Raw genomic sequence first — 138,910 nt, 5'->3', positions numbered from 1 at the left:
TTGGTTTGGGTGTGTTTGGGTGGTAGATCTGGATTTGGATTGGTTAGGGTTAAGTGGGGTGGGTTAAGGTGGTGGGTCTGGTTCGGTTAGGCTGGGTGGTTCGGTTAGGGTAGGGGTACTGGGTTGTGGTGGTGGGTTAAGGTGGGGGTAATGGATTCGGTTAGGGTGGGTTAAGGTGGGGGTATTGGGTTCAACCTGCATTTGGGAGGGGGTACTGGGTTGTGGTGGGAGAAGTGGTGATACATCGTGGCGGTGGTGCTGCGGCGTAGTTTTTTTTTTCAATTTTTTTTAATAGGATTTTCCGATGGACTTTGCCATGCCGGAAAATCTCTTTCAATGCTTGAATTTTGTCGGAAAACTTGGTTTCGACCGAATTTCCGTCGGAGTTGGAAAAGGTTGATTTTCCTACAAAAGGTTTTTCGACAACCGGTTCCGATAAAAATTCCATCGGAACCCGGTTTCTCGATGGAATTTAGGGTCATTCCGTCGGAAATGGATTGTTTTCTAGTAGTGTTGGGTAATTTGACGGTCTGAGTTTGGCGATTTAGAGGTGGTGACGTGAGAAGGAGGAGAGAGAGTGAGGGTCGTGGGTGGGGATTTTGGAATCTAACTGGCGATGGTCGAGGTAGAGCTGACGCATCGTCATTAGCGGTCGAAGAGCTTGAGTAGCATCGCCGGCGGTCGGAGAAACCTAGGGTAGCTTTGCCGGAAAAGGTGGATGGTGGCTGGCAGGTGGGGGTGGCTGGTTTTTGGTGGTTGGGGTTAATTTTTTTAATCTTTTTTTTTTTAAATACAAATCTAACCATAATTAATATTTAATGAAATAAGGTTATGAGTGAGATGAAATTTTTAACTAAGGTCATTTTATACAATAAAAAGGGGAGGGGGGGGGGCAATTGGTGCGTAGCAAAAGTTGGGGGTCACCGTTTAGAATTTCCCTTATTATTATTATTATTATTATTATTATTATTATTATTATTATTATTATTACTACTCCGTCCCTTATTTGCGCTTACTCCGTCCCTTATTATGGAGAGAGAAAGTGTTAGAAAATTATGTCAAAAATACAAAAAATAAAATTAATGACAACTCATCAAAAAGAGTGAATATTGTCAAAAAGTACATTATTAAAATAAAAATAGGCATGTAATTTTGAAATCCCTAAAAGAAAAGTATGTATGTAAATAAGGGACAGAGGGAATATTATTATTATTATTATTATTATTATTATTGTTATTATTATTATTATTATTATTATCTTGTATTGATATTTAATTATTATTTGTGATAGGTACAAGTTTTGAGTAAGTAATTCAACATTATATAATCCAAACGGGTCTGTTGGTGTTTGGTATTAGAAGATAAAATCACAATTGGGGTTTTGTTCTTACTCTTGAGAATTGTCGTCGTGTAAGAGGTGATTTTTCAATTGGGCCAACATTTCATGAATATGATGTCTACGGTTGACCTATACATCAAAGGGTATTTCATTTGCAATCTCCTCCAAGTTACTTGCCATGCACGCCTAGGCTATATGCATCCTTTGTTGGGATTGTTTTAGTCCTTGGTGTTTAACTGAGGGTAGGGGGAGTTGTGATTGAAGTGTAATTCTTTGACACATGTATAAGTTTACAATTTGCGTTAAATGAAGAATATAAGAGCTTTCGTTTAATCAAGTGATGTTTGGATTTATTTAAGTTTTTTTCTTTCGTTTTTATTTCTAAAAGTGTTACGCCTGCTGTACATTGTCATCACATACAAACCTATTGGATAGAGCTGATTAAAGTCAACGCGCCCAAAAACCCGGCCTGAATTTTGGAAGATTTTTTCGATGGCCTGGCCTGATTTTATAAATTTTTAGACGGGCTTGAAAATGCGTTTTTATGCAATTTTAGTTATTTTTTTTTAACCGACACCAAAAACTCGCACCGGCCGGCTAATTAGGGCGGTTTTGGGAGCACAAAGCTTGGCCCAGCCCGCGAAATGGGCTGATTTTTTTTTACATCTACTCGGCCCGCACTTTGATCAGGTCTACGGACAACATTTAAAGCACCAATTTCAAGCCAAATAGTTTTATACCTAAGTGTGTAAGCTAACCACACTAACATTGTTATTTAACGCTACCTCTGTTTTTAATTTTGTGCAACAAAATGCCTTGCACAATTTCCGAGACAAAATTTTTAAAGGATAATAGGCAACTAATTAAGAGAACTAATTACCACCATCCCACCATATACAACTTGAACAACCACCGTATTAGCACTAACACCAACAACACCCATCCACCCACCACACATCACCCCTATCAACCAGAAACCCAACCACCCACCACAAAACAGTTGAAACCTAACACTCACTACAAGTAAACCACTGAAACCCACCACCCACCACCCACCACAAATAAATCGCCAGAAATCCACCACCCAACACAAATAAACCACCGAAACCCACCACCTACCTCTAAAATCAAATCCACAAACTTCCGAAACCCACAAACCACTATTTAAACTCACTACACTTCGATCTTGGCGAGTAGCCGAGTAGGAGGGCGTCGATTTCGATCTTGATGAGGTTGAAGGACTATACAACTTTAATATGGTGGAGGAGGAAGGGGCGGTATCTCGATTTGAGAGACATGCGGTGGTGGTGGTTATGAGGGAAGGGAGAGAAAATAAGGCGGCTTGGTGTGGTGGGAGAGACAAGTGGTGGTGAGGGAGGAGAGAGAAAATGTGGTGATGTGGGTGGTGGATGTGGTTGTGAGGAAGGAGAGAGAATGTGGGTTAGGGTTTTATTGTGAGATGATTATTAAGTTAATAACATATGGTTTAATGTATTAAGTCGGGTGAATTAAGGATTTGTTGGTAATTTTACTTAAATATATTTACTATTAAAGAAATCTTTGTTGGACATGACTTATAGCATCCCGTAGGAAATTTTCAAATTCGACTTTGAGGCCCACCGTGATCAAGCTTTTAGGTATGGTGGCGTCCAAAGGGAAGAAAGTTAGAGATAAAAGAGTCGCCATCAAGTTTTAGGAATTTGTAAACTGTTCATGGGTGTGAAGGTTACACCCCATTCACTATCACGGAGATCTCTAACTCCATAGTGGTCTGGAATTATGACTGGATATTCGGGGATGATGGTACGAATCCAACCTAAAAGAGATTAAACTCGCCCTAAATCGGCCTATACTTAATTCTTATGATATTTATGTGTGCTTTCCAATCAACATACACACATTAAATTAATCCTAATCATATTTTATCTACGTTGGTTGATTATTAATGGACAAATAAATCTATTATTATTGGCGATTACTTGAATTAAAATCATATTAAGCCCAAATTCAAATTATTAATTATCTTAGTAGGCGTGATTCCAAGTACATATTCCCTTTAAACCTGCAACAAGGGCATGATCAAGCAATAACAATAAATTAGGAATAATCAAGCAATAATAATAAATTATGAATAATCAAATAATATAATATCTGACACACCAATCATCATAATAATAATATCAAAACATTATTAGCAGGATCCTAGGCATTATACAAAACAGATTAATAACAAACCATAGCATGTCACTAACAAAGATCAAAGCTTTAGCCTAAACATGATACTAGAAATCATAAAAACATCCTAACATGATTTCTATATCAAAAGAATAATTAATTAATCGAATTATTTATTTTGATGCCTCGTATCTCTTTCTATCAAAACAATACACACGTTAGTAAACTTCAAGAAATATTAAATCAAATAAACCAAATAAATCAAATAAGAATTGAAATATAGATTTGGGACCAAACCCACAGAACTATCAACCTTTCACGTCGACGTCGAAGGCAACTTCGAGATTGGCTAGGAATATTCAAAACTCGTGATGGAGGTATGGTGTTTGATTAGGTAAAAGTATTAAGGATGTATTAGGATATGTTTAGGCTAGGCTAAGAAAAGAATTAAGAGAGAGAGAGAAAGTATTAGAGAAGAGATTAGATGATGATTGTTGGTGAATGAAAACGGGGTGAAATGACCTTTATTTATAAGGAAAAAAGAGGGTTAAAGGATCAGAAAAGTGTTAGAAATCAAATCAAAGTAAAATAGGTTCCATCGCGGCGCGACAGACTTGTTGTAGCGGCGCGATGATGCTGTCGCTCAGCGATGGTTTTGGAAAGATAGAATTCGTACGGTCCAATCGGATTGGGTTAACCAAATTTCTGTACGTGTTCTAATTTAATCAGGATTAGGATCATTTAAAAACAGATGTTTTATCTGATGTAAAATTATTAAATCTTTATCTTTTCAAAAACTGGATAAATTAGAACCTTTTAGAGAATTCTAGAAGCTCACAATAAATCCTAATGGATCTAGGAATGAAAACAACCTTTTAGATGATTCTAGAAGCTTGTAATAAATCCTAATTGGTTTAGGAATGGGATTAAGGTTAATCGACCCTCCACATGATCAATGGGTCGCTGGTAAGGTTGGTTCGGACTCGGTTTAGTATTTTGGCCATAACTTCTTCGTTATAAGTCAGATTTGTGCTTATGATATATTGTTGGAAAATTCTTTTCAAACCCCATCCAACTAAACAATAATTGGAGCAGGATTATGGACCAAAATAATTTGATTTGGACGTTTTTAAGGGTTGGATACGAAAAGAATGATTTGAAGGGACACACAATAAATGATTTTGGATTAAAACATTTTAGGTAAGGTTAGGGGTATGATTAAGGCTTAAAGGAACTTCACGAGACTCTTCAAGTCTTTACCGAACTCGTTAATCAAAGACACGAAAGGTACTCATCACTAGGTTTGGTTTTTGGGGAGACACAATCAGGTGTCTACACATCCCATAATGACAAATGTTGCACAAATTTAGAACGAAAGTAGTAATTGTAGTTGGTAAGCATTCATCATCCTTATCTGATCTTTGAATGCAACACCCAAACCCACATCAAGGACATTAAAAAATGACAACGTTTGTAGGTCTACTTCATACTACAATTTGTTGAATATCCAATCTTTTCCACTTTCTTATAAATGGTTTCACCTCGCGCAAAAAAGTGTCGTTAAACAAAAACAAGCAATTAAAGGAATCAATCTCCCATCCGTAAAGAAAGTGCAATGACGATAATAAAATTATTTCTCCAATTCGGATTGATTAGAACAATTATGCACTTTTGAATGCATCATAACCGAATTCAAAGCTACATGTGGACCCAAACTTTGTCAAATAATTCAAACAAACCAAATCTTCTCACTAAAATAGGCCCAATGCCTAACTACATACTAGGAAATAGGCGTAAACACGTAGTAGGAGTTTAGGACTAGATTGGGGACAAAATCATGTCATTTAGGTTGAATAATAACCCGTTGTTGAAGATTCCGAGCGCAACTCTACGCAATGCGCAGACAGGTGCAACGAAGCTTCTAAAGTTGGGTTCGCCAAAGATTAAGATTTTCTTAAAGATATCGTGCGCAAGTTCTAATCTTGCATAACCATGTCGTGCACAATACCTAATGTTGCGTGCAACGCCTCGCCTGACCTTGAAAATTGCGAGTGCCTCCTACTGTTGCAACAACTAATTAACCCTAAATTGAATCATTACTCATTAGCCTATATATAAGGGTTGATTACCCCCTTAAGGAGGGGAACCAGAAATATTATGCAGAAACACTAGCTAAAATACTTTGAATTAATACAGTGAGACTTTTAACCTTTTGTTCCAAAACACTTTAACCTAAGATCAATCATAATAAGTCGTTGGAGGTTCCCAAACAAAAGTGGGTTTATAAAAAGTCCAAGCGAAGATCAGATCTAGTTAGAAGAAGTAGTTAGTTTACTGAGCACTTAGATAAATCAACTTTCCTTTTTTCTTGCTTAAATTACTTTAAATTAAATAATTATTGTTGTTTTGTCACCTAGTGTTGTTTTATCCACGTAGTATTCTTTTGCATAAACAATTATTAGAATTTGAATTAAATTATTGTTTTATCGCCTAAGAGGTCTACCAAATACAACTTTAATTTTGTTTCTTTCACAAAATTAAATAATATAAATAATGACATTCATTGCAATGTAAACCTTTTATGATTTTTGCTTGTAATAAAATCAACTAAGATAGTTTTAGGTGAAAAGTTGCACATAATTGCCTAAAATTAAATTGTGAATGAGAAGAGCTAGTAGAGGTCGTTTTAGGCTATAATGACCGCTTCGAAAGAAGAATTCTCTTATACCCTCGTTCTAGAATCATTCTTGGTTTAGTAGACCTTTGATTGAACAATCCTTCTAAAAGATTAGAGGGTTTGTGCTTTGTACCAAATGTCTCTTTCACTCTACTTGAGAGAAAATTATAAACGAGGTTAATGACTTTCTTCTTGAAAACTCATTGACAACATTTTATTAGTACAAAATATAAAAAAAAAAAAAAAAAGCAAATGCTCGATTCCTCTCATATCAGTGTCGTCTTCCAAATAGTCAAGAATTTAAATCCGAATGCATATAAAAAGTGCAAAGTCATAGGAATTATAAAGGGTCCAAGGCAACGAGAAATGAGATCTCTCAATGAACAACCCACCCTTACAAAGAGAGTGCCTCTTATATGTAACCAAGGAGGGGGTGGGGGCTTTTAATATCAATCTTTGTGTGCCTCTTACATGGAGAATATTCCAATCTATCGTATATTCTTATATAATGAAGATTTGAAAACAATTTTGACGGCTTTAACCCTTTGGAAAAATTATTTTAAATTTTAAAAATTAATTTAAAAACAGTTTTAACGGCTTAAAATTGTTGGAAACTTTTTTTTTATTATTATTTAAAAAAGTAAAAAAGAAACCCTAACATATTAAGCAACCCCTCAACTTCACATCCATTATAACACCATCCAACCCCCTCAACCTAAGTAACAAGCGTCCAAGCATGATAGTTCAGCTTATTCCCAATCCTACCGCCACCTTAACAAGACCAACCACCACTTATAAATTCGGCATATATAAGGACCAATTGACTGTTGGTGCAGTGTTGATTGGGGATGCAATTGGTATAGAGGACCGCGTGTTCAACCCTCCATAATAATAATTGGGATGGGACTAGTACCTAACCACCCACAACTAAACTCTGAATCCGGATTAGTCCAAAGGATGAACTGGATGGATCACTAAGAAAAACGACATAAAAAGGAAGAAAATACCATAGACTTTTAAAGAGAATTTGAGAAAGAATATATTCTTAAATATTTGTTTGATAAATTTTATCTTAAAATTGTAGTTGCTTTGTAGTGAAAGGTTATCTTAAATCAAAAGTGTCTTTGAATTTATTAAAACATGATATAAAGGAATGTGAAGAACTAAAGCCAAAGGTACGAAAATCAATGTGCATGTGAATAAGTAAATTAAGGAAAAAAAAATGGAAAATGCAATATGTTATTAGTTTTTTTGAATTTACAAATCTAAGTAAGTGAAAATATATAATTTTGAAAATTTAAAATAAATAAATTACAATATATACTTTTTTCTATATTTGGTTGATTGAAATAAGAATTATATTACTTTCAAATGATTTTTTCATAGTACTTTTTAAAAGTAATTTTGTAATGTAATATAAGAAATATCATACAAAGTATATTTATAAGATATGGGTTTTTTCTCATTGGTATAATATTTATTTTCAAAAGTCTTTTGAAGAGGATTGGAGCTATAATTTTATCCTAATATTTTAGAAATTTCAACATAATTCACCTTAATGAAATAATCATGGTTACTTATTTTAACATACCCTTCTCCTTCCCCGAAAAAACCAAGTTGCCCCTCTCCTTCACCTTACCGCCCCTCCCCTTCCTCCTGAACTGCCCAGTTGAAACACCCATGCCACCTCCCTTTCCCCTGAACTACCCAGTTGAATCAGACTTGTCGATGGGTATATATTATGGGTCGGCTATCGGATTTTATATATGAAATAATGGATGTTTATTGAATGTATAACTTTAATAATATTTTATCCTTAAAGAATTCATCCATATTACTCTTACTTGGCTTCATGTATGCCATGTTAATGCTTAACTAGTCTTCTGGCCCGTACAACGTATAGGTTATTCATAGACAATTGCATTGAGAGATGAGTGAGAAAATTTCAATAAGTCATTATGGTTATAATGTGTAATCGGAAACGTGTTTAAAGAAATTAAATTTTTAGAATTTTAATTGAAAATGAGGCGTAATGAAAAAGGTGGAAGGGCTAAAATTAAAGAGAGCAAAGGAAAATATTGAATTGAAGAGGGGAGATGAAGGTGAAGTGTGCATGGAAGATGAAATATAAATTTGAAGTAAGAATTAAAGAAAAATAGTGTAATAAAAAATTAATAATGTACGAAGACATGTGACACTTGGGTTAGAGAAGAAGATATAGAGAAGTGTAATCGGATGGAGACATGTGTCTTTACCGGTTAGAGTTTTTAAATACTAAGTATAGATAGATTGTGGTCATAAGAAGTGCGAAAGTGTCATACCTAGTGTTATCTTCTTGTGGCCCGGTTAAAATTTAGATTTATAGATTAGTGAATATATATATTCACAATTTTTTGTATGTGGCTGGCCACATGGTGTGATCAGCTACAATATAAGGCCCATGGTCATTCAGGTCCAATAAATTACGGACCCCAAATAAAAAATAAAGGACCCAATTAGATTTTCCGTTATTTTTAGAATTTCAACCATATTCTTTATTTTTCTCTCTCTTTGTTCTCTCTCCTCCCGCAATTTGCTTTAATTCTATCTTCTCCTGCAACTTTCTTTTATTCTCTCTCCTCTAAACTCTCTAAATTCTCTACTTTGTTCTTGCTATTGTTGAAAATGGTGAAATTGAACATCATAAATCCCTAGGGAAAGAAAAGATTGTCTACTTGTAAAACAATTGATGGATCTTCAAACCCTATTTTTTACATTTTTAAGAATTTTTGACGATCATATACATTTTGCCCTATTTTTTACATTATTGTTTCGACCTAAGTTTTGTTTTGTTTTTTTATTTGGTTGCATATGCTTAATTTTTTAGTTCTTTTATGTTAAATTTTGTTTTTGTTCTTTTTAATTTTTTTAAACAAGAAAAGGAAATTATATTACATTACTAGATTCTAGGAGAATCATTGTTTGTGACCAAAATGGGCTTTCATGTTTGCTTAGAACTTGAAAATTGCAAATCGTGGAGCCTGCTACTCCTAAAAACAGTAAAGAAAAGAACAACTAAAAGCAAATTAAGTAGGATGGTAAGTATTAGTAGTGGAGCCCAACAGTGGCTCAAGAGCAGCACCAGAAAACCAGATTACTCGCCATTTCTCATTGGGATGGCTTGGTGTAGGAAGCAGTGAGCCCAGGTTGGGAGAAGAAATGGAAGACGAGGTCATCCTGTTTGTGAGCTATCTTGTTTTTGTTCTGTGGCTGTGTTGCACATGCATACTTTTCAATTGTTGTGGCTCTGATGAGTTATTTGTATTGTTACTTTTTAGGTTTACCCGTATGTATGTATGTCAGGGTTAATTTTGTTTTTGCGAGTGTTAGGTTAAAGAAGTTTCGAATTTCTTTTGTATTTGTTTTGTGAATTTTGACCTAAGTTTTGAACGGTTTTGTTTTTGTTTCATTTTGTTTCATATTCTAAATTATCTATAAATGAGTTACTTAAAATTAGGAGTTACTTATAATATGGGTTAACTGTTGAGGGGTTACTGATAATATTGCTTACTTGAAATTAGGGGTTACTTATAATATGAGTTACTTGTTTTTGTCTTCTGCTTTGGGTATGTTATAACATGGGTTACTTGAAATTAGGGGTTACTTGAAATTAGAGTTATAATATGGGTTACTTGAAATTAAGGTTTACTATTTGAAATTAGGGGTTACCTGAAATTAGCGATTACTTGAAATTACGCGTGAGTGTGAGGCTCCGTTATCCGCGTCAGACTCCATTATTATTGTTGAGTTGGCAGCAGGCCACACGGTGTGCCCTACGCCAAAAGGTGCTGATATATATTATATGCTATATAATCTAATCTAATATATATAAATAAAGTAGACATTTTTGGAGAGCATTCAGCGCGCCACATAAGCAAAGATATATTTTCGACCAATTAAAAATTAGATTTCTATTTTATTTTGGAATTAAAAAAATTCTTTTGCCACCTAAACAAAAGTGACGAATGAGATTTAAGAATTTTTCCACGTAAAAATAACGAATATTGATTTATTAGGATTTAATTTATTTAAAAAACTAAAAATTATCTTTTAAAATAATCATCTTTAGATGATTTATATACCTACTATTATAAGATAAATTTTGATAGTGTTTATGATAAGAAATAAAAATTATTCCATAATTATAATTAAATTAAAATTTATGATCTTTACCATTATAAATTGACGCATCATATGACACCAACAAAATTTCGTATCAATAAAAAACCAAACCAAGCAAATTTTGTGTCATTAATTTTGTGTCAGTTTTATTAGGTCATCAATTGCCAGGTAATTCTTAGCCTAATTTTTAAAACCCATGTTTAAATGTATATTTGTGATTATTGCTTAAATTATGTTTATTTGGGATACTTAATGATTATATGTTTATGTTTTGTTTACTGAATTTTGTTTTTACATGCAAATCTAATTTAATCAGAGAATTATATTCGAGCAAAAGTCTTTGGAATATCAAAAGTACGAGTTTCTCGCCTAATGATCCTATTGGACGAGGAGGTATTATATCTTTATGAATCGTTTACATTTATTAAACCTTTTAATGAATCTTTTTGTTTTTATCAATTAATTTTATGATTAAAACAATTTTTTTGTGATTTAGGTAGCTTAATTAAGTCATAAAATTAACTTAATTTTTTATTTTTAATTACAGGGTGATTACGTTCAATTAAAGTCAATTTTGTTCTACAATTTTGTTCAAAATTGAATGAAGGAAAAGTTTACTCCATTAGATACTTTTCAGTCGTTACAAATAAGAAGCAATATCGCACGCACTGTCAGCGACAACAAAATAATGATTCAATTTTCCAAAATACTATTGTTTGGGCAATTGGGGACGATAAAAAATTCCAATGCATAAATTTAATTTTGTATAATTACAATTTTTAGATTAATATCACAACAATTATTCACTTTCTGGTAAATATTTTAATTTATTTTATAAGACTATAAAGATTAATTTTATATAAATTTTATTTTTGCTAACATGTTCTATTTATCCACTTTTATTAGATGGAAGAGATATGGGTGTGAACAAAGTTGGTGATCCTATCGAATTTTTCTTTTAATACAATTTTTTTTACATCGAAATATTACATCTAATAACTATTATTTTTAATGTTTATATCAAAATATATATTAGGGGGATAAATTACATAAAATTAATAAAAAAATTATCCTTAACAAACAATAGCAAAGTAATAAAAAATATTATGAGTATGGTCTAAATACAAAAATTATTTTTATGAGATTTTATGTATAAAAAACCGTGGGATATTAGGATTTATATTATTAAAAAAAATAAAAATTATCTTATGAAATTAATGGTTATATCTAAATACCCGATTAATAAGATGTTTTTTTTTTTCATAAAAACAATTTAAAACTTATAACGCAATAAAAAACTTTACCTTCTTTAAACATTTTATGTCAAAAATTTGAAAAGAAGATAATTTGGTAGAGATCAGAAGAAATATACAAAATGATATATAGATTTGAGAGTTTAATTTCAAGTGTAAATAGCAACGAATAATGATTTAGGATTTAAATTATTTTAAAAATAAAAAATTATTATCTTTTCACATTAAAGATTTTATCCTAATATGTAATCAATGAAATATCATATTTACAATTTTTTTTTTGAAAGATATCATATTATTGTCATATAACTAACAACAACGAATAAAATACAAAACAACAATAAATTAAGTCGCATTATAAATTACATTAAAAAATTATACTTTTGTAATAGGCAATACCATTTTCATTAAATTATTATTTGTTTTTGTTTTTTGTTTGAAATTATTAAATTGTAAAATAAGTCAAATAATTATAAAAAAAAAAAAAACTTAGAGTATATAGGAAAATATCTTTTCTTGAGATATATGTATGAAAAATCGTGCATCGCACGGGCTTTCACCTGGTTGTGATATATTTTTCATATATATCTTACAATAATATTTAGGAAAATAAATTGTTGTTTCAAAAAATAAAAAATTAACTTAGTGATATTTAAGGATAGAACGTTATTTCTTGATAGGAAGTTAAGAAGTTTAAAATATTTAGAAAGTCTTGTTTCCTACGCCTATTAGGATGCTAATGTTGCTACTTAAGTAATAGTATATTCTATGAGAATCTGCCTTTAAGTGTTTACCTAAAGTTGAGCACTTTGAAATATTCAACACGATATAACTCGACTCGCCTCGAATCATATCAATCGAGCTCAATTGTGCGCCGGACAAAAGTCACAATCCACAACCATCTAACCCGTGATAGGCTATATCTCCTTACTCATCGGTTAGCATTGCCATTAACCTAATTAGGAAAATAAAAAAAACACATTGGTATGGGTCAATTGCATTGATCGACTCTACGTATTCTGGAACTTTCTCTGTATCACTTTTAACTATTTCTTTTGGCAATTTCTGCATGTAATAGTGTAATGATAATTTGCCAGGGAAGTAATCTGCGAAATACTGTAGTTTTCTGGGTGCACAATTCAACGTGATTTTTGATTTTTGGGTCGCAATTTTAGTTGCAACAACTCAACTCCATGTCTCAGAATTCTGTAAGTTAGGTTTTCATTTTGTTCATAAATTTATTTCTTAATTCGTCGAATTTTCTTTCTGGGTGCAATATTATTGAATTTTTGTTATTGTTTCTATATGTTTCAGATGAATATTTGCCAAACTTGCGGCAGCAAAGGTTATTTGGATCTTCTAATTCACTGTGTTCAATGTCAGATTAATGCAGTTCATCGGTAAGTTATATGATTTTTTTTTTTTTAAGATTTATTTTCGTGATTTTGGGGAATAAGGGCAAATAGTTTTATATAATTTGGTTGTATTAATGAGGATTTAGACTGAGTTTTTCTGCTTATTAGTTGAGTAGAATTCCGAAGAAATCTGTTGATATTATATATTATCAAGTGTATATTTTTCAATTTCCACAATTTCTATTTTTAGAAGTTTGGTAATTCATGGCTTCATGCAATTTTTGTATTAGATATAATTTGACACTTTAATTTCTACTTAATTTGGTAGGAATATTTACTATGAATAAACTTATTTAATTCTGCAACCTCTAGTGACATTGGCTTGTGGATCTATAAGGAAATACTGGAGATACACTATGAATTCTCGTCGAATTCGGTTCCCTTAGAAAATTTGAAGGGCAAATCACATTTGCTATTTTAATTGATATAAGCTAAGTAATTTTGCAACATTTATTGACATTGGCTTCTTGATCTATAAGGAAATACAGGAGGTACACTATTAATTCTAGGTTAGTGCTTGGCATATTCGGTTCCCTTAGTCAATTTGAAGGGCAAATTACATTTGCTTTGGTATAAGCTAAGTCATGATGTTAATCAATGTCATGGGTCGTTTGGAAGTGTAAGCATCAATCCTCAAGTGGGTGGAATAGGATCTAATACATTGGAGTTTATTAGCCTTTTCATAACTTATTGGCATCTTGGAGTCTATTTTGTTTTCCTTATTTACAATTATTTTAGGATAAATAAGTTCAAATAAGTTTTGATAAGGGTTGATAAGGGGAGCTATATTCAATATAGGATAAATTAGTTCAAATAAGTTTAGGTAAAATAAGGGTTGATAAGGGGAGCTATATTCAATTTATAGGATAAATAAGTTCAAATAAGTTTAGGTAAAAAAAGGGTTGATAAGGGGAGCTATATTCAATTTATAACTAAATTAAATTCTAATAAAGTTTAATAAGTTTTGATAAGTTCATATTAGTAAAAATTAGGTAAATAGAACACACCTTTGGGCATTATGTGTTGGGTAATTGGCAATTTGATTAACTTAATTTTGGAATTTAATTCCTATGTAAACCAAACAAGCAATTCTAGCACATTTGGTTAATGGTCATAAATAGTGGGAAAGGAATTTGTTGGGAAATCTTAGGTTCATTACCAATTTACCATGTCAATGGAACTCTACCTTCAAATATGTGTTTTTGTTCAAAAATTCCATTACCACACAGTACCACCTACAAAATGGTAATTGGTGGTAATGAAAATTTGTGAAGAAAAAGAGGTATTTGAGGAGGAATACATACCATGGGTATTGGCCTGAAATTTTGTAAACAAATTTATAAAATAATTACCATTATCCCCATTTACTGCCAACTACCAACTACCAAATGGGCCGGGTGATTTCAGGTTAAAAAAAAACACTCAGCATTAGAGAGGATTTAGGTTATGAATTATGATCCTCTTTCATCGTCTTTCATATCTTCATTCATTGGCAGGTATTGTGTAGATGGTCCTGCCAATATTGGCGATGATGAAGTTAGTTGGTCGTGTGAGGTTTGTGTTCCTCGAATGCTTGAGGCCTCTCCAGCAGTTAGAAAGAGCGACCGCATTTTTTCAAAAGTAGATCAAGAGACACTACGTGGATTAGCTCGGAATAAATGTTTGAGTACGTCAAAGGTTGAAAAATCAAATTGTGTGAAGAAAAGAGCTAATAAGGGGGCAGATGACTCATCTACCTTGGATGAGAAGAAAAAGGAATTTGTAAAAAGTAAAGAAGGAAAGTTGAAGAAAAATAAAATTGCTTCAAAGATGGGAGATTCTGAACTGTCTCCTCTATTAGGGCAGAAGAAAAAGGTGAACTCTGCTGGTGGTGCAAAGAAGGAAAGTTCAGAACCTTCAATGTTGACAGGACAAAATATTAAGGACTTGAACTCTTTATGTGGTGGTGAAGATCTACAAACAGATCAGGAAAAGTATTTGGGTTCTCAGCTATCCGAGGAATCAGCCCATGGCGTGGAAAGAACAGATAAAGTTGATGAGATAAGGGGTGGAGATTCTGTCTCAGAGAGCTGGCATAAACATGGGCAATCTTTATCTGGAATTCATTCAAGTATTCTAGAGGACCAGCAAGAAATTGGGTGTTCTCAAACCTTTAAACAGTCAGATGGTGCAGAAGACATAACTTCTGACAATATTCAGGAAACAAAAGCTGTTCCTGCTTCTCATCAAATGGATCAAACTCGTAGGAAGAAGAGGAGGTTGGTTATATCTTTGGAATATTCTGATTCCGACGAAGAACCCGTTTACGCCAGGGTTGATCATCCTCAGATTTTACCTAATGTTAGACAGGGTTTAACTTATATGCTTGGTGAGCCTTCTGCGAAAGGTCTTGATCAACAGCATCTAATCAAGTCACATGATCACTTTCCTACTCAACCATCTCCTAATATTAAGTCAGATGATTATATACCGCCTCCAAAATCTTCCATAGATCATGACAAAAGTGTCATTCCTCCACTGTCAAATGTAATGCCTGATATACGTGGCCCTGCGCAGCCAATAATGAATGCAGTATGGAGGTATCTAGTGTCTTTACAGTTGGATCATCTGTTACTTTCTAGTTCTCGACGATGAACGCTTCTGTTATTTAGTCATAGAATACGTTATATAGTCAGGACATGGAAGTGTTCCCATGATGCATGTTACTGACCATTACCTTTGTTGTTTTACCAGGGGATTTTTTAGCATCAGTAATGATGTGCATCCTACGTCTTTTAAACTTGAGGCTCATTTATCAAACAAAGCTCATGAAAAAGTTCTCGGTGCTGCAAGTGCATTGCCAAATTCTCTTAGCTTTGAAATTTTGCTGAAGGATGATGCATGGCCTAAGAGTTTTGAAAAGGCACCTCCCACTGGTGACACAATTGGTCTCTATTTCTTTCCAGTGGATGAAAGGTAGTCTCCACCCTATATGATTATTTTTTGTACCTCTTTCTATCTTTGAGGCTTTGACCAATATCAGTTGATGCAGAGATGAGAAGAGGTATGAGGTTCTACTTGACAAGATGATTGAGGATGAACTTGTGCTGAAATCTCGCATCAACAATTTGGAGCTTTTGGTTTTTTCTTCACAAGAACTACCTCGAGAAGAATGGAGTAAGTTGATACTATTCTTTATTATTATATAAAACAATAGAGCTATGAGATTATATATAGGATGCAGCCGTTTGGTGGGTAAAATTATGTACATTTGATCCTCTACTTGCTTAGGGAAGGAGCATCTTAGTTTTTAAGGAGCATGGGGGACTCGGGGAGTTGGGGTAGTGTTGATACTGTATTTTAAGATGCACTTAACATTTTCCTACTTTTCTACTTTTTAGGATTCCGTAGTAAATACTATCTATGGAGTGTCTTTAAGCCCAAGCCAGAAACTTTCTTGACAAGTGGGATTTGGGCATCGCTGGGAAAGTAGGAGTTCAACGTGTCTTTCAAGCGTAGATAAATGCAGTAGTCAGCTGTGACGGAAATAGACTGCTTGGGCAACAAAATTTTGTAAGCTTCAAGGCCAGATGTAATTAGAGATGCTACATTTTTTAATCAAGAAAATGTTTCAAAATGGTACAGTACACATGAAACACAGACAGCACAAGCTGAAGAAAAAGTGTTGAGGATGCGCCTATTAGGATTTAGGATGTTATTCACATACACATAGTTCATACAAGTCTGATATGCCTCGGTTTTGAACATAGTTTTGCTTTGAATATGTTTACTATCAGCAATTTTGTAGGCCTGTAATTTATTATTTGTAGCTCAAACTGATTCACTGCTTCCAGCTTGTTTGGTTGCATTGGGTGACTTACTTTCACCCAGTTTTTGGTGAAAGAGAATACGAGCGTTTGTACAGCATTGGCAAATCTTAATTACTCCTTTGTTTGTTTTGGTCTTTTTTTTTTTTTTTTTTTTGGCAAAAGTTGAAGATAAAACATTTTTCAATTTGCATCTTGTTATCTATAGTATTATGGCCAGGACTCTCTGGAGTCTTGGGACAATAGCATTGAGTCACTGTCTAAGTTTTGCGAGGCTTAGAGGCATAATAGATATCGACACATCGTTGAAGACAAGGAAGATCAACCGATGTCTGTGAAAGCCACTATGCTGTGGGCAGTGGTTTATGGGTTATGGCAATGAAGGTAGTGAATGAGACGTAAACTAGTACGGAGTAGCCTTTAGTGGTTTTGCATTTGTGCAGTTTTGCTACAATAGAAACATTATTAATCAGCTATATTTAGTCATTTTAGTGGAATCTTACAGCATTATTGTTACATACTCCGTATAAGTAGCATTTTTGGTGACGTAGGATGTGCGCAACCATATTCCTCTATACGGAGTATCATTGTACTCGTAGTTTGTAGAATTGTAGTCAGTATGTTGTTCTCATAAGATAATTGTACTCCGTATAATTTTTTTTTTTTATTTCCTCAAAAAGAAGAAAGAAAAAAAAAATTGTGGTATCTAGTACTCCACTAATTTTTTAAAAATGGGAAATTATAGGGGTATTATATCATTTATATCATTGTACTACTGCGTATCTTATAAGCAAATTATACAATTTAGGGATTAATATTTTTTGCAAAACACTATCGCAAAAGCTTATATTAGTAGTTGTGATGTATTGTAGGACTCCATACGGAGTATAACATATACGGAGCAATTTTTACTCGGTCTTTATTTAGTTTTGAATACTACTAGTATATCTGTAATGTATTTCATAAGTTTTAATTAGCAAAAGTATTTAATTTAGCGAAAATTGACAGCGTAATTCTTTTCTTAGAATTACATGTTCTAGCCTCTAGGTAACCCAACGTTAGAAGCATACTAATCTCTCTACATATACTTCGTACATTACTGAAATTTGCATTGAAGAAAATGACACTTTTATTAAATAAATTCTTACAAAGGAGTAGATTTTGCTATCATACATTTATACATGATCTCTCAAATTGAATATTATGAATGAAAGTGATACATATATACACTATAAATCTTCTGTAAATTATGAATGAATGAAATAGTGATAGATATATATACACTTTAAAATATATAATCTTGAATCAAATCATATTACCAATAATACAAATTAATACAATGTACAAACCCTTCTAATTTCTCCTCCCAATATAAGTTAAATATTCATTAAAAAAAATGGGAAAATTTTTGCCCAACTTATTTTCTCCCTCTTCAGCAAGACTAAGCTTGTGGAGTTGTGGATGCCAATTTCCAACTAACTTATACAGTTATACTCCCTATTCCCTAACCAGCACAGTCTTGTTTGAAACCCATTTTATTTTTATCTACTACGACAAAATCCTGTTTATATCATTGTCCTCGACCAGTGGAATACATTTATACTGCTACCACAAAGACTTACTTCTAATTTTCCAAGTCTACAACTAATGTACACCATTCAAATATCACCCAATAAAATAATAAACCTACCAAAAAAATTAAAAGTTACACTAAAATTTAGTCAAAGTTGTTGAAGAGCTCACCAAAGGAAGAAGGAGAAGGAGAAACAATAGGAGCATTAGACAAAAACAGAGCTGAAGGACTTGGCATGAAGCTCATATTACTCATAAATGGACTCATCAACAATTCATTCACACCAAACCATGCTTGATTCTCCGCCGCGGCAATCGGCGAAAACATCGCAGCCGAAATCCCGGGCAAATTCCCCGGCGCCGGCGATAAAATCCCCGGAAATTGACCCATATCCAATGTTTCAACCCCATCATTTCTCTCTCCTCCCATCATCATCTTCATCATATCATTATCATTTTCACCTCTTCTCTCTCTCCTCTCCCTCTCACTCGGACTACTTCTTTCAATCGCTGCAAATCTCGCCGCCGGAGAAACAGGGACTTCGCCGGGAAAAGTGGTTTCCGACGCCGTTGATTCTCTTCCGGTGAGATGTTGAACTATTGATCGGAAATTTGAAGCTTCTACGAAGATGAGTTTTGGGGAAACCGAGTAGATAATTACGGGTTGGTTTCCGGTAACCGGGTCTGGAGCTTGAGAAGCGGGTTTGGGTACAATCGGAGGTTTCTTGATTTTCTGAGAATTGTTGTGGATTCTAAGTGGGCTGGGCCGTGGGCCTTGGATCTGGATCTGATTCTCTCTCCTCGCCTTCTTCGGCGGTGGTTGCGGCGGCGGGTTCATCTCGCCGGAAAATGGGCAAAAACAGGGGAAGTGAATGAGTGGTTTTTTTTTTTTTTTAATTTTGTTTTTTTGGAATGGAAATGAAATTATAAATGGTTGGTTTTTTCGTTAGTATTGGTTGGATTTCTGGGTTGAAAATAAAATTCGGTGATTTTGGGAAAAAAAAAAAAAAGGGGAAGATTGGTTGGGCGGCAATTAAATTTATGAGTAGTGATATTAAATTTGTTTGTTGAGTTATATGGGAAGGGCTGAGGAAAGAGAGAAGTCAATATGTGGAATAGTCAACACACGAGGTTTTTCGTATTATTTTATTATTATTAATTGTATTACGGAGTACTTGTACATTCGTCCGTCCTACTTCGTATAATTGACTACTTTGTATTTGTTTCCTCAAGATATTTGTTTAACGCACACCAAACTAAGTTTGGTCTACTTGTTAGGATTGTACCTTTCAACTTTAAGGTTGCGGGGTTTAAATCCGTATATAGATGTTTAGTTGTGGTAGATTCTTGATTTAGCTACAATTATTATTGTTTAGTATCTATTTTTCATTACATTAGTGTATGGTTGGTTCACTAGTTGTATTGGTTGATAGTGTGCTTAATTTATGAAGCGGTCTTCGAGATGGACCCCGACAAAGCTCCGGGACCAAATGGGTTCCCAACTTTTTTCTTTCAAAAATACTGGAAATTGGGCGGTAATTCAGTCACAAGGGCTATCAAAGCCTTTTTTCATTCAGAAAAAATCTTAAGAGAAATTAACCACACTTTTCTAGCATTAATCCCAAAAATAGATAATCCCGAACAAACAAATCACTTAAGACTCATAAGCTTATGCTCCACCCTCTATAAAATAATAGCAAAAATCCTAGTAAATAGACTTAAAATTGTTCTCGTGAAATTAATTCATCCTCTACAAGGAGAATTCACCCCTGAAAGAATAATACAAGACAATATATTAATAGCACATGAAATATTTCACTCCTTTAAGAACAAAACAGGAAAATCAGGATAGATAGCAATTAAGCTAGCAATGGAAAAGGCATACGATAGAATAGAGTGGAGCTACCTATTCACAACCTTGGAGAAAATGGGTTTTTGTCATACTTGGATTAAGTGGATCAAAGAGTGTATTAAAACTGTCTCCTTCTCTGTATTAGTAAACGGTTGTCCAACGGATAAATTTCACCCATCAAGAGGTATAAGACAAGGAGATCCACTATTCCCATATTTATTTATTATCTGTGCAGAATTCCTTGCCAGAAAACTACAATGTAGCAAAAATCAAAAAAATAAATACTTGGGCATATCTCCTAGTAGGTCAGGATTTAGAATCCCTTTCCTTACTTTTGCTGATGATACTATGATTTTTGCTAAAGCAAGTAACGAAAATTGTACTCTCATAAAAGACATTCTTGATAAGTATTGCTTAATGTCAAGAAAACTAATTAATTTTAATAAATCAGCATTTCAATGTACAAAGAATGTGACCAACGATGAAATACAAATGTTAAGTGAAATACTCGAAATGGACAATACTAATTATTTGGGTAAATATCTAGGATGTCCATTAATTGATAAAAGAATGTCTAAAAGCACTTTTATGGATTTAGTATATGAAACAAAAAATCAACTCTCAAAGTGGAAAGCAAACTCTATTTCCCAAACAGGTCGTACTACGCTAATTCAAGCAAATTTAGCAGCAAAGGCTAATTATCAAATGCAAAGCTTTACCCTTCCGAAGTCCATAAATATTGAGCTAGATAAGATGTATAGAAATTTATTCTGGATTCAAAATCACCAAACCTCATTAGTTGGGATAAAATATGTAAACCGAAAAACTTGGGTGGACTAGGATTTAGAAAGGCAGAGGTTAATAATTCAGTTATGCAGATGAAGCTTTTTTGGAGGATATTAACGGAACCAAACAATGTATGGGTTAAACTCATAATGAAGAAATACCTAAAAGACAAATCTTTATTTGATTATGAACCAGCTGCTAATTGCTCTTGGCAATGGAGTAACCTTATGAAATTAAGATCCCTTTTTAAACAAGGCCTAAGATGACAAGTAGGAAATGGTAATAATAAATTAATTTTACTCATAATGTTCCACACAGTCTTTTAACAGAGAAAGTGTGTGCCTATTTCACATAACACAAGCAATGGAATACTACTAAATTAAACCAAATCCTCCCCCGAAATACCTATGGCTATATCCCTTCTAACAATCTAGAAGATAAAGTATTCTGGGGATATACTTCTAGTGGAAAATTTGCAGCTTATTTAGCTCTTATCTATGACCCATCTTTAAATGCAAAAGTTTCATACGAACGGATTTGGAAAACTAATCTCCCTCCAAAGATTAAAAACTTCATTTGGAAAATTTGCAATGATGGACTTCCTACAAGAGAGAGATTATTTAGAAGCAATTTCACAGTTCCTCTTCATTGTCAATTCTGTAATCATCACACAGAAAATGTAGACCATCTTTTCTTTAAATGTCCATTTGCAGAAGACATCTTCAGCTACCTTACCAAGATAGGCAAATGGACTAACCCGTCTAAATTTATGGGGACATCATTTATCAATTCTATTCAGAATATAAGAGCAGCAAACCCATTAGAGACGACACAAAATTTTTATATAGCATGGTGGTTTATTTGGTACATTAGAAATTCAATAATTTTTAGAAATGAGTCTTTCAATGTAGTACAAACCTGCATTCTAATCAAGAACTTCACTAATGATTGGTTCAATAGTCAAAATATTGAAATATGCGATGAAGACAACCCCCATAGATCTTCTAAGTCCCGGGCAAATAAAATTGTCAAAATACAACTCAAAGAGCTTGGTTCCCCCCTCCAAGAAATTTCCACAAGTTAAATTTTGATGGCTCAAAAATAGGCGAAAATAGCTCTGCTTTTGGCTTTGTAATTAGAGATCATAATGGGAATCTTATTCTTGCGGGGGCAAAGGCTCTCCACCCCGGCACTTCAATTCTCCAAGCGGAAGCAATGGGCCTAAGAGAAAGCTTAGAGGGATCTAAATTCCTAGGCATTCGTAATCTGATTATAAAAGGCGATAATCTGGCAGTCATAAACGCCATCAAGAGGACGTGGCAAATCTTATGGGAGATCTACAACATCATATGTGACACGGAGGTAGCTTTGAACACACTTGATTCTCACTCCATTCACCATTGTTGCAGGGAGACAAATATGGCGGCGAACTACATGGCAAAGAAGGGGCACCACCATGAAAATTTACTTTGGTCCTTTAATAATTTTGCGCCTTCCCTCTCCCTTATCATCCAAAAGGATGCTTTCGGTATCCCCAATCAAAGGGGCTAACCTAGCTTTTCTCACTCAATCAAAAAAAAAAAAAAAAAAAAAAAAAAAATATTTTGTTGTATTGGTTGGTTTGATTAAATGAAAATTACGTAGTTTATACTAAAATAAGGTGATAAATTTAGCTGAGTATAAGAGTGTAAGTTTTAATTATTTTGGAATAAATTTGTCATTTAACTAAAATTTCACAACAAGCTAATATACTAACCTTCCTTTTCCAACTTCTTACATTTTATAAGTACAAGCAATTCATTATTGAATCAAGTCTTTATCTTTACAAAGCAACCAAAATAATGGATTCATTGCTAAAACACTTGGTGTTTTATTATCCTAGTAAAATAAGAAATACAGTTACATAATAAAATATAAACGCCTTAGTATTGATCAATGAATTTTAAACTAAGCTCAAGTACTCTATACTTCACAATTAGTTTCACCTTACATAAGAAATGAGGTACTCCTCCTTGTCGACATGTGAGAAAAAGAATTACTTTTACAAGGTTTGAAATTAAGAAATAAATTCCGGTTTATAGATGTAACTTCAGAAAAGTACAAGCTCAAATATAAAATTTTGGTCAATTTAATCAAAATTTGAGGGTCAAAGACAGGTGGTCAAAATTCAAGAAACAAATACTACTTAGATTAGTCTTAAAATTCAATTTCGTCAAGTTCTATGAAATTAGTTCGTTGAAGATATTTAGTTTATGACTTCAACTACTAATGGTATGATTTGGGATATATATTCATTTTCATCGCAATGATTTACTAACATCAGCTAGTATTAACTTATCCATTTGAGATCAACTTAAAAACTAACAAATAAAGTATTCTATACTATAGGTAATATTTTATACCTAAATCAAATTTAGATAATCCACAATTAAAAGTTTCTACTAATGAAGGACTACAACGCAGTTTATATAGAAAGTAAAAAGACAATAGGGCAAGTCGATAAATTGAGTCTCAAATTCAAGCCATCTTCTTGTGGTACTATAACTTGGAAAAAATATTCTTAATATACACCCTGAATTCGCAATCAATATACATCATTTAATTATATATTATAACAATTGCTCGTCAAACCATATTATATATATGTTTTGAATAGTCATCATTAAAAATGCTTATATATTGACGACAAGAACATTTATATTGTGAAGTTTCAGAATAATGATTATAACTTGATTTGAATAGAGAGTATTAAATTTGTAAATGTATTAGCATTTCATACAATATAAGACGGACTTAACATGTACTTGTACAAAATATAAGAACTTATGTTACGGTCATTGGTGATCATGATGTTTTCTATCACCCAAAAATGGTCATTGGCTAATAAATTTATTGTGACTTGTGAGACATAAAAAGTAAAACATGATCACCAATATTCTCATAAACCTCATTAAAAGATTTTGGCTTCTCGATTTTAACACTATAGTATCTCACCTTTATAGAAATATATACATAGTACATATACATCGTATTTCATTAGACGTATGTACACAGTAATATGGGATTGTTATTTGTTAAGCAAAGGTAATAGGTATAGTAGTAATGTGTTCTAAATATCATAATAGGATTGGAGGAAATAATCTTGGAAAGGATAGGTATTTGTACTCAAGAATTTGCTTGATCTATTACCAAATTTAGCACCGGAGGCTTCAATTATTTACATGCTTACCATGATCATCACCCGAATCATTAAAATTAGAAAGTAAATTAAAAGGAATTCTGAGATGGGAACAAAAAGTAAAAGCTAATCATAAGAAGTTTAGCTTGGTTGAATATATCTTATACTACGTATATGAGAGATTATGGATAGAGTAATTATGGTGTATTATAACGTACGGAGTACAAGTTAATACTCGTAATGAATTAAAAAATTCATTAAATTAGATGAAATAAATACTCCGTAGTTTATAATTGTCCACTTTCAAACTAAAACTACGAATCAAGACATAGGTGTATCATTGAATGTGATAAAGTTAGGTTTCCTCACTTGGTTTTAAACTTTTAAAACCTAAGGAAATTTATGTAATTTATTACCGTTGTTAAAATTGATTAATATATGCGACTAGATTTCATAATTGAGTAACTTTTAACAATTAATCTCGTAGCTTATCATGTGACCTTTTAATTGGAGTAACTTTGATTATGATACTCTTCCTTTAATGTAAATTAAATCAAAGTTTTTTTCAAATCGTTTTTTCTTTTACTCGTACCTTTTTATTCACTTGTAAAATTATTAGGAATGCGATAAAATATGAGATTTTATAAATAACATTATATAAGAGTAATCTGATTTAGATACGGAGTATAATATATAATTGCCTTATTAATAAAGAATAATGCTATATCCCACACGTTACGGTTACAATCATAAAACACAAATTCATTTTGCGGATTTATTCATGGATTTCCTCATTGAATTTAACATTATACTCCGTGTTCTTTACATTAGTTACGACTTTTGAAACTTCACAAGAAGACAATTTAGATTAAAACTTGCCTGATTATAGTCTCATTTTATGCATAAAACGCCACATATCATGTAATTTGAGCAACCATTCAATGCTCTCATGAACGTTTCAACTCAACTTGTCTTTCCATTCTCCATCTATCTCACTTGATCTCTTTCCCGCTTTAGCCAACTTGTCTACATTCGTATTCATTCTAATCGTTCCTCTATCCTTTATCCCATATAACATAAAAAAGAAAAAAAATCAACCTGATAATGGACCATTAATTATATGAGCAAGATCCAAAATTCTTCTATTTCACACTTTGCTATCCAAATACCCATGCCAATCACCAAGTACCTTCCCAAGAACTTTTCATACATAAAAGCTCAATTAGTGTGAGTAATTTTCTCATTTTCTTTCACCCCCTTGTATAAACCTAACATGTATTCAACGGCTAAAAACTCTATACAATAAAAATAATACAAAGAAAAATACTTTCAAACTTACTAGAAAAAGTAAAATAAAACCCCAAAAAAATTAACAAAAAAACCTTTTCCTCTCCTCCTATTCCATCGCCAACAAAAACAAAATTAAACCATTTTCATTTTTCAATACAATTTTTTTCTTCATTAATTTCATTTTTTTCCCCCAATTTTTTCACAATTACAATGCAATTTCTTACAATCATGAGCTCCACCACCACCGCCACCACCAAAACCCCACCTCCCACCACCTCAATTTTCTGAAAATCCACCCAAAATTCCGGGTCAAAATCACCCGACCCACATAATTTCCACCCCATTAAACCAAAATAAAACACAAACCCAGTTGAAAATGGCACCTTTTAGCCTAACCCAGAAGCAACTTCCGATCAATGGATCGGTTCATCGGACGGCGGCACCATCTCCGGCGAGCTCATCATCGGAGACGACAAAGAAAGAACGAAAATACAAAACAATGGCGGAGATTTATGCAAAAGCAAAGTATGCAGTAGTAGAAAAAGAAGATTATTCGGATGTAAAATGCGAGGAATGTGGCTCCGGTGATGGTGAAATGGAGCTCTTGTTATGTGACAAATGTGACAAAGGCTTTCATATGAATTGTGTCCGACCCATCGTTACTCGGGTCCCAATCGGATCCTGGCTTTGCTCGTCTTGCTCCGGCCAGCCTCGAGTAAGAAGTAGGGAACCTCTTTGAACCTCAATTTTTCTTTTTTATTATTGGAAAATAAATTTTGAATTTTTTACTTTTTTGGGTTTTTATTTTTATGTATCATGCATGTATAAATTTTGATAATTTTATTTGGTATTTTTTTTTAAAAAAAATTTATTTGATAAAAAACATAATTTTTGTATAGGTTTGTCGCAGAGGAAGATTATAGACTTTTTTAGAATTCAGAAGAGTAAGGGAGTGAAGTATCAATTTACTTCTTCTCAAGGTAATGACTAATGAGTGTTCAATTTTTGTGTTTTATTTGGTTGTGTATACACTCTTACAAATGGATGTAGTTTGTTTTCTTTATTGAATATTATATTTCAAAAAGAAAAAAAGTTTTATTTTTTGAAATGTAGCTATTATTTTTATATTGATTGTCAATTTATCATGAATTGTGATTAAGGTCAACATATAAAGTTGCACATAATATCAAGGATGAGTATTACTAAATTATAAATCTATAAAATTATTAGTCGTAGAATTTAGAAGATTTCATTTAACAAAAAAAAAAAAAAAAAAAAAAAAAAAAAAAAAAAGAGATAGATTTTTGTTTAATTTTGATTCAAAGAGATGATAATGGTAGATTAAATAATGAGAAAGTTGTTTGGAGTATCAGATTAAAATGAAAGTATTGAACTTTATCTAAGAGTTTGATAAATACATAAAAGCTATATGCAAAGAATTAATTCGATAAACTTATGAAAACAAGGATGTAGTTTAAGAAAACAATCAAGATGAAAGCATTCAGATTTAACAAATTTTTCTTTGGATTCTTTTGAATAATGTGTCTTGTAATAAACTTGAATTGAAATTGTTTACATTTTTTTAAAGACTTTTAGTTGATTGAAGTGGAACCCTAATTTTAAAGTGAGAAATGTTGATTTGTGTAATTAAAAAAACATGTTTGCATGTGAGAATGATTTTGAAAGATGCGTTATATTTTAAAAAAATCTAGTGCAATTTTCCAAATAAAGTATAATCCATCAATTGAATAATGAGATTAACACGTAATTTTTTTTACTAATCTTTAAGTATCAAATGAATGTGATTACCAGGAGTTTTAGATAATCAATGAATTTGTTGCCAAAATTGAGAATAAGAGGGGTTAATGATTAAATATAAATTAGGTAACTAAGTAAATTAAAAATTTACATATGATAAAAGAATAAGTTTTTTAAATCAATTTTGAAAAAAGTATGGTAGTCATCCTAATATTATTGTATATCATTTATGTCTCAATTTGACCACTCCAGATACGATTTTAACTTGACGAGAGAAAAATCATATATAGCATCATGAGATAATCCAATAAAATTTAATGAAGAGATTGTACGCTGGAGGGAGACAAAAAGGAGTGAACGAGAAAGAGCAATATCATTTCAATTAAACTTGATTTGTTTTCTTCTACCTTTAATTACTTATAATTATAATTGCATTAAATGTATGTACGATTGTACGTTATTTATAGAATTAGGAGCCATGTTTTATATTTCATATAAGGTTGTGTTTTCTAATAAACCTGATTTTAGATCTTTTAATGTCAATGATTAGAACAAATTAACATCATTGAGAGGTAAATTGTATGTATATATTGTGGCACGTAATTTGTTTCCATATTTTTTAGTGTATGTTTATGGAATCTAAAATGTCGTAGTTGTGTGTTTTTTGTGAATTGTATAGGGTCTATGGGCTACCTTAAACCATTTTTCTCACCCTCATTCTCTCATAAGATGTTAATTACATTGCTATTTTACAATATGTTACCCTTTGTATTAATTCATACTTTTGACATCAAAGTATAATCAACTTGACCTACTTAATCAATGTAACTAGTCCTATAACTAGGATCTATACTCGTTTTAGAACGATCTCTCCAATTCTTTGTATGAATCTCTTGTGCCTATTTATAAGATCTGAACCCCTATACTACATTCCAACCTCCTTGAGATGTGGCCAAAATAATTTCTACTTGGCACTATACAACACACATTTGTAGTTTGTGCCTTTGTGGATAATCCCTAACCACAAATCTTACCTAAAACCCTAGAACTTTCTAGGCAATTACGGAGATATATGGATAACTACAGAAGTAAATACATGAGATATCTATAATCCTGCCCTAGAAGCACACACTGTCAACAAACTAGCCTCTTTTCAATTGTCCTATGCATATATCTTGGACTCCTATGCCTAAGAACCATTCTAGCCCAATTTGCAAGCTTAGTAACCAAGTACTCTATAGAGTTTTTTTGTTTTGTGCTCCAGCACTTCTAGAATTTCCTACAAATTGGCTTGCTCCTCTACATAAGCTTAATAGGAAATACTTGGGGACCCTATGGCCTCCACTCTGTTTGGTTGGGGGAGAGACAACCTGTGGCATTATACTCATGCATTTTTCTCGTAAATGCTCTGCATGTGCTCTATTGCCTCTATTATAAGACTACCAAACTACTAGAATTCTCTTGTCAGCTGCATGTTATGTAATCAAATCAACGAAACTTTGTAGAACCATAGTTTGGCTATTGCTGGTGTTGATATTTCTGTACTGTGGATATTTCACAGTAAATTCTCATCCAGCATGCTTCTAATTAAAAGTGGGTTGCACTGCTCTTACTCTGGAACCAATTACTGCAGTTAGATGCTTTTTGGCATTCTGTCCATGTTAAGTTTGCATAAGAGATGGTCAACCCGGGAAAGTGTGTGACCTGATTCTTGGCTCTTTTAGTTTATGTATTGCAAAAATAAAAGAATAAATTTCTATTTGTCAATTGCATCTGGCAAAAGATTCTTCAGTTTAGCTGCATTGTCATATAGAAGCATAGACCATTTTCAGTTATTGATATGCCAGACTAGATATGCCTACTCACTCTCTTTATGAAGACTCTTGATATAAATAGATAGAGTAAAAGGCAAAATTGGTAAAAATTGTTTTTATAGGGGACATAATCTTTTGTCGAACTGAAAACGTAATATTATATGCATATCCTTGTTGAAGAATAGGCTACTGGTGTGAAGTGTAATTAGCATTTGTATTTCCTATTAATACGTATCTTTGTCGTATTATGGTTTTCAAATTGCAAGAAAGGCTCTCAGCACCGCATATAGTGCTTATTATGAAAGCATATCCTCTCATTAATAGTGAATTCCCTAGCATTAATGTTAGTACGTTCTCTAGTGGCAATTTCTGGGGATTATATTATTAAGTAATTATATGACTATGAGGGTAGACTGTGAATAGCCTTTTCAAACTCAGTTGGAGACTTGGAGCCTCACCTTGGGAGATTCCTTTGCTGCTTTAGTGCTTAGGATCCAATTAGCCAGGCACACATCGTGGATTAAGGTTTGACTGGGTTTTGTTTCAATCCCTGATGTACACTACATTTAGCTTAGCCTAAATGTGTCAAAGATAAGACCTTTTTTTTTCCTACTCCTGTCCTTTAATAAACTATTGAGTTGAGGATAAATTCCTACAATATTGTATTCCTTTTGGGTTAGTGTTTATTAAGCATAACTGGAATGATCCTTTTGTTATTGTAATACAAAAGCATGTGGTATTTGATCTGCACGTAAGAACTAATATTGAGAACTTGCTGAACTCTCAGTTGTGGTGTGATTGACAGAGTCTGATAGCTTCGGGTTGATAGGATTGGATTTATTCATCATGGCTTTCTCTGTTACAGAGTTAGTGTTTTAGCTGATAAAGATTTGAAAGTCTATATCTTGAATTAATGTTTTTGACAACTTGTATTTCTGCGTGAACATTTAAAAAGTTTGTGACGTATAAGGCAAGCAAGTGTGAACAAACTTCTAATAAGGCATGTCTTATGCATATTATCTCTATAAGATCTGTATCTCGTGGATTGATTTTACTACCTGATATTATATCAGATATATGCTCTCCTAGACTGAAGTATCAATTTGTTTCTCAGATACCAAGAAGCGTCGAAGACGCCCTGGCACATTGGTTTGCTATAAGAAGAAAAAGAGGAGACTGCTGCCATATGTTCCAACTGATGATCCAGCTCAAAGGTTGGAACAGATGGGTTCTCTAGCTAGAGCTTTGACTGCATTAAAAATGGAGTTCAGCAACGATTTGACCTACTTGCCTGGGATGGCTCCAAGATCTGCTAATCGGGCAATATTAGAAGATGGAGGAATGCAGGTGCGAGCTCATTTTTGCCACCTATCATTCATTACGATCAACTGAAAAACTCCCTCCTTCCCACAAAATAATTAATACGAAGTCATTCAATTTATTTCTTTACTCCCTTACTGAAACTGATCAGATCCTTATTAATTAAAAAGATTCATAGGAAACTTGGCACGCTGATTTATCATTTTGCTTTTGTTTATTGTGTTTTGTTTTGTTATAGGTACTGTCCAAAGAGGATTATGAGACAGTAAAACAGTGCAGAGCTATGCTCAGAAGAGGCGAATGCCCACCTCTATTGGTAGTTTATGACTCGTGTGAAGGGTACTTGATCTTGAGCCACATATTCTTTCATTGTTCTTGGTTTGAAGCTTGATTTTGCCTTATTATGAAATGTGGATGCAGGTACACTGTTCAGGCTGATGCCCCGATCAAGGATATGACAGTCTTAGCGGAATATGCTGGAGATGTGGATTTTATAAAAAATCGGGAGCGAGATGACTGTGATAGTTTGATGACCCTTCTTCTCGCGACTGATCCATCTAAGAGTCTGGTTATTTGTCCTGACCAGCGTGGAAATATTGCTCGGTTCATCAGCGGCATCAATAACCATACACCGTAAGCCCTATGTTTTCCTTCTTTTGCTCTACCATTAGTCAATGTCTTTGTCCAAACGAATTCGAGAAAAGGAATTTTAGGACTGCATTTTCATATTAAATAAAGAGGTTCACTGGAGTGCTTTTTTAATGCAGGGAAAGTAAGAAGAAACAGAATCTTAAATGTGTGAGGTATGACGTCAATGGTGAATGCTGTGTCCTTCTAGTTGTCACCCGTGACATTGCCAAGGGAGAGAGGCTGTACTATGATTACAATGGGTATGAGCATGAGTATCCGACTCATCATTTTATTTGAATTCTGAAGACTCCTGCACAGAGGCTATCGTCTAATTTGGAATACAGAGACATCCCTGTAGGTTCACCGGCTCCATTTGATGGTAAATAATCTTCAGGTTATCATTGATGCACAGCCAAACATTTTTTTTATTCTCTTAGCAAGCTTCTTTTGCTCCCCTTCTCTATTTTTTAGTGAAAGAAATTTATCCAGCCAAATTTATTAGATTTTCTAGGGTATTTTAGAGGTCCACAATGTGGACTAGAAAACTATAGAGCAGCAAATTGTTTTTTTTTTTTTTTTATATTTTTTTTATAGGATTCTGATTATGATGGATGGTCTCTGGCTGGAACTCAATTTTAATGACCATCCTGATTTCGGACCACAGGAAAAAATGAAAATGATTCATTTTTCATTCTAATATCATTTTTCTCTTTATTTTTTAATTTCTTGGATGCATTTTCATAGTATTATCTTCGCTTACTGTATCTTCCTGCTGTAATTAGCACATCCAGATAATTTACTTATATATGTCCATGCATATGTGTCTAGTTTTTGGTGCATAAGAGGCCACACTATGGTATTGAACTATTGATGTAGACTGGATTCAATTCCATTTCCACACCCCAAGAATGTACCAACTTAGCTAGTTGGCATTCACTGTTTATGTGTCTGTCTTTAAAGGGTGTCTAGTAGTCTGGTTTTCAACACATTGCAGATCTTGGGAGTGTCTCCTGAGTTCTAATTGAAAATATTGAAAGCTAGCTTTAAGGTTTTAGGATCTATCCATGGCAACTTCATGACTTCGTTAAAGGGTCATGAATGGCGCATGCATTGTTCGCGAATTGTGCTTGAGTGCTTGACCTTTCTTGCCTTGTGCAAACACTGCACGCACCTATCCCATTCATTACACTAGAGTCTAGGACTTGCAAAAGCTACAGTATGTACCATTTAGATTGGATCCGGGTCTGAGCCCGTAAGCCGAGAAAATTGTGCGAGAGTTTGGGTTGGGCCTTAATCAGCCCAATATAGAGAACCCACCTACTTTAATGAACTTTGCTTTATGCCTAATAAATTATGGTGATCAAAGCATAATAATGTCAATCTGAGTGGTTTAACCATTCGGAAACTTTTTTCAAACACTTAGTCCAATCTTATTACAACTTTTATAAGTACATAGTCACATACTCTCTCATTGGCTGCTTTTGATAAAAGGAGAAAAAAGGTTAAAAACCTTTCTTTTTTAACTTTTAAATTTTTATGTTGAAAATTTTTAATTAACTTAGTTTAACTTTGATCATTAATTTTTATAGTACATTAGTTAAAATTACAAAAGTTGATACTTTAAAAATGTACATTAAGAAAAATACTTTGACATTTTCACCCATTAACATTATTTATGTATAAATATAGTTGAATTATGTTGTCAAAATAAATCAGGTTAATAATAAAAAGTTAAAGCGGGACAATTTATAATAAATAAAGGGGTATTTTCTATTTATCTTTAGTGTTTAAATTATTTTTTATTTTTTATTTTAATTTCTTTTTATGATCCACCAAAATTTATTGAGTTATCCTAGATTCCTAGGTAACATTGTCAAGATTTTTTGCATAAAAAAAAATGAAGAACAAAAAAGAGAAAATTAAGACCAAACAAGAAGAAAAATCCAAAGACACAAAAATAAAAAGGACGGACCAAGTGGGTTGAAAACTTAAAATGCTATGTACGAATTCAATTTGCACGACAAGTTTGTTTGCAACTGAACTGATTAAAGGGGCTCATTAATTCTGATTTTTCTAAGGAAATGTTTATTTTTTTTGTGTTTTTTTTTTGTTTTTTTGCTTAGTATGTAAAGTTGTAAACCATAGATTTTTTTGTACATTGCACTCTTCTTTTGGCTCCAAAGTTTGGGATAGACATTGAAGTCATGTCTTCTGTGGAATACAAAACTATATCATGAAAAAAATGATGTTTCGTTTTCAATGTAAAAGCCGACGATGAAGCTAGCAAGTTTAATGCAATGCACTCCTTCCACTCGGATTCAGTTATCTCGAATTCTTGACGTAGATACTATTGACATACGAAGTATAGTAATTGCCTACTAGTTTTAACATAGAGATTATTAAAATTAGAAGTGATGAGATTTTTATTACAAGTGCATTTATACTCGCAACATATTTTTGTGAATAAATGAAAACCCATTAATTTATTTTAATATAAAAACAAATTCAATCGTGAGAGAGTAATATTTCTATTAAGGGTATTTTGGTAAAAAAAAATAATAGTTGTGTAACTTTTCAACTACTCAGTAATAAGTATGAAGTATAATAAAAACTTCATTCAACATCTAGTATTTGTTCCCTAAAAAAAACATCTAGTGTTTGTTAATTGTCATTACTTGTACTCAAATATTTTGTTAATTAAAGAGCTTGGATTACTATATTTTATCATCTGAATTACATCTTGAATGTCTAAGAAGTGCCCTCCAATCTCTTAGTTAATCTTCCAAATTAACCAAAACCACTTTTCCAAAACTAAAAATAAATACTCTTGACGTGTAGATAGCCACATTGTAATGATATAAATGATATTTGATTACAAATTTTAAATTCTAGCTCTTAATTCCTTACATACTTAGCTATTATAGCTAATATAAATGACATCCAATCCATAAATTAAATATATGCGCTCTTCAATCCACCTAGGCATAATTGTGTAATAATAACGTAACACTTCCTATAATAATGAGGCTAAACAAAAAACACTTAACTAATTTCAATATATATATGTGAATTATGGATTTATGGATAAAATCAATATATATTTGGATTATGGATGACATCTATATATATGTGGAATAATAAATTGATCCCAAGGAATAAATAAGGTTTATCCCAAATAATAAAATCCAACTTTACTTTCTCCAAAGATTAGTGACTGTTTTAATATTTATTTAATTTTAAAAAAACCAAAGGATATTCCGCAAAATTCCCCACAATGACCTCATCTATCACCACTTGACCGTAATTATAGCTTAGCTCTCCACACTTCCCACCATCACCCCATCTCTCCCTACAAATACCCACCAAATTATTTGTATGAAACAATTATAATAATTATACTACAAATTAAAGTAAGAAATTTATCATAATTTCCTAAGAAAAATGGGTAGTTTAGAAGAAGAGAAGCTCTTAGAAATGGTTCATGATTTCATTGAATCATCCGACTCACAAACTTCATCATCTCACAACTTTTATGATCCTCCTACTATCAATAATCATGCACATTTTCTTCACTCTACAAGATTCTTCACACTTCAAGTAAGTCATTTACGTAGATATACTTGTATATCAGTACTCACTCCGTCTCTAAATATTATCCTTACTTTAACGGTGCTTGTCTAAGGAAGAATATTTAGATATGAAAGAATTAGTTTTGTTACACGCTTTTTCTTTATTATTATATTTATGATTTTTTTTATTTGTTGGATCATATTAGGAGATTCTAAGGAAGAAGACAGGAGAAGAGAGACATATCCTTGAAAGAGTAGAGAGGCTTATGAAGAACAAAATAGATATAGAGAAAACAAGTCGAGTAAAGAAATGGGTTGTGAAGTGTCTTAAGTTGGAGGGTATTTGTGCTTCACTTTGTCACACTTCTTGGGTCACTACCCCTTCATGTCCTTGTGGTAATTAACTTACTTTATCACTCATCTCTTTCTAATTACACGTAATTAAGTGTTTCTGCGTTGTGACGTCGTTGTTGATTTATTAGCGAAAAAGGAAATATTTTGATTGCTTCTAATAATTTTAGTTAAATTTTGTATTTTGTTAAGTTTTGAAATATGGAAAATTTTGATAGTCCAATAATAGATCATTCTATCCATACCCAAAGATTATATTGATCTATCTTTTCTTAAAAGATTTAATGAGGTCTTTTGGTATTTGCTCATTATAAAACCTCTATGATGCACCTAAATTGCGACAACATATTATTAAAATCTACGCCCTTAAATGCACTAGGAAATACTTGCATATGAGTTTATATAAGAATTATTATAACTTCATATATTGATATATACCATATTTTCTCAAAACATAATAGTTACTCTTCCATTTGTTTAGTAAGATAACTTTTTCCATCAATTACCATATGCGTGCCACTAAAAAAAAAAAAAAAAAAAGACCTTTCATGGTTTGAGTACATTTAATAATGCCCATTAGTTTAGTAATCAATGATATGATGTGATTTTACTTTAGTTCCTAAAATTTGACAATTTACATACCTTTACAAATCATCTATGTTGTATGATTTAAGTTTCATTCTACATTTTTATTGAAACTTTTTCCTTTTCTATAAAATAACAGGAAACTATGAATATATTGAAGTAGTTAAGGAAGATGATGCAAAGGGAAGGTCACAAAAACTAATAGTGGACATTGATTTCAAGTCTCAATTTGAAGTAGCAAGGCCAACTCAAAGCTACACACAACTCACTAGCATACTTCCAATAATATTTGTAGGAAATGAGGACCAATTAAACAGGATAATTTCTCTCCTTTGCTCAGCTGCTCAAGAATCCCTTAAGGAGAGGGGCCTCCACATCCCTCCTTGGAGAAGGCCCACTTACGTGCTATCCAAATGGAAACTCTCAAATTCCACCAGTTATAATCATCCATCTGTCTCATTCTGTTCTTCCTATTCACAATCTTTTCGAAAGACATATAAAGTCAAAGTAGAAAGATTAAACTGGAATGAAGAGAGTAATAGTAATAATAATTATAATTATAGTAATAATTCGAGATTAGAGAAGTGGGACCCACAAAATGTGACAAAGATGAAAGGGGTGAGAAGGGGGATGGGAGGTGGGGGGTCAGAATTGTCCAATCAATTTTCCAACTTGAGCATCAATTGTTGCTAGTAAGAAGAGTGTTGTGGGTGTCCAATTTTTTTTTTTTGGGATTGTTATGATTCATTAGTTTTGTAAGAATATTGGTACATGTATATTAAAGAGTGAGACACATGAATAAAGTGATGTTTCTTTATTTATCAGATTGTCACTATTGTCTGATGTACACATTTTTTTAGTAGCTAGAGTTTTATTATTAATAGATTATGGTGGATAGAATTTTGTAAATAGTCATTTTTCGATAAGTTAATAGCATTGATGTAGTGATCAAAGCCCTTTGCATAAGATCAATAATTGAGACCCTATATCTAACAGTTTATTTACTGTCTCAAAGCCCTTTTGCATAAGTCAAGTAATCAAATAATGCTTGTACAAAGATCGAGCTATTCTAAACAATAATCTAAAGAATGAGCAAGATGGATACAATCCCATCAATAATTGAGCTACTTTTTAAGATCAATATATTATATAACAACATATAAAACAAATCTAATTGAGCTACGAATGAAGTATTCTTATGTTAATGTTAAGACTGTAAGTCCGATATAGTAGTCTTTTATTTTATTAGAAAAAAAATCTGAAATAAAGAATAATATTTAGTTTAGTTGTCACTCAAGAATCTGCATAGATTGGCCCGTAAACTCAAAGACCTAGTTTAAGAGGTGGTTCATGTAGCTAACACGTGTGTTTGTAGATTGTCTAAATATGTACTTAGTTTTACACTGTTGTATTTTTCAACTTCTCAATTTTTTCCTATTTGCCTATGAGAAAATTGGAAACGATATTGTAGCTATGCTTAGATCCCTAGTTGTTAGATCTAGGATGTTTATCAAGCTAAGTTTTGTTACTAGTTGATCTAGGATATGGAAGTAGTTATTTCTACAAAGAAGAGAATGTTATGTTTATAGGATCTTTGTTATGGTATATGTTATCATAAATGTATTGCTCAATTTTACTATTATAATGCGATGAATTTTTCCTTTTATGAAATTTCACATTAATTATCGTATCTATTATCGTATATCAATGGTTGATGAGTGATCTATGTATGGTTTGGATCCCCTACCACACTATTCGCAAATTTTGGCATTTTCCCAGTACAATGTAATGTGCATATTATTAGTATAATAAAGCTTCCTTATGGTATAAGATAGAGATAATATTTATATATATAACCCCAAATGATATTTGACCTTATTTGTATACTAATCTAAAACAACTTATTAGCCATATCATATGATCCAAAAATGAGTAGATCGAAAATAAAATACATTTATACTATCACAATTTTTTGTATGCGGCCTGCTATATCGTACGGCAAGGGTTACTCGAGTTACTCGGTCAGGGGTTACTCGAGTTTCTCGGTCAGGGATTACTCGAGTTACTCGAGTTACTCGGTCAAGGATTACGTACTTGAGTTGCCGGGGTTACTCAAATTACTCGGTCAGGGGTTACTTGAGTTACTCCTGATCGAGTAACCCCTCAAGTAACCTCTGACCGAGTGATCCCTCGAGTAATCCATGACCGAACCCCTCGAGTAACCCCTGATCGAGTAACCCCTCAAGTAACCCTTGACTGAACCTTCAAGTAACCCCTGACCGAACTCCTTAAGTACCCCCTGACCGAATTACTCGAGTAACCCCTGACCGAACTCCTTAAATAACTCCTAATCGAGTAACTCGAGTAACCCATGACCGGGTAACTCGAGTAATTCCTGACCGAGTAACCTCTCGAGTAACCCTTGACCAACCTCGAGTAATCCTTGACCGAGTGAACCCCTCGAGTAACCCCTGCCCGAACTCCTCAAGTAAACCCTAACCGAGTAACTCAAATAACTCCTGACTAAATAACTCAAGTAACCCCTAACAAAATAACTCGGATAACCACTACTACACGGTATGATCTGGTGCACCAAAAAAAATTACATACGAGTACATTAATTTATAAAAAATCATAATCAAGTACAAGTGTTCAACAAATTATCAGAAATAATATTCGATGTTATCCATTAGAATTCGTTTTATAACATAAGATTCTGACTAAAAAATATCTGGGGTAGGCCGTAAGCATTCCCAAGAATTTTATTATTACGTAGGGAAACTAGAGGCTCTTATAAAACTAGAGGCTCAAATACTATGGGAAAAAAGGGGACCTCTTTTCCTTCCATTTTGCAAACAAACAACTTTTATCATTCATATCATTTCATCAAATATTTGCCTTTTTTTTTGTGACTTGTGGGTGGCGGGGGGGTATATTCCTTATCCACTATTTTTTTTTTCATTACCAAAATACATTATTTTAACTATATTAGGACAGTTAACACGTGCGATGCACGCATTATAGCTTTCGGTGAGCTTTTTCGATTTGACTTTATGTCACCAATTTAGTCATTGGTATCATTCATGAGAGAAAATAAATAAACAAATATTATAAGAAGTATAAATGTTCGCAAACTATTTTTAAAAGTTAAAAAAACAATTAACATAAGGGGACATAAGTAAATAAATATTTTAAAGGGTAGAATTGTCCAAATATTATTCATAAAAATTATCTCAATAATATTTATTAATATTTGATCCTCGTTTATTTTTTTGAACCGTTTTATCGTCCATTTTATCTTTATGTTTTTTAAATCTTCTTATTTTGCAAACTTATTATTTGTGCACTTTAAATTACCACAACATATAATTCATACTTTATTACACATTAAGTTGCTCATAATACTTGTTAATATTTCAACTTATTTGTTCATTTTTTTTTTTCAAATGTCCATACTTTTTTATATGTTTAAAATTAATACTGTATAATTTTTTTATAAGATTACTTTATATTATGATCATGATAGTTACTTTTTATCTACCCACTAAAATCCTCAAACAAAAAGATTCTTTGAATAATGAAAAAAAAAAAAGGAATACAAGCTTGTGATAAGACTTATAACACTTACGAGATTAATTACTCGTGTATGTATACTCAAATCTAAAACTTATTGAACGTCTATAAACTACATACGTATACTAGACTAGTAGTACTACATTTCTAAAAAAATTATGTGACAAAAGACAATTTATAGATAATTTTTAATAAAGCAATAATGTCGAGGTGATGAATTGGTCATCAATACTATCCCATCCAAAAAATTAAAATAAATAAAATAAAATACAATACAATAAAAACACAGAGAGTATAGTAGTACACATTCTCTAAGTTGATGAATGAAATACTTCCTTACCTAGATACTCCGTATAGAATTTGACAAGAGTATTAATATTGTGAAAGGGAAGTCCAAATCTATAAATTTGCTTAGATTTGATTGATGTTAAATTGTTAATATATGTAGTCAACTTCTACAATTAGATAATTTTAAAAATTTAACTAGAGTCAACTTCATCTTTACACTAACCCTTAATGAAGAGATTTTTAATTTAGTTATTTATTTATAATTTTTAAAGAAAGGGAATACCTTAGATTCTTCTAAATTGGTGGCCTGGGCACTATCATTCCATTTAAAAGATTTAAAGGTTACTGGGTTCAATTACAAAACATTTGCTGCAATATTAAACCTTCATTTTATGGGTGCGTATAATCTAGCTTTATTCATTCATTTTAATTACTTTTCACAACAAAAAATTTTATTTAAACTTGTTTTCCCTGATGTAGAGTGCCAAAATAAAGCCTAAATAATGGTCATTTCAATTTTAATTATGACTAACTAGATGAAACCCGTGCAATGCACGGTTTGTTTGAATTTTATAAAACTATTTTTTTTTGTATTTATGTGCTAAAATTTGTTATATATTTAGATAAATTTTTAAATATCAAAAGATAATATTTTATATTTAATTAATTTAAATTTAAAAATCTCATTCGCCAATTTTGCTTATATAGCATTTGAATTAATTAATTCTAAATGAAATTAATAATCTCTTATTTAATTGGGTTCAACTAAAATTTATAATCCTACATGATGCGCTAAGAAAATTAAATCTTATATATATATATATATATATATATATATATATATATATATATATATATATATATTATATATATATATATATATATATATATATATATATATATATATATATATATATATATATAACATAACATAACAGTATGAATAACTTTCTTTACATTTACTTTTCTTAAAATTAAAATGCTAATGTATCCTTATACGACTATAGCCACCCATGTTTAATTATAATGGTTTCGTATGTATATATGAAAGATACCATGCCAGTGCATAAAATCACCTGAATCGGATTTCCTTCTAGAAAAAACTTCCTAAATCCGAGAAACTATAGCTATTCGTAATCTTAGGACTTGAAAATGTTTCCCTCTAGTAGTGAATCCTTGTTTATAGTGATGCACTTAAGTTGTTTGTAATTACCAAAAGTTGTGTGGATGACTTATTATAGCACAATTGTATATGTATATTTAGAAATTAGTAACTTAATTTTAAAGAGAAAGGTGTCTAAAATTTTAGATTGGATATAGTTTATATCTATGTCATTTTAAGTCGTGAGTGAATAAATGGTTATCTCTTGTTTGAGACTAATTAAATTTATTTGAGATGGCCAATATCATTTCTTGCAACCCCAACACCGCTTTCTAGCTTGTTATCCATGTGATCATATGTGCATTCATGCACCAAAATGCACTGCCTTGATGCTCTCCAACCAAAGATTTTTAAAATAGTTTCAATAACCCTTTACATTATTAAAACCTTTAATTTCACATTTAACAGTTATTTCTTGTTATATTAGTAACATACATGATCAAAATTACTCTTGAAATATTAAAAGTCTACATATCTATTAACTATTACTAAAACAAAACGTTGCTGACGTCATTACCATCCACATGTCACTCTCATAATAAAAAATTTCCCGCCTAAATGCAAGGATGATGTCTTTTTATCTTCTTTATTTTTTTCTTTTTTCTTTATTTTTTTTGGAGCTATCATATTTAATAATTTTGAAATTTGAATATTAGAAACTTCTACATTGCAACTACAACCTATCAATTTATCCTTAAAAAATGAAATGATTTTAAGTAGCACACTAATAATAGACTCCTACATTGAAATATGTATTAGGCGACGTTGAACAAGTATTATATCATAATTTTGATAAAAATCTAAAAATATTTATCCATTTTTTAAAAAAATATACAAATTATAAAAATAGATTTTATATAAATCGTGCATCGCACGGGTTCTAACCTAGCTACAATTATTGTAGCACAAAGAAAATACTCCATTAATAATATAATGTAAATTATTGCGAGTATCATCTTTTACCTTTCCCTTCCGGTCAATAACTTAACCTTTTTAATTTTATATCCCATATCTTATAAAATAATTCTCCTACCCCTTTCCCTTAAAATTTACGCATACTCTTAAGAAACATATTAATAGCATGACTCTTTGGTCAATAATCTATCTTTGGATTAGTTTAGATATGATAGTTTAGGAAAATTACTTTTGATTTTGATAATTTCAGATAAAGGTTAATAAAAACTAGCTAAGTTCAATTTCTTACAAGTACAATAAGTCTATTTCAATTTAGATTAGATCAAATAATTTCAAACAAGTGAACAAAATGCACCATCAGTACTATTCTTGAATAAAATCTAAAAACAGTGGTTTAAAATAACTTAAATTGTCTTCTTATTGCCATCTATCTTTTTTTCTTTTTTTTTCCTTTTGTTTAGAAGTTGTTGCCACCTACCTATTGATAAGGTCTTTACAAGTAGTCACATTAGAAAATTACATAGTAAACCTATAAACTTATATTATTATGAGGTTCATTTTCTGTTTTACCAACACGATTTGTGATTGAAATTTGTAAATAAAATTAAACATAATTTCTGTAAACAAAATTAAAAGAAAAGAAAAACTATACTTCTTATTTCACTAGTCATTAGTTTAAAGTTCATGGACTCACTTGACCATACTTTAGAGAATAATACTTGTATAAGATTATAAGGAGCATGAAACTTGCATGAAACTTAAGCAAGTAAGCTAAGAATTGAAGCATGCATGGGAGTGAATGAAGTGACACACAATTGGCTTTCGGTTGGTTTTGCTTTGCTTTCAATACAACTTTTTATACGCTCTCACGTCTTCATGTATTATCCTCTTCTCCTACCTTTGCTTACTTTTTATGTATCCTTTCTACTCCTATTATAATATCCTTTTTTCTCTTTTTTTTTTTTTTTTTTTTTTTTTTACATGTCGTACCAAGAATTAATAATTTAGAAACAAGTATAATGTTGGCGGTTTTTATCATACTCCCTCTATTTCATGATCACATTTCTATTTTTCGCTAAATTCGTTTATTTAATAACGATTCACTTACTTTTGGTTTATACTAAAGTCGTATCCTATTGTTATATTATATCTGCACTTGTTAAAGCTACTCAAATTTACATTATTTCAAAACTACATATATTTTCCATTATCCAATTAGTCAAATCCGTAAAGAAATCTATGATCAATATGATTCTCTTTCACACTTTGATCTCTCACATACTTTCTTTTATTGGATTATATTGCTACAATAATTACCTATACAACAAAATAAATAAGAATGTATAAATGAACTAATACATTTACATAACTGTTAGTCTTTTACACAGGAACTATAACCCAATTTTACTGTTTGTGTTAGTAGAAGAAAATTAATATAATATAAAGTAGGAGAAATGGGTGCAAGGCTGCCATCATAGTTATCAAGCTAATGCCAAGTGTAACGTTTTCCTATTTATGATCTTTGATTAGGACCTAATCCTAAGAAAATGAAGTTCACTGTTTAGACTTGAGAGTTAAGACTTGAAGATTAATCATAATTATGAGATTAAATTATCAGTGGTTTAGTTTGGTTTGGTTTGTTTGTCATTTCTAACCTTGCTTAACTGAACAAATAATTAGCTACCATTTTCTTTCATTCCTTTCACAATCTCACCTACAAAGTTTATTAAGATTAGATTATATGCAATTTTCCTAATTAAGTAAGTACTTAATTAGTTTTTAATGACAAAATTATCCGAGTTTGTTGACAACCAAACAAGATATATATAAAGAGGTATTAAGCAAGGTTTGATTAATTTAGTTACGCTTTTACCTCAGATCCTTAAAATATGAGTTCGAATCTATCAAGTGAGGGTATTTTGAAGGTGAGGATTCTCTTAACTTTCCCTAGCTAATATTCCCTACCTTACAAATACTGGTGTAAAAAAAAATAATAATAAATAAATAAAATAAAATTTAGGATTAAGGTTGGATCAAAGTTATTCATTTCATGATTAAAAAAGGGTAAAAGATAAAAAGATTTAATTAAATTAATTTAATTTGGCCTTAGTCACAGTAAGTAGACAATAATTTTTTTTTTTTTTTGAACAAAGTAGACAATAGTTAGATGTTCTTGATTAAGCTAATTATTTACATACCTTTGATCAGTCAAATCTTTGATAAGCTCTTTAGCTTTAAAGGCTCATTTTCATCCAACAATAACTTTTGCAACCTAAATTGGACCCAAAAAGTAAGATGTATTTGTTCAAGTCATGTTTATCCCTTAGACAAAATGATTATTGATTGGTTGGCGTATATGTTATTGGTAAGTAAGATGTGACATTGGCTCCAGATCATACTTCTATATGGTAAAACAATCTTAGCAATTTTTCGGGATAATATAACAACTAATTCTAAATAATAATGGGAGTTTAATTTTACGGTAAAAAGTAAAATCATTCTGTTTTTATTACCCAACTTATGATTATAATGTAGGTGGGGCCTAGGGGAAGTAAAAGTAAAAAGGAGCAAGAGTTTGCTCATTCTTCATTGGATGTACTTGTCCATTTTTTTACTCGATTTTTGGTCTTTGATCTTACACTAAAAAATGTCAATGATGCATTAAAAGTGGCATATGCTAGCTTTTGAAAAAATCATATATACTAGCTAAAATTGTGCTTTATCAATGTTTTAGGACATGGTAGTTAGTTACTTTTCAATTCTATTATGCATGGACCTATTATAATTCTTACGAGTTTGCTATTACATTTCTATGAATTATGAATTGAGTGTAAAGAAATAAATTATTACTGTTCTCAAATCAATAGGATTGAAAAAGAGATTCTGATAATTTGCATGCATTTTGGTTAAACCTAGTGATAAATGAGTTAATAATAGAGGATATCTAAGGGTAAATTTGTATTTTTTTTTTTTTTGAAGAAGGGTAAAATTATATATATATATATATATTTTCAATAGGATACTCGTATATATGTTATCATACGGTGCGTACATAATTTATGACGAATTTAATATATATTTTAAAACGAATTCATATACAAATATTATTCAGTGAGTTCAATTTTTAAATGTTGAAGTGTTTTATCACAAGTAGACAACAAAAAAAACAAAAAAAAAAAAAAAAAATTACTCCATCCAATAAGTGCGTTGTCGGGTTCAATTGTTTGGTGTAAATCAATATGTATAGAATTACAGCTAATTTAGAATTAGTTTTAATTCATAGCATTTTTTTTGACGGAAAGTTTCATAGCATTATAATATAAATCAATTAGCTAAATAATTAATTATTTGCAAATATAAATAGGTAAAATAACTCACAACTAAAGGGTTGAGAAAGACACGTTTGCTAAAAATAAAAAATAGTAGTAATAAAAAAACATTTGACACTAAGTCACTAAGTATATTAAAATTAGGTAGTACATTAATCAGTGGGGTTCAATATGACAATTTAACAACTTACAAGAAGAAAAGTACAGAAAAATTCAACCATGAAAATGGAAATACTACATATATATAGATAATTTCATTTCATAGAATAATAAGATTAGTGTAGAGAAAAAAGAAATACTAAAAAAGGAAAAATTCAAGTAGACGTTACTCTATGCAATACCCTTATATTATATTGACTCAATTCATCTTCCTGTCGTCCTACGTTCTCTACCATTTCTTCCTACTCTTGCTTTGCTTCATCCTTCTACAACCACCACAATTCCTCACCCCCTCATCTCCTCTCTTTCTCGATCTCGTTTGATCGATCATCTCTATTTCCATTACCTATGATTTGATGCGCTAACAAAAGCTCTTCATAACAAACTTATATATCACTAGATTATATGATAAAGTTTCCAAGAACTTGATGAATTTGTCCGACATTATAAGATTTTATGTAATATAGTTGTTTAGTAAAAGTTTAAGATTTGCATTTGAAGGAGGAAAATCGAGGAAGAGAAGCAAAAAAAAAAAATGGGTTCATTTACTACTCCAAATGAGACTAGACAAAGGTCCTACGTATCAATGTGAGTTTTTTCTACTTACTAAATGACTTGCTATAATTATTTAATTGGCTTTTATCCTTTTTTTTTCATCTAGCTTATGTTTTCAGTTTGTATATTAATGATTTCATGGAACTCCAACTTTAGTGAAACTAGACACTAAAACTTACAATAAGGTAACTAGAAAAATAAGTGAACATTATTTACAATACAAAATGTATAATCCTTATTAAACAAAATACTACAGAGTAATAATTCTTATTTTAAAAAACCAGCCGATATATAGCTTATAAGTAGTCCTTAAATTCAAATGTAAGCATAAAGAGAGTAAAACTAACTAAGAATTGAAGTACGAAATATTTGATATTTTAATGTACTATGTACATGCTTACATTGCATGCTAACCTAACTTGAGATTTCCCCCTTTAAAATCTCTCTTTTTTTTTTCTTTTTTTTTTTTTTGGGTAAAGAAATTTCAATACTTATCATTTTGTAAATTGCTAATTCTGTGTTAATCTAAAAATGCAACATCGCTAAATAATGTGTGTACTATGTACTTTTTTCTTGTCACATACATCAATTAATTTCTTACGGAGTGAATGAACCGAAGTTGATTGATGGATTTAATGTTAACCCATTCAAGCAACTCTTACAAACCCTAGCTACTTTAATTTTTACATCTTAAAAATTGGATCAATAATGCGTATGTAGTACATATATATAATTAAGCAAAATCATCATTTTAAAAATCCAAATTATGGTTAAGTAGTAGTAATTAGCTTATGTAATGTGGTCCTATGATTGCTTGCACTTTATGGTACTAAACAAACTGGTTATGCTAATTAAGAATTATAGTTAATAGTTAATTAAAGAGTAGAAACTAAGTTAGGCAATAATAAAGCAATATAAATCCAATGAGTATATTGAAAGCAAAAACAGTAAGGTCGATGACAACTCAGAAGTTGAATGTTTTCCCTAAGATAATGACCCTCTTCTTCTTACGATATTTCTACTCCAACTAATCATACTCATAAGTCCCAATTACATCTTTTGCATCTATACTACACATTAAAAGGTGTTTTAAAGCAAGTTTATACATCACATAATTAACACTCTCCCGATCCTCTTTGTAACTATTAACTATTAATAATTCCTAACTAAGTAACTATTAATCCCTCCATTTGTTATATTGTGCATCTGAGATATATATAATCTTGTTATTTTTAAACTTTATGTTTTCCAATCTATAATGTTCTCACTATTCCTTTTTGCATAATATCTAATGCACTGTTTAACATGTACCACACTCTCGAATGCATAAAATAATTACGCTCCTATCTTTATCATTAAAAGAAAATACTACAATGTTACTTATATTCCTCTCTGCTCTATCGATCTGACGATCCATTCCTAGTTGACAAGCATGATACAATGTTAATATCTTCTAGGTGTCGTTGACACCCAAAGACTTTAGTAAACTTTACCATTTAATTAGCTGACCTCTGCATTTAAAGAAATGATTAATATTAAAATGATCAAAAGTGATATTTTTACTTGCTTATTAGTATGAGTTGATTGAAATTATTCTTTCTAATGTTAATGTAGCTTAATCTTACTATATCAATGTCTTAAATAAGTTCCTTTTTTGCTTAACAGTGAAGACATTTACAAAAGGAAGTTGCACAGAAGCAAAGCAAAAGATACCGAGAAACTATCCAATACATCTATCCTAGACAATAACAAGGGTGTGAGGACCAAGTTACCACTCTTGAAACTTGCCTTGCTCATCATTGTCTCTGTTACTTTCATCACTATATTTTTGCACTCTCCATCCTTTTGTGGTCATCACCACTTATCGTCACACTCCATCCCCCGGTATGTCCACATGTCTCGTGATTAAAAACAAGTGTCTCGAGAAAGTTGTCACATTGTCTCAATCCCTCACAATTAAAAAGGGCTTGTCAAATAGAGATTATACTATCAGTCTTATGACTCGCTTTAGAGGATTTTGATTAGATAAGCTAATGTATATTTCTGAATTAATGCAGGCCTACATTGATGAAAAGATGGATATGGGGTAATACTGATCCTAGATACACATCACATTTACAAATTAATTGGGATGACATCTCAAAAGTTCTTGACAAACTCAATGAAAAAGAGTACCATTCAATTGGCCTTTTAAACTTCAACAAAGATGAAGTAAAATCCTGGAACCAGATAATTCCTGAACTTGAACATACTGCCCTGAACCTAGACTATGCTGAAGAAAACGTAACATGGGAATCGTTGTATCCTGAATGGATCGACGAGGAGGAAGAGGAGGATGTACCACTTTGCCCTTCACTTCCAAAGCTCGAGCCACCAAGGAAACGCCTTGACCTCATTGTTGTGAAGCTTCCTTGCCGGGTTGATCAGCAGAATTGGTCAAGAGATGTTGCTCGGTTGCACTTACAGCTTGCAGCAGCTGGACTTGCAACTTCAGCCAAAGGGAATTACCCTGTTCACTTGCTTTTCATCACTAACTGCTTCCCTATACCGAACCTGTTTACTTGTAAGGAATTAGTAAAACATGAAGGAAATGCATGGTTATATAAGCCAAACTTGAATAAGTTGAGAGAAAAACTTCAGCTTCCTGTTGGTTCCTGTGAACTTGCTCTTCCTCTCAAAGACAAAGGTATGATGCAGACATTTGTATTAATGTTTTTTGTATCGCGCCATCGAATTCTGAATGCAGTACTAATTTTAATAATGTCGCAATACACAACTTTTTTGTCCTTACACAGAGAGGTCATACAGGGGCAACCCAAGGAGGGAAGCATATGCAACAATCCTGCATTCGGCTCATGTCTATGTCTGTGGTGCCATAGCAGCTGCTCAGAGCATCCGAATGGTAGGGTCTACTAGAGACTTAGTCATCTTGGTCGACGAGTCAATCAGTGACTACCATCGGAGTGGTCTTGAGGCAGCAGGATGGAAGATCAGGACCATCCAAAGGATAAGGAATCCAAAAGCTGAAAAAGATGCCTACAATGAGTGGAACTACAGCAAGTTCCGGTTATGGCAACTGACAGATTACGACAAGATCATCTTCATTGATGCTGATCTACTCATCCTAAGGAACATGGATTTCCTCTTCAGCATGCCGGAAATATCAGCCACTGGAAACAATGCTACTCTCTTTAACTCGGGAGTCATGGTCATAGAACCCTCGAATTGCACTTTTCTGCTACTTATGGATCATATAAATGAAATAGAATCATATAATGGAGGAGACCAAGGATACCTTAATGAAATTTTTACTTGGTGGCATAGAATTCCTAGGCATATGAATTTTTTGAAGCATTTTTGGATAGGCGACGAGGAAGAGAAGAAGCAAATGAAGACTAGGCTATTTGGGGCAGAACCCTCTATACTTTATGTGCTACACTACCTTGGTATCAAGCCGTGGTTATGCCATAAGGACTATGACTGTAATTGGAATACAGATTTCTTACAGGAGTTCGCGAGTGATGTTGCCCATGCAAGGTGGTGGAAAGTGCATGATGCAATGCCGGAGAACCTTCAGCAGTTCTGTCTGTTGAGAACAAAGCAGAAGGCTCAGATTGAGTGGGATCGAAGGCAGGCTGAGAAAGGGAATTACAGTGATGGGCATTGGAAGATCGCGGTTAAAGATAAGAGGATGAAGAAGTGCATTGATAAATTGTGCAACTGGAAGGGTATGTTGAAGCATTGGGGTGAGACAAACTGGACTGATGATGAACCTATTGCTCGTGCATCGCCTGCTATTAAAGTGACTCCTCTTTCTTCCTTGCATTAAACCAGGATTTTTGATCAATTTTTACCCTTTTTATTTTGAATTCCGAAAATACCGTGATTACTTGGATTCATCTTTGGATTTGGTTTAGCTATAGAATCTATACAAACTGCATAAAGCTCTTCACTATAGTAATTTAGCCTCTTAACCTCCACACTATTACAGAAATACAGAGCAGATGTTTCAGAAATTAAATCAGCAGTCAATTTTTATTTATTTATTTTTTTTTCAGTTTTCTTCTGGAATGGGATTCAGAATTTCATGAACTAGCATCTAATTTGTTTAACCCAAATTCATTAAAATTAAGGACATTTTTGGCTAGAAGCATGAGTTTCGACCAAAATAAGCCTCAAATTATTAGACTTTCTAATCCGGCCATCTTGAAGGAAAATAGAAACTACACTTAACATGTTGCACTGTCAAAGATTGACAGCTACCTATGCAAATTAGTTGTTGAAATTGAAGAATGTCTTTGACTTAAAGAATCCTTGCTCGAAATCCAAAGATCAAAGGCAATGAATCACCTACCTCATAGAAACAGGTTTAAGCTGTCTATATCTTGAGTACTTTATGTGCAAAACAATCCCTTACTACAAAGGTCTATATTCTAGGTAACAGTCATCCTCAGTACATCAAAATCACAGTAGGAAATTGGTAGCTAATTCATTTGATCTCATTTTTATAATGATCCTCCACATTTAGCAATGAATGAAAACGTTCAACATACAGTTAGAGAAGATTAGCATACCTTTGAAAAAACCATCCGTAAATGAACCTTGTGGTGCCTTCCAATAAATGACCATATATAGCACTGGAGCAAAGTGCACTATCACAATCAAGCTTCACTAGCCTTAGTCAATTCCTTTTGACAAAACAATGTGTCACGTTGTCAGGAAGATGAGAATCGTGACAATGTGAACCCCATCCATTGAACATGTTACAAAGTAAACCATGATTTTGCATACCTTAAAACGAAGTCACTTAAATCAGAGCAGGGAATTGAAATACTTGCCTTGTAGTTAATTTGCACAATTTGCAGGACTAAACTATGATATTAAAATCTGATAACAAGCACTCATATAAGAATTTTGAGCTCATTGATCATAGTGTAATCTTTTTTCATATCTGAGTACTCAAATTGGTGTGTACATGGCAAGTCCAATCTATATGCATCAGTCAATAGATTATACAAAGTAATATATAGGAAAATGCCGAGCACCAACTAGTTCATTCTTCCTCGTGCAAGGAATCAGAAGCTAGAACTCCATTCACGAGCCTGTATAAAATTTTGAGCAGAATATGCACTCAGGTGCACTTCAGGAATCCTGCTACTCCACTTAACGCGCTTAGACAAATCAGCCCCTGGTCCCTTATTCCCAAACTCCCCATAGTAAAGAGTAGACAATGCAAAGTCATCCCTGAACGGCATCCACCCCTCAGGTGATATAAGATCCTCCATTGTACATTGTATGAACATTGTCCTCGAGTACATCTTCCAAGGCCTTCCAAGGTAATTCTTGTGGACCTTGGGATTTTCTCGCCATAGCTTCATGTACTCATTGGTTCCGCTAATGTGACATCCTAGAAAGACAAACCCAGTAGCCTCAGCAGCGTCCGTCCTCCCTTGAGCTGTGATGGCATTGTTCTCGCCCTTTGAGGGGTCCACTTGGCGCGGCCTGACTAGAATTGTGCAATCTTGGAAGATGGCAGCTGCATTGCCAAATATAAAGTCCACATTGCCCTCCATGCTGCATGATCTGTAAACTTGTCTAAGGGAGTGTGCATAAAGGGTGTCTTGGTTACCTAAGAACTCACAATCTTCGACAAGGGAAAAATCACTGTCTGATCGGAATGCTACTGCTTGGTGTGCATTTGGGCCAGCCGTGTTCTGGAATGTTATCCCACTCGCCATGAACCCATCTCCTTTAACACCTACGCAAACATAAGTTCATAAGTTTCTTAAAACATCAGGGGTACCAATATTCAAATTACGATTAAAATAAGTTCATGAACAATCACTTATTACAAGTATATTGAAAATTCAAACATAATTAATTGAAAAAGACAGGGAAGTATAATTAACCTTACCTTTTGGCTTTTGTTACGGATTGATGTCCCACAAGATGCCACCTATTTTCAACACTTTTTGACTATGTGATCCTCTTCTAGCTAATACTTGTCCTTTAGAATTTATTAATGCATTTAAACTACTTTATCTTATATCTATAACTTTCCATCCCTGTTCCCTAGTTATGAATAAGCCCGTGACCAAAGGAGCAAGCTAGTAGCAGTATTACATACACTATCAAGTATTCAAGTATAATGGTCTTAGTGGTCTAGTACAATACTTCTACAAACTACGTATAACATGCTAGGAACCATCGAGAGTGTGAGGGATAGGCAGATAGCTTAGTTGGTTAGAGTCTCCCTCACTCCCTCCTAATATACTACTAACATATCATGCATTAGACTATCCAAATGTACATCTTATATACTTCTTATCTTCAATCATTAATATCTATCAATGAAAATTTTAATTCGGACAAGACTATAAGAGTAACATTCAATACTTGCATAACTATTCTGTATGAGATAATAGATGATATTAAATAAGTAATAGTCAGTTTTAATTGGCAAAAAACAAATATCAATGTCTAAGTAAAAAATTCGACTTTAATTAGTAATGCAGTAAAGAACACGAATAGACTTACCAACAGTAGCTGTGTTATACGTACTGATCCCCATAATCCCTGTATTTACTGACCCTGTAATGACCGTTTTACCCTTTCCATCACCCAAAAACACCAAATTCCTCTTCTCTAAGGGCACTTTCACATTCTCCTTATACACCCCTTCCTTAATGTAAATTACAAATCTATCCTTCCCCTTCGCCTTCAACCACGCTGGTGCCTCGTTCACCGCCTCTTGCACTCGCGCGTAACACCCACGCGCCTTTCCTTCCTTACAAACCGTCACATTTACCCTTCCCCTCAACTCCACTCTCCCTAAACCAAACCCAAGACCTGACCCGGACCCACTACCTCTCTCCCAAAACCCGTTACGCTCCATTAAAGGAGGACGCCACGACGTCGTATCCTCCCCATAGTTGATCAGCGCGTGTAGAAGACTTAGCGCGTTACTAGTAGTCTGCATTAGAGTAGAGTTCAAAAACGACATCGTTTTGTCAACCACGCGCGTCCCATTGACGTTAGAAAGCTCAGACCAGCAGTCATACTGGTAAGTTAACGCAGCGCTAGCCCATGCACGTGCGTCATGAAGAGTATCACGTGATGTGAGGGCATTAGAGGAAATACGTGTACGGTAGGAGGAGAGAGTGAGGTAATCAAGGCACGTACGCGAGGCTAGTGTACGGTTATGGTGGTTAGGGAATGTACGGAGTATGTCATGGACCAATGATTGAGCGGTTTGGATGTGGTGGGATGAAAGTGAAAGTGTGGTTTGGATGATATGGGTCGGGTTTGGGTTACGGGTCGTGTTCGGGTTGGAGTCCAGGAGGGTGGATTGGCACGTGAGAGGATATTGAGTGGCTTTGCAAATGTTGAGGAAGGGAGTTGAGGAGGAGAGAGAGTGGTGGACGAAGGTGGAGAAAGAAAGTAGGAGGAGGAGAAGGTGGTGGTGCGGTGAGGGCATTATGGTAATTTTGGTGAGTGAAGTGAAGTGGAGTGGAATGGAATGGAGTGATAAAAATGGGAGTGAAGTGGGGAAGGTGTAAATAAATAGGGAAATTAAAAAATGAGGTAAGATTATTATGATTTGATGAGTGTTGGATTTTTATTGGTGAGTGGACCATGGTGTTACCACGGGTTGTTTAGCTTCAATGATTCTATAGTACAATGTTGGATTTGGTTTGGAAAACTCACGAATGTTTGTGATCTAAAAATGTTTTTGTAATTTGCAAGAACTAATTGAATAAACTACGAGTAATTTAAAATTCATTCCTTTCGTATTTAAATAAGTGAAATATTTCTCTTGTTCACATATGTCAATACAAAATTTTGATTATGCCAATACATAACTTTAAATAAATAGTGTAAAAAGTCAAAACGTTTTACTCAGTTAAATACGAATGGAGTACATATTAATTATACAGATTGACATGTGGATTTGACAAATATATTTCTAATCAATTAGTTATTTAACACCGTGAGGCGTTCGTTAGCAAGTACTTTGATCGCAAAAATATGTTAATTAGTCATTTCTATTACGCGGCACCAATATATGAAGTACATCATATATTTAGTAAAAAAAAAAAAAGTACTCTGTAAGTGAACATAAACCAACTAATATGCCCAAACCTTTACATCACATAAGTTTAAAGTTAAATCAATATTAACAGAAATTAATTTTAAATAAGTTTAGTTTGTCAATTAATAATACTATCTCCAATTTTTATTAATTGTAACTTTAGGGTATTATTTATAAGATATAAAATATTCCAAAATTACAACTAATAAAAATCGTAGGGAGTAAGTAATTTCATTACAAAATCCATAACACAAATAAAACAAGACCTACTCCCTGAAAAAAAGGACAGTTATGTGTGTACTGTGTGGTAGGGATTGGGCCATTGGGGAATGGGGGAACTGCAAGAAGATTGCGCCAAACCCTGAAACACACAAACCGACATAAACCAACTGCAATTCTGGAAACAAAACTTAGGGTTTATTCAAATTTGGGGATTTTACCATAATTGTGGCGGGAATGGAAAAATCCAGCACTAAACGGAAGAAAAACACCGGAAAATCCAAATTCCAGAGTGTAGATATAATTAGGGATAATCAACCTCTCAAATTCCGTCAAAATTCCGACAAAAATGACGAACATCCAAACCCTCAAATTCAAGACGATGAAGTCGATTGGGAAGAAGGTTGCATTCCATCTTCTTCATGTTCTAACAACAATAATGTTAATCAAAATAATGGGGTTACCATTGAATTTGACGCTTTGCCTGAATCGCCAAAAAAGAAGCGTATTCGAAGAGCTACTGCTGAAGACAAGGTGAATTCAAATTATTAAAATCTCATTGCCCTCGAATTTTATGAAATTTGCACTTTTTTTGAATATTTTTTAATGGGGGAAACAATTTTGTTGGTGATGTTTGGATTTTCAGGAATTTGCAGAGCTTGTGCATAAGGTTCATTTGCTTTGTTTGATTGCAAGAGGGCGGTTAATTGATGTTGCCTGTGATGATCCTCTTATTCAGGTGATAATATTGGTTTATTGCTATAATGAAGTTATGAGTGGGTTGCTAACTGCCCCTTTAGATGATAAAGAGGTTAACTATGTTACTTGGATTCGGGTACTCATGTTCTACACAGGCACGTGTACTTGGCTATTTTTTTTAAAAAAAAATACTTGATTTTGGCCCAAAATGAATTATTACACGGGTACTTGAGGTGCGATGAAGAGTTAGAGTAGTATAGGAAGCTTAAAGTAGGAATATAAACCATTATACAATCATAAGTAAAAGGAGTATATTATCATAATTTGCTAGGATAGTTCGTTCAATCTAATCTGGATATGCAGGGTCTAGGGAAGTTCCCGTGTATGCAGTCTTATCCTACCACTGTAACACTGAAAAATGAGCGAGGAAAGAGTATGTTTTTAATAGACCCATAGAAAACTATTTTATGGGGCTTGCCCCTCTCTAAAAAAATATTCTACTTCCCAATTTTTTTACTTAGAAGATTGCCATTAGTGGAAGTGTAGAAATTAGAACACAGTCAACACATCAACAATAGCTTCCAAGGAGCTTATCTAAGTCTTTCTTCTTTTTTACTTCTTTATACTTTGCATAATGCATGCTATAGCTTTCTGTTACTCTTGGCCCTTGTACTTGATTTTTGAAATTGAATGTTGTGGCAGGCTTCTTTACTTTCACTTTTACCACCACACTTACTGAAGTTATCAGAAGTTGGCAAGCTTACTGCTAATGCTTTGACTCCTCTTGTCTCTTGGGTAAATGACATGTTTATGCTTTAAAGTTCCAACTGTTTGCTACTCATCCTATGCTGAAGACTTTCATTGATTCTCCTGATAAAATTTTGCAGTTTCATCAGAATTTCAAAGTGAGGAGCCCTAGCAGTGCAGAAAAACCATTTCAATCAGCTCTAGCATACGCTCTTGAAGCGCAAGGAGGGACTCCTGAAGAGGTTCTTAAGGACTTAGTTGGCTCATTTTAGTTATTATTATGTCTCTGCTTTTGTTTGTGACATGATAGATGCTGTGAGCATGAGATTGGAATGGATGGGCTGATATACTTGCCAATGAAACATCAATTCCATTTCTTGTTATTTAGATCTTAACATTATTGTGACAGAATATCGCATGTGTTATACTTGTTACTGAATATACAACTAACAAGTATAAATTGGATTGTACTGGTTGGAGAGTATATCATCAGTCATTGTTGTGCTTGCTGTTTTGGTCTTGAGTTTGGTTGAAAGTATAACAATGCTTATGTTATTAATCTTTTCTTCATGAACTTCTATGCATTCCCTATAACTGGAGTTTTGTCACAGGTTGCAGCGCTGTCTGTATCATTATTTAGAGCTCTAAATCTTACAACAAGGTGATCTGCAAATTTTTTTTTTTTTTTTTTTTTTTTTTTTTTTTTTTTTTTTGTGCTATGCATTTAACTGTGCATATCCTCATTTGAAGTACATTTTATCTTTTGTCACTGTATATTAGTCTCCAGACGAACAATTTAACCGAAACAATGAAAGAAGCTAAAAACGAGTTGCTTGTGCAACCTGTGCTTGAGTTTTAGAAATAATGGTACCTCAGGTAATAGGATTTGTTTATCAATAAAGCTCTGTTTTTCCAGGTTTGTGTCAGTGTTGGATGTATCTTCCTTGAAACCAGAAGTTGATGAAAATGAGCAATCATATAATGCAAGCAGCAGGGAGAGAAAAGATATCTTTAACTCTTCGACACTTATGGTTAGTAAAATGAGCACAGGTACAAAATCATCTGCTTCCCATGGAAATATCCACGGTACATTCGTTACCTCAGTCTCTGAAGCTAAGCATGGATGCTTGCCAACAAATATTGAAGTTAAAGATTCACTTGCTTCTACTCAGTTGATAAAGCCAGATCTATCAGCTAATGAGACACAGAATGCTTCTGAGGAGGACAAGTGCCCAAGGAAGAAAGGAGACTTGGAATTTGAGATGCAGTTGCAAATGGCTATGTCTGCCACAGCACTGGTAGCTCCCGGAAGGAGATCTGAAGCATCTACTAGTGGCTCACCTACTAGTCCATTAGCTTCCCTTTCTCCCTTCAAAAGAATAAAGAGAATCACTGAAGAATCTCCCTCATCCTCCCATGCTATATCTACTGCAATTGGATCAAGAAAAGTAGGAGCTCCATTACATTGGGCGGAGGTCTATTGCTGTGGTGAAAATATGACGGGAAAGTGGGTCCATATTGATGCTATTAACTCTATAGTTGATGGAGAGCTGAAGGTAGAGGCTGCGGTTACTGCATGCAAGAAGTCTTTGAGCTATGTTGTTGCCTTTGCTGGACATGGGGCTAAAGATGTCACACGCAGGTTGTCTATCTCTGAAGATAATTTTCAATTTTGTTATGTCTGATTTCTGATTCTGACATATGCAGCTGGGCTTTTTTGTCTTTGATTCTTCATTTTATACCTTGATTATGTGCGACCTTTTCTGTATAAAGCTTATATGAATGTTGAATATTTAGTTTAAAGATGGAAAACCTATGGATCCTGTTGGAATTTTTTCGACTTAATCTATGTTTTCTGGGTTTGGACCCATCAATTAAGTGCTTGTTTCATTAAATCTTGTCACTAGTCACTACTTCTTGTAAACATAAGATTTTTTTTTTGTAGTGAATCAGTTAGGCTTTTTGACTGACTGAGCCATAATAGAGGGTGATATTTAACCTTGGAAATCATTCCATTCTTGGTTTTCATTATTGTTTGATCTCATATTTATACAGTGTATGTAACAGTTAATTTCAGTTCATTTATGATAATTAAGAGAGTCGCAAGCTCTTTTTTTTTTTATTTAAATTTTTAAGTATTGAGTATTAAGACTACTAACTATTGAGAAAGTGGAATTGTAAGTGAAATCTTCAATTACAGCTTGAATATTCTCTAGGCACTTATGAATTTTGAATGCGTATGTTTGTAGTGCAGGTACTGTGAAAAATGGTACAAAATATCCCCAAAAAGAATTTATTTAGAATGGTGGGATGCTGTGTTAGCTCCGTTGAAGAAGTTGGAGTCTCGTGCAACTGGTGGAATGGTCCCTGTGCATCACAAAGATATGAAGTCAACAGATTTGGTTGACAGTAGGAGCAGTCTTGAGGACATGGAGTTGGCAACGAGGGCATTAACTGAACCGCTTCCCACCAATCAACAGGTATTGTGACTGTGATTGATGTTATTGGCTATTTACATTTGCTAAATGTATGCTCACATTGTTTTGTCCCTTTTGGACAACGTGGTTTGCTAATGCAGGCTTATAGAACTCATCCACTGTATGCTATGGAAAAATGGCTTACAAAGTATCAGACTCTGCATCCAAGAGGTCCGGTACTTGGTTTCTGTTCTGGTCACACTGTTTATCCTCGAACTTGCGTGCAAATACTCCACACAAAAGAAAGATGGCTCCGTGAGGGGCTGCAAGTTAAGGAAAGTGAGCTTCCTGCAAAGGTATTATTTTATAATTTCATGGTAAGTTTGCAATATCATAATTTTTGGACTTTGTGGTATTTTCTGACAAATTCGTTCTTTTTTCTGAAAGGTGGTGAAGAGTAGCACTAAGAATCGTAGAGGACAAACTATTGAAGTAGAAGATTTCTGTGAGGGTGGGTCAGATGAAGTTTCTCTGTTTGGAAAGTGGCAAACTGAACCGTTGTGTTTGCCTCCTGCTGTAAATGGAATTGTGCCTAAGGTAGGAATGTGTGTATTTTTACAGATTTTGTGGTGTATGATATTTAATGGTTTAACTTTGAGTTTTTCCATCCTTTTTTGTTTTCGATGTTTGCAAAAATGCTTGATTTGATGAGTTTGCTGGACGAGTCACCTGGTTTTCATGGAATCATGGATTTATGTTTTGTACTTGGTCTCTATTCCTCTACTTGTAGAATGAGCGTGGTCAAGTGGACGTTTGGTCTGAGAAGTGCCTCCCTCCAGGCACTGTGCATCTGCGGTTTCCCAGGTTGGTTCCTGTTGTGAAGAGACTCGGGATCAATTTTGCTCCTGCTATGGTTGGTTTTGAATTTCGAAATGGACGGTCAATACCTGTATATGAAGGCATTGTGGTCTGCACTGAATTCAAAGAAACAGTTTTAGAGGTAAAAGTTACACTTTCATCATACTTAATTCGTTTGCTAGTACTGGTCACTAAATATATATAGGTTGACAGGCATATGCAGAAGAGGAACAGAGAAGAGAGGAGGAAGAAAGGAAGAGGGAGGAGAGGCAGGCACTTTCTCGGTGGTACCAACTTCTATCATCTATGGTTGTTCGACAAAGATTGAACAATACTTACTTGAACAATGTGGAATCAAAAACTGTAACTGATCCCTTGAAGACTCGGAATAAATCTTCACGTGCTGCTTCTGCATATGTGAATGAAAGTACTGTGCCGCATCGAGATAACGTCCATGGAACAAAGATTCATGATTCAGACAAAATACACTCGCAAAATCACGAACATGTCTTTTTGACAGATGATGAGAATTTTGACGAGGATAGCATGACCAGAACAAAACGGTGTAGCTGTGGAGTATCAGTTCAAGTGGAAGAGCTTTAACGTTAGATTGCACTACAGAGTAACTTACTGTTGGCATGATGGATTAGTTTTGGGAACTTCAGAGCTGAAACTTTGTCAAAATTTTGAGGAGGAATGGGAAGGAGATGAGAGAGAATGAGTCAGGGTTTGGCGTTTTCATAAGCACATTGGTACATCCTCAACTGGTGGCCTTGTTTAGTTAGGTTGAGTTTTTGTCTAACTTGAGCCAACGTTGTATAAAATCTTATGTTGGTTATGATCTGGCTTCAGTGTGTAGCTAGGCCAGTCGGAAGCTATGATGGTTTTTAGGTCTAACTTGTATATTAATGGTAAAGGTTTAGTTATATCCAATCCTGGTTTTGGTTTCTTGGGGTGTCTGTTTCGAGCTCAAGGCTAGAGAAGTTAATTTATGTAAATTTAACTGAACTTAATGCTTTTGGGAGAGCTATGAAGCTCGGTGTTGATCATTTACGGCAGCTAGTTTTTTCATTTTTTTATTTTTTTATTATTATTTTTTTAATACAGTAAGATACGGGGGTATTCCTCCTATCACAGGAAGGGTGGGAGTGAGGATCGAACCCTGGTCACACCGGGGGAGATGGAGGGACTAACCATCCCTCCACTCCTTGATCTTCTTACGGTAGCTAGTTTTACGTACTTGTGCGCGTGTGTTTTTTTTTTTCTTCAACTTGTGTACAGTGAAAATGTGAGACAAAATCTTGTCACACTAAAATGTTGCTCAACTTTCGGTCATTCATCTACCGAGCTACATTAGAATCAGTGTTTGGATGCAACTTGCATGATTGCAAGTATATTCTAAACATATATTTTTGCTAGAAAATTTGTCAATTGCATCCATTTAATGTTTTGCCAATTGCAGCTCAAAATAATATTTACTTGTCAATTGCTACCTAATTCTATTTTCAAAGTTATTAAAATCGGGATTCTACTTTGAATTGGAAAGGGCTCTTAGAATTGAATCGTAAAATCGGATCAGATTATACGGACGTGCATAATCAAAACGTCATATCTAAATTTAATTAAATATATTTTAATTATAAGTTTGAAACCTAATTATTAATAGAAAATGGTTGTTTACTCATTAAGTGACCCATAATTGACAATATATATTTATAAATAACTTTGTAGGCATATTTTAAACTTGTAAAGATTCACTATATCCTCTCTCATATTTATGCTCTTACTCAAGATTTTGTTTTATGTTTTCGGTTGTTCACCTATTCAATTCAACTTTTTCATTTTTTTTTTGGTGTTCTACCCGCTTCACCCTTTGGGCTAATCCGAATTCGGGGATCAGTTCTAGGTGGTTAGGTTCCATTCCCCTTCCCAATTGTTGTTGCGAGGGATCGAACACGGGTCCTCTCTACCAAATGTAGTCCCAATCACCACTACACCAACAACCAATTGGTAACTTTTTCATTTTTTTTGACAGAACTAAAGTTTTTAACATAGTACAACAAAGATATTGACTTATTATTTTATTTTATAATAACTACCCAACTTAGGCTATTCTAGGACTAAATTTACTCGTATTTTATTTCACTTTACTTCATATGAGTATCAATTGGCAATACAATATAAAAAGTTTTTCCTCCAAAGCTACTTAATAAAAAAAACTTATTGTTACATAAAAATAAGGTTTGTAATTTGTATCTTTATTATGACTTTTACTTTACACAAAATCTAGGATAAACTTCTGTAAATATCAAGTTGCCCATTATAACTAATACATGTTTAATTATTTCCTTTCATATATATTCATAATATTTTATAACAATTTTTTTTGTAAATTTTATTGTCATGTCAGGAATTAAACTTTCCGTAGTTGTATTAAAGTATGAACAAGTATATATATACAACCTAACAGGATATTAGGGCTTATAACATTCACCTAGATTTCAAGGACAAAGTGATTGCCCTAGACCAAGCGAGATAGTTATCACCCTTCAAGACCACGTGAGTGATCAAGTTTCCGGTTGATCACCGACGCCAAGGTAAAAGGGAGAGAAAGGATCGAGTTCTCCATCGTCACCCATCTCAATCAACCAAGTAGTAGATTAGTGTAGAGAAAAAAATGTAGAGAGAAAAAAAAAATCAGAAATTTAGGGTTTTTAGTGTTTAGAATATAGAGGTTTCGATACCATGTCAGAAATTAATTTTTCGTAGTTGTATTAGAACAAGTATATATATACAACCTAGCAAAAGTTTAGAGCTTATAACATTGGTCCATTAGCTATACACTATATGAGGCTTAACATGTCATTATAATTATTTAACAAATGTGCATATGCACGGGATTTAATTTAATTTTTTTCTAAAATTTAATCAGATTAACTGCGTATACTTTTTTTTTTTTTTTTTTTTTTTTTTTTTTTTTTTTTGTACTCGTATTATCCTACGATTATTTTTCCTTAATACCTATAATTAATGAAAATAATTAATGATCGTTGATATAATGTAGATCTGACGGCAGACATTACTAATCTTCCTCCAAAGTTTTCATTTTTCTTCCTTTGGAGCTTTTCACTTTTACGCTGCACCTCCTTCTCTCTCCATCTCTCTCCTCCATTGAAGCGCGTGCTCTTAATCTCCATTGAAGCGGATTCTGAGCTTTCTCTACTCCATTGAAGCAGCTTCGAGGTAAGATTTTTTTTTTTGTCCTTTTTAAATTATCGAATTCTAATTTCGCAATCTAGGGTTTATAGTTGATTTGATTTTCAGTATAGTAATTTTAGGGTTCTTGTAATGTAAAAAATTGAACTTTTTGATTATTACTGAGGTTTTGAATGATTATAGTGATTGATTTTGTTCTGATATGTGCAAATTGCGTTGATGTTCTTATGTGAGAAGATTTTAATGTGATTTGTGGAGCCTGATTTGATAATTGAGTCAAATTTGGCTGTTAATGTGTTGCAAGCTGTTGCTTATACATCTTGATTGTAGGAAGGAACTATTAAAAATGGGCCTTTTCTCCCTGAGCCCAGGGCAGCTGCCCTTCGGCTCTGGCTCGAGGGGAGGGGCTGTTCTTGTGTGATTGAGTGAGACCCACGTTTAGAATAAGATTTTTTTTTTTTTCTTAAAAACTTTATTTTTATTGTTACCCTTTTCTTGGTAGCTTTTCGGACTCTATTGGACGGTTAATTTGTGGAAAGGTTGTGAAAATTAAATGGCATTTAGGTTTATGTGGAGTATTGTGTAGTGAAAAAATTGACCCTAGAATTTTGCGGAAGTACTATAGTAGTAGTGAATGCCAATGGGGCTTTTTAGGTTTTATTAATTGTGTATACTTGGGTGATAGGAATGTAGGTTAGCCTTTTGTGTTGAAGGATAGGTAGTTCCTACTGTTGTTTAGTTTGATGTCACTCTAAGAGCTCCAAGAGTACAACTAATACCAGATAAATTTTCTGCAGTAACATGGGAAGCTTGGAAGTTATACAAAGGTTCATCGATTGTGGCTGATGCAGTTAAAATAATGTGGTTCCTGAAACAGTTAAAATTACATCCTTTATGGGAATTTTGTTGGTGAATTTTGAGCTAGTCATTAAAATTGGTCGAGAGAATGCTGAGGTTTTTGCATAGAAGTGCTTTACATCTCTAAACTTTGGAGGACAGTTCAACCTGATTACCATTTTCTCATACATCTTAAAGTCGCTTGTCATAATTCTTGCTATAAGCATTATAGACAGAACGTCCTAAGAAATCAATTCTTATTCCTGTGGTGGGGGGCCTGGAGATTGGAGAAGCTTATACCTCTTGAGTCTTGAGTTATTTTATTGAAAATTCTTTGTTAAGTTATGGAACTTGTGGATATTTTCATGTTTGATGAGATGTGAAGGCTGTTAAAAAGATGTACCTTACGCTAATAAGGTGGCCATTGTAGTAGAATATTTGTAGCTTTATGAAGCAACAATCTGAGCTTTATACTTGGTTGTTAACACCGTGAGTCCTGAAACGTGTACAAATTTATTGGTCTCGAAATTGCTTCCTGATGATTTGGTCAAATGCTCGCTTTGCTATACTAACAGGTTAGTTATTTTATGACATGTCATATTCTTATGTAGTTTTAAAAGCTTACATTTATAGTTTTTCTTAATTTCTTTCTAGGGTGCAAAGAGGGAGGTTTGCTCCATGGGAATTTGGTTGTTTGAGAACATTTCCCTGTAAAGTCGTGTTTATGGAATTTCCTTCATGAATGAGCCCCTATTTGGAAGTTCTTATGTAGAACGCTACTTTACTTTTTAAGAGTTATTTGTTTTTAAAAAAAAAATCTAGATTATACTAATCCTATAAGAGTATTGATGGATTTTTCTTTTTGTGTGTTTCAATATGTGATTTCGAATAGGTATTTTTCCCAATGTTTTCATTTATACCTTTTTCTATAAACAATTTTAGAAGATAGGTTTTGGCCTTTTAGAGGGATTGGGTGCTTTGGTGTTAATGATTGAGGTTTGATTATGGCAATATTTGCCAATATTGATATGTGCCTTATTTAACTAGATAGCAAATGTGATTTTGAAAGGTTAAATCTTGAAGTCAAAGTCTTATTAAAGTTGTACAAAATTCCAAATGGGACAATAAAAATGAAATGGATATAATATAATATAATTTGATGTCAAATTCACGTGCTTTACCTTCTGGGTGTTGTAACTTTTGGTAGGATACTAGGTATGTTATTGAAACTTCTTGATTAGTTGATTCCATAATTCATAATTGTATGTTTTTTTTCCCCCCTCTCTTTAATAGTCCTTCCTATTCTTTTTTTTAGTCTTATTTGATTCGTTTCTATGAGTAGTTTATTCATATTCAATTGTTATATATATATATGTATTTTATTTTTTTTTACTTATATGCAACCATAAATATTAATGATCAAAGTAATACATTAGCAAATGTGCACACTCAAAATGGGAAGAGCATTTAGGAGTAGAGGGAGTTCTAAGTATTCACAATTTATACATATGCAACTTTATTCAATAAATTAGTTTCATTATTTTTGCTGGATCAGTGCTCCTTGTTATTGCTTTGTATGTGGGAGAATTTGTATGGTTATTCATTTTGTTCTCTTGATTCATTATTGCTAACATGGGTTAAGTTTCTAGATTTTATGATCCTTATTGATTTTTTATTTTTATTTGGACTAACTTGTTTTATTGTTACATTGACTTGTTGTATACTTGTACAAAGTCAAATGTAGTTAATAAAATTAAGTGAAATATGAGGAATGGCAGTACAATTGGTCCAAAATCCCATGTGCAAAATTACTACTTTCTACTGATAATTTGAATAATTTAGACTTAAACTAGGAGAACATGTAAGATGTTAATATTGGCTTATGTTGAACTTTTGGTCCTTTTATTTTTTATTTGGTTTTATTCATGAGCTTATCATGACTATTTGTTGTGATATTCCATAGTGTATGCTTTAAGTGTTTGTTAATATTCTTAGGACAGTGTAAGATGTACATTGCAATTGATAACAAGTCAACTTCCGTTCATGCTCATGGAATAATCCTCAATGGACGTACTTTTCACAATGGGTATGAACAAAGTGATATATGATATGAAATTCATGATTGGGTGAGGCATCTTGATGCTTTTTAAAAGCGAGTAGTTGGAAAGATGAGTTTTGCACCAAATATAAAGGCGAATGAATGGTGAACGATGCTTTGAACATGTGCTTATGATTATTTTAAACACCAAGGACGTCGATTTCTATTTGCTAAGTCCATGTCTATTGGGTCTTTTGGTGGTGATGTGAGCTTGGATCAACACTTGAGGGGTTTTGAGAATCCCAAAGTCTTACTTCAACTTTAATATTAGGTAGTAAGACTTTGGGTGAGAAAATTCAAGAAATGTGCAAATGTCATTATAGTATTACGTGATGCCAATGCATATATAAAGCGGGTGTAAATGAATATCCCATAAGTGGGGTCGGCTACATGAACTAACATGAGGACTTCCCATGAGGTTGCCCATCCTAGTACTACTCTTAATCATTGTGGCTCATGTCAGGTGATGTGATAAAGTTTTACACTATCACCGACCTAACTCCCTCCTGTATCTAGGCTTGGGACTCGCAACGAGTTTGCGGTGTTTGGGTGTAAATGAATATCTTACGCGAAAATGCAAATTGAACACAAAGCATATGAGAGGAACTTTAATAAAAATGGAGGTTACATATAAAGCCCTGTTCTTTTGATTTGTTGTGGTCTGCTTTTTGCTCTCAATAAGCTGCTTTGTTCTATTGTGTTGACCTGTTGAGATCTGCTCTACTCCACTCTCAGAGGCTTAAAAGAACACGACCTATTATATCTTTGGAGATTTTACTAATATTGGTATAAGGGATGTTGATTTGGGGTTTATCCATGCATTAGTATTTGTTGCTTATGGTGGATGGGTTGTTGGATCATTTTTAGCCTTTGTCAAAGGCAAAAGCATGTAAGTTTTGGAGGAGATTAATGTAGCAATAATTCTTTACACCTAGGTGGTTTCTTCACAGTTCTTTATTTCAAAAGGTTTGTAGATCTCCACTACTCCCGAATGATGATATTCCCCATTTCGAATGGTCGAGTTCACAAAGAAATTGAAAATGGAGTGAATAATGATTTGGACTATTAAACGATTATGCTAGGAGAATAGAGAGGTTGATGTGGGAGTTGAAATTGAGTTTGAAAGTAAACTATCAATTTGCTTACAAAAGAATTAATTAGTTAAGGGTAAAGCCTTAATTTGTGTTACATGGACCGTAGCTTGAAGTAAAGTGATGGCGTATTATGAAAGGCTGAGTAACTCAATATCCTACCTTTTTTTTTTTAAACCTGAAATTTCCTACCTTAATATGGTTAATATTGATGATAAATTTGTTGTAATGGAGGAATAACTAAGTGGAGCGACTGGAGCCCCTATCCCATATTGAAATGAACACAAAAAAAGTGAAGTGTTATGGTTAGGTTGGCTAACATTTCCATCTCGGAGCATCCTACTCTCAAAGGATTGGGTCCTTATTTAGGAGAAATGACAATCGAATCGAGAGAGGCGCCAAATTTGAATCGATATTGGTTTGTGACGGTCGATTGGTTTATTTTTTGAACTTAGGAGTAATGACCTTTCTACAAGCTTGTAAACCTTCACACGTCATACGAGCAACATCATACTGTACTAATGTTTCGAAGCTAAAGTGGAGGCCCGAACATGGATGCATAAGGTGATCGGTTTCAATAAAAAGGTGTCTTAATTTATTGTAAATGGCCGCATATCAAGATTAGGAAGAAAAGTTGTTTGACAAACTGTAATGATATGGTTTTGTTGTGAAGCAACAACGGGGAAGGGTACATGGGAATGAAGTTGAATATGCCATTTATTATGAACACTCTTGGTGAAATAATTTCCTCTTCGGCCATGCTTGGCTTAAGTTGATTGGGATGTAAAAAGCCATCCATTATTATGGAAACCGTTCACGAAGAGGCTAACAAAGCAATGGCACCTGGATAAAGTTTTAGCATGAATCAATGATGAAGTGAATTATTCTTTGAGTAGCACTCCAATAAAGAGGGTATAGAATTGCAAAGGCTTACAGGAGAAGCCTACTATATTTTAAGTCTGCTTTTGGTAAATGGCCTTGTGTGCTTAAGAGGGTGCCCAAAACTTTCCAATAACCAAATGTAATTCAAAATCATTGTACACTATCACTAGCAATAAGCCAGACTTGGCTATTGGTGGTGCTTGTATGGGAATGTCCGTTCATTGCGCCGTGGTGAAGGTCTAATGAAGTCATATTAGAAATCGTGTCGCTTCTCTTATTCGAAGAAGTTGAAAAGAATGAAAAGAAACGGGGCAAGGTAGCTTCTATGTGAATAAATCACTATTATTGGTGGGAAATATGAGGAAATAGGGATGATTTGGATATGCTTCAAACATTGTAATGCTTTTTTTTTTTTTTTTTTTTTTTTTTTTTAGAAAGAACAACTTTTTTAAAAATTTAGTAGGCTTGTAATTGTACATTAGTGTGTAATGTTGGGTAATTATTATTTTATCTTATACAATATATGAATGATGCTCTCCTATTAATGCTAATGCAATTAAGCCCCATTTTAACAATTAACAATAATATTAATTAAACTTTAATAAAAACTAATTTTACAATTAAAACTAGTTTTCATTGACTGAAACTAATGTTTAATGATTAAAAATATTTTTACTAATTCATTGTTATATTTGTTGTTTGAAACTAATGGTTATTAATGATTAAAATCGTGTTTAAATGAAGAAAACTCATTTTTACTAATAAAATATTTATAATGTGAATAGGATAGATAAATTTTGAAATGACTTAAATAAGCTCTAACAGCATGCCATCTTTGGAAAATGCAAAATCATGCACCTATGTACACCCTCTATTCTTTTTTGTTTTATTCACTTTTCATTTTAATCTTTTTTTTTTTTTTTTTTTTTTTCCACTCACTTTACTTCATTCTATTTTTGATTTATCCCTTCTACCATCTTTCCCTTTCATGGCTTTCAACCCGACAATTATTACACCTTTCTACAGCCACTTACATTATTTACTTGCACAAATCCACCTTTTTACATCATCTTACCTCCTTTATCTTACATCCAAGCACATTTTTCGATACTCTTTTAAATTGCGTATTTACAGTAATTGAGTAGAGCATTAAAAAAAAAAAAAAAAAAGAAGAAGAAGAAGAAGAAGAAGAAACCGCATGTTAGGATGGTGCAAATATACATTTGTCTCATTTCAGGTTAGCCGTATTATAAAGGTTTTCAATTAACAAAACCAAAATCACTCAATTTAGCATGGGGTGTTCAACAACTCATAATCTCATATGAACATCAAATTCTTTGTTTAACTCAAATGAAGGATTCCTTATGTCTTCCCACCAATGGCTTTAAGCTCCTTATAATCTATTCTAATTACTTTAATAGTGTATCCCTATTGTAAAATCCTAAAAGACTTTGAAATCAAATTTGTATTGTGACAGCTGCAATGCGGTCTACAATCAACACATCCCATGACAACGTGATATTGAACCGGATTCGTATTTTCAAACCATGGATATTAATATACGAGATATTAATTATTCACTTCATGGGCTCTTATGACTGATCAATGCTTGATGAGAAGATGCTTATTCAAAATTAAGGTGTAATTACTCAATTTTATAATTGAGTATTCTATCCTAGGGCTTTCGTTTTAGAGACACAGTTTCAGTTATTCTTTCTGAGGAGGGCAGACCGGGGAGAGGGACATTAGCTGCTCTTTTATCGAGGACAACTTGCCCTCTTTGTTTAACATCTATTTTACAGAAAGGCAGGTGTCTCTTTACTGGAATTTAATTGGAAATGGTGCTTTTCGCCTTTGTTATCCCTTTTGCCTGCTTCATATATAGCAGCTGAAATTGCTCTGTTTTTTCTCCCGACATTGTAGCCTATTATCAGTAATTCAGTACAACCTCTTTCTAAGATTAAGTTTTGTTGATATGCACTTATGCAGGGCTTCAAACTTTCAATTGAAGGTAAATTGAGGAGATTGACAAACTAAATAGTTTTGAGAAAATATTGTACAAGCACGTGAAGGAACAATAACCCATTTGAACCCCATTTGCAGATCTGTTTACTTACTTTTTCTTCATTCTTTTTTGCTGTCTTTATACGCTATAATATGAAGAGAGGGGACTCAGAAATGTGTACTGGTTTGGCCAGTTGGAAGATATGCTGATCGCTTTGTCAAATATGCTTATAGTGTAAGCTAATTCCTTTTGGATGTTTCACACTTGAGTGTATAGCCAATCTGTCTCTTAACTGGACAGAGGAATTAGTGATTAAACTCGAACTCTGGAAGTGACTCTGGGGCTAGTGACCGAACTTTGACTTGCTTGCAAAGTTTTATAAGTTTGAAATTTGTTACATTTATATTGATATTGATTTTAGATGGTAGTTTACATCATTTGAAAACCATATTTGTTTGCTTCCGTTTATGGACAGATTGAGAACGAATGAATACCTCTGCTTAATATGTCAGGGTCTTGTCTTGACAGTTTTTTTTACAATGAAAGCATTTTTATGTTTGAATTATCTTAATTATTTAACTAACCTTTTATTCTTTCAATGATTCTTGCAGAGCTCACATTTGAGTAATCAAGATCCTGCTATTTTATCTGGAGAAATGAGTGGAAGTAGCAAGAGACGCCATTCAAAATGGGACCATAAAGATGCTGAAGCACTACCTGAAAATTTTTATGATAGGGCTCAGACACGGAGGGTAGGTAGTTTTTTTCATGATGGAATAGGTTAATGGTCTTGCTTAGAGGTGTTATTTTTTGGTATATTAAGCTGACTGTGTAGATGCTTATTTCAATTGACAGCCTAGGGAGCCTCTTTCACCTGATAGAAGTTCACGTAGGCACGATAGTCGCAGCAAAGAAAGCGCAATGACTTGGGATAGAGAAGGAAATTGCACAAGAATCTCTCCAGGACTAGATGAATGGAGACCTCGGCATTCAAGTCGGTCCCCGAGGAATGGTTGGGGTCGATCACACCGGTACGACTTGTAAGATGCCAATTTGTCCTGTTCTTTTTATGTTTCCTTTGGATTTTGTAATTAGAATTTGATTGATATCCTATTCTCTTCCAGAGATTTAACAGGCACTTTTTTTTTCTTGTTTCGTCTTTCTGTTGTTATATCCTACATGAAATATTGTAGACTAGGTTTTTCAAAGTGGTTAATATGTTCAAACAGGGGTAGACAATCATTCACTTTAAACTTGTAGTTTACCCTTTACCATTTGATTCATGTCTCCCTTCTGTTATCAGCTTCTTGTGCTAGCTGCTTAAAGGTCTTTATTGGTTTTTCCTTTTCTCCTAAGATTTGGTTTGATGTCTAGGATTAGTAAGAGCAGGAGCCGGAGCCGGAGCCGGAGCCAGAGTCCAGCTCATAACTTTAGACGGGAGCCAGCAGTGAATGATAGGAGTAGAAGCAGATCTGGAGTTCCAGCACAAATATGTAGAGATTTTTCTTCTGGAAGATGCAGGAGAGGGAGTAGCTGCCATTTTCTTCACCAGGATGAAATGTATGATAATAGGCGACTGGAATGCAGCTCACCAGAAGATTGGGAAAGTAGACGTCGAAAGACTGGAGGTTCAAGATATTCTCCTGATGACACCAAAGACAGTGCTACAAGGACTGAAAAATCTGCTCATATCTGTAACGAATTTTTGAAGGGTAGGTGTAGAAGAGGTGATTTGTGCAGGTATGTGCATGATGATTCTGCTGCTGATGTATTTGATAAAGGAGTTGTTGAAGATGTCTACAGGAACCGGGATCATGACCTTCGAAGTAGAGATATCTATCCTGATCATGATCATAGAAGTAGGGATACCTATTGTGATCTTGACCACAGACGGAGGGATACTTATCCTGACCGAAATCATGAATTTGAGCCTCCTAAAAGAGGTGAAACTCCATGCAAGTTTTTTGCTGCTGGAAATTGCCGTAATGGAACTCGTTGCAAATTTTCTCATCAGGTTCAGGAAATATATAGTCCAGATAGGAGGTCCCGAGGTGATAGGCGCGGCCCAGACCATAAAAGTGAGGGTGGCCAGGTTTGGGAAGGTTCAAGATGGAGTGATGCGACTGCTGTTTCAACTGTTCCAGCAGTGCAAGGTTGGGGAGAGGACAAGAATGAAAGGAAAGAAGTGAGTACAGCAAGATATAAAGGTGATGGGAGGGGTCTAGACCATAAATATGAGGGTGACCGAGGTTGGGATGGTCCAAGTTGGTGTGATGTTACTACAGTACCTAATAATCCTGCAGCGCATGGTTGGGGAGATGATAAAAATGAGATCACAGAAGTGGCCAAAGACATGACTGGATCAAGACCTGGGGATGATTGTTGGAGCCATGATATGCTAGACATAAAACAAACACGAGAAACATCGGCTAATATAGGCAAATCTCTGATCCAGGACAAAAAGCAGGCACTTCAGTGGAAGATAGAAAATAACGTCCCTGGCTTGACGGAAAATTTTTCTGGTGATATGGAGATTTCTCCTCGGGATATCAAACAACAGGGCATGAACTCTTCATCTTCACAAACTGCATCTAACATTTCTTTTCCAGCTGTTCAGCAAGATGTGGCTGGAGAAGCTTCATATGAGAAGCATTACCAAGCTGGATTACAGGAACAGAAAGTATTTCATGATCCTTTTGCTGACCAGAATCCAGATTATAAGGATAAAAAACCTATGTTGAATTCTGGGGGAAGGAGTGATGTTCGAGATCATGATGGCTCATGTATTGTTCAAAATCAACCATTGAATCTCCTACAAGGGCAAGGTAATTTTCAGTCTGATCATAGTGTCAATGTTCACCCTACTACAAACATAAATTCCCCACTTGGGCAAACTCAGCTGTCACTCCCTTCACATTCTCTTCCTGGACAAAGTCAGCCATCAATTCCTTCACATCCTCCTGGAAAAAATCAGCTGTCAATTCCTCTACAATCTCCTCTTGGACAAAGTCAGTTCTCACTCTTTTCACATTCTCCTCCTGGACAAAATCAGCTGTCACTCTCTTCACATCCGCCCCCTGGACAAAATCAGCTGCCACTCCCTGGACCTCCTCCCCCTGGACAAAATCAGCTGCCGCTCCCTGGACCTCCTCCCCCTGGACAAAATCAGCTGCCACTCCCTGGACCTCCTCCCCCTGGACAAATTCAGCTGCCATTCCCAGGACTTCCTTCCTCTGGAAAAAATCAGCTGTCGCTCCCATTACAGAATGCTGGACAAGGTCAGTTGTCTTCACCTTCATATCTTTCTCAAGGAGAGGCAATGCAAAGGCAAGTTTCGCATAATCCATCTGCCTTTTTAGATAAAAAGGTTGATGGGTCTCATGCGGTCAGTTTAGCTTCATCTGAAGTTGCTCCAGAATCTGCTACTGCTCATAGCTCTGTAAGCAACAAACAACTGGCACAACTCTCCCATCTCACCGCTTCTCTGACCCAACTACTTGAAAGCAGGCAGCAGCATTCTCAGTTTTCGACTGCTGTTACTCCCTGTAGTTTGTCTAACTCACCTGACATAGCAGAACCTGTTCCTCCAGTTTCTGCTGCAACAATCCAGCTCAATCAAGCTCCTGAAGCACTAAAGCCATATGATCCTGTATGTAATAGTGTTGAGCCAAAGATGGCAAACTTGGGTAATCATGTATTGCCTAGTGTTGAGCAGAACATCTCTAAGAATGAAATACATCACAAGGATAATGTGACTCAGCAAGAGCCTGTTGCAGCATCCAAGGATGAGAAATATGGCAAAACAACAGATGAAGGAATAATTAAGGCTCTGGAAAATGGGCCTTCCCAGGATATGGGTGCAGATGATGGAGCTGATGACGATAAAAAGTTGAAAGATACAAAGGGACTCCGTCAATTCAAATTTGCATTAGCAGAGTTTGTGAAGGAGCTTTTAAAGCCTTCATGGAAGGATGGTCATGTAAGCAAAGATGCCTACAAGACAATAGTGAAAAAAGTGGTTGACAAAGTTACGGAGACATTAGGGCCTCAAATTCCTCAAACGAAAGAGAAAATTGACATGTATCTGTCGTGCTCAAAGCAAAAAATTGACAAACTTGTACAGGTGAGTTTCTGTTTTCAAATTTGCACCTTTAGATCCTGCTATCATAGATATTGCAGAATCTCTTTCATAGAAGCGAAAGCTAGCAAAACTCAACTGAACCTAATTTGTGTTCTTGCAGGCATACGTGGGGAAACATCAAAAGAGCTAAATCTGACTAATGGATTGCTGTATTGAATATGATTTTCCTGTACCATATTAGTGGTAGCTGAGTCTTTTAAAATTCTTGTACATTCATTTTATGCATTGGAGGTAACCCTTTTTCTGCATGTAATTTTTGCTCTTTAGATAAATTAGCTAGCTTGTAATGTATGAGATGAATCTATGAATTTGATTTTGTTAGTTTGGCATTTTTCTTTGAGGTAGCCATATATTGTTTTGGGCGGTATGCCACTCAAGAATGTTTTGCTAGCACAGAATGCTGGACAGTTTTCGACTTTGGACTCGTGATCAAGTGCAAGTGGTATAGCCTTATGGAAATACCTCTATTGATCAAGATCGAACAATATAGCTGTTTTTGTTTATGGAAATTCATTACATATGAGTGTAACTAAATGAAGTTTTAACACATCCATCTAATCATCTTCTATGCCTGATAGGTGTGGTCACTTCTGCAGTTTTGCGTTCAGGTAGAATTTTATTTGTCTGAAATTAACTTAATGGTCAAAAATCCGAAAGGTTGTGTTTCTACCACCATAAATGGCATATTGAACTTGCATGGTTGAACACATTCTAATCTGTTTGAGTTGTATAACTTGTATTCTTAACTTACCACTTTTATGGTAGAATAATTGTTTGGTTCAAAAAAATATATTGTCACAATTTTGACTTAAAGACGGTGGAAATTTACAAGAAGCAAATTTAAGTATGGATCAAGTACCATACTAATTCAATTTATAAATGTAAGATAGATATTGATTAAGAAAATGATAATATCACAATACTGATCTCTTTCATGAGTTTGGTAAGCGAATTTGAGCGATTAAGTTAGGCTTTTGGTTGAGTTGGTCTTCTAACATAGCATCAGCGTAAATTTTTGGTTTTTCCTCATGGAATATATAGCCCTATGTATAAGGGGATCATGCTATCAGAATCAAACTCGTAGGAACGGGCAAGTTACAATGGGGATGGTAAAAATGATTGCTCTCTTACAACTCCAAAAATGTTATACTAGATGTTGAGTAAGCTTAGGGTTCAACGACTTGCAATCAAAATTTTTTGTTGAGAATTCTATCACATTACAAAGGGGCATCGTGGATGATGTCATGTGTGCAATCTTGAAGAAACAAACTTCCAGTTAAAGGGAGACAAATACATGCCTTCGATTACCCAAAAAACCAATACCTTGGATTTTACTCATAGATTCATCACTTGCCTAAACTTAAATTATGTAGGGATTTGCTTTATAAAATTACAAGTAATATACAAGTATATGCTACTTGTAAATTATTCCTCTTAATTAAAGTAGTGTCTCATAAGTTTACACTTTTGGAATTGGAAATAGAAAATACTTGTTGCCTTACATTAGCACGTGAAAGTTATACAAATATAGTTTCTCCTTCATTTATTTATTATTTATAATGATGTAGAGATGTAGTGATGTTAATCTTTCTTTAAGTGATAAGTATATATATGACTAATCTTGTTTTATATCCAACATCATTACAACTTCTCTAAAGGATTAAAAAAAGTACCTCGTGAGGTACATGAGTATGTAAGGGTGAAAATAAAAGGTTGTTCTTATAAAGGTCTACATAGTACATACAATAGGTTTGGTCTGGTTTGGGTTTAGTACATACTTTTCAAGTCAATGCATATGTAGAGCTATTGATTTAGGTATTTATCAAGTGACACAAAGATTAAATCAAGATTTTTGTGTTTCTTGAGGTCAAGTTAATATTGATTAGTAATTGATCGACTTACTATTCTAAACTTCTAGTTCATCAATTGGTCCAATCTATTATATAATGATCTCTCTAATTTCTTGTGGTGATATATTTTATTTTATGTCATTAAAGTTATATACGAAGTATGATTCGTCACTTACAAATCATGTACTAGATAACTAGGTTTAGCATGACTTGCAAATATTGATTCATGCACTACAAGCTCTGCTGCTCTAGTGACATGATAAATGACTCCTTTTGAATTAAAAAACTCAAAGTTTGGGTCATTTTAGGTAAGTGTCCAATTCAGTTCAGTTTCGAACTATTTAGAAATCAAGTTCTCATGTACTAGATTAGCAGTTACAAACCAAGATACTTCATAATTTTACATATTTATAGGTTAATTAAATCGAGTCTAAATTTGGATAATTTAATTCAAAACAGTCATTAAAATTCACGAGAAATATAATAGTGATTTTGAGGTATTATTGAGACCCGAAGAGGGGCTCGCCGGCTCGCCACTCAAGATGATATAAAGTTGTTCCAACACTTCAAAATTTTAGCCATAAATACAACTTGTAAAAGGTCAATACCTACAGCTCAGACCCGTGAGCTAAACAAAATCAAGGAAAGCCTCAAATTCTTGAACACTGACTCAATCAAGCCAGATCAAAGTCAAGCATTTTAACTCAGATTTACTTTGTTGAATTAAAAACATGTATACACTGCAAAATGCATGTTACTTTTTTCCTGAACATAAAATTGGAATTCATAAAGTATTTAATGCACAATAATTTATTAGTACATAAAATAAATATTACAAAAAATTGAGTAAAATTGATACTATAAGAATATACTCCTTAAAAATTGAGCTATATTTTGATAAAAAGTTGTACATGAAAAAAATGCATCTTTGACTATAAAGTAGACAATCATACTAAGACAAAGAAAAATGGCTAAAATCATGAAACAAACTGTTACATTTCTTTAGTGGACTGTATGGGTCTTAAGCTAATTTTAGAACTATATACCATTAAATTCTAACTCCATACATACTAGAGAAATTTTTTATATTGTAAATTATAAGTCATGGTACAATTGTTATAAGAATGTCAAAGAAACAAGTACATAACTTTGGATGAATGAGTTTATAAATTGGAGCAAACTTCATCATTCTCTTGCCAAAATCATGCAAGGAAATGATTCAATTGAAAAGTTTGATCGATTTATCAAACATTCACTATCTTTTGACTAAGATTATCCAAAAGGAATAAATTGAGCTAAGGTATAAACCGTTACTAGCTTAGTTTTACTTATAGTTTGCATATTGGATTAAAAGTTGATTTGATGAAATAATCTCTTTACTTTAGTATGACCGTTTTTTTTAAAAAAAATAAAAATAAAATAATTTAATGACTCCTCGTAGTTTATAGTGCATATAATCTAATTCAAAATGTCATTATACACACAATGAACTTGTATCGTACAATATTTAAATCTTAACATTAAAAATGCTAAAATAATAGTGATACCAAACAAATTCATCAACAATCTAAAAACTATGTTGTCTTATACAGAGTAACTATAACAATTAGGCAAATTAACCGATTCCAGTCCAATACTCTATGACCATATAGCACTCAATCATATACTAACTTTCAAACAAAAAACAATAATATGAACAAAATTGTAAACCAAATTTTAAATCAAAAGAAAACTGAAAAAAAAAACCCCTCAAATTATAGAGAAAATATGGGGAAATTAAAATAGTAGGGAAAAAAAAAAAAAAAAAAAAAGGCAAGAGAAAGAAGTAGGAGTGACAAGGGTGTGATGAGCCATTAAATAATGTAATGATTTAAAGGATGATGTACAAATGGTTGCAGTGCAACTCTCCACACGTAATCTTTTCACAACCAGCCATTCTCATTTTCATGCATCTCTCTTCTCCCTCTTATCATAGCGTGCGTTTCTTCTTTGCATGCTCATGTATTTTTATTTTATACTATAGTTTTCATCATTATCTTTTTCCAAATTTTATATATTTTACTACTATAGTCTATATAGTATAATTCATTTTTTATAAACTAAAATAAATAAATTAATGTCTCACGTCACTAAATTTTATTCCCGGAGAACTCATTTTCCGGCAACTTGCAGACACTTAATTTGTTACATATCATACGTATATGTAGTGAGTCTATATTTATATATATATTCTCAATCTCAATTTGATCTTATATTATACATTTATATGATTATATTATATATTTTGCCATGAATAAAGGTAGACGGACCAATCTTCATAGCCTGAAACTAACTGTACTATGACCATTATTTTTGGCGCCTATATATCTTGGTCAATCATATCCTAACAAACTTTTTTTCTTCATTATGTTTTTCTTAAATTCTCACATGCATTGTCCAAATATACAAATTAACTAGATTGTAAATTCGTGATCTTAGTATAATTAAACAAGCTTAATTAATCTCGACAAGTACATGTATATATACAATAATACACGTATGCAAACACGCACATATAAGCTCATACATACACATGTACATAGATACATACATACGAGTACATGTCAATAGAACAATTTTGAGTTAACTATAATGCTAGCCCTACTTATTGTTTAATTATTGACAATAGCATCATAGTTATTTCCCAATAATAATAATGCTAATGATTTTATCTATTACAACAATGCAACGTACATACATACCCTAGGGATTATATATAAAATCAATTTTGATATTAAACTAATCAATCAATTAATTACCTCCGTGTTGAAAAATCATCCCCTCATGATGATTACCGTTATTATTATTATCCCTAATAAGCACCACTTTAGAGCTCCCGGTGCTGGAGTAGGGACTAAAGAGCGAGGCTGAGGCCGAGGGAGGCGGTGGCCAATCGGAAGGCGACAAGGTGGGGACGGGTGGTGGTGGTGGTTGGTGATTGTAGGATCCGGATTGAAGTTGACGGATTTGCCTCTTAAGAAACTTAACATAACGAATAGCCTCATCAAGCATAGAGGCAGTATCCATTTTAACACCGCCGGGCACTAACCGTTGGAGGATCCGAATCTTTTCGGATATCCGTTCCCTCCTATGTCGGGCCGCCACGCTTTGCGGGTCATTACTGATCCGAACATTCCTTCTCTTAGGCTTACGGATAGCTGCCGGGTCAATATCCACGGGTTGCATAACCGCAATCCGGTACATCATTTCTTTCATAGCTCCTAGCTCCTCTTCTTCCTCAAACTCATGCTCATCTTCCTCTAATATTATTTGTTCTTGTAGAGGTGTTGGTTTGATGATGTATGATGATGATGGAATGGAGGGTTGAGATGAGTGTGGTGTAGGAAGATTATGGTAGGTTTGCCATACCGGATTATTATCATGTATAAATGGATGAACATGATGGTTATGATGTTGATGATGATCATCAACATGTTGTTGATGATGATTATGATGATGATGATGATGATCATCCATGTCCATGGAAAGGTTAAGGCCTTTATCCCAATTGATGATGGTGGAGTTGTGGTTTATGGGGAGTTTATTATTATGTATGTGGTTGATGTCCATGACATGAGTAATGAAGGTTTATGTTATTTTGGAGTGGAGAAAATAATAAAAAGAGAGGAGAGAATGAATTGCAAACCCTATTTAATGAAGTGCTTAAAAAGGTGGCCTTACCACCCTATGCATAATTTCTAACACATTATGATCTTTCTATTCAAGGACATATGATTAGGGTTTGACGTATGTATACTCCAATAGCCTTTTATGGGTTGTCAAAATTAAATTTATATTCGTTATATAATTTGCACCTCTAATATTAAGTACACGTGAAAACGTCCGTATAAAATATAATTTTAATGTTATTATTAGATTTTAGCCGACTAGGGAAGTGATGGTAGGATACAGCGCACGTGATATCTCTTAGCTTAGCTAGCTTCTTCAGTGAGACATACTATACTATACGTATATAGTATCAAGTTGGTTATTTTAGCCGACACATTACTAGTGAAATTACAATGTAGGTGTGGCCGTGTCACGTGTGGTAGTAAATACCGAACATATAATGAATGTCTAGTGTTTTGAATGCAATTAATTGGAAGAAAATAATTGACTAATTTTATTAATTAAGGGTAATTAAGTGATTTAATGTTGTGTCTACAATTGAATTTTATTAAATAAGGGGTAACTATGTGGTTTTAAATGTAATTAATGGAGTGTCTTTCTCTTAGCATTCAGTCATTCACCACAAAGCCATTTTACAAAAGGGTGAATTTTAGGTACCTCAAAGCATTAGAAGTTTACTTAGAAAATTCCAATTTTAATTTAACAACAAAAGGACGACAATTCATACAAAAATAATTTCAAGTTTACATTAATTACTAGCTACTTCGTATATTGTAGATTGGTTGCATACTATACGAGATTCTGTGTTACACATTATAGATTCAAAGAATTATCTAAAATTATGACTTCAAAAATGCTAACGGTAGAGTAATAAGATCAACTATTAAATTTTAATCCAAAAGGTATAATAATCCACTGGTCACAAAACAAATTAAAATTACTGTAGCAAAACTAGCTTAGTAATTAATTATGGTTTAAAACAATTATAAAAATGCACCTTTTTGACGTAACTATATATTTTAATAGGGAAGGGCATGAATCATACACATGCACAAGGAAATACTCCCTCCTTAGCAAATTAATGAAATCATTTCTCTATTTCAAATGTTTATAATAAAATTACAACTTTTATATAAGGTACTTTGTCATATATCTTAACTCTTTTGGGAACATTATTTTTATTTTCCATGCTATTAAATTGCTTTTTTTTTTTTTTTCAAGATTACATGATTTTCATTTCTCTTTCTTATTTTCAAATAAAATCTTTACATTAATTTGAATATGAATTAAAAAGTGTCAATACAAATATATTGCAGCCATAATAATAATCATCCTAATATGAAACTGAAACTCATGTCTAGTTTGCTCCATCCCAAGTTAGCCAAACATAGCATATGGCACTATGAAAAGACTATGATGCCCCTCTTCTTTTTATTACTTTAACACAAATTTCTCTCCCAAATCCCAACACATTTGGGAGGTAAAAAAATGGATGGTTAAAAACTAAAGTTTTTAGTTATGACAATAAATTCTGTACTAGAAAAGGGGATTTTGGTAGTGGTAAGTACTAAATAGAAATGATTAAGCTAGGGAAAGTGGAACTATTAAGAAAAGCTATACATACATACTAGATTACTAGTAGCAATCGTACAAAAAGAGTGAAATTGGAAATCTTAGTTTTACTATGGTAGAGAGGTCACCGTTTTTAATGCAAGTAACGTTTAATAAGAAGTCCAACTACTACCAAGATTGAGGGGATGAAAAAAGAAATAATCCTAAAGTCTTACAGGTGAGTATGGTGAAACGCATGCCTCGTATTAGCCTATATAATAATTACTTTGTATGTAACAAATTCAACCAGTATTATATAACAATTGACCCCTAAATAAATAAATCAATCTTCTTAAAATCACAGTTTAACTTCCACTTTAAATTTGAAATAAGTACTTGTAATTGCACCAAAATGTTGTCAATTGTGATGAAACTAGTCTCATATATATGGATTAATTAAGTTTTTACAAATAACATACTAAGGATTATGTATTAAAGGGTTTTTACCCTAACTAAGTAATTAATTTGAATTGAAATACTTTTCATCCTAGGGCATCAAAAGTAAAAAGGATTTTGCCCAAAAAGAATTATTAGTACGGATTTATACCAATTAAAATAATATTACAGCTAATTATCATTATTAGAAGTCACTTGTATTGGGCAACACTATTTAGTTTTTACTAAAACAAAACTAATTTTACTTAATAATATTTCTTTAAGTTGTAGAAGGCACATAAAAATTGTATAGGGTAGCTCCTGCTGAGCTGCCCTGTGCTCCAAGTGTTGTCCAAGAGGCGCGCTCTCATCCCAACCTAGATCTCCGGGCTCAGACTCAAGGCAGAGGCTCAAGCAAGGCAGAGGCTCAAGCAAGTTAGAGGCTTTGGGCAGAAGCACCATAAGTCGGCCACTGACCGCCTAGGCTAGGATTATGATACACTATAAATATCCCCTAGACTCACCATAAGAAAAGGTTGTTGAAATATATTTTTTTCTCTCTCTATAAAAAAGCACATTAAGCTTATTATTCTCTCAAAAAAGGCAAACACTTACTTAGCCATCGGAGGGGGGGTTCCTCGAAGCCACCCCCGAGGGCAGGTTTACGTTCTCTCTCTTGCAGGTTTGCCAACTGGCCAGAGGTTCCGGCCGCCAGCTCGAGACCCCAGCAAGGCAACCCAAGACCTAGCCATGCCGTCAGTGGTTCGACGACTCTCACCAAAACTACACCCGAAACAAAAGTGATTATCAAATACTCATAATTTAAATAGTTCATTTTAAAAAAAAAAATTAATAGTTCACTATAGTAAACGTACATTCTATTTACCTAGCTAACTTATTCTAGTTGTAAATTGAAATTGGTAGCTTAGTAATACTAGTATTTTTTTTCTTAATTTATTTTATCAAAACTTATTTAAGTGAAAATAAATATAGTGATCAGAGAGTGCAAACTTTTATATATTGAAGCTTAATTTACTCCTAATACAACTTGATGATAAGCTATCTACTTGTTTTCCCATCATGCCTTCCTCCCTTTATTGTCTCATTTTTTTTAACGTTTTGTTATTTTTTTTTTTTTTTGAAGTCTAACGTTTTGTTATTATTATTATTTGATAAAATTTAACATTTATTTATACTTGTATAGAAGTTGTACCATTGTTTTATCGAGAAGACAATAATCTGTTCAGAAATGATTGGCAAGTGACATTCGCATTCGATCAATTATTCAACTATTAGTTTATTTGGATTTTTTTTTTCTTTTTTCTTTTTTTATTCTTTTTTTTTTTAAATTCTACGTATTTTTAAAGTTCAGGAAGAATTTATATAACAAAAATAAAAAGGTTCAAGATAAAATAAAAGTAAAAAAAAAAAAAAAATTAAAAATGTGTGCTGATCATTGTGCTACGTTTGCGATCAGCATCTCCAAGAAGTTAGTACAATTCAGTATTTATTTCATTTTTATAATCTGTGACAGATTGTAATACTTCTAATAAATTGTTGAATAAAATTATGCATGATCAAAGCTGCTTATTTTTTAAAACATTTAAAATGGTCTTTCGGTGGCTCTTTTGATTCCCAAAATTCTCATATAATTAGTCATATTATTTCAATTCATCATAAATAATATTCATATATAGTAGTATTACAAAAAGAAGCTCTAACCACCTGAGTTATGATTCACTCTATTGGACCTCTGTATCTAAAATTGCACTATACTCATATCCTAACACACTAATCAATCTATGGGTATGATATGAATGGTATGGTGGTAATAATTAATCACAAACTATAAACATGCTAGAAATTGTGACAATTTTTCCAAACAACCTAAAATTATATCCCGTACTCCATCTATATATTATATTAGTATTATGTCAATTGGCCGCAACCTTAATTCGCTCCCAAAACAACCCTAGTTGGTTTTGCATGAAGTCCCTCCCAGCATAAATGGATCGCAGAGCTAGAAAACTTATTTACTACCCCCAATTGGAACCTTACTTTCACCGGAATTTGATTTGCATTAATTTACTGTTAGTTCCTACAATAATTCAATTTAAAAAATAAAAAAATTAAACAAACCCTTAAACCGATTTGACATATCATTAGACGAATATGGGCATAAATAATTGCTTTGTCAAATTAAATATCTAGATGTTTTGAGGCATTATTTACTACTTCTTCAAAGTTTGAAATTTTATAAAGAAGGTATTGGGTGCGGACGTTCGCACGTAAATTTGGTGTGGGAGGCTTGTCTGATATATTTTACTTGTTGGCTAATATGTTTCATGTGTTGGCTGATATGGTTTTTGTGTTAGCTAATACATTCCTTTTGTTGGCTAATATGTGTTTTTTTTTTTTTTCCTTTTGTTGGCTGATATCTGACATCATGTGACTTATATGTTACTTTAGTTTGCTGATATATTTATTTTGTTAGCTGATATGTATATTTTAATTGTTGGCTTATATGTTTCATTATGTTGGCTGATGTGTTTATTTTGTTGGCTTACCTGTTACTTTTGTTTGCTGATTTCATCTTTTTATTGGCTGATATGATTCATTTGTTGGCTGATATGTTCCGTCTCTTGGCTGATAAGTATCTTTTGTTGGCTGATATATTCCCCTTGTTGGCTGATATGTATCTTTTGTTGGCTAATACGTTTTTATTAATGTCTAATATGTCCCTAATATTAACTGATATCAGACATTTATTAACTGATATGTTGATTGTTTGGCTTATATACATCACTAGTTTTATTTTACTCCATTTTCTCCACTCACGCAACTCCACCGAACCACCAACCCAGCAGGGCACCACCGCTGCATTGTCCAGCCACCACTTCTCCCCTAAACACCAGGCCAGACCTGCTACGAGCACCATACCAGCCACACCGCAGCTCCTGCCGGAGCAACACATTCACACCACCATGCTGCAACAGAGAAGCACGGGTAGTCACTAGCTTCGCCAAGAGTCTCCACACCTCCGCAGCTCCCCAACTGCCGCCTAATAGCCACCATTACTGCCGCCCAATTGCACCCCCAAATTCGCACCACCTCCAACAACCAAAATCGCAGCCCAAACACCACCTCCAACCAAATCGCACCACCTGAAAATCGAACCATCTGAAATCGCAAACCAAGCGAACTGTAATCGCAAATTGTTCATCGTCATCTTCGTTCACCGTCCATCGCAAATTGCACTTCGTCATCTTCGTTTTGAGGGGTTTTCGATTCAATCAGAAAATGCTCTTCGATTTGGTTGCCTGATTCAAGCATGATGATCTTTGTTTTGTGAATTGTGAGCCCTAAAATCCAAATTTTCTTTCACAATTGAAATGAATGGGTAATGTATTCGAAGGGAAAGGGTTGCCGCACGAACTGTTGGGTGCGAACGTCCACACCCCAATAGTTTGTAAATTTTGTGTTTGCAAAGACTAATCAATAACGAAGCTAGCCATGACTTAATTTTGCATTGTGATTAGGTTATAAAAGCTAGCTAGGTCATTATCTTTACTTATCAAAGTTAAAACTTAATCGGTGTGTAGTTCCATATAAAGTGAATGACTCAACTACACATCTTAACCCCTCATATATATCCTCTCGATTCAACTTTGACAAGTTAGACCTCTTTAAAATGGGGAAAAGAACAAGGAAAATTCGTATTAAATGGAAGATCATTGCTATGAGCCTTTGACCACTAAAACAAATTAAAGCAACTTCTACATAGTGTATGATACAACTTATTCTGATCAATCAAAGACATAGAATATTATTTTTAAGAGATCCAAAATTTTTAATTTGTTTGAATTATCTTTAGTTCCATACTAGTAAAAATAATACAAAGTAGAACATTATGGACTATGGATCGGAGAGTTTAGGCTGCGCCAGCCCCCCTATGTTATGCCCATGATTATTTGGTGTATTACGTTAAGGAAGCTAAATTTTGATGATTTTGGTTTTAGACTTAATTCCCTATTCGTTTTAGAACTAGATCGATAAGACTTAATAGCTTTTTTATACTCATTATAAGATTCATAGTTAACATACAAAGTATTTATCAATCAATCAAGGAATTTCTTTCCTTAATTTTCTAAACATTAGCCATCACATCAACATCAACATCAATCAATCATTGACAACACAGTATCAAATCATATGATACAACATCACGACATAATTGTATTAAATATTAATATATTAATGTTTCATGTTAATTATACGTGTGATCAACAATTTTATTATTTGTAATTATTTTTTATTATTTTATTATTGCGACGTAAAGTTTGGATAAGAAAAAGGAGGCATACAATATCTCATTTCTCATGTGTGACTATAATGGGTTGATCTCATAGACTTTTTACCATTAAGCAGCTTCAAAATCTTTGATCCTTCTTCACGTAAGGTAAATATGGCACCTAACTTTTACTAGAAATAAATACTTAGTGTTAATTACGTATTCTTCAAATTTAGAATGCTGTTAGAAGATGTCACGTAATTATGCAAACTTAATTATGCAAACGTAATCATGTTTTTTTTTTTAAAAAAAAAAAATTAAATTATCAAAAAACTATCCATTTAAGTATTTCACAATCGACATAATCTTTAAGAATTTACCATGTATGTGTTTGATTTGAATTTTATCTAATATCACATAGCTTTCAAAACAATTTTTTATTTTATTTTAATTTAATTAAGTACGAAGTATTATATTACTACGAAGTATTATTGCATGTAAATACAATTATTTTATTGTAAAAAAAAAACAATTATTTTAGTGTAAGGACATACAAACACTTGTCAATATATAATAAGATTACGCTATGCTGAACTAGTTGACTATCGTCTAATATTCATGGTGTCCCATAATAGGTTAGACAATTCTTTAGTATTAGTAAGTAAATTGTTTTAATTTTATCTATAATGAAAACCCTAGTTACTTTCAAGAAGATCAAATTAATTAGTACGGTAGAGTTGCAAAAACATTAGTAGTTAAGGAAATGCAATCACGGTTCTAACTCATTTCTTTATTGACTATACTGATATCATAGTTTTACCGAAATAGTACTTTTAGTTATAAATCCAAACATTAGTAATTTATATCGGGAACCAATAATCATCCATGTTAAAATATAATTTTAGAAAATTGAAAAAAAAAATAGTCTCAAAATTGTGTAAGTATTATATTTGACATATAAGATATTACGGGATATGATCATGAAGTTGATCAAAAATCATGACAACATCAATGATATTAACTAGTAATTAATGGCTTCAAGTAAAAGAAAATAGGGCTAATAGTTAATTAAGAGCTCAACTATCAAAATTAGAAGGAAAATTTCATACCAACAACTTTATATACAGTATTTTGTTCATGTATAAACTTTAAAATTGAGGCATTTAAAAAAATAAAAAATAAAAAAGGGAGATAGAATTAATCAGAGTGGAGGGAACAGAAAACGAGAAATAGGAAGAGGAAAGAAGTAAAAGGAGGGATTGAACTTACTCAAAATGATCAAAAGCTGCTTACTAAATAAAGCATAATTATTCCAACCCTAGGGTAAGTGTTACTGTATTAGGGAAAGTGCAGGCCATAGTTGTAATTATAAAGTTTTTATATACATGAAATTCAACTACCCTTTAATTAAATTATAAATTTTTTTTTTTTTTTTAAAAAAAAAAAAAAGGGTGCAATTTTTGCCTCATAGTCTGAACTTCATAGTGACATGTTGTTTGATAAAGAAATTACTTGGTATCCCAATGTTTCTTAATTGAGATAAAGTTTATTAAAAGGTAAATTCATCTTGATGGTCTTTTTTTGGCCATTCTATTATCTATATGCATGTTGTTCTTCGACTTTTGCTAGGCTTTTCTCTCAGGAAAGATGCGTACTTTCCCAGTTCGGTCATTTCTCTGATAAGCTTGAAGGATGCCCTACACATTCACTTTAGTTTTAAGAAAAAAAATTCTAAAATTGGTTCAAATGCATGGATGATAACCTTTGATTTTGAACATTTTTTTAATTTCTAGACCCAACAGTAAAAGATATCAGAATGTTTCCTATGGACCCTATGAGACCTCGAAAGACCACTGGAGGGGTTAGAACTATCTATTTTGCATTTAATTAAACTGTCAATTTAACCGGTTATGTACATGCCTTCTTATATTAACTCAAAGTCACCGCAGACTTTATATGACCGGCTAGTGGACATATTTGTTTCAAACAACATTATAAGATACCTCCCATATCATCACTTTAGTTTTCGACTCCAGGTCCCAAAATATTTGAAAATAGTCCAATTTTGTGTATGCCTTCAAGTTTGGCATTTGGAGAATAATTTAGGACTCGACAAGATTATGCATTGAGTTGATTCTTCGGGTTCTTAAAGGGTCCTAGGAGGTCAACTTGGTATTTAAAACCATCTCATTTATGTCTTGGCTCACCCCTTGTTATCATATTTTAAGATGTCTTTGATTGGTTTTGGCTTTGTGTTGCCTTGGGAGTGACCTTGGATTGGCCCTATGGCAAGCCAAGGTTGTATCCTCATTTGCAAAAGATAAGTGTGTTTTTTTTTTAATAATGCCCGATGCGGCAATGTCTTGTGCCTTGGCAGCGTGCCTTGGTTAGGCAGGTGTACGCCTTGTGCCAGGGCCCTCCCTCATACTTAGCTTACAAAGGCACAATACTACCCTTGTTTAGCCATATAAGTGTTTTTAGGGATTAGGGTGTGGGGGAGGGATGAATCGAAACAATATAAGGTTGAATCTCAATAGATTGTAGCTGCCTAGCCACTCTGCCATAAACAATATTACTGTTTATGATATATCTAATGAAAATTTATTCTATTTAAAGTTAAATTTATATAATATTTTTTGCTTGAAATAAGTTTTAAAAAAGAAACAAAACGCCAAGAAAGAAGAAAGTAAGGAGAAAACCAAAATGAAGGTAGTTTAATTGTAATGGTAATTGGAATATTGTCTTGGGCTAGTTATACATGAAAATCCATTTTGTAGAATCTGAAGAATATCCAAGTCGAGCCCAGATCTCTCTTGGCCCAGTTATCGTATTTGTAGACCGCCTAGCTAGTAGATCATAAAGTACAATACGAAGTATTACATTAGTACAACATTATTATAATATTACAAAGTAATTATACACGACGATTATGACTCGAGTATTAACTAGTTATAAAGTACTGCTACGAAGTACAACATTACATTATCAAATCATACACAATTATTAATCATGAGTTTTGGATTATGCTTTTCAACATCGAATGAAGACATCTAATTTCACAAAGTATAATAATATTAATAACAGAGTAATTCTCTTCAAAAACTTGGATTGGATTAATCATACACTTGGTATGTTGGTCATATGAATGGTAAATATTTTTACTCACGTATAATTTTTATATTTTTTGCGACAAACTTTGAAAACAATTTTAACTAAAAATTCTCATCAATGTACCAGTCACATGAATCTTATTAAATTGGTTTATATTACGGAGTAATGATTTAAGAATTTTTTAAGATTGTAAAAAGTCAAATATATTAATCTTTAAGTCGCCAAGTGAGTATAATGTAGAGTTGTCACTTTAAATCCTCAACTGGGTTTGGGCCGGGTCATTTTGTCTCTAAAACTTCAAGCGTAATTAAATTATGGATTCGGTCACCTCATAGTAAGACTTAAAATGACATCACTTTTTTATGGATCCCACTAAAAATGATGTCATTGTATTAGCTAAGACTCTTTTATACTCACTCATATTTAGCACTTTAGCCCTAAACTCACTTAACACTTCTCATACCATATATTATTATAATTTTTTTATTTTTATTTTTTACTCTTAGTAATAATAAAAATAAATAAAGTAGGGTCCACACTCAAGTTTTAAGTTGAGTCTTGAATATTCAACACTCAACTTGAGACTTAGCTAAGATTTCTCAAGAGAAATGGGATCAAACAAAGAATCTTGTTTTAAAACCTAAGATGATGATGTCATGTGGAGTCTTAAGACTGATGGCTAATCTTGCTCTTTAAATCATTAACATACTCCAATCTTATTTTAAATCAATAATTCATTTGAGAACATAATACACATCATAATCCTGAGTGCAGGACATCATTTTCAATACGAGTAACTATTTTTTTCACAACTATTTTTGAAAAAAATTTATCCTTTTTAGTTTCTAAAATTGGCAATAAAATATCATTTTCTGGGTTGGCAAAATGTAACAACTACTGAAATAGTTTATGAATTAATACAGTCCGTTGTCCAGTCTCTGTCTCATTCAGTCATGTGCTGCTCGGCTCCCACCCTTTCTCCCTCGAATCTTCTTCTCATGCTTCTCCACTCTCTCCCCATTTTCTCTCATCTTCTTCAAATCACTCATTAATTCTGCATTATTTGATGCCTGGAGATCATTCTTGAGCTTCTAAACTGGTAAATTTTTCATGCATTTTTTCTTTCTAAACTACCATTAAATGATTATATTATATGATTCTGTATGAAACATGTTTTTCTTGAGATTTGAATGATACCCTTTTAATTTTCTACATAATTAATGAGTTGGGTGTAGTTTAATTTGTTGTTTTTGTTCTCTGATGTTGGTGAATCTTGGAAATTAATCCATATTTATGTGTATTTATATGATTGCTTTGTGTTTGCAGTTTGTGCTTTGTATTATAAATTGAGCTTTGAGGCCCAGAAGATTTCCAGGTTATAATAGTTTGTTTGTTGATTCAGCTTGATTTTTGGATTAATGGGTATGTGGGGTTTGAGGGTTTTGATGCAATTTTGAGTTGAATGATGAAAGTCGAATGAATCTATAGAAAATTGGGATTTAGGGTTATTTAGAATCTATGGTTTTGGTAATGTGTAATTTGAGGAGTGTTTTTGTGATCTTTTAAGACCATGAACATCTTCAGTAGTGGTTCATCTATCAGTAGGAGTACATCTACAAATAGGAAGAATGCCACTGCTATTGGTAGTCCAAAAGTGTTTCTCCATAAAGATAAGTCAGACAACTCCTATGGACTTCGTCGGGATAGCTTGATCTCTCGGAATTTGTGTTTTCTCTTCATTACTGGACCATTGATCACCTTTTACTTGTGTTTATCTTTTGGGTATTTCAATATTTTTCCCAATTTCGGGTTGGTATTTCCCAAGTATGGTGCTTCATCGAGTAAGTGTGATGTCTTTGATGGGAGTTGGGTATCGGACTACAACTATCCTTTGTACAATTCTTCTGAGTGTCCTTTTGTGGAACAAGGTTTCAATTGCTTGGGCAATGGGAGGAAGGATAAAAATTACCTTAGATGGAGATGGAAGCCCAAAGATTGTGACATCCCTGCTTTTAATGCATCTAACATATTGGAAAGGCTTCGAGGTAAAAGGGTTGTTTTTGTGGGAGATTCTATGAGTCGGACACAATGGGAGTCCTTTATATGCTTGCTTATGACAGGAGTGGAGGACAAGAATAGTGTTTACGAAGTAAAAGGAAGGAACATAACGAAAACCACGAGACACTTGGCTGTTCGCTTTCGTTCCTTTAATTTATCTGTGGAGTTTTATCGGTCCGTTTTCTTGGTTCAACCTGGTATTGCAACAAAGCATTCTCCAAAGAGAGTGAAGTCAACACTCAAGCTTGACAAAATGGATGACATCAGTAAGGAATGGGTTAATTCAGATGCAATAATATTCAACTCGGGACATTGGTGGATACCGTCAAAGCTATTTGAAATGTAAGTCTTCTGGTGCATATAAAAGTATGTGATCTATGTTAATTTATCGATTTTATGCAACTTTGTATTTTACATTTTACAAAAGATGTTGCACGTCAGGAATTTAGTCATTTAATACTATTTGGAGTAATCACAAAATATTTAGGAGTTACAATTCTATGAAGTTTAGTGTGAACTCATAACTTAGTCACAATATTTTTTTATTTTTTGTGTATGTGTACTTTTCTCTCAGCATGTTCACATCGATGCTGGGTTATATGTATGTCTGTGCGAAGGCAGATGTACTGTATGTTTCCATGCCTATGTTTTACAGGTTTACACCTCTCTTCCTCTTTTTCAAAGAATTTATCTCTAATGATTTCTATGAAAAAGCCATCTTGTGTGCATTTCAGAGGATTTTAAAATTTGGGGGAAAATACAACAATCAATCCTTGAAAGACAACCATGCTAATAGTGTATTAGTGCATATTGATAAGTTTACTTATTGCACCTCTTGAATGTCCCTCCTCTTTATTAAATTCTTGCCTAGACCTGAAGATAATGTTGTCACTCTCACAGCCTTAACATATGGGAACTGCATTGGTCAATACTAAAACAGATGGGTATGGGTTAGTAGGAGTGGCAAAAATAAATATTAGGGAGGAGGCTAGTTGTAAATGTAAATGTATAAATGCAAAGATGCTTCTTGATGTTTTAATGAGTTAAACATGGATACTTATGCAATGTTATAGATAGAGAAAAATGGCTTTTGAAATCAATAATTTCTCAAATCTCAAGCTAGTTTAGAAGTAGGATCCCTTAGATATGGCTCTTTGATGGGTTTGATGTAGTAGTGAATACATTGTGTTGTGTAGGAGATTCTCTCAAAGTTATGCATAATTTTGTCAAAGGTGTATGTTTGTGCCTCATACTGTGAATATACAGAAGTTTCTGTTCTCTGCTCCTTCATTGATTATGTCTCATGAAGAGTAATGCACGTGTTGCCTGGAATAGGGTGATCTCTTGGTTGGTGTGAAGAATGACAGATATGGATGTAATGTGTCTTAATTGATCTAAGGAACATACTTCTATAACTTGCCATGCAACATGTTGAACAGTACTTTTAGTTGGCATTGTACAGGAATTTGAAATTAGCTAAATTTATGCCAAATGATTTAAATTGTCATTATTATAAGCACAAATAGTGTATGGAGGATGTCTTTCTGTCATTTTCCTCCTAGCCAATTCATTGATCTAGACTATAGAAAGGTTAAGACTGAACATATACGCCTGCCAACACCCAGTGAAGACATAATTTTATATGATGATAGTTTTATATTTGTTGAATCAATGAAGAGTGGAGACTTATTGGAGCAGCTATCATGTATTGGGAAACAGTAATTCTTTTCTTGGTATTGATTTATACGTCCTAATTCCTAGACAAGCCATAATAGCTTGTGGCTGGCATGCCAGTTGCTAGATTGCATGTTGTTTGTGGTGTATTACGAATTTGTCAATCTTTAATGTGAAAATGCATAGATCCCTTAAGAGTGGCTGCAGTTCTTTTTTTCTATTCATATACTAAATTCGTTTAAATTGTTTCCTAACAGGAGTTGCTATTTTCAGTTAGGTGGTTCACTGAAGCTTGGGATGTCAATACCTTCGGCCTTTAAAAAAGCTATGGCCACCTGGGCTTCATGGGTGGAAGCTTCAGTAGATTCAAAAAGAACACGTGTTTACTTTCGTACTTTTGAGCCATCTCACTGGAGGTACATTGAGTAATTCCCTCTACATGTTCAAAATTAGCTTATTGCAATGTGCTACACAAACATTTACTGCCTCTGCCATTGATGAATCAGACTGATCTGAATATTGAACTACTTGTTGAAAAACTTGCTTTTATCATATATATTTGCTTTTAAACCATACCAGCCACACCGCAGCTCCTGCCGGAGCAACACATTCACACCACCATGCTGCAACAGAGAAGCACGGGTAGTCACTAGCTTCGCCAAGAGTCTCCACACCTCCGCAGCTCCCCAACTGCCGCCTAATAGCCACCATTACTGCCGCCCAATTGCACCCCCAAATTCGCACCACCTCCAACAACCAAAATCGCAGCCCAAACACCACCTCCAACCAAATCGCACCACCTGAAAATCGAACCATCTGAAATCGCAAACCAAGCGAACTGTAATCGCAAATTGTTCATCGTCATCTTCGTTCACCGTCCATCGCAAATTGCACTTCGTCATCTTCGTTTTGAGGGGTTTTCGATTCAATCAGAAAATGCTCTTCGATTTGGTTGCCTGATTCAAGCATGATGATCTTTGTTTTGTGAATTGTGAGCCCTAAAATCCAAATTTTCTTTCACAATTGAAATGAATGGGTAATGTATTCGAAGGGAAAGGGTTGCCGCACGAACTGTTGGGTGCGAACGTCCACACCCCAATAGTTTGTAAATTTTGTGTTTGCAAAGACTAATCAATAACGAAGCTAGCCATGACTTAATTTTGCATTGTGATTAGGTTATAAAAGCTAGCTAGGTCATTATCTTTACTTATCAAAGTTAAAACTTAATCGGTGTGTAGTTCCATATAAAGTGAATGACTCAACTACACATCTTAACCCCTCATATATATCCTCTCGATTCAACTTTGACAAGTTAGACCTCTTTAAAATGGGGAAAAGAACAAGGAAAATTCGTATTAAATGGAAGATCATTGCTATGAGCCTTTGACCACTAAAACAAATTAAAGCAACTTCTACATAGTGTATGATACAACTTATTCTGATCAATCAAAGACATAGAATATTATTTTTAAGAGATCCAAAATTTTTAATTTGTTTGAATTATCTTTAGTTCCATACTAGTAAAAATAATACAAAGTAGAACATTATGGACTATGGATCGGAGAGTTTAGGCTGCGCCAGCCCCCCTATGTTATGCCCATGATTATTTGGTGTATTACGTTAAGGAAGCTAAATTTTGATGATTTTGGTTTTAGACTTAATTCCCTATTCGTTTTAGAACTAGATCGATAAGACTTAATAGCTTTTTTATACTCATTATAAGATTCATAGTTAACATACAAAGTATTTATCAATCAATCAAGGAATTTCTTTCCTTAATTTTCTAAACATTAGCCATCACATCAACATCAACATCAATCAATCATTGACAACACAGTATCAAATCATATGATACAACATCACGACATAATTGTATTAAATATTAATATATTAATGTTTCATGTTAATTATACGTGTGATCAACAATTTTATTATTTGTAATTATTTTTTATTATTTTATTATTGCGACGTAAAGTTTGGATAAGAAAAAGGAGGCATACAATATCTCATTTCTCATGTGTGACTATAATGGGTTGATCTCATAGACTTTTTACCATTAAGCAGCTTCAAAATCTTTGATCCTTCTTCACGTAAGGTAAATATGGCACCTAACTTTTACTAGAAATAAATACTTAGTGTTAATTACGTATTCTTCAAATTTAGAATGCTGTTAGAAGATGTCACGTAATTATGCAAACTTAATTATGCAAACGTAATCATGTTTTTTTTTTAAAAAAAAAAAAATTAAATTATCAAAAAACTATCCATTTAAGTATTTCACAATCGACATAATCTTTAAGAATTTACCATGTATGTGTTTGATTTGAATTTTATCTAATATCACATAGCTTTCAAAACAATTTTTTATTTTATTTTAATTTAATTAAGTACGAAGTATTATATTACTACGAAGTATTATTGCATGTAAATACAATTATTTTATTGTAAAAAAAAAACAATTATTTTAGTGTAAGGACATACAAACACTTGTCAATATATAATAAGATTACGCTATGCTGAACTAGTTGACTATCGTCTAATATTCATGGTGTCCCATAATAGGTTAGACAATTCTTTAGTATTAGTAAGTAAATTGTTTTAATTTTATCTATAATGAAAACCCTAGTTACTTTCAAGAAGATCAAATTAATTAGTACGGTAGAGTTGCAAAAACATTAGTAGTTAAGGAAATGCAATCACGGTTCTAACTCATTTCTTTATTGACTATACTGATATCATAGTTTTACCGAAATAGTACTTTTAGTTATAAATCCAAACATTAGTAATTTATATCGGGAACCAATAATCATCCATGTTAAAATATAATTTTAGAAAATTGAAAAAAAAAAATAGTCTCAAAATTGTGTAAGTATTATATTTGACATATAAGATATTACGGGATATGATCATGAAGTTGATCAAAAATCATGACAACATCAATGATATTAACTAGTAATTAATGGCTTCAAGTAAAAGAAAATAGGGCTAATAGTTAATTAAGAGCTCAACTATCAAAATTAGAAGGAAAATTTCATACCAACAACTTTATATACAGTATTTTGTTCATGTATAAACTTTAAAATTGAGGCATTTAAAAAAATAAAAAATAAAAAAGGGAGATAGAATTAATCAGAGTGGAGGGAACAGAAAACGAGAAATAGGAAGAGGAAAGAAGTAAAAGGAGGGATTGAACTTACTCAAAATGATCAAAAGCTGCTTACTAAATAAAGCATAATTATTCCAACCCTAGGGTAAGTGTTACTGTATTAGGGAAAGTGCAGGCCATAGTTGTAATTATAAAGTTTTTATATACATGAAATTCAACTACCCTTTAATTAAATTATAAATTTTTTTTTTTTTTTTAAAAAAAAAAAAAAAGGGTGCAATTTTTGCCTCATAGTCTGAACTTCATAGTGACATGTTGTTTGATAAAGAAATTACTTGGTATCCCAATGTTTCTTAATTGAGATAAAGTTTATTAAAAGGTAAATTCATCTTGATGGGTCTTTTTTTGGCCATTCTATTATCTATATGCATGTTGTTCTTCGACTTTTGCTAGGCTTTTCTCTCAGGAAAGATGCGTACTTTCCCAGTTCGGTCATTTCTCTGATAAGCTTGAAGGATGCCCTACACATTCACTTTAGTTTTAAGAAAAAAAATTCTAAAATTGGTTCAAATGCATGGATGATAACCTTTGATTTTGAACATTTTTTTAATTTCTAGACCCAACAGTAAAAGATATCAGAATGTTTCCTATGGACCCTATGAGACCTCGAAAGACCACTGGAGGGGTTAGAACTATCTATTTTGCATTTAATTAAACTGTCAATTTAACCGGTTATGTACATGCCTTCTTATATTAACTCAAAGTCACCGCAGACTTTATATGACCGGCTAGTGGACATATTTGTTTCAAACAACATTATAAGATACCTCCCATATCATCACTTTAGTTTTCGACTCCAGGTCCCAAAATATTTGAAAATAGTCCAATTTTGTGTATGCCTTCAAGTTTGGCATTTGGAGAATAATTTAGGACTCGACAAGATTATGCATTGAGTTGATTCTTCGGGTTCTTAAAGGGTCCTAGGAGGTCAACTTGGTATTTAAAACCATCTCATTTATGTCTTGGCTCACCCCTTGTTATCATATTTTAAGATGTCTTTGATTGGTTTTGGCTTTGTGTTGCCTTGGGAGTGACCTTGGATTGGCCCTATGGCAAGCCAAGGTTGTATCCTCATTTGCAAAAGATAAGTGTGTTTTTTTTTAATAATGCCCGATGCGGCAATGTCTTGTGCCTTGGCAGCGTGCCTTGGTTAGGCAGGTGTACGCCTTGTGCCAGGGCCCTCCCTCATACTTAGCTTACAAAGGCACAATACTACCCTTGTTTAGCCATATAAGTGTTTTTAGGGATTAGGGTGTGGGGGAGGGATGAATCGAAACAATATAAGGTTGAATCTCAATAGATTGTAGCTGCCTAGCCACTCTGCCATAAACAATATTACTGTTTATGATATATCTAATGAAAATTTATTCTATTTAAAGTTAAATTTATATAATATTTTTTGCTTGAAATAAGTTTTAAAAAAGAAACAAAACGCCAAGAAAGAAGAAAGTAAGGAGAAAACCAAAATGAAGGTAGTTTAATTGTAATGGTAATTGGAATATTGTCTTGGGCTAGTTATACATGAAAATCCATTTTGTAGAATCTGAAGAATATCCAAGTCGAGCCCAGATCTCTCTTGGCCCAGTTATCGTATTTGTAGACCGCCTAGCTAGTAGATCATAAAGTACAATACGAAGTATTACATTAGTACAACATTATTATAATATTACAAAGTAATTATACACGACGATTATGACTCGAGTATTAACTAGTTATAAAGTACTGCTACGAAGTACAACATTACATTATCAAATCATACACAATTATTAATCATGAGTTTTGGATTATGCTTTTCAACATCGAATGAAGACATCTAATTTCACAAAGTATAATAATATTAATAACAGAGTAATTCTCTTCAAAAACTTGGATTGGATTAATCATACACTTGGTATGTTGGTCATATGAATGGTAAATATTTTTACTCACGTATAATTTTTATATTTTTTGCGACAAACTTTGAAAACAATTTTAACTAAAAATTCTCATCAATGTACCAGTCACATGAATCTTATTAAATTGGTTTATATTACGGAGTAATGATTTAAGAATTTTTTAAGATTGTAAAAAGTCAAATATATTAATCTTTAAGTCGCCAAGTGAGTATAATGTAGAGTTGTCACTTTAAATCCTCAACTGGGTTTGGGCCGGGTCATTTTGTCTCTAAAACTTCAAGCGTAATTAAATTATGGATTCGGTCACCTCATAGTAAGACTTAAAATGACATCACTTTTTTATGGATCCCACTAAAAATGATGTCATTGTATTAGCTAAGACTCTTTTATACTCACTCATATTTAGCACTTTAGCCCTAAACTCACTTAACACTTCTCATACCATATATTATTATAATTTTTTTATTTTTATTTTTTACTCTTAGTAATAATAAAAATAAATAAAGTAGGGTCCACACTCAAGTTTTAAGTTGAGTCTTGAATATTCAACACTCAACTTGAGACTTAGCTAAGATTTCTCAAGAGAAATGGGATCAAACAAAGAATCTTGTTTTAAAACCTAAGATGATGATGTCATGTGGAGTCTTAAGACTGATGGCTAATCTTGCTCTTTAAATCATTAACATACTCCAATCTTATTTTAAATCAATAATTCATTTGAGAACATAATACACATCATAATCCTGAGTGCAGGACATCATTTTCAATACGAGTAACTATTTTTTTCACAACTATTTTTGAAAAAAATTTATCCTTTTTAGTTTCTAAAATTGGCAATAAAATATCATTTTCTGGGTTGGCAAAATGTAACAACTACTGAAATAGTTTATGAATTAATACAGTCCGTTGTCCAGTCTCTGTCTCATTCAGTCATGTGCTGCTCGGCTCCCACCCTTTCTCCCTCGAATCTTCTTCTCATGCTTCTCCACTCTCTCCCCATTTTCTCTCATCTTCTTCAAATCACTCATTAATTCTGCATTATTTGATGCCTGGAGATCATTCTTGAGCTTCTAAACTGGTAAATTTTTCATGCATTTTTTCTTTCTAAACTACCATTAAATGATTATATTATATGATTCTGTATGAAACATGTTTTTCTTGAGATTTGAATGATACCCTTTTAATTTTCTACATAATTAATGAGTTGGGTGTAGTTTAATTTGTTGTTTTTGTTCTCTGATGTTGGTGAATCTTGGAAATTAATCCATATTTATGTGTATTTATATGATTGCTTTGTGTTTGCAGTTTGTGCTTTGTATTATAAATTGAGCTTTGAGGCCCAGAAGATTTCCAGGTTATAATAGTTTGTTTGTTGATTCAGCTTGATTTTTGGATTAATGGGTATGTGGGGTTTGAGGGTTTTGATGCAATTTTGAGTTGAATGATGAAAGTCGAATGAATCTATAGAAAATTGGGATTTAGGGTTATTTAGAATCTATGGTTTTGGTAATGTGTAATTTGAGGAGTGTTTTTGTGATCTTTTAAGACCATGAACATCTTCAGTAGTGGTTCATCTATCAGTAGGAGTACATCTACAAATAGGAAGAATGCCACTGCTATTGGTAGTCCAAAAGTGTTTCTCCATAAAGATAAGTCAGACAACTCCTATGGACTTCGTCGGGATAGCTTGATCTCTCGGAATTTGTGTTTTCTCTTCATTACTGGACCATTGATCACCTTTTACTTGTGTTTATCTTTTGGGTATTTCAATATTTTTCCCAATTTCGGGTTGGTATTTCCCAAGTATGGTGCTTCATCGAGTAAGTGTGATGTCTTTGATGGGAGTTGGGTATCGGACTACAACTATCCTTTGTACAATTCTTCTGAGTGTCCTTTTGTGGAACAAGGTTTCAATTGCTTGGGCAATGGGAGGAAGGATAAAAATTACCTTAGATGGAGATGGAAGCCCAAAGATTGTGACATCCCTGCTTTTAATGCATCTAACATATTGGAAAGGCTTCGAGGTAAAAGGGTTGTTTTTGTGGGAGATTCTATGAGTCGGACACAATGGGAGTCCTTTATATGCTTGCTTATGACAGGAGTGGAGGACAAGAATAGTGTTTACGAAGTAAAAGGAAGGAACATAACGAAAACCACGAGACACTTGGCTGTTCGCTTTCGTTCCTTTAATTTATCTGTGGAGTTTTATCGGTCCGTTTTCTTGGTTCAACCTGGTATTGCAACAAAGCATTCTCCAAAGAGAGTGAAGTCAACACTCAAGCTTGACAAAATGGATGACATCAGTAAGGAATGGGTTAATTCAGATGCAATAATATTCAACTCGGGACATTGGTGGATACCGTCAAAGCTATTTGAAATGTAAGTCTTCTGGTGCATATAAAAGTATGTGATCTATGTTAATTTATCGATTTTATGCAACTTTGTATTTTACATTTTACAAAAGATGTTGCACGTCAGGAATTTAGTCATTTAATACTATTTGGAGTAATCACAAAATATTTAGGAGTTACAATTCTATGAAGTTTAGTGTGAACTCATAACTTAGTCACAATATTTTTTTTATTTTTTGTGTATGTGTACTTTTCTCTCAGCATGTTCACATCGATGCTGGGTTATATGTATGTCTGTGCGAAGGCAGATGTACTGTATGTTTCCATGCCTATGTTTTACAGGTTTACACCTCTCTTCCTCTTTTTCAAAGAATTTATCTCTAATGATTTCTATGAAAAAGCCATCTTGTGTGCATTTCAGAGGATTTTAAAATTTGGGGGAAAATACAACAATCAATCCTTGAAAGACAACCATGCTAATAGTGTATTAGTGCATATTGATAAGTTTACTTATTGCACCTCTTGAATGTCCCTCCTCTTTATTAAATTCTTGCCTAGACCTGAAGATAATGTTGTCACTCTCACAGCCTTAACATATGGGAACTGCATTGGTCAATACTAAAACAGATGGGTATGGGTTAGTAGGAGTGGCAAAAATAAATATTAGGGAGGAGGCTAGTTGTAAATGTAAATGTATAAATGCAAAGATGCTTCTTGATGTTTTAATGAGTTAAACATGGATACTTATGCAATGTTATAGATAGAGAAAAATGGCTTTTGAAATCAATAATTTCTCAAATCTCAAGCTAGTTTAGAAGTAGGATCCCTTAGATATGGCTCTTTGATGGGTTTGATGTAGTAGTGAATACATTGTGTTGTGTAGGAGATTCTCTCAAAGTTATGCATAATTTTGTCAAAGGTGTATGTTTGTGCCTCATACTGTGAATATACAGAAGTTTCTGTTCTCTGCTCCTTCATTGATTATGTCTCATGAAGAGTAATGCACGTGTTGCCTGGAATAGGGTGATCTCTTGGTTGGTGTGAAGAATGACAGATATGGATGTAATGTGTCTTAATTGATCTAAGGAACATACTTCTATAACTTGCCATGCAACATGTTGAACAGTACTTTTAGTTGGCATTGTACAGGAATTTGAAATTAGCTAAATTTATGCCAAATGATTTAAATTGTCATTATTATAAGCACAAATAGTGTATGGAGGATGTCTTTCTGTCATTTTCCTCCTAGCCAATTCATTGATCTAGACTATAGAAAGGTTAAGACTGAACATATACGCCTGCCAACACCCAGTGAAGACATAATTTTATATGATGATAGTTTTATATTTGTTGAATCAATGAAGAGTGGAGACTTATTGGAGCAGCTATCATGTATTGGGAAACAGTAATTCTTTTCTTGGTATTGATTTATACGTCCTAATTCCTAGACAAGCCATAATAGCTTGTGGCTGGCATGCCAGTTGCTAGATTGCATGTTGTTTGTGGTGTATTACGAATTTGTCAATCTTTAATGTGAAAATGCATAGATCCCTTAAGAGTGGCTGCAGTTCTTTTTTTCTATTCATATACTAAATTCGTTTAAATTGTTTCCTAACAGGAGTTGCTATTTTCAGTTAGGTGGTTCACTGAAGCTTGGGATGTCAATACCTTCGGCCTTTAAAAAAGCTATGGCCACCTGGGCTTCATGGGTGGAAGCTTCAGTAGATTCAAAAAGAACACGTGTTTACTTTCGTACTTTTGAGCCATCTCACTGGAGGTACATTGAGTAATTCCCTCTACATGTTCAAAATTAGCTTATTGCAATGTGCTACACAAACATTTACTGCCTCTGCCATTGATGAATCAGACTGATCTGAATATTGAACTACTAGTTGAAAAACTTGCTTTTAAAATATATATATATATATATATATATATATATATATACTCCCTCCGTCCCTGAAAGTTCGACTCACTTTGCATTTGCGTGGTCTCCAATGAACATTTTTTATCATGAATATCTTCGGCTATGTATAAGTGAAAATTATAAAAAGTTAATATTTGAAAATTTTATAATAAGGGGAATCTAATAAGACCCCTCATACTAATTTATTTCTATTGTATAAATCATAAGATGTGGTCAAAATTATTTTATTTTGACCATATATATATATGTTTAAGCTTATTGAGAAAAAAAAAGATAAAAATGTATTTCATACAATTATACAAATAACTTTACTCAGTGATTTATACTTCGTATGTAATACAATTGTGGATTGTTCCTGTACTGTTCAGCTTGTGTGTGCGCAACTGTGCATGCCCTAGCAATGCACTGATTTGATTAATTTATTCATTTCCCTATCTTGGTTGTTCCAGTATCCAATCCAGCGCACATTGCACGGTGATGCAATTTCCAGAATCAGATTATGATTTTAAGCATCAGAGCCCATTCTCAGATGTGGTAATTGATATAGTGAAGAAGATGAGATTTCCTGTTAAAATGTTGCGTATCACTTCCATGTCAGCTTCTAGGGGTGATGCACATGTAGGCAACTGGAGTGACCGTAAATCTTTTGCTGATTGTAGCCACTGGTGTCTGCCCGGGGTACCTGACTTTTGGAATGAAATTCTGTTGTCTGACCTTTTCTCTGACAAGGTACTGCCTAAAAATGATTGGAATAGTGTTGATGTCAATCTTTCAAGTAACATTTTATCTGGCCCTTTTTCATGTCATTATTCATTATCATTTTATTGCATTACCTTAAACTTCAATTTTTTTAATTTTTTTATTTTTTTAAGTCCTGCTGGGTGGGTGCTCAAAATTTAATTTCAACGTTTCTAACCTCTATTGTCACGTTAATCATCTTAACACAACTGTTGATTTAGAGGGAAGTCTTCTTACCCTTTTGGGCCTTTCCTATTCCAAGTTCTTTAGCTACTTGGTTGTCAGTTTTGACAGTGCAGTTGTATTGAATAATGAAATCCCAGAGTGTTTCATCTCATGGCATTAAATAGAAAATGCATTGTTAAACAATAATTATATTTTTAGACCACATGTGCTTAGAAATTCACATCTTTGAAAGTTGTCATTTTTATTGTGTTTTGTGGATAGGTCAAGGTAATCCTTTTTTCCATTTGTTTATTGGATTTTGTTATGCTGAAGGTTCACGAATAGTTTCCAAATGGAATTCTATACAGAAAGAGGCTGTTAGCCTGTTAGTTGTCATTCTACCAAAATATTTCACTAGATCAGATGAAAGCTTCAATTACTCTATTACTAAGTACTCCGTAACATGTATAGTACAAGGCATTTTCATTTCAAGTATCCATGTTGAATAACCAAAATCATGCAGACTTTTGAATTGCGTTACATGTTTGTATCCAACATTTAAACACATTCCTGTTTTGGAGTACTTGTCAATTTGGGAATTGTACTTCTAGCTCCTCCTTGGATAACTCGTTGCTTTAAACATTCTTCAGGATATATCAACATAGTTCTAACATTCATTTCACTCTTGTTTGCAGATTGACTAAAATGAGAAAGTTCAAGTTGGATTCTTCGACTTATGTACTCCATTATACATTACTTGTCTTCTATTTGATAGGACAGATACACATTGGAGAAATTGCAGCGTTTGTATCAGTACAGAGATTTTCTGCTAAAGAGACTGCCCTTTGGCCTTCACTACAGATTTTTCCTTCCACGATTTGTGTATGAAGAGGAGCTGTAAATGAAGCCTTGGGAGGTTCAAGGTTATATTCTTTCATTCACCTTTGATCAATTGTTGTATGTAGAAAATATGAATAGTTGTTCATTATAGAACATATAAGTTTCAAAATTGTACATACCTTTTCTCTTCCAATATGCTCAGGCTGCTCGGTTCCATCTCCAGAGAATGTCTGTGCATTCTGTAAGATTGTATCATTGATCGACATGTTTGATATCGATTCATAAAAACAGGGATTAGAAAAAAAAACTGCTCATTTCCAGATTGTTAAGGGACTCAGGTTCGAAATTGGGTGGGAGAAGTATATGATTAATAATATATTTTTTTTTAATTATATGAATTCAGAATGAGTAAAACAAAGATCTTTTCAAAGCTTTGGCTTCAATCTTTTACTAATTTTAAACATGTAATTTATGGTCTTTAAAATAAGGGGGAATAAAAAAATTAAAAAAAAAATGAAATAAATAAAAAAAAAAATAAAGAAGTTTATAATTTTCTCTGTATGTAAAAGCTGTCAATCACTCAATATAAAGATGCTTGGAATGCAATACATTTGGTTTGGAAAATGGTTTCTTGCTAAGTTGGTTTTAGTCTTTGTGTCAATGTCAAAGTAGCATATGTTTAAATCTAACGGAAACTAGAGACTTTGAAAGACTTTAATTCTTCATATGTCTAATTACACTATCCAAAATTAAATTGACAAATTACTAGTCAATTACATGATTACAAAGAAATAACTACCACATTTCAATCTCCATAATTCCATATTACAATCAATTATTATGCCGTGAGTTATTTTTGCTTAATACTAAATTATCAGTTGAGTTGAATTTGTAATAGATTCTTCCTTGATTTAAGGCTGGTAAATTCGTTGATTCATAACGGGTCAATTTTAGTAAAAACATGCAATTATGCAAGAGCTTGTTGATCAATTTTCAAACAATTTAGTACAGAAAATCCTAGTTGAGAAAGCAAACTTAGCAAGAGTCATCAAGTATTTTTCAAATACAAGATGACAGCCTCAAAATCTTAGAATGAAGTGCAAGTTTCTTAATTATATGAACTTAGAAGTTCAATCAACATTCAAGCAACTAAGTTCATGGATGGCTTTATATATGTGTTTATCCAAACACCTTAAACATCATCTGCTCAAAACTACATTTGCTTTCTTTAATTGTAATAAACTTCCATGGCTCAACCTCAAAATTTCAACTATCCATTTTTCCCCTTTCCACCTCCACATGCTTTCCCGTTCCCAGCGAAACCAGCACCTCCCTTTCACCCCATTTCTCCACCAAAACCAACCCCACCATCGCCATCAAACCCTCCTCCAACGCCGATACCAAAGCCACCTCCACATTCTCTCCCTCCACCACAGCCCTCAAACCCTCCTCCAACGCCGATACCTAAACCACCTCCGCACTCTCTCTCACCACCAAAGCCCTCGAATCCTCCTCCATCGCCTGTACCTAAACCACCTCCACACTCTCTTCCACCACCAAAGCCTTCAAACCCTCCTCCATCACCAAAACCCAAACCGCCGCCACATCCTCTTCCTCCACCAAAGCCCTCGAACCCTCCTCCAAGGCCACCACCACATCATTTGCCTCCGCCTGCTCCAGCAGTAAAGCCGCCACCACTGCCACCAAAGCTTCCACCACCACCTCCTCATGTGGTGCCTACTCCACCTCCTGCTCCAGGGCACCATGCTACCATCGTCATTGTCTTTGTGTCTCTTGGAGGCGTCTTCTTTCTTGCATTCCTCTCAGCTGCATTGTTTTGCTTCATCAAGAAGAGAAGAAAGAGAATGATCAAGGAGACAGATAATATTACGGTTGATGAACATATGCACGTTCATGAAGAAGTTGTACGTGGTCCTCATGGCGAGCAAGCTGTGCTCGTAACCTTCGAAGATGACATTCATACTCATGAAACTAAAATAATTGATGAAATAGTGAGTGGGACTTCGCATGCTAGGGGTGCACATCATCCCCATTCTCTCCAAACAGCTGCACCTACTTCTGGCTCTGATCATCTCCAAATTGAGAACAAGAACTCATGAATGAGCTGAAGAACATGCTATATATGCATGCACTGAGGACATAAATCAACGGTGAACGAAATAAGTTTAACCATGTTGCTTTAATATTTGCTAATTTGTATGTACATTTCAACAAATAAAGTTCAGAATTCTTTCTTTCACGAGATATTTTTTCTTAATAAAAAAATATATATTATGATTGCATTTTTCAGATGCTTCTGGTAACAAATTTTGAGAATGACACAAATGAAAAGGTCGTGAGTGTGATTCAGTGCCATAATATTCTTCTCACTGGGAAATAAACCATTTGACATACATCGTAGGGTTTCCAAAAATATCCTAATCAGTAGAAATAACGGTGAAAACAGGATACTGCAGCTGCATTAATTACCAACTTCCCAATATCAGCATCTCAGCAGTGCGAGATTAAGTCCGCATTTGTTACTGTCTAGTACCAATTGCTGGAACAAACAACCATAAACTTGAAAATGCTGAGTTACTGGCAAACTCCAGTGTTTTGAACATTAAAATTGATATCAAAATTATGTATTAGCATCATTTAATGGTACACTTGCAATCTTAGCTGACATATGGACCCTTCCCTTCAAGAGTTCATTACTCACTATACAAAATGTGGAAGAAAATCCAAACCTCAGGGATTAGGAGCAGAGAGATAATTATAACATGAACTTTACAAAGATGATGATGGCAGTCAAGGATCAATTGCCATGGGAATAATACGCCTCTTAGCTGGCTTGCTAGATACAGGAGTGCTTGCCACTGGTGATGCCTGTTTGTTATCTGTTTGGTTATTCTCTAAAACACCAGGGCTGTCTTTTACAGTTTGTTTATTCTCTAAAGTAACAGGGCTGTCTTTTACAGAAGCTTTGACCACCATTGCTTCAGGCTTCTTTTGACTAGGAGTCTCATCAACATGACTACTAGCAGTCTTTCCATCTAAGAAAGTTATATAAAGAATAAATATAATAGAAAATGTGCAGAATAAAAGGCGAAATTTCTCAAAAATGACTGACAAACCTGGAAAAGGGAGAGGTGTTCCCAGTTCGTCACTTTGAAATTCTACCAATGTGCAGTATCCATCTTGTGATGATAATGCTAAATACTTTCCATCAGGCGACCTATCAAAAGCTACAAGTTTCAGGATTGCAGCAGACAAACAAATATACTTTTAAATATAGTTAACCAAGCTATTCCCACGGAAGGGCGTAAGTATGGGTAGGGCAGTACCAGGCTATATCTGTTATGGCTGCATAATGCAGACCAGCCAAGATAGCCAGAGGGGCAACACTTTCTGTGTCATAAATGTACAGTGAATTCAGAGTTACCACAGCAAAAATGAGCCGGTATGGAAGCTTGAAAAACCCAGCTGTCAAAGACAATAATGATTCATTTAATATCATATTGTGAAATTATTCACCATATGCATCAAACTGAAAAACTATACTACCTGAGTTTGATCCACGAAGGTTAAAAGCCAAAGGGCAGAAATGCACTGCAACTACAGGCTTGCTGGCACCAGGAAGCTGTAATGCAGGTCTGGATGTCAATGAAAATAGATTAGTTGTACTCAAAAAAGGGGAGGTGTACTCAATTTGAATCAAAAAAATAACAGCATAATGCATGAAAATACAAATTAGTCATCTCAAAAAAGATCAGGCAACAACTTCCATCTTGAAGTCAAAAAGATGCAACTTACCTTGAAAGATCTTTTCTGGAAAATACATAAGCAGTGTTAATAGATTCAGAATCAGGCGAACATTTGTATAAACCTGCAATAGAAAGCACTAGAGTTAAAATTGAAAAACCAAGTTCATGATATCTGGTATTAGCTTCTTAGAAACTTCAGATTCTTCATCCTCATAAGATTTTCATCTTGATCTACTCCACATTTATCAATGCAATGGAAAATCCCCCTAAACGGGGCTAAACCCATCTCTTACCAAAAGAAATTTAGAAAAAAAAAAAAAGATAAAACATATATTTTCACAACTAAATGAAGCCACTGTAGTCTGCAGATCCCTACCAGCAGGTACTAGTAAAAATGAACCATCAGGTGACCAGGCTAATCTTCGAAAGAATGATGGCAACGTCTCATCATGAAAGAGATGACTCTTCAAGCACTGCATCTCCAACTTTGACAATGTCAGTACTCATCAATACTAAACACAGTTGGTATGAAGCCTACGAACAAACCATTACTAACCTTGGTATCATCTGCAGATTGCTGTTCCATCTTTACAATCACATGCTGACAAGCATAATTCATCTTCTCTGCTCCCTTTGCTTTCTGAGGTTTGTTAACATAAATTCTGCAAGTTCTGTCAGAACTAAGTGATGCAACAAACTTGGACAATGGATCCCATGCCACTCCCTGAACATAGTGGAGATGTGCATCCAAAATTTGATGGACAGAGCCTGAATGACAAAGATTTAAAGTTTAACAACAATGGAACAACAAGCCAGTATTTCACATACAATTCAAAATCTTTGTTTACCTTTCTCAGCATCCCATATGATGCAAGAATTGTCAACAGACCCAGATATAAGATAGGCTCCATTCCTGGACCACTGCAGATCCAATACATCTTTTCTATGAAATCTGAGAAAGAAAAACATATCAGATACACAGGATGCTAACACTTTAAAAACTGTTATAGATTCCTAAAACAAAATTCTCAATCTATCCCGTCCTCAAACATACAATCTGCTGATTCCACCATTGACCAACCACATAGCCCAGATGATAATCATGTATCCCACATAATAAACGACAAGCAAATATTAATCTTAACAAGACAGAATTGTGGAAGGCCAGATGCATATGCCTGGTTTTAAAAAACAAGAAATCCGATACAATGAACAATGATCAAATCAGGTTAGATCTATAATATCCAATGCCTTGTGAGTTGTAAGCTGTTGTCATGACTTGTACAGGTTTTAAACAATGATTGAAGTAAACAAATCTCCATGTATATCATAAACTTGAACCCAGAAGACTGCTTCCATATCTCACTTAGCCACTACTTCTCTACACTGCCTAACAATATGCTAACAAATAGAACCAACAAAATAAGGTTTGCTAAAGATAGATTAACAGTTGATCCAGAAGGTAATCTTACGACAATGTCTTAAGAACTTTCCAAACTTGACCAGCATCTGTTAGGTGAGACTTCCATAATATAAGTTCACCCCCTACAGTAATAAGAACTCTATTCAGTAATCAATAAACAATGAAAAGACAAACTAGAATTCATTATCACAGCGTGTAATTGACATACCATCTGCACCTGAAGCAATTAGCTCTCCTGTCCACAGCACAATCAAAGGAATGTTTATTAGAATAATCATCAAAGCTGCAAGGAAGTTCATGCAAAAGTAGATACATGCATATATTGACTGTTCATATTCATGGAAACTAGAAACAAGGGATTCCAAACACATTGTACAACTTAAGTTCCACCTACTTTAGACCTCCATACTTCTTTAACTGCACAAGAAATCATGAACAAAGACATTGAAGCATAAATATTTCCAAACACAGATTGAAAGCTTGGAAGTTTTGGAAGACCAAGAAACTTTCATCCAATTATTCTAGTCAGTCAGTCCTCCTGTCATGTCCAAGACCCCCCCTCTATTCTCCCAATAATTCAAAAGCAATTAGTCGGCAAATCATCTTGACATCTAAAAAATATTATTATGTAGCACAACATTTGACACTTTATGTTTGAACATCAACTGAAGGAAGATACTTATATTCCTCTTGACTAGGCAACTAGCATACTAGCATCATCACTTAATCCTAAGGTATAAGTTCAACAATTATCAAAATCAAGCGTGATGAGCCATTGGCAAAAAATATCAACTTCACAAACTGAAAAGAACTTGAGAAAGCCAAATTTGTCAAATCATCAATTGTTACATGTTACAGCAGCCAACAACAATATCAGTGCAGCCCTAAAGGAGAGGCTACTGGCATGTTATCTTATTATATACTATTTTAGGGTTTTAGCTTCAGACTTTTTAGCATGTGGGAATAGAAAATGAAAAGTTGAAAGTGCATTGAGCAAGTCAACAAGATTAATTCTTACCTGAAGGAGCGAATCGAAGAACATTCACCGCAGAACTATGATAAGAAAGACTAGTTTGATAGGAAGCTGTTGGAATTTTATTTTGCGCTTCTCCCGAATCCACTTGCCAAATCTGAAATAATCCCATCAAGCAGTTAAAACACAGGAGAACACTCAGAAACCGGCCAATGCCATCACAGATTCTAAGATTAAACATACACGAAACAATGAATCTTTCAAGAGTCTAAATATTCCAAAGATGCGCAGCATGCTTGCAAGCAAGTAAAATTCATGTTAAAGAAGCATTATTAGAATGTTTGTTAAAACAATAATATACCTAAAATCAAAAACAGAAATGCCATCCTCAATATTACCGACTACTATGACGATATACTTTATCATTTTCATTCATTCCCAGGAATGTTATTCTCATGCCCAATTGCACAAACTAATTCAAGATTCAAACTTGCTCGAAAATGGGATCTAATTGATTTAGAATTGTTTAGAGCGCTAGTGCCGTCAAACTATTACACCCAAAATTCAAAAAATTAACAAGAAGCCACAAACCCTAACCCTAATCCAGCTCCAAAATTCACATAAAGACGGCTAATTTACTATAATAATCAAGTATCCCACAAAAATCGCTCATCATACAATATTCTTCAATTAAAGCATTTACAATCGAAAATTCAAAATAGGGTTTAATTGAAAAGAGTTGATTTAGAGGAGAGAGAAAGACAAAAACCTTGATATCGAAATCAGCGCCGCCAGTAGCGAGAAGTCCAGAAAAGGGATGAAAATCTAGGGTTAGAACTGGTTTAGTGTCGTGCCAATTGATCTGAACTGTTCCTCCTTTCATTATCTCAGTGATTTGTGAGAAATTGAGTAAAATTTATCAAGATCTACAGAATTCTACTCGGAAATTTTAGGGTTTTGAGAAATAATTTGGGAAATGTTCGGTTTTTTCTACCTGAGGAAGAAGAAGAAGAAGAAGAGTGGGAATGTTTGGCGCCTTTTCTGTTTTGGCGGGAAATTCGAGATCTATGGTGAATTAGTACGAAATGGGCAAGGCCATGCAATATGTAACAATGTAAGGTCTTGTTTTAAGTTAGTCTGCCTTGCGATAAAGTGAGTTATCCATAAAACGGATCAAGAAAAAATCATGTTGAGCTAGACTCGTATTGATTATTTAAAAAAAAAAAGAGAAAACGTACGATTCGGCTCGTTCACGTCCCATTTCGTGCTAGGTCAATAGGGTTTTTTTTTTTTTGTTTTTTTTATTAGTAATTTTCATATATTTGATTTGATAAATTGGTTAAAACAAGTAGGTTAACTTGTGGGTCGGTCAATCATGCTTGAGTTGTGCTTGTTGTCATGAGCTGACAATTTTCCTAGATGTCTCGGTATAGCAAGATACATATGAAACAACCTCCTTATACTTGTGCGCCTTACTAATATGCTTGTGTGCTTTATTAATACGAAGTACATGTGTTGTGGTGAACTTAGTATCATTGCGTGCAGTTTCCTCTATTTTAATGCTTGTTGCGCATTTGAGGAAGGTTAACCTGAATCAAGTCTTGAGGATTCAGGTGTCGCACAAACAATTTGCACTCATCCCATGAGTCCATGACATTGTGCCATCTATTGAAAATAATGTCTATGTGCGGTCATGGTCCATTATCATATCTCTCGTGTCATGTCGGGTTCATAGTAGAGCATTTTTATGTCATGTTAGATAGATTTACTTTTGGTAGAAAATTAGATATTCTTGCAAACAAAAGTTAGGCAATCACTTTTTTTCTAATATTGTTTGAGCATGTTACAAAAAAGGTTATTGGAAAAGCTTACTAAAATTCATTTATTAGTGAATACATTCAAAAATCAAAATGTTGATAGTAAAAGTAGGGTGGAGGGACTAATAATAGTAAAGAGAAATTATTTTGTGTAGATTGGCTAGAAGTCTAGAACAACACTTAATAACGACATCAATAGCAAGTTCTAATTGGTTCAATAAAATCATCAAAACCAAGTATATTTTCAAGTCAACTTTACAACTTGTGCATGCAAAACCATTACCTAACTTTTATTTTCAAGTCCATCACTTGATTTTCACCCACTGATTATATTTTCATTGTTTTAGCAGCTCCCCACCATTTAACTACATTCTTTATTTAGTATTATCATATTATTTCTTCTGTTTAAAAAACTAATAGATTCTTTAATATACGATTACAGTATAAAGTAGTTGCTGGTAATTGATTTTTCAGCTGCAATTACACGTAGTTGACCCATTGAAATATTAACTTGGACCAACATTATATTAAATGCATATATAACCAGCCCAAACACCAAATTTTAGTGGCATAAATCAACATATAATTCAATAAAAATGTGTATGTTTAATTCTTCATGTACTTCATTAGAATGTCATAAATTTACTAATAATTATGAAGTGCCAAATTATTACTCTAAGTATGGTGTTAAGGAGGGTATTAGCACAAGGAAGAAGCTAGATTGGCTAAGGAACAACTTAATTGGAAATGATTTGGAATTCATTTCTCCTTTTGGTAAACGCAAAGTTACTTATTTAGATTGTACTGCGAGTGGGAGGTGCCTACGCTACATTGAGGAATATATCATGCAACACGTCCTTCCTTCTTATGGTACGTATAGTAAAACCCTCTTTCCATCTTAACTTAAATTTCCTTTGTCAATTTTGATCATTAATATCTTTGTTGATATATGAATACAGGGAACACTCACACGTGTGATAGCTACGTGGGTCAAGAGACAGCAAAGATGGTAACCCAAGCGCACGATTACATAAAGTTGTGTTTAGGAGGAGGTAGAAATGATGCCCTAATATTTTGTGGGTCGGGTTCAACATCAGCAACAAAACGACTTCAAGAAGTCATGGGAGTAGCAGTGCCATCAATTTTAAGGGATAGAATGTTACAAATTCTAAGTAATGAAGAAAGATGGGTGGTTTTTGTGGGGCCACATGAGCATCATTCTAACTATCTTTCTTGGAAACGAAGTCTTGTTGAAGTGGTTGAAATTGAGATGAATAAAGATGGGTTGTTAAACTTGGAAGAATTAGAGGAAAAACTTGAGTATTACAAGTCTAGAAAAAGACCAATTTTGGGATCATTTTCTGCTTGTAGTAATGTAACTGGGACTTGTTTGGACACTAGAAGAATTGCTACTCTTCTTCATCGTTATGGAGGCTTTGTTTGCTTTGATTTCGCTTCCAGGTATGTATATTTCCGTCATTTAACCTGTTATCTACTGATATGTCATATGAAAATACAAACTACGTATTTATATTATTGCATATGTGAAAATTTTGCATCTAACTACACTTTTTTACACTTTTTTTTTACTAAAGTTAGTTGTATTTGATTTTTTGTATGTGGTACGTAGTGGGCCATATGTGGAGATCAAGATGAGATCAGGGGAGACGGACGGCTATGATGCAATATTTCTTAGCCCTCACAAGTTCCTTGGAGGACCAGGAACTCCTGGCATTCTTATGATGAACAAAGCTTTATATTATTTGGGATCTTCTCCACCTTCTATTTGTGGAGGGGGTACAGTCGATTTTGTTAATTGCTTTACTGAAGAGGTTCGAATTTAGTTTTTGTATAAATTTATACAATTTCATTGCACATACATCAAAATGATTTATGTGGTGAGTTATAAAATATGAAGAGGACAATTATTTTCAGATAGTTTGAACATACTGTAATTTATAGTGTGTTACTGAAATTGCAGAACACGATATATGTGGATGATGTGGAAGACAGAGAAAATGCGGGGACGCCACCAATCATCCAAAAGATCAAAGCAGCCTTGGCAATATGGGTAAAGGAATATATAGGTTGTGAAGTGATTCACAAACAAGAGACTTATTTCATTGAAAAAGCCATGGAAAGGCTACTTTCTAATCATAGGATCTTTATGTTAGGTAACACGAGAGCAAAACGACAAGCGATTTTGTCGTTTCAAGTATACTCTTATTCAGCATATACATATGATGAGAAAACTAAAGAAGGGGATAATGATAGTAGGCTTTACATGTGGGAAGAAAGTGGTAAGAAAAGAGGTAAACCACTTCACGGGGCGTTCGTTGTGAAGCTACTTAATGACTTGTTTGGGATACAAGCTAGAGGAGGGTGTGCTTGCGCTGGGCCTTATGCTCATCAATTGCTCAAAATCGATCACAATCACTCACTTGCCCTGAGATTTTATGTAGAGAAGGTACGTTTTAATGATCGTACGTGTTTTGATTATACATTGTATGTATTAATTCATGAACATTAAGTTAAATGTTACATATAGTACGTACATGTTATCTTTGTAATTATAGAGTTAAATTTGGAATATTGAATATAATCTATATTGTTTTTTTTAGGGCTATCTAGGAGTGAAGCCGGGATGGGCGAGGATCAACTTTCCATACTATCTATCAAACGAAGAATTCGAGTTCATCTTGTTGGCCTTGGAATTGATTGCTTCATTTGGGCAACGTTTCCTAGCAATATACAACTTCAACTGGAAAACTGGAGAATGGACTTTTAGTAAGCAAAAATATCAGGAAATCATGCATGAAAGTGATATTGATTGCGATTTCTTTACTCAAAATTTAGCTAGTGATGTACAAGTACTAAGCCTAGATGATCACAATGGAGTTGAAGACTACAATGCAGGACAAGTATTAAAACATAAGTATGCATCATACTTGGAAACTGCGACGAATATAGCTCATTGTTTACCAATATGCCCTGAAGAACGTCCCGTACCAAATGACATCGATCCACAATTCTTATTGTATAGGGTTTAATTAGTTTCAATTAAGCTTTGCTTTTGGTTGTAGTTTCTGTCAGTTACATAATTCATTACTGCATAAAATAGAGAAGAGCATTGTTTATTTCCCGCCTTCCTAGGACGTACAACTTGTATGCTGAATGCAAATGGACTTCTAATTTACAAATTGTAACAATTTTAACAAAGATTCAGTTGGTAAGAAAGCCGAGTTTTAGGGACCATATGGCGGACTACAGGACTAGTAATCGATATATATTGACCATATGCTGGACTAGTAGTACATAGCATACTTTTTGCTTATTAGTAATTATAGATATTAATGATTGAATGTGCATTGGCAAAAGAGACTAAAGAAACGTGTCAGCTAAAAGATCGGAAAATGTATTTCAATCCGTGTAATAACACGGGTATTGCGTTAAATATCCCAAATTCCTATCCTTCTAAAAATGTAATTGGAGACAAATTGGTTAATTGACTAAAGTCTTGTTTGGCAAATGGCTGTTGACAGTTGGTGGTTAGCTGGCTCACTAGGCTTGTTTGACCAACTGTAATGTTTGGCTGTTTATAATGGATTTTGTAATTGGCTGTTTATAGAAGTGTTTGGTAAACTTAGTTCTTGGTTGTTGGTTGTTTATTAGATAATTTGTGGGCTAACAAGCAAAGATAACAAAAAAAGCTACTCATAGCATCTTTTTCATTTTGGCTTAAAAGCCGGCTTTTTCGCTGATTGAAAAGTCAATTACCAAACACTTTTTTGGCTGTTTGACCACATAAAAAAAGCCAAAAGCTAACCAAAAAGCCAATTACCAAACATGACCTGAATAAGTAAATAGCGAGTAATTTTTGGCTGTTAAAAGAAATGTTATCCACTTGTTTATGAGTTGTTCTTACATTGGTCTTTAGCGGAAAATAATATTGACGCACTGATTCTCCGAGATTAATGGTAATTTGCTCTTATCCCCTTCTTTATTTTTCATAGCCTAATTGATGCTTCCTTGATTATTTTCTGTAATTTATTGAAATTATTCTCAAATTTTGGTAGATTTAATTCTCATTGCTATTGGGTTACCCCTAAATTTTGTATCAGAGTACATATACAGTGGTAATAAATATGGGATTTGTTTTTTTTTTTTTTTCCTGATTTTTATGTTATTGGTTTTTTTGATTGATAGCTTACCAGTTACTGCTTTAAAAAAACCAGGAAATTTATCATTTTGTTCAAGAGATTTGAACAAATATATTTCTGAAATTTTAGTAATTTACAGGAGATTTAAGACAATTTTTTTATTAGTTCTGTAGAAATTAGGAATTATAATCCCCAAAGAAGAAACTTGTATTTTAAGAGATTAGGAGATTTTAAGACATTTCTGAAACTTGTTTATCACTGAGAGAAACTTGTATTTTCTCATAAGAAAATGGGGACATAGAGTGATTGACAACACTATCAATTTAACTATCGAATATTGAATCCGGCTATCATATTATTTGCCAGTGTTGATCCGAATTGTTGTTCTGAGTGTATGTTGTGTGAGTGATACAAAAGGAAAGGGGAAGATGGGTGCTGGTTGGAGAAAGATTGATGAATTTTAATTTATGTTTTGGAGTTTGTTGCATTTTGGATTAATTGATGCTAGGAAAGTTTGAGTGCAAGACTTTGCATTATTCTTGGTAATAGATTCGTGTGAAGTTCATGGTCTTAAGAGGTTTTTGTGTTGCGCGATGTGTAGAGAACTTACAGTTTGCTGGGTACCAAAGATAGCATCCATACATGGTGATCTAAACTAAGACTAGGTTGCAATAGTTGCATTGAGAAAAGTTATGTGTTCCAGTTTTGAGTCAACCATTTAACTAAAATCTTACATAGCTTTAGTCCAATGTGAAGCGTAAGTGTCTATCTTTGTTGGAGTGTCAGATACTTGACTCGGTAATTTAGGTGAAATGTAGAGCCTGAGTAGCATAATTTATCTATTACTGACTAAGCTATACCAGAAAATAGTAAAAATTGGCTGAGTCCCTTATTCTCTATAAAAGAGAAGGCTATATTTTCTTAGTCAACATAGATAGATCATTACATTTTGAGCTGCTGGAGTGAGTTGCCATTTATGGGGATTGGTCTCATCAGAGCTATAATAGTGGGATGCCGGGATGAGTCTGTAGTTTTTGGCTTGATCAACTAACTAAATAAAGCAAAGAGTTTTCAAAAGATTTGGCAAATGAACTGGAGAGGCTAGATATATGGATGATTATACAGATTCATAAGTAACTAAAATTGTACAAAAGTAAAGGACTCCCGGAATCCATTTCGTTAGAATTCTTTTCACAAGGTCGGGAGAAAAGGGGTTGGGGAAGAGGATGTATATTTCATATGGGAAGAATATGGTAGTATTAGAAAAATAACAATTAAACAACCTGTTGAAATTGTTAGCATAGGACATTAAGACCTATAGGTAAAATTACTTATTCACTGCATGTGTAATTTTTTTTTTAAAAAAAAATTAAAAAAAAATACTGTTTCTGTAATTCAGATTTGTAATCCTTATTTTATCCACATTTCTGGGAAAAGCAGTGCTTCTTCCTGTGACGCCTGATCAGGAGAAGGCATGTCGAGCGCTTTAGCTAATGGACTTGCAGGAGCAGGAGGTGGTTTAATTGCTCAGATTTTAACATACCCTCTTCAAACGGTATAAAATCTGGTGTAACTTTTCTGTATATGTTTGTAAGTTTCTAGTGTAGAGTCTGTACATATAACTAATAAAACACCAGTAGAATTGGTTGTGGCTTTGTGATTGTAGGTTAACACACGCCAGCAAACTGAGAGAGTTGTCAAGAAAGGGCTCGATGGTGGTCATGGAACCTCTCCCTCTGGAAATCAGCGTCCTGGAGGCACACTTGTCCAATTGCTTCAGGCTAGTTCTAGTTCACTAATTGGATAAGTACCTTTCTTAAAAGTGGGATGTTCAATATTATGATAAGTTTCTTTGTTGAATAAATGAATTAGTTTTCAATTTCATCCTTGCTTGATGCAAATTTATATCTGGTTTAACTTTCAATTTTGTGTGAATGAATGACAACCTGATTCTTTTTTTGTAAATGTTCAGGTTATTAAAACTGAGGGTTGGGGTGGACTTTACAGTGGCCTGAAGCCTTCCCTATTTGGAACTATTGCTTCACAGGTCAGTACATGCTCTTTGAATTTCTACTTTTTACCTTAGGGAAACAATCATCATAAAATCTGTGCATCTAAATTAGTAAATTGTAAGAAGTAAACTGTAAAGCAAAAGTATGAAAAGAAAAATGAAAATTTCAAAGTATGACCAGTTTCAGTGACATGATTCAACCTTGTTCCTGGGTACAATGTCTTATTCCATGAATGGCTGGCAGCATTATCATGTTCAACCGTTATGTATCCTCCTTGATATTTTTGGAGATAAGTATAGCCAAAAAGGTTCATGTACTACTGGGGATATATGGATTAGAGTACTAGATTTTATTTAAATTCAGTTATTTTTCTTTTTTAAAATAGCTCCCAGGGCGTGTCACCTTCTTAACAAGCTAAGTGCTTGACTGTTATACTTCTTTCTGGAATCATAGCCTGTCTGGATAAAGTTTACTATGCACAAACACTTAATTGTTAAGTTGTTCTATTTACTTCTCATCTTCTTCATTATCAGGGTGTTTATTATTACTTCTACCAAGTTTTCAAGAACAAGGCTGAGTCACTTGCAGCAGCACGCAAGGCGAAAGGGTTGGGTGATGGAAATGTTGGAATGATTTCATGGCTTGCTGTTGCAGCTATGGCCGGGTAAAACCCTTTGGATGCATAGTATCTTTGTATTTTTGGTGCATTCCTCTGGAATTGTTTACCAAAATTGAGTTCCGTCTCTTAGAAAAAGAGCTGAATCCTTTCATTTTCTTGAAAAAACCAAGAATTTCCCTTTATTATTGTACTTGGTGATGTATATATTTTTATATATTTGCAGATGCTTGAATGTTTTGCTGACAAATCCAATGTGGGTACTCGTCACTCGCATGCAGGTTCTTTCAGAGTATTCCTTTACACTATGTGATTTATGAGAAGGCATGTATTTTGATGGTCCCTGGGAGGCAATCCTAGTTAGCATATGTACCATAATAAAGTTTGGACCTTGCTGCGTATTCTTTCTTTTTTGGGGGGTGGGGCATCAGTACTGCTGAATATATTGGATTAAAGATTTGAATATGGGCTGTGAAGAATATTAATGACCCCTGAATATAAAATTCAAGGTACACAAAAAGCAAATTGTGCTGTGTTGTGCTTTCAAAAACCTTACTAACTTAGCTAGAATAACTGGGAACTTTCAGGATGAAAATGATAGATAGATTATTCATTCCCACATTGCCTGTACTCTTTCTGAGGTTGAACTTTGGTTACGCCCTTTACATTTGAAATTGCAGAGTGTGCATTATGTACTTCAGAGTTCATGTTTATCTAATGTCTCGCAGCATCTTTGTTTTTAGACACAAACCCAAGCAGAAAGAAACATAATGGAGAGAAAAAGGGACGCCCTTATGAAGGAAGCTTCTCATAACAGTGCAACAGCATCCACCTTGCTAGTAAAGTTGGCTGAACTTGAATCGTCAAAACCAAAACCTTATGGAACACTGCAAGCTGTAAGTATTGGTGAACATGATCTTTTGTTAATTCTGAATTCATTATATATTAAAAAAGTGCAAGATAGCTTCCTGCAAAAACATGCAGGTTCTGTAAAACAATCTGTTTTTTTGTAAAAGTTGGTAGCATGTTGGTGTTCATTTTAATGCTTTTTATGCGGTTTTCGATTGTATATACTTATGAACAAATCTGAGTAGGTTTATTTGCTAAAACTTTAATTTTTTTGTCAAGTATGTTTTACATATTTGGGGTCAAGGGAAAGCATCAGTTTGGCTTATACAAGGGTGCTATTGGATCATTTACCTCACTGACATTATGACTCCTATTCAAAATTTTAATGTGTATCTGGGTAATTGGGTTGTATAAGACACTTGTTTGTTATATAGACAGGCATCAAATTGGCTAATGCAGACAGGCAGAATTTGCTTTCATATACGTGCGGTCATCATTCCAGTGAATAGTGTTCTATATTTTGTGACCCCTGCAACAGAACTTGTGGGCATACCCCTTGGATCTCGATCTTAGGGTGTCAATATTCAAGAAACATGCTTTGAGTAAAAAAAAATAATACGTAGTAATATAATGGAAAATTAGTTTAAGTCGCTACACTTACATTTTTTGTTGATGGTCATTTGATATTCTCTTATGAGTGATTCGCATTTAAACCTTTGACAGGCTGGTGAGGTTTACAGTGAAGCAGGAATTCGAGGATTTTGGAAGGGCCTTATTCCTACTCTGATAATGGTTACTCTCACTACTCTCTCATTTATCCATGAGAAATAATAACGAAGGGAATCTTCTGACTTTGAAGTAACAGTAGTGAACCATTTTCAGGTTTGCAACCCATCAATCCAGTTCATGATTTATGAGACCTCACTAAGGTCTCTCAAAGAAAAAAGAGCAAAGCATGGAGTGAAGCAAATAACGGCTTTGGAGGTAAGATAATACTGAGTGTTTTTTATTTATTTTTAGATGTTGCAAACTCAGAATTCAACTTATACCATCAGAACCTTGTGATTTCTTCAGCAAGGTTTAACAAGATCAAAATTTACATAGTGTTGTCCTAAATGTCCAATCGAGCAGTGAATCTCTGTTCAAAATAATTTTGTTAGATATCTTCTGTTGTGGTTAAATTACCTTCCGAGGACAATGAGTTGAAGCCAAAGTAGATAGCATGATATGGTCCTTTGCAATTTTACCTTTAGACAAGAGGTTAATTGAAACTGTTGAATTGGTAGGGAAAAAAAAAAAGAAGAGGGGGAGGAGAGGGGGGTGACCTATCTGCAAAAGGAAAAAAAAAATGGCAAGATAGATAAGTCACTAATGCTTATTGATCTCATGCAAGTTGGGATTGCTCCAACTTTATGTAATGTGCTAGGTGATCCATGTAACCCAACCTGAGTGGCTTGAAATGGAATTTTAGCTGAACTTGAGACTAGGTGCAGCGTATAGCCGTTTGCCAGTCCCTATGTTTTTCTTTTGGTAGTTTTTGGATTCTTTCTGTTAATACTATATCACAACAAGAGAGCTTTTAATTGAATCTCTCTTAAGATGTGTATCACCAGTTGAAATGTTGAGAATCTGAGTTAACTGTTATATGAGCAGGTTTTCTTTCTTGGTGCTGTGGCTAAACTCGGTGCAACTGTTACAACATATCCATTGCTGGTAGTCAAGGTATTTTGGTTGCTAATATATTGAAGATTTGCTAAATGCTTTTGACAAATAACATCATTCTCGAGGCATAAACTTTCAGGCTGTTTGTCTGGCACTGCCATTAGTAAATGATGTAGGTAATGTGTGACTTGGCTAAGCTACCAACTGCTGCAACACTCTCTCTTCGTGACCTGGCTTTGCTACCAACTGCCGCAAAAGAAAATATAAATTATTAAAAAGGAACTACAGACACCTGGGAATAAACTCATTCCATGACATGATTGCTCCTATATAAAAGATTTATAACTATTTATACTGGGTTGAAGTTCCATGGTGTTTGTGATGTCATTTCCTATATTGTGATCCTGGAACATGATATTGTGATCCTGGCTATGTTTTATTAAAGAAGACTTTTTTCATATCATCTTAAAGGCTTTTGAAATATTAGCTAACTGTGGAATTTGGAATAATTTTGCAGTCAAGGCTACAGGCAAAACAAGATATTGGCAGTAATGTCTCACTGAGATACTCAGGTGCGTTTGATATGCATACTAGCTTTGAGGCTTCACATAGAATGCTTGATATTGTCATAATCGTGTGACATTTCTTTTCTTAAACAATTGTACCCCTTTTAATTGCTGTCTGCTTCATGCAAATTTGTAAGTTTACTCATTTACCTCGATTTTCTGGACAACATTTTAAGGCAACCGATGCATTATACTTCCTACATTATTCCACTCCAAATTCTGGTTGATGACAGGACCACAGTATCAGCTGGTCTTCAACCTTGAATCTAGACTTGTCAAATGTCTTCAACTTCTTACATGCAGATTTCTCTCTATAGATTATAAGACACTTATTCTGGTGGTGTTCTTCAAATTCTTTGCTCAACAGGTACACTGGATGCAATTGTAAAAATGATTCGGTATGAAGGATTACTGGGATTTTATAAAGGGATGAGCACGAAGATAGTGCAGAGTGTTTTCGCTGCCTCTGTACTTTTCATGGTGAAGGAAGAGCTAGTCAAGGCTTTTACGATTCTAGCATATAAGAGCCGCAAGATTAGACTCAATGCACTGAGATGATTCCACTGGCAGTGGCATTGCATGTTAATACTGAATGAAACTTTTTTTCCTGGACATCAGAACTGTTTGAAACTTGAAAATAGGAAACAAATTTAATTTTTTTTTTTTTTTTTGGAAAAAAATGATGGAAAAATGAAGAAATTTATCAGGTTTTTTAGTAGCTATTTAAGCATATAGACAGAAGTTAAACCTATGTCATTAGTGTCATACTTCATGTGTCAGTACAATGATTTTATCAATTTATTATGCATTCTTTCAAACAGAAAAAAATAATAATAATAAATCAATTTATCGTACAACTAGTTTTTTTTAACACTTGAAATACTTTGATCATAATTTTTGGTTTAGTTGCTTGTTGATAGGCGATAGCAACTTAGCAAGCAAATTATCCGATCTCTTGGAGTGAAATATAGAGTAGAGTATTATTTTCAGACCATAATAAGATTAAGAACATTTAATTTGTGCATGTATTCTATTTATTTGAGTTTACATGCAAGCTTCATTGATAAGTTAGCAATTTTAAAGTTTTCAAATTATGATTATATATAACTATCTCATTTTCATTTTTTAAAATACTATTTTTGTTTTTACAACATACGAAGTATATTGTTTTTATGCGGTTAATATGAAAAAAAAAAACAAAAAAAAAAAACATGATAATAGAATATGTATAGTAAAAAAAAAAAAAAAAAGGGCATAAAAGCATGATAAAGGGACATGCAAGTATAATGAAAAGAACATTAAACCAAAGCACGTCATGCTCTCATAGTCTCATCCACCTGGTGAAATATAATGATTGCATAAGTTAATAAAAAAATATTTGGCTCTAAGTCATCAACTCAACATACAATACGGAATTGCTTGCAAGTTACTTGACCGTTCTTTGTTCATAGTCCGACTTGAATTTGAGTTTGATTCAAAGCTTAACAAAATGGCTTACAAGATCTAGTATGAAGTTAAAATTAAAATAGGCGAATTAAAATTTGTGTGTTGAATTAAAGATATGAAGCTTAACAACATTTTTTTTAATGTAAATTTTTAAAAGTAATGAAAAACAAACTTTTAGTAACTTGTGTTTTATAATAGGAAGTACTAGGTATAGATTGTATACACTGGATTAGAGATCATTAATTTACGTTATGATTTAAAATACTACTTGAGTTGATTTAATTTGAGTCCAAATAAAAATAAACTAGTCCAAATTTTATTTATTTTTGAATAAAAACTAGTCCGGAAATTTAGAAATCAAGAAAGAAAATTGTAATTATGAAAAATTTGTAATTTTGAAGCAACTGAAATTACAAAAATACCCCCCAACCGGCAACCCCCAAAAAGAGTGATAGAGAGAGAAACCCCATTAAGCTCAAACTGAGTTCATCCCAAAAACCCCTGAAAAATGTCCTCCTGTCAACTGTGAACTGTGAAGTAACCTCTCTAATCTCATCCTATGCATTAGAATTACAGCAATATGATGATGACAATTACCAATAATTTCTGCAAAAATTTTGATTTCATTTTCTTCAACAATACCCATTTTTTAATTTCCCCTCAAAACCCCATTAAATCTTCTTCTTCATCTTCTTCTAAGTTGAGAATTTCTTCAAAATCTCCCAATTTTTGCTCCATTAATTCCTTCCTTCGTCTCTCTAATCCTAGAAAAACCCTTAAATTTAAAACCCATTGTAATTCCAACTCCAATTTTACATCAACTGGAGATAATAAGCAAGCAGATGAAGTTGAAGAAGATGACACTGAGGCGTTTCAGCTTTTTCAGGTCTTTTCCACTCGATTTTTCTATCAATTTCATATCTTTTATTAAGTTCCTTATTATTATTGTAACAATTATAAATTTTTTTATGTGGGGTTTTTATTTTTTCATATTTTAGTGTCAATTGCTGAAATGTTTGTAAAAATGAGTATGATTTTAATTATTGTTACCATTATTTGGGGAGAACGGTTAAATTAGAGAAATGGGTTCTGGTTTATTTTCAAGAATATTGCTGAAATGTAGTTGAATTAACATTTAGAATTGATAATGATGGTGAAATTAGTGATTAATTTTTTTTTGTTTGTTTATGTTTGTTGGAAGAATAATATTTTTTTTTATAGCATGGTTATTGTAGGAAGCTGATGAAATGCTTGATTGTTCGAAATTGGTGAAGTACTGCATTCAAAATGCTTAAGTGGATGCTTATTGGCTTAGTGAAGAAGACCTGTTAGTTTCTGAGAGTGATATTCATGTTGCATAGTCAGATATTTAAGGATTAAGAGGGGAGCTGTTTAATGGTGTTTTAGTTTAGTATGCTATCGTGTTCTTGGAGAGACCGGGATATTATTTTGAAGTAGCAAACAGGATGTTCATGATACAACTGATTGAAAACTCGGTAGCAAATTCAAAGAATAAATTCTAAAAATGGGTTATAATATTAGTAATATTATTATATTAGCATATTACTAATGAGAATCTTAAAAGAAATCTGGAAACGTGAAAATCATAGCTTAAAACAATGTTCTCATAATTGAAGCTCGTTAATGAGGCTCCAGTCATGAGCTCAGGTTTGTCTGAAATTTCTGAGATCTATTCTATAGTTTGAGGCTTTGAGCTGATGCAAGCTAAGACGAGCTACCCAAGCTTGTACTCATTATCACCACATAGTTTTGAGACACGCATGAAAAAACAAGGTATCAAATATCTGAAGTGAAATAACTTGTTTTGTTTCAAGATACTATTAGGGTTGTTAGATAGTTTGATATGGTTATGGATTATGGTACACCTCAATTGTGGCAAAATAAGTATCCCGTTATTGAGGCAAAGTTGAACTTGTTTAAAATTCTCTGTATCCAATACTTTTGGCTAGGGCTGTTTTATCTTTGATGTGAGCATTTTGTTGACTAGTACCGTTTTTTATGATGATAATGATCTACTCGCGCAAAACCATTCCCTGTTTCCAGTACCGTCTGAGGCAATGCGATTTGAGCATTTTGTTGGCTGTTATATAATGATTATCTTACTCTTGTAAAACTATTTTGCTTTGAAAGTTATCTTTCTTAGGCAGTTGGAAGTGACGACTACAGTATTAGTATGTAAGTTGAGCCGCAGTCTGTAAGTTTTACCTATGCATGTTGCACTACTAAGATGATTGCTCAACATTTGCGATCTTTCAGAAAGTTAGAGATGCAGAGAGAGAAAGAGTAAAGAAGCAGGAAGAGTTTGAGAACAAAGCAAATGTGCAATTGGAGAGGCAGCTTGTAATGGCCTCTGAATGGAGCAGAACCTTGTTGACTATGCGTGGGAAATTGAAAGGAACTGAGTGGGATCCTGTGAATTCACACAAAATTGATTATAGTGAATTTATGAGTCTCTTAAACACAAAGAATGTCAAATTTATGGAATACTCAAATTTTGGTCAGACTATATCAGGTTAGAAAAACATGTCTCTTTTGTATTCATTTGCGTTTTCTATCCTTCATTTATCTGCCTCCCCCACCCCCCTAGTTATCTTTCCTCTTTGCTGTGCTTTCTTAGTTACGTTTGCTTGGTGGTTCACGGGGATGGGGTAGTTGCTCTGAAGCACTTTAAAGTTAAGAATTTACCAGTTTATCTGATGTAAAAGTGGCAGCTTTTTATATTTCGTAACTTACCAAAAATGATTGTCTTTTAATGGTATGAAGATATCATGTTCTAAAAAAACTGATTGTTGTTGTAGCTCTATATTAGTATTAATATATTCTGGTCTTCCCCTCAAATCAGAGAGTTTATGTTCATTTGTGCTCCTAAAAATCGATCTTTAATTTTGTTGCTAATGGGTTTCTATGCAGTGATATTGCCTCACTACAAAGATGGGATGGTAAAAGGAATCTCTGAAGAAAACCCAAAAGAGGAAGTTGTTTTTAAGCGCCATGTAGTTGACCGGATGCCAATTGATTGTTGGAATGATGTTTGGCATAAGTTGCATCAACAATTGGTAAGTGTTGATGTAATAAATGAGAACACAGTGCCTGCAGAAGTCTATTCTTCTGTTGCAACAGCTGTCGTATGGTCTATGAGGCTAGCTCTTTCCATAATGTTGTATCTATGGATTGATAGTGTTACAAGGCCAATATATGCCAAGTTAATCCCTTGTGATTTGGGGAAACCCAGCAAAAAGGTGAGACAGCCCCTTAAGCGTCGTGCATTGGGATCATTGGGGAAGAGTCGAGCGAAATTTATATCTGCAGAAGAAAGAACAGGAGTGACATTTGATGATTTTGCTGGCCAAGAGTATATAAAACGAGAATTGCAAGAGATTGTACGGATTCTAAAAAATGAAGAAGAGTTTCAGGATAAAGGCATTTATTGCCCCAAGGGTGTGTTACTTCATGGCCCTCCAGGAACTGGTAAAACATTATTAGCTAAAGCTATTGCTGGGGAAGCAGGACTTCCTTTCTTTGCTGCCAATGGGACGGATTTCGTAGAGATGTTTGTTGGTGTAGCAGCATCTCGGGTGAAGGACCTTTTTGCTAGTGCTAGATCATTTTCTCCTTCTATCATTTTTATTGATGAGATCGATGCTATTGGTAGCAAGCGTGGTGGCCCTGACATTGGAGGTGGCGGGGCTGAAAGAGAACAAGGTCTGCTTCAAATATTAACTGAAATGGATGGGTTTAAAGTTTCCACATCACAGGTGTTGGTCATCGGAGCTACCAATCGACTAGATATCCTTGATCCTGCCTTGCTGAGAAAAGGAAGATTTGACAAGATTGTAAGAGTTGGTCTACCCTCCAAAGATGGCAGATTGGCTATATTGAAGGTACATGCAAGGAACAAGTTTTTTCGTTCTGAAGAGGAAAAAGAAGTATTGCTGCAGGAAGTGGCAGAGCTAACTGAAGATTTTACTGGAGCAGAGCTACAGAATATTCTCAATGAAGCTGGAATATTGACTGCTAGGAAAGATCAAGACCACATTGGCAGAGAAGAACTACTGGAGGCCTTGAAAAGGCAACAGGGTACATTTGAAACTGGAATAGAAGACACAAAGGAAATTCCAGAGGAGTTGAAGGTGAGATTAGCTTACAGAGAAGCAGCTATTGCCGTCTTGGCTTGTTATTTTCCTGACCCATATCGTCCTTTTGTTGAGACCAACATTAAGTCAGTTCAAAGCCAGCCTAGTATGCGTTATGCTGAAGTTTCTGGAAGGGTGTTCTTGAAAAAATCAGATTATGTGAACTCCATTGTTCGAGCTTGTGCTCCCAGGGTTATTGAAGAAGAGATCTTTGGGATAGATAATTTGTGCTGGATTTCATCGAAAGCTACTCTTGAAGCTTCAAGATTAGCTGAGTTTTTGATTTTGCAAACAGGGATGACAGCTTTTGGAAAAGCATATTATAGACATCAGCGCGATCTTGTCCCAAATCTTGCTCCCAAACTTGAAGCTCTAAGAGAGGAATACATGCGTTTTTCTATTGAGAAATGTTCATCGGTGTTGAGGGAACACTATGCTGCTGTGGAGACGATAACAGATGAACTCCTTGATAAGGGAGAGATTAATGCCTCAAAAATATGGGAGATTTTTCAAACATCTCCCCGAATTTCTCAGCCAGCTGTTGATCCTGTTGACGAGTACGGTGCTTTGGTTTATGCTGGAAGATGGGGTATACATGGTATCACTTGTCCAGGAAGGGTTACCTTTGCACCCGGTAATGTGGGATTTTCAACCTTTGGGGCACCTCGTCCCATGGAAACCCAAATTATTAGTGATGAAACCTGGAAGCTAGTAGATGATATTTGGGATAAAAGGGTTGAGGAGATGAGAGATGAAATTTTGAAAGAGGTTGAAGAAGAAAAGGAGAGACCAGCACTCTTGATGGCTAGCCATTTCCTATGATATCATGATTCTCAAGCAGAAGACTCATCTTACATCTTGTATCTCTTGTTGGCAGTTATTGCAGCTTTAAATGAGATCATCATATCTATATATACATGCTCATTTATAGCAGATTTTGATAGCAGTTGATGAGATTTTGGCATCAATAGCAGTTCTTCAGGTACATTAAGATAGGAGAAGTGGACTCATTGAAGAAGCTGCATATCGAGGCAAGTTTAGGCTCTCAGATGGGTTCGGCGTCATTATTTTGAGCAATACATGCAACCCTTAAATTGTTCTTAAACTTTTTTTTTTTTGGGCTGGGGGGAGGGGTTGGCTCTGTTGGTGTGTGAGGTGTTGTGAAATTGCAAAGCAATCTGTATGTTGCAAATTGTACCATGAATTTTTTTGTCAATGTCAAGGGAAGAAGGAATGATAAGTAAGTTGAATACATACTCTCATTAACAAAATTTATGCCACCATTAGAATTCTCTGGAAAACGTCGTCATCTACAGACTCCCTCCCTTTTTTGTAGCTTGCTCATTCAGGACTCACGCAGTCACACTTTGTGGTCTTGGGGCCTTCTTCCAAAAAATCTTTAGAAAACTTTGTCTGTTTTGCCAATCGAGGTAGGCATGTCATGGCAGTGGAATCCTTTGAGATCAACCCTCTCCACGAGTAAGAAACTCTCCTATGAGGTATAAACATGGCTAGCCCCAAGGATTGAAACTCTCCTATGAGGTATAAACATGGCTAGCCCCAAGGATTATGTATGCCGCTTGCATCTCATTTTGCAATGTGAAGGCTTGTTCAATGAAGCTAAGAAAACCTTGCTTAAAACCATAATTGATTCTGAGAATGAAATGTCGAAGGAATTCAACCTCTAAAATTAGCATTCAAGGGTCAATGAATCGAATCATAGATATTAAGGGGACGGTCTAGCTGAGGATAACTTTCCGCTTTGTAATTTTTACTATATACTGAACTGCATCCAGCAAACTCACATTGGTAGGGATGGAGAGATTGGAGCACCAAAAGGTAGGGCTAAAATGAAGCCATTCAAAATTTTGAAAATAGATCAATCTCTGGGAAAAGAAGTCAGGCATTCGTAGTGGTTGTTGACAATTGTTAATTTCAGGTGTACAAACATATGATGGGGGACAAAGTTTTCACAATCCCCTCCCTAGTGAATTAAAATTCAAGAAAAACAAGTAGAGCGATACACTTAATTTTAACAACTGTTCACGAGTTTGTTGGTTTATAATAACATTACTTTCGCGAATATAACAGTAAACGATATGGCAATCAATATTTTTACCACAGCCAGCTCGGTCTCAATCGTTACAGCTACACCTCAGACAATTTTCCCTTTTCATCAAGCAGAGTAAATTATGTACATCAATATTGTCCCGTCTCAAACTTCCATGTAGTATTATTTTGCCACAACCATCAATGAAACTTTGAGTCTCGTTTTTTGTTGGAATTGTAAAAGCCTAGACAAGCCCTTCCTCACCACTTGATTAGCCCTGACAGCAAATAACACTGCACTGTCTTGGTGCTCATCCATTAGTGAAATCTCAGTAATCCTTCGTATCAAATCATATTGATTATGGCATCCAGTGTACCTGTTTATCAAATAATACACAAAAAATCTTTAAGAATAACTGTTGTAGGTATCTCATTGAGGAGACAAAAGGTGTAAAATTTGAAGGGCGCATTAGATGAGTATAAATGTTTTTTTTTTTTTTTTTTTTTTTTTTTTTTTTTTTTTTTTTTTTTTTTGACAAAAACGAGTATAAATGTCTAATAAGAATGAAGATTTGTATAGTGGTTCTAGCATCAACTAGAAGTCAGAGATTCTCAAAAAAAAAAAAAAAAAAAAAAACTAGAAGTCAGAGTAGCATACTAAATAAATAAAAAGGAAATCAATGTAGCTAAAACAATACTGTTCTGAAAAGGCCAAACAACGTTTGCACTACCCAAAATTACTTCCAGAAAAGGCCAGATGTAATCATGTGTTCTTCTCTTATAACGACACTATGCACAGGCACAAATCCTAATTGTTCTAGTCAGATTTAATCATACAAAATCCATTGCAAAATTTCTTCCTAGCCAATATAAGCTAAGCTGATCGCAAAACAAAGAGATGAAAGAAGCTAAGGCACATACCTCAAAATGGAGCACTGCAAATTTCTCAGCTGCAGTGCTACTGTGTCTGCAAGCACTCTCGGGCAAGTAATAACCCGTAAGTGACAAATGTTTGACAAAACTGGGATTTAATATCGTTTACTTGACTTACAAAGCAGTACGATGTCATTGGAGGGATCGTCAATCATCACTCACTCCCATCTGCTCAAATTGGCTTGGACCCCTATCTTCAATCTGAGAGCTCATCATCTAGACCAAGCCATCTCAAGTCTCAAGTCATAATAGTCCAAGATGACAATGCATCATTTACTCACTTTAAAACAGTTTCTTACATAATCTCCAAAGGCATTATGCACATTAAGTCTCCTGCTTATGCACATTCCTACCCATCCAATAGATTGTCAAAGAGGCTAAGTGACTGCTTAAGCCCTTCAGCTCTGCAGTGTCTTTTAACCAATATGTGGCATGAGACATGATCAACCTGAAGGCCAGAATTCCATATCCTGAAAAATATTTCTTCTGCCTCCTTGTCTTGACCCTTTAAACAATAACCTTTGATCAGTTCTGTGTAAGTCACAACATCTGGAATACACCCCCTCCTAAGCATTTCTTCATGCAATTGAAGTGCAAACTGTACTAACCCAAGATTACAAGTGGCACCCACCAACATGTTGTATGTCACTAGATCAGGAACTTGTCCACTCTGATCCATCTCTCTTTTTAGAGATAGAGCTCCATTGATGTTCTCTTCTTTTAACAAGGCATATATCATTGCATTATAGGTGTATGTATTCAGGGGAACGCCAAAAGCAACCATCTTCTCTCTGATGGACAGTGCATTCTTGGTGTCTCCACATTTTCCATAACCATAGATAATGGAATTCCAAATAACAGGCTCTGGGATAGTGGAATTTTCTAACATACAGCTGAGTATTTTGGCTGCCTTATCAACCTCTCCGCGTAAGCAGAGGCCTTGAACAATTATCTTATAAGTGATGCAATCAGGGGCCACTCCCATATTTAGCATTACACTAAGCATGTTCAATGCCTCATCAAAAGCTCCAAATTTACAGAAGTAACTTATAAAGGTATTACAAGTAACTACATCGGGTTGAATTCCTCTCTTAATCATTTCCCCAAAACAACTAAACGCAAGTTTAATTTCCTGATTTGAGCAAAAACCATGTATAAGAACATTAAAAGCAACAACATCTAATTGTTTACCCTCTTGCAACAATTTCGTCAATTGATCAAGAGCTTCAGCAATATCTCCATTCTTAAAATAACTATCCATTAGTATGGTAGACGTAATTAAATCAACCGGTGTCCTCTCAGACTCATCTTTTAAAATCTCTGTAAGGAAATTCCTAGCTCCTTCCACCAAACCTTCTTTACATAAAGCATGAATAAGTATATTACAAGTAATCCTGTTTGGCTTGATTCCATAATTAGCCATTGAGGAAAACAAAGACAAAGCTTTGTCTACATCACCCTTTAAACAATAACCCTTGATAAATGTGTTGAAAGTTGCACAATTAGGAGAGGGGCCTTGGGCTAACATCTCTCTAACAAGATAATCAGCTTTCTCCAAACACCCAACTTTACAAAATGCATTGACTAGGTGATTGTGTGTAATCACATCAGGAACATAACAATTTGTGATTAGCTTGCTTCGAAGCCAAAGGGCAACATCTAACTTACCTTCCAAACTTAAAAGCCTAATAGCAGCTTCAAGTTCCTGAAAATCAGTGGTTGTGGAGATCTTCGCCAAGATAATTTCAGGTACTGACAAAGTTTCCCTGCATTATCAATCACATATATATATATATTCAATAATCCAATAGTATTACTCCAAAATTGCATCTCCCAAGACAAGTTAGGTCCATATGGCCTATACTAAATAAACCTTAACATGGGAATCTAAGACTCTTAACTACTAGTATTATGTTACGATCCAATATCGGCTATGTCGCGTAAATAATTGCACAATCATTTACACGTAATCAGTAATGCTAGGGGTAAAAAAATGTCACTAGAGCCATTACTTTTTCCTAGAATAGGAATCACAACTACAATTCTACGAAACAGGTAGTCGGCTAGGCTATAATCCAACAGACACACAATCACTCCCAATAATAGATATACATTGAATTGCTATAGCTACAGAGAAGATTAGGCAACTAGCAACAAAAAATCCTAGAGCCTTGCAGTAGTTTTTAGGTAGTTTATGTGGTTCACTTATCCAGCAATCTTACATAACATGACAAAGGTGATAAATTTAGTACAGGGGGCAAACCCAAAATACATGATGATGTGAGCATAAAAATTAAATCAATAATGGCAAAGAGAAAAACTCTGCAACAAAAGGTCACCTTACGGTCTTCAAGCGATCCAAGGTGCTTTTTATAATGCCATCCAACACATTAAAAACAGCTTGAGGCGCTTCTCCCTCGTCAAAGCCATTGCTTCCTGAAGGAGAACCTTGAACCATCTGTTGACAAGAGTCTCGTACATTCACGGCTAAATCTTTAACAAACATGGCAATTGCATCATATCCAAATATCCTGTACATATATAATAATAACTTCAACAAAGAACTACTACAATAAACAATTTACCAATAAAGTATTTAAAATGACAAAAATGATCAACTAAAATTTACGGAAATCATCTACAGAGTGATAAATTATCACCAAAATTGCAACAATTAACAACCAAAATTGCCATAACCTAATACTAATGCACAATCAAGTACTGGATTTTTGACTAAACTATCATGAAATTAGCCATTCAATAAAACCCTAAACTACAAAATGCAAGAAATATCATACAATGTACTTCAATTTACACCAAAATAAAGCAAATTAAAAAACGAAAAATACAGGAATGAGAAATTAAGAGAGCTTACGGATGGCGCGGAGAAGAGAGTGAGCTGAATCTCGCCGCCGCCATAGCTGAAAACCCAGAAAAACAGCGCAGAAATCCAGATTAAAGTATTGATTGATGATAAAATTCTTCAGAAAAAGAGGTAATTTAGAGAGATTTACCAAAGAAAGAGTAATGTGATGCGCACGCCATGAATGAGCTCGAAAAGCTCCGATTAAAGCAGGATTCAAAGTCTTCCAAATCCAAAAAATTTAGCCCTAATTATCAATTGGGAATAGCAGGAGGAAGAAGAGAGAGACGATGAGAAATGTAAATTGGGGATTCAATCAGGTTTAATTTTTTTTAATTCGATATAAATTCGAATCCAATATGTAAATAAGTAAAACATTAGTGTGGAGCAATAGACATTTGAAATTCTAGAGAAATAAAATTAATTTTTTTTTTGACGGGGGAAATAAAATTAAATTAAAATGACTATTTAACCCTTAATGACTATGCATAAGTATTGAGTAGCCGCCAGGTAACACCGTAACACAGTGAATTACACAAAGAAGTGACAGAACTATAGAAGAACGAAAGTTTTCTCTTTTCATTGAGTTATTCTCCTGAATCTCGTCCATTAAAGCAGCTTTTAGAGGTAAGATTGTTTATTTAATCATCAAATGTTAATTTCACAATGTAGCGTTAATCGTCAACAATTTAATTCGATTAAGGGTTCTTTAAAGGTGGATTGATTATCGAACTATATGAAGGTTATGTTTGAATTATTCTAAAGTTAGAATTTTGCTATTTATATTCTTAAGCGAGAAGAATTTAATCTAATAATTGAGTCAGATTTTGGTTACTAATGTGTTGAAGAATCCTTTAATTAAAGTTAGGACAGAATATATGTAATTATGTACTTATGATATTCTTCGAAAATTGAAATGAACAATGTGATTATCTTAGTGGGTTAAGCAAACAATTTTAGTGGTGTTTTAAAGTGAATTTTTCTTAATATAATTATTTGTTGCCTTTGTCAATTGTGAAAGTAGCCAAATTAATGAGTTTTTATAGGGATTCTTCTACGGTATTATTGCATAAAAGTAAAATACTACCTCCTTTTCTTAATAAACAAAGGAATTTTTCGTCTCACAAATAATACCCTTTGTTACAATTAATAAGATGGAGCTAGTATAATATTTTTTAATGCTCGTAGCAGAACACGAAGTTGGTTTAATTATTCGTGTCACAAATTATACACTTTGTTGCCTGAATGCTGTTCATGGTTTTATGCTCTTTGGTTGTATAGATTGATATTTTTCTTGGTAATATGGAATTGGCAAGGAAGCCAAATTTTGAGGCCATTCAGCCTCAGGAAGTCTCAGATAGTGTTGAACTTGTTCTGCTTTGTGCCTGCACCACCACACCGTCGCACACCACTTGTAAAAGCATGGAAAAACCAGATTTACGATCCCATTCGCAATGAGATGAAAATTGACATCCGCATGAATCTTAAGGCAAAGCAGGTTGAACTTAAGACTATGCCTGACACCTCGGACATTAGCAACCTTTACAAGTGTGCTAGCTATGTTCAAGCCTTCATGTTGGGCTTTGAACCTGAGCAAATAAGGGATGTTTTTCTCAAGTATGATCATTTTCATATGTCTACAATCGATATGCTGGATGTCAAGCGTACACTTAAGGGGAATCATTTGACTCGAGCCATTGGAAGGATTTGTGGGAAAGGTGGCAAGACCAAATTCATGATTGAAAATGCTACTAAAACTAGGCTTGTAGTTGCTGCTTACAAGATTCACATTGTGGGTTCTCATGATGCTATCAAAATTGCAACGGACTGTCTATGCCGCCTTATTATGGGCTCCCCTGCTGCTAAAATCTCTTCAAGGCTAAGAACTATCACAGCTCGAGCATCTGATAGATTCTAACTTGGTTATTATACTGCTGGTAATTTGATGATTCCTCCAAATAGTTTGAGATTTGGCATATGAGTTTACTTGGATTAAAGTTTAATGCCTAAATTTTCGAATGTTACCTTGTTTTATTTTTGTGCAGAGAGATAGCATAGACATAATGGTTCTTCATCTGAGTTTATGAATTATGCAACTACTTCTTTAAAATCAAAAGATGTGAAGCTTATTAATGGCAGCCTAAATCAAAAGGATGATAACAAAATTGTAGTAAAAAGATATCGTTTAAAAAAAAAAGAAACCAAAACTTAATCAACAAAGGGTAAGTAACAATCATATCCTAACTCATTTTTGCACATTCGTGAATCGTCATAAAGTCAAGCCATGCTCAAAAAAATGCTCTGGAGTAATCAAAACCACCAGCAGATTCACAGAAAAGAATTCATGTTCAAGTTGCATCAAATGATCCTATGACTTACATATGCATTCTGGATACGGATTCTGATAAAATGATTCTTCAAACCTGAATCGTGCTCTACCCTTAATTCTTGGTGGAGGGCCACTCCTTTTCCTTGGAGCCCCTTGCCTGTAATGTCAAAGAGAATGAGAGTGTGACACTTACCAATATGGCGTGATATAGGAAATTATGTTGCAAGGAGAAATTAATGCTGAATGCATGGCTAATGACCTACTTCCTAAACACAATTGAAGTATAGCCTTCTACTCTTACCTATCCCTATTCATCTTTTAACAATATTGGATACGTATGGCCCTTCCTATAGTTGTCCGAAATCTAACATATCGAATACTTCAATTAGATCCTTCCTGTAGAAAACAGGTCAACATATAATATTACAAACGGTAACAAAATTAAAACACAACTACACAAGATAGAACATTCCAGCAATTGTGGCACTACTGATCACTCGGTTTGTTATCTAAAGCAAAATCTATGCAGTTGCAGAGGATATCTTATATTATTTGCTTTAACATCAAACAAACATAAAAATCACAAGGGATCCCTTCATCGCACAAGACTTAAAACACCAAATTTTGTCAGAAAATTAAGTTTTATATGATTTTATCAATACATTGTTTGAAGGCGCTTCCATTTTTCCATAAAATTATCATTACTTAGGTTTTTAAATAAACTATTGACTTAAAAGTGGTCCAAGTTATTCAGGTTTTTAGCCAAAAAAAGTCAAATATGATACTATTCGAATCAAGTTTATTCTTTCAGACTCTATAAACTACGGCTTGACATTGATAAGATATATACATAGGATTCAGACCTCCTGACAGAGTGACAGCTGTATGCAGAAATAATAGATAGGAAAACCCCTTCTCACTCCCAAATCTCCAACCTAAACCTTCAAGACAGCAACCACCTCCTCCCTAGAAAAATGTCAATCCAAGGGACCTACCACCAAAGTGAAGAGGAACGGATGGAAGACTATTGTTTACAATCTTTTTAGTTTTGACCCAAACGGACTCCTATGTTGGCAATTCACGAGAATATATAAGAAACAGAATAGTTATTGACATTAAAAAAAAAAAAATGCTTTTGACCACCAACATGAGAGGCAAACTTGAGGAACTGCAACTTCTTTATGTTTCAATGGTCTTCACTTAAACAAAACAACCGAGACGATACACCCCAACCAACCAGAGAAACAATAGAGCTTCTGTAGCTTCAAACCAAATCTTCTGATAAATTTTGGTTCTAGTAACTGGAATTTTTATTTGGAAAAATGGTTCTAGTTTCAGGATAACTTAGTAAACCATCTTATGGTTTGATTCTTCCATGTAATAGTGGTGGTGTGAAGGCTTATTGATACACACCACAAACATCAGTTGACATGAAAACTTTTCTATTCAGTTTTGTATCCCTCTCAACGTAATCAAGTTCTACAAATCGGTTCATTTAGATAATGTCCATTATGTTGTTTTTTGTAGATTACTGCTCCTGAGGCAGCAATTTTGGGGTTCTGCTTGTTTTCTGGAAAATCAGAAAAATCTGGCTTTTTTGCAAATGTTGTGGGAAATTTCTTTCCTTTTTTTCCGAGGGAGTGGTGGGAAATTTGGGTGCACCAGAAGCTATTTTCTGAAAGCAGCATTTCCTTATCTTGTGTTAGCTAATTGGCTAATCTGAAATCTAGAAAATCTGTGACTTATTGGTTTTAAGTATTTTTACTAGGTATCTAGGTTGGCCTTAGTAGTGCCACATCCACATGATACTCATTTGGACACATGTACAGATGATCAATATCGGCTAGGACTGCTAGTATCACTCCATCTAGCACGAAAATAGGACGGGTGTAAACAAGCCTTAAAATGCATTTTTAGTTAAAAAACTCGAATTCGGCCTTAAAAAAACTCGATATTTTTTTGCATGTTTGGGTAGGAAATATGATGTTAAGGCCTGATCCGGCCCGATTTTTTGATCAACTCTACTCTTTTCATAACTTAAAAGATTATGCTATTGCCTCTGTTTTACATTTTTTGCAACTTTTGTCAAAAATGTAGACTACACATTTTTTTGTAACTTTCCAAAATTTTCCAATTTTAATAAAGTTTTTAAAATGATATTACTAAAATACCCTTGCTAAAATTTTCATAAACTCAATCAATACTATATAATAAAGTCTTTTACTCAAAAAAAAAAATATATATATATATATAATAAAATAATCACCAAGATTATCTTAAAAATACACCTGTCACGTTCACAATAAAAAAAATTCCGCCAAAACCTTTTTTTTCCCTTAAATAATAATAAGATAATTGATTTAATAAAAAAATAAAAGGGAATATGCCGCCTAAAAATTAGAATAATAACAACTACTTTAAATAAATAAAATATTTTTAAAATCATATACACAATATATATACAAATACAAACTTATAGTAATATATAAAAAAAAAAAAAAAAAAAATTCCTGTGGCAGAGAATTAGTTAGTTACTTAAAACAAAACTTAATAAAAATACCAATTCAACTTAATTAATCTAATTATCTCCACCCAAAGATCTAATTATTTCCCTCAACAACCAATTGAACGACATTCAATAACATCAAATCTTTCAAGAAATCAAACCCAATTCTTGAAGTTCTTCTTCAATTCTCCATTTTCTATCTCTAGCTTTCGATCTGACCCCTGCCCCTCTCTCTTTCTTCCCATAGACAGATCATCAATGGCGAAGATCTACACGACGGAAAGTTCGCGGTTATGGTGGTGGTTGAACCACCAATTTCGAACGAATTTAGGGCGAGGTGGGTATTTCGATGAGGGTTGGTGGTCGGTAGGTGGGTGATTTTAAAGGGTGCGAGCTAAGGGTAAGTGGTTTGGGTTAGTGTGGGGCGTTACGAGGTGGCTGTGTGGTGGTTGTGGGTTACATTTTAGGTTTTGGGTAGTATGGTTGGAGGGAGCCCACTTAATCTCTGAGATTAACATTCCAAGATAATCTCCTCTCACAGCTTTATGCATATTTTTCTGTGCCACTTTACTTTTCCACTTTTATTATTTAGAAAATAAAAGTAAAACAATATATTATGAGTGGAGATATATTTCCAAGTTTATCTTAGAGATAAACTTGAATTTTCCCGTATGGTTGCAGCGTTGTGGGTAGATGGTGTCGGGGTTGTGTGGTGTGCGATGGCTACGGGGTTGGTTTTAAGTTTTGAGTGTGGTGGCTAGTGGGTGTGTGGTGGTTGGGCGGTGTCCGTGAGGCTGGTGTAGGTGGTGCTGCTAAGTGGTGGTGCGTCAAGGTGGTTGTTGGTGTGGCTGGAAGGTGGTTCATTGTTAATCTATCCCACTTTCTCTCTCCTACCTTAATCACATGTCCCTCCCTTTTCTTAATCTCCGTTTCTCATTTTTTGTCTAGGACTTCGTGTCGACGCTAAAGTTGCAAAAAATGTGAAACGGAGGTAATAAATTTTCCTTTGTACTTTTATTACTTCTTCTATATACCTCAACTCTATTTCCTTCCTCACATACAAAATATACAATGATACAAGATGACAAGTTTTTCTCTCAACTCAACTTCATATTTACCGATTTACTTGTTCCTATGTACTTTTTCACTCGAAAAATTTACTATGTACGAAGTATATAGTTACGAAATATGGTACCAAGTTATAAAAAAGTAAACACTACGAAGATATTGATGAGTCCATTTTATATATATTTTTTATTCCCCGTCCCACGGTCATATTTGTGCTTATTTGAGCTCTGCGGATCTATTTATATTACTAATATACGTTTTTTTAGTGTTTTTGTAGAGTTGATATTATTTTGTAGGTATTTGCAGGATTTATGATAATTCTCGAGCTTATTGAGCCACTACGAAGATATTGAAGTTTGATCGTATTTTATGACCGTATATTTGAAGCCCAAGATCAAGCTGATTAAATTAGGTTCGGTGACTTAGGGCTCGACTAGTAAAGGAGTCCCAAGGTTTAAAAGCTAGTATATGGAGTATGGACCAACCGATAAAGCAAAAGAAGGATTAAAGAGCTCAAGTCCAAGAAAGAAGCCCAAATAATATCACAACAGGTCTACTGGCATTAAAAAGGCGGGCCTAATCGGGCGGCCCAATTCCCGATCGGGCGAGAGTTAATTTGTGGGCTCGGCTAAGAGTTGTAGGCTATTAATACTCATTGTTTTATCATATTTTGGGGAGTCAGGCGATTATACTTGGTAGTACCCAAGAATTAGTTTTAGGGAGTTGACTTTAGTAATAGTTTTTATGGAGCTATTCTTTAGATTCCTTAGTTTTAGTCTTTTCTTTTTAGTTTTAATTAAGCTTTTGTCTGATTTACGTTTTTCAGTTTTGAGTTTTGATACTTATGCTTTTCTATTATTATCACACTTTTATTATGCTTTTTGTCTTTTGTTATTTTCAATACTAAGTTTTACGTTTTTCTTGCTTTCTTGTCTTTAGTTTTGTTTTATTATTATTTGCTTTTTTTTTTATTACTTTTATTATTATTGTTTTAAATATGCTTATTTTAATTGCTTTGATTAGTCTAGATTTAATTATGTGCGAGTAGTTAATTCTAGGGTTCTTGGGGATGCATGAATAATATGAAGGGATGATTCATTATTATTGATTGTTAATGTTTTGGGTTAATTTCCTATTGATTGTTATAATGCTATGCAATTAGATTTGCGTAGGTTTAATTGT

The 138,910-nt window shown here is 33.8% G+C and overlaps 17 protein-coding genes and 1 long non-coding RNA gene across 22 annotated transcripts; 13 read left to right on the top strand and 5 right to left on the bottom strand.

The window, feature by feature from the left end:
* Nucleotides 1–18,345: 18,345 nt before the first annotated feature.
* On the bottom strand, nucleotides 18,346–19,604 carry LOC110695183 (protein MKS1-like). Its single transcript, XM_021872402.1, has one exon. The coding sequence runs from the start codon at nucleotides 19,234–19,236 to the stop codon at nucleotides 18,544–18,546; it is 693 nt and encodes a 230-aa protein (XP_021728094.1). The 5' UTR covers nucleotides 19,237–19,604; the 3' UTR covers nucleotides 18,346–18,543.
* Nucleotides 19,605–24,872: 5,268 nt separating this feature from the next.
* LOC110695182 (probable Histone-lysine N-methyltransferase ATXR5) lies at nucleotides 24,873–31,723 on the top strand. The gene is made up of 6 exons (XM_021872401.1): nucleotides 24,873–26,226; nucleotides 26,404–26,484; nucleotides 30,191–30,423; nucleotides 30,635–30,735; nucleotides 30,817–31,029; nucleotides 31,164–31,723. Exons 1-6 carry the CDS (start codon nucleotides 25,881–25,883, stop codon nucleotides 31,321–31,323), a joined length of 1,134 nt encoding a protein of 377 aa, XP_021728093.1. The 5' UTR covers nucleotides 24,873–25,880; the 3' UTR covers nucleotides 31,324–31,723.
* Nucleotides 31,724–34,304: 2,581 nt separating this feature from the next.
* LOC110695181 lies at nucleotides 34,305–36,355 on the top strand. Its single transcript, XM_021872400.1, has 3 exons — nucleotides 34,305–34,623; nucleotides 34,802–34,991; nucleotides 35,671–36,355. Exons 1-3 carry the CDS (start codon nucleotides 34,468–34,470, stop codon nucleotides 36,222–36,224), a joined length of 900 nt encoding a protein of 299 aa, XP_021728092.1. The 5' UTR covers nucleotides 34,305–34,467; the 3' UTR covers nucleotides 36,225–36,355.
* An 8,487-nt stretch (nucleotides 36,356–44,842) lies between these two features.
* LOC110695179 (UDP-glucuronate:xylan alpha-glucuronosyltransferase 1-like) lies at nucleotides 44,843–49,554 on the top strand. The gene is made up of 4 exons (XM_021872397.1): nucleotides 44,843–45,545; nucleotides 47,178–47,396; nucleotides 47,570–48,198; nucleotides 48,308–49,554. Exons 1-4 carry the CDS (start codon nucleotides 45,493–45,495, stop codon nucleotides 49,339–49,341), a joined length of 1,935 nt encoding a protein of 644 aa, XP_021728089.1. The 5' UTR covers nucleotides 44,843–45,492; the 3' UTR covers nucleotides 49,342–49,554.
* An 864-nt stretch (nucleotides 49,555–50,418) lies between these two features.
* LOC110695180 (probable pectinesterase/pectinesterase inhibitor 51) lies at nucleotides 50,419–53,185 on the bottom strand. The gene is made up of 2 exons (XM_021872399.1): nucleotides 52,050–53,185; nucleotides 50,419–51,270 (listed from the first exon to the last, which is right to left on the bottom strand). Exons 1-2 carry the CDS (start codon nucleotides 52,987–52,989, stop codon nucleotides 50,588–50,590), a joined length of 1,623 nt encoding a protein of 540 aa, XP_021728091.1. The 5' UTR covers nucleotides 52,990–53,185; the 3' UTR covers nucleotides 50,419–50,587.
* A 696-nt stretch (nucleotides 53,186–53,881) lies between these two features.
* On the top strand, nucleotides 53,882–59,597 carry LOC110695178 (DNA repair protein RAD4-like). The gene is made up of 11 exons (XM_021872396.1): nucleotides 53,882–54,357; nucleotides 54,470–54,562; nucleotides 55,225–55,317; nucleotides 55,410–55,511; nucleotides 55,881–55,930; nucleotides 56,186–56,911; nucleotides 57,524–57,749; nucleotides 57,848–58,042; nucleotides 58,134–58,283; nucleotides 58,477–58,686; nucleotides 58,758–59,597. The coding sequence occupies exons 1-11, from the start codon at nucleotides 54,061–54,063 to the stop codon at nucleotides 59,145–59,147; spliced, it is 2,532 nt and encodes an 843-aa protein (XP_021728088.1). The 5' UTR covers nucleotides 53,882–54,060; the 3' UTR covers nucleotides 59,148–59,597.
* A 1,983-nt stretch (nucleotides 59,598–61,580) lies between these two features.
* LOC110695176 (zinc finger CCCH domain-containing protein 38-like) lies at nucleotides 61,581–73,348 on the top strand. Of its 3 annotated transcripts, none has more exons than XM_021872393.1 (6): nucleotides 61,582–61,787; nucleotides 62,558–63,172; nucleotides 69,285–69,425; nucleotides 69,529–69,713; nucleotides 70,048–72,796; nucleotides 72,915–73,348. In XM_021872393.1, the coding sequence occupies exons 3-6, from the start codon at nucleotides 69,330–69,332 to the stop codon at nucleotides 72,942–72,944; spliced, it is 3,060 nt and encodes a 1,019-aa protein (XP_021728085.1). In that variant the 5' UTR covers nucleotides 61,582–61,787; nucleotides 62,558–63,172; nucleotides 69,285–69,329; the 3' UTR covers nucleotides 72,945–73,348. The 3 variants fall into 3 exon arrangements, with proteins under 3 accessions (XP_021728086.1, XP_021728085.1, XP_021728087.1); XM_021872395.1 differs by having other exon boundaries at nucleotides 61,584–61,787; nucleotides 69,529–69,704; XM_021872394.1 differs by lacking the exon at nucleotides 62,558–63,172 and having other exon boundaries at nucleotides 61,581–61,787.
* A 3,826-nt stretch (nucleotides 73,349–77,174) lies between these two features.
* On the bottom strand, nucleotides 77,175–78,323 carry LOC110695361 (transcription factor HEC3-like). The gene has a single exon (XM_021872606.1). The coding sequence runs from the start codon at nucleotides 78,271–78,273 to the stop codon at nucleotides 77,455–77,457; it is 819 nt and encodes a 272-aa protein (XP_021728298.1). The 5' UTR covers nucleotides 78,274–78,323; the 3' UTR covers nucleotides 77,175–77,454.
* Nucleotides 78,324–88,606: 10,283 nt separating this feature from the next.
* LOC110695326 (protein trichome berefringence-like 7) lies at nucleotides 88,607–91,882 on the top strand. The gene is made up of 3 exons (XM_021872581.1): nucleotides 88,607–88,820; nucleotides 89,048–90,121; nucleotides 91,711–91,882. Exons 2-3 carry the CDS (start codon nucleotides 89,292–89,294, stop codon nucleotides 91,880–91,882), a joined length of 1,002 nt encoding a protein of 333 aa, XP_021728273.1. The 5' UTR covers nucleotides 88,607–88,820; nucleotides 89,048–89,291.
* A 5,496-nt stretch (nucleotides 91,883–97,378) lies between these two features.
* LOC110695325 (protein trichome berefringence-like 7) lies at nucleotides 97,379–102,583 on the top strand. The gene is made up of 6 exons (XM_021872580.1): nucleotides 97,379–97,592; nucleotides 97,820–98,893; nucleotides 100,484–100,642; nucleotides 101,242–101,567; nucleotides 101,978–102,080; nucleotides 102,391–102,583. Exons 2-6 carry the CDS (start codon nucleotides 98,064–98,066, stop codon nucleotides 102,581–102,583), a joined length of 1,611 nt encoding a protein of 536 aa, XP_021728272.1. The 5' UTR covers nucleotides 97,379–97,592; nucleotides 97,820–98,063.
* A 1,120-nt stretch (nucleotides 102,584–103,703) lies between these two features.
* On the top strand, nucleotides 103,704–104,832 carry LOC110695360 (vegetative cell wall protein gp1-like). Its single transcript, XM_021872605.1, has one exon. It carries the CDS (start codon nucleotides 103,783–103,785, stop codon nucleotides 104,653–104,655), a length of 873 nt encoding a protein of 290 aa, XP_021728297.1. The 5' UTR covers nucleotides 103,704–103,782; the 3' UTR covers nucleotides 104,656–104,832.
* A 315-nt stretch (nucleotides 104,833–105,147) lies between these two features.
* LOC110695175 (chromatin assembly factor 1 subunit FAS2-like) lies at nucleotides 105,148–109,702 on the bottom strand. Its single transcript, XM_021872392.1, has 12 exons — nucleotides 109,468–109,702; nucleotides 108,744–108,855; nucleotides 107,934–107,960; nucleotides 107,775–107,847; nucleotides 107,151–107,254; nucleotides 106,859–107,070; nucleotides 106,679–106,775; nucleotides 106,352–106,424; nucleotides 106,103–106,191; nucleotides 105,883–106,021; nucleotides 105,673–105,773; nucleotides 105,148–105,591 (listed from the first exon to the last, which is right to left on the bottom strand). The coding sequence occupies exons 1-12, from the start codon at nucleotides 109,579–109,581 to the stop codon at nucleotides 105,347–105,349; spliced, it is 1,386 nt and encodes a 461-aa protein (XP_021728084.1). The 5' UTR covers nucleotides 109,582–109,702; the 3' UTR covers nucleotides 105,148–105,346.
* Nucleotides 109,703–111,111: 1,409 nt separating this feature from the next.
* Nucleotides 111,112–113,834, top strand: LOC110695324 (probable cysteine desulfurase). Its single transcript, XM_021872579.1, has 6 exons — nucleotides 111,112–111,385; nucleotides 111,475–111,976; nucleotides 112,146–112,347; nucleotides 112,497–112,982; nucleotides 113,137–113,520; nucleotides 113,637–113,834. Exons 1-6 carry the CDS (start codon nucleotides 111,112–111,114, stop codon nucleotides 113,832–113,834), a joined length of 2,046 nt encoding a protein of 681 aa, XP_021728271.1.
* Nucleotides 113,835–114,397: 563 nt separating this feature from the next.
* Nucleotides 114,398–121,043, top strand: LOC110695174 (peroxisomal nicotinamide adenine dinucleotide carrier-like). 3 transcript variants are annotated; one of them, XM_021872389.1, is made up of 12 exons: nucleotides 114,398–114,492; nucleotides 116,116–116,230; nucleotides 116,342–116,455; nucleotides 116,648–116,722; nucleotides 117,221–117,351; nucleotides 117,530–117,584; nucleotides 118,047–118,199; nucleotides 118,876–118,944; nucleotides 119,035–119,136; nucleotides 119,806–119,874; nucleotides 120,332–120,386; nucleotides 120,748–121,043. In XM_021872389.1, exons 2-12 carry the CDS (start codon nucleotides 116,150–116,152, stop codon nucleotides 120,936–120,938), a joined length of 1,095 nt encoding a protein of 364 aa, XP_021728081.1. In that variant the 5' UTR covers nucleotides 114,398–114,492; nucleotides 116,116–116,149; the 3' UTR covers nucleotides 120,939–121,043. The 3 variants fall into 3 exon arrangements, with proteins under 3 accessions (XP_021728081.1, XP_021728083.1, XP_021728082.1); XM_021872391.1 differs by having other exon boundaries at nucleotides 114,406–114,492; nucleotides 116,113–116,230; XM_021872390.1 differs by having other exon boundaries at nucleotides 114,438–114,492; nucleotides 116,075–116,230.
* Nucleotides 121,044–122,228: 1,185 nt separating this feature from the next.
* LOC110695173 (probable inactive ATP-dependent zinc metalloprotease FTSHI 4, chloroplastic) lies at nucleotides 122,229–127,281 on the top strand. The gene is made up of 3 exons (XM_021872388.1): nucleotides 122,229–122,712; nucleotides 124,104–124,359; nucleotides 124,758–127,281. Exons 1-3 carry the CDS (start codon nucleotides 122,407–122,409, stop codon nucleotides 126,800–126,802), a joined length of 2,607 nt encoding a protein of 868 aa, XP_021728080.1. The 5' UTR covers nucleotides 122,229–122,406; the 3' UTR covers nucleotides 126,803–127,281.
* A 924-nt stretch (nucleotides 127,282–128,205) lies between these two features.
* On the bottom strand, nucleotides 128,206–135,861 carry LOC110695169 (pentatricopeptide repeat-containing protein At5g24830-like). The gene is made up of 8 exons (XM_021872386.1): nucleotides 135,302–135,861; nucleotides 134,456–134,550; nucleotides 134,205–134,311; nucleotides 131,977–132,072; nucleotides 131,838–131,883; nucleotides 131,302–131,493; nucleotides 128,951–130,728; nucleotides 128,206–128,406 (listed from the first exon to the last, which is right to left on the bottom strand). The coding sequence occupies exons 2-7, from the start codon at nucleotides 134,467–134,469 to the stop codon at nucleotides 129,312–129,314; spliced, it is 1,872 nt and encodes a 623-aa protein (XP_021728078.1). The 5' UTR covers nucleotides 134,470–134,550; nucleotides 135,302–135,861; the 3' UTR covers nucleotides 128,206–128,406; nucleotides 128,951–129,311.
* On the top strand, nucleotides 132,979–133,743 carry LOC110695171 (RNA-binding protein PNO1-like; the record flags this gene model as incomplete). Its single annotated transcript, XM_021872387.1, has 1 exon — nucleotides 132,979–133,743. A coding segment is annotated over one exon (765 nt), but the record flags the coding sequence as incomplete, so codon positions are not given.
* A 759-nt stretch (nucleotides 135,862–136,620) lies between the features above and the next one.
* On the top strand, nucleotides 136,621–138,614 carry LOC110695172. Its single transcript, XR_002506032.1, has 2 exons — nucleotides 136,621–137,515; nucleotides 137,609–138,614. It is a non-coding gene; the product is annotated as an uncharacterized LOC110695172 (long non-coding RNA).
* Nucleotides 138,615–138,910: the final 296 nt, after the last annotated feature.

The sequence above is a fragment of the Chenopodium quinoa genome, unplaced genomic scaffold (assembly GCF_001683475.1).
Source record: "Chenopodium quinoa cultivar QQ74 unplaced genomic scaffold, ASM168347v1, whole genome shotgun sequence".
In the NCBI taxonomy this organism is placed as follows: domain Eukaryota; kingdom Viridiplantae; phylum Streptophyta; class Magnoliopsida; order Caryophyllales; family Amaranthaceae; genus Chenopodium; species Chenopodium quinoa.
Note: the sequence above shows the minus strand (reverse complement) of the source record. Positions and strands in the feature narration are given on the sequence as shown.

Coding starts and splice junctions, on each gene's coding strand:
- LOC110695183 (XM_021872402.1), bottom strand. CDS start 19,236: ATGAACCCGCCGCCGCAACCACCGCCGAAGAAGGCGAGGAGAGAGAAT.
- LOC110695182 (XM_021872401.1), top strand. CDS start 25,881: ATGGCACCTTTTAGCCTAACCCAGAAGCAACTTCCGATCAATGGATCG. Junction 26,485..30,190: donor TCAATTTACTTCTTCTCAAG/GTAATGACTAAT, acceptor TTTGTTTCTCAG/ATACCAAGAAGCGTCGAAGA. Junction 31,030..31,163: donor GGCATCAATAACCATACACC/GTAAGCCCTATG, acceptor TTTTTAATGCAG/GGAAAGTAAGAAGAAACAGA.
- LOC110695181 (XM_021872400.1), top strand. CDS start 34,468: ATGGGTAGTTTAGAAGAAGAGAAGCTCTTAGAAATGGTTCATGATTTC. Junction 34,624..34,801: donor CAAGATTCTTCACACTTCAA/GTAAGTCATTTA, acceptor GGATCATATTAG/GAGATTCTAAGGAAGAAGAC. Junction 34,992..35,670: donor TACCCCTTCATGTCCTTGTG/GTAATTAACTTA, acceptor ATAAAATAACAG/GAAACTATGAATATATTGAA.
- LOC110695179 (XM_021872397.1), top strand. CDS start 45,493: ATGGGTTCATTTACTACTCCAAATGAGACTAGACAAAGGTCCTACGTA. Junction 45,546..47,177: donor CAAAGGTCCTACGTATCAAT/GTGAGTTTTTTC, acceptor TTTGCTTAACAG/TGAAGACATTTACAAAAGGA. Junction 48,199..48,307: donor TCTTCCTCTCAAAGACAAAG/GTATGATGCAGA, acceptor GTCCTTACACAG/AGAGGTCATACAGGGGCAAC.
- LOC110695180 (XM_021872399.1), bottom strand. CDS start 52,989: ATGCCCTCACCGCACCACCACCTTCTCCTCCTCCTACTTTCTTTCTCC. Junction 51,271..52,049: donor GTATAACACAGCTACTGTTG/GTAAGTCTATTC, acceptor ATGTTTGCGTAG/GTGTTAAAGGAGATGGGTTC.
- LOC110695178 (XM_021872396.1), top strand. CDS start 54,061: ATGGAAAAATCCAGCACTAAACGGAAGAAAAACACCGGAAAATCCAAA. Junction 57,750..57,847: donor CGCTTCCCACCAATCAACAG/GTATTGTGACTG, acceptor TTGCTAATGCAG/GCTTATAGAACTCATCCACT. Junction 58,043..58,133: donor AAAGTGAGCTTCCTGCAAAG/GTATTATTTTAT, acceptor TTTTTCTGAAAG/GTGGTGAAGAGTAGCACTAA.
- LOC110695176 (XM_021872394.1), top strand. CDS start 69,330: ATGAGTGGAAGTAGCAAGAGACGCCATTCAAAATGGGACCATAAAGAT. Junction 69,426..69,528: donor ATAGGGCTCAGACACGGAGG/GTAGGTAGTTTT, acceptor TTCAATTGACAG/CCTAGGGAGCCTCTTTCACC. Junction 69,714..70,047: donor CGATCACACCGGTACGACTT/GTAAGATGCCAA, acceptor TTTGATGTCTAG/GATTAGTAAGAGCAGGAGCC.
- LOC110695361 (XM_021872606.1), bottom strand. CDS start 78,273: ATGGACATCAACCACATACATAATAATAAACTCCCCATAAACCACAAC.
- LOC110695326 (XM_021872581.1), top strand. CDS start 89,292: ATGAACATCTTCAGTAGTGGTTCATCTATCAGTAGGAGTACATCTACA. Junction 90,122..91,710: donor CCGTCAAAGCTATTTGAAAT/GTAAGTCTTCTG, acceptor GTTTCCTAACAG/GAGTTGCTATTTTCAGTTAG.
- LOC110695325 (XM_021872580.1), top strand. CDS start 98,064: ATGAACATCTTCAGTAGTGGTTCATCTATCAGTAGGAGTACATCTACA. Junction 100,643..101,241: donor TTTGAGCCATCTCACTGGAG/GTACATTGAGTA, acceptor TGGTTGTTCCAG/TATCCAATCCAGCGCACATT. Junction 101,568..101,977: donor TGTTGATGTCAATCTTTCAA/GTAACATTTTAT, acceptor TTTTGTGGATAG/GTCAAGGTAATCCTTTTTTC.
- LOC110695360 (XM_021872605.1), top strand. CDS start 103,783: ATGGCTCAACCTCAAAATTTCAACTATCCATTTTTCCCCTTTCCACCT.
- LOC110695175 (XM_021872392.1), bottom strand. CDS start 109,581: ATGAAAGGAGGAACAGTTCAGATCAATTGGCACGACACTAAACCAGTT. Junction 106,776..106,858: donor AATCTGCAGATGATACCAAG/GTTAGTAATGGT, acceptor TTGGAGATGCAG/TGCTTGAAGAGTCATCTCTT. Junction 105,774..105,882: donor GCCATAACAGATATAGCCTG/GTACTGCCCTAC, acceptor AGCTTTTGATAG/GTCGCCTGATGGAAAGTATT.
- LOC110695324 (XM_021872579.1), top strand. CDS start 111,112: ATGTGTATGTTTAATTCTTCATGTACTTCATTAGAATGTCATAAATTT. Junction 111,977..112,145: donor TGCTTTGATTTCGCTTCCAG/GTATGTATATTT, acceptor TGTGGTACGTAG/TGGGCCATATGTGGAGATCA. Junction 113,521..113,636: donor TATGCCCTGAAGAACGTCCC/GTACCAAATGAC, acceptor TGCATAAAATAG/AGAAGAGCATTGTTTATTTC.
- LOC110695174 (XM_021872389.1), top strand. CDS start 116,150: ATGTCGAGCGCTTTAGCTAATGGACTTGCAGGAGCAGGAGGTGGTTTA. Junction 119,137..119,805: donor AGCAAATAACGGCTTTGGAG/GTAAGATAATAC, acceptor TTATATGAGCAG/GTTTTCTTTCTTGGTGCTGT. Junction 119,875..120,331: donor ATCCATTGCTGGTAGTCAAG/GTATTTTGGTTG, acceptor ATAATTTTGCAG/TCAAGGCTACAGGCAAAACA.
- LOC110695173 (XM_021872388.1), top strand. CDS start 122,407: ATGATGATGACAATTACCAATAATTTCTGCAAAAATTTTGATTTCATT. Junction 122,713..124,103: donor AGGCGTTTCAGCTTTTTCAG/GTCTTTTCCACT, acceptor GCGATCTTTCAG/AAAGTTAGAGATGCAGAGAG. Junction 124,360..124,757: donor TTTTGGTCAGACTATATCAG/GTTAGAAAAACA, acceptor GTTTCTATGCAG/TGATATTGCCTCACTACAAA.
- LOC110695169 (XM_021872386.1), bottom strand. Junction 131,494..131,837: donor CTCTCTTCTCCGCGCCATCC/GTAAGCTCTCTT, acceptor ATATATGTACAG/GATATTTGGATATGATGCAA. Junction 130,729..131,301: donor GATCGCTTGAAGACCGTAAG/GTGACCTTTTGT, acceptor TTGATAATGCAG/GGAAACTTTGTCAGTACCTG.